General features: G+C 43.5%; 4 protein-coding genes, 1 long non-coding RNA gene, 1 other non-coding gene and 1 pseudogene across 11 annotated transcripts; 5 read left to right on the top strand and 2 right to left on the bottom strand.

Annotated features, from left to right (window-relative positions):
- Positions 1-1,047: 1,047 nt before the first annotated feature.
- LOC124009137 lies at positions 1,048-24,567 on the top strand. Of its 2 annotated transcripts, XM_046320647.1 has the most exons (9): positions 1,048-1,323; positions 3,547-3,598; positions 3,704-3,784; positions 4,046-4,164; positions 5,143-5,257; positions 5,424-5,448; positions 18,305-18,409; positions 18,550-19,860; positions 24,020-24,567. In XM_046320647.1, exons 1-9 carry the CDS (start codon positions 1,310-1,312, stop codon positions 24,058-24,060), a joined length of 1,863 nt encoding a protein of 620 aa, XP_046176603.1. In that variant the 5' UTR covers positions 1,048-1,309; the 3' UTR covers positions 24,061-24,567. The 2 variants fall into 2 exon arrangements, with proteins under 2 accessions (XP_046176603.1, XP_046176602.1); XM_046320646.1 differs by having other exon boundaries at positions 18,550-24,567.
- Positions 24,568-25,167: 600 nt separating this feature from the next.
- LOC124009884 lies at positions 25,168-39,714 on the top strand. 4 transcript variants are annotated; one of them, XM_046322108.1, is made up of 4 exons: positions 25,168-25,244; positions 36,029-38,030; positions 38,516-38,601; positions 38,941-39,714. In XM_046322108.1, the coding sequence occupies exons 2-4, from the start codon at positions 36,134-36,136 to the stop codon at positions 39,031-39,033; spliced, it is 2,076 nt and encodes a 691-aa protein (XP_046178064.1). In that variant the 5' UTR covers positions 25,168-25,244; positions 36,029-36,133; the 3' UTR covers positions 39,034-39,714. The 4 variants fall into 4 exon arrangements, with proteins under 4 accessions (XP_046178064.1, XP_046178061.1, XP_046178062.1 ...); XM_046322105.1 differs by lacking the exon at positions 25,168-25,244 and adding an exon at positions 27,090-27,457; XM_046322106.1 differs by lacking the exon at positions 25,168-25,244 and adding an exon at positions 27,090-27,457 and having other exon boundaries at positions 38,516-38,668; positions 38,914-39,714.
- On the bottom strand, positions 33,565-34,640 carry LOC124009886. Its single transcript, XR_006834330.1, has 3 exons — positions 34,376-34,640; positions 33,769-33,943; positions 33,565-33,670 (listed from the first exon to the last, which is right to left on the bottom strand). It is a non-coding gene; the product is annotated as an uncharacterized LOC124009886 (long non-coding RNA).
- A 100-nt stretch (positions 39,715-39,814) lies between the features above and the next one.
- On the bottom strand, positions 39,815-55,807 carry frrs1a (ferric-chelate reductase 1a). Its single transcript, XM_046322109.1, has 16 exons — positions 55,634-55,807; positions 54,457-54,655; positions 53,977-54,116; positions 53,736-53,830; positions 53,441-53,588; positions 51,266-51,448; positions 51,077-51,175; positions 50,124-50,271; positions 48,764-48,877; positions 48,416-48,531; positions 48,246-48,332; positions 46,606-46,703; positions 46,197-46,255; positions 45,357-45,500; positions 41,962-42,041; positions 39,815-41,572 (listed from the first exon to the last, which is right to left on the bottom strand). The coding sequence occupies exons 1-16, from the start codon at positions 55,640-55,642 to the stop codon at positions 41,480-41,482; spliced, it is 1,812 nt and encodes a 603-aa protein (XP_046178065.1). The 5' UTR covers positions 55,643-55,807; the 3' UTR covers positions 39,815-41,479.
- A 6,972-nt stretch (positions 55,808-62,779) lies between these two features.
- Positions 62,780-71,544, top strand: LOC124009078 (annotated as a pseudogene).
- Positions 71,545-75,690: 4,146 nt separating this feature from the next.
- Positions 75,691-107,393, top strand: LOC124009671 (glycogen debranching enzyme-like). Of its 2 annotated transcripts, none has more exons than XM_046321714.1 (34): positions 75,691-75,758; positions 78,544-78,702; positions 84,934-85,144; positions 85,276-85,445; positions 86,128-86,331; positions 88,145-88,326; positions 88,616-88,727; positions 89,304-89,430; positions 90,178-90,280; positions 90,398-90,495; positions 90,908-91,047; positions 91,809-91,996; positions 93,077-93,200; positions 93,487-93,650; positions 94,075-94,176; positions 94,747-94,902; positions 96,312-96,462; positions 96,718-96,842; positions 97,972-98,084; positions 98,513-98,647; positions 99,258-99,388; positions 99,750-99,886; positions 100,122-100,255; positions 100,493-100,668; positions 101,031-101,133; positions 101,233-101,458; positions 102,143-102,263; positions 102,470-102,605; positions 102,754-102,866; positions 103,006-103,217; positions 105,809-105,906; positions 106,075-106,162; positions 106,308-106,441; positions 106,520-107,393. In XM_046321714.1, exons 2-34 carry the CDS (start codon positions 78,618-78,620, stop codon positions 106,635-106,637), a joined length of 4,617 nt encoding a protein of 1,538 aa, XP_046177670.1. In that variant the 5' UTR covers positions 75,691-75,758; positions 78,544-78,617; the 3' UTR covers positions 106,638-107,393. The 2 variants fall into 2 exon arrangements, with proteins under 2 accessions (XP_046177670.1, XP_046177669.1); XM_046321713.1 differs by lacking the exon at positions 93,077-93,200 and adding an exon at positions 92,206-92,329.
- Positions 88,976-89,110, top strand: LOC124010257. The gene has a single exon (XR_006834395.1). It is a non-coding gene; the product is annotated as a small nucleolar RNA SNORA75 (small nucleolar RNA).
- Positions 107,394-109,505: the final 2,112 nt, after the last annotated feature.

The raw sequence follows: 109,505 nt of genomic DNA, 5'->3' as shown, positions 1-109,505 counted from the left end.
TGCCAATCATGTGTAACCCTGGCTCCGGTCAATCCCCACACACTGTACCTGACTGTCGGGTTGTGCGGGACAGAGCGCTGTCCACTTGAGAAGTATAGTGAATTTGAGAATTTGAGCCACCAAGGCATTTATAATCCATATCCTGCCTTTGTTCACTTATATAACTGGTGAGTGTTATTGCTATTTACTCAAACCGTTACTTTTTGTTTGGCAATGTTGTGGAATTTGGCCATGAGCGCACTGATACCTGACATGGAGAATAGTTTAATGTATACGTTATATTATACGATATATTATACGTTATATTAACTATGCAATACGGTATACCTTTGTATAGGTTTTAACCTATGTACGGTGTACTTTTGAATGGTTGCAACATCATTTCACTGTTATGTTCAATTGCTCTTTTTTAATGCGTGACGATATTAAACAATTGGACAGGGTGACTGCAGGGTCTCCATTAATCCCTTAAAGCTTCGCTTAAACCTTTTCAGTTTTCACCATCTGTTGGGTGCATTCAGAACCTGTCATGGTATGCGACGGCATGGGGATTCAATGTCATTTTATAGGTACTTTTACTTGGGACACTCTTTTCATGCATGCGACAACTGCACACTCACAAGCTATTCTAATGTGGGACTTTGGAGAGAAAAAATACCATAATAGGCGTAGAATACACAGTACTTCTGTTTCATTCTTTGTCCATGATTTGTGCATTCAGGCTATATTATTGACAAACGCTTTGCTTTGAGCCCTTATCAGTCCTCTTTGCTACTGGAATGAAATATACACCCATCAAATAATAGCATAAAGAAAATGAAGGAAGAGTGCACATTTAGTGTTTGCTACATTTTGACTACTGCTCGACTATCATCCATGTGCCATTTTGAAAGCCATGTGTCCACGCAATTATTGTTGTGCAAGCAGATGCCCTAGCAGATTTGCTGCCTGGATAAGTCACCAATGATCAGCTTAGGGCAGGCAGCTTAGAAGGAACTGACCATCACAGTTTAGAGCTTCCACTCTTCACTATGTGGAGAGATTGAAACACATCCGATTGTTCTGCGCGGGTGCTGGGGATCCGAGTATAAAGAAAATCAATTAAGAGTCTGCATTTTGCTGTATAGTGTACTTAGCTACCAAGTGTGATCGGGGCCGACTCTAGCCTTCTGGGGGCCTTGCACGAGATTTGGTTGGGGTGCTGACATGGCTAATTGAGTGACTGTCGGTGACTGACAACAAGAGAAAAATTGGGTTGGGGGCCCCTATCGCCCTGGGGCCCTAAGTGACCGCTTATGCCTGGAGTGTGATGTATCAGGCCAGGTAAAAATGAAAGCATTGTTGCTTAGGTCTTTCATTAGGTCTCACATTTTCTTAGACTTCTCAGAAGTGCTGACCTAAGAGTCAAAAGGGTGTCCAGCCTAATTAGTCACACGTATATCGCACACTTCACAATGCTGACCAGGGTTGGGATCAGTGAGTACCATTTCAATTTAGTCTATTCAGGAGATTCATTGAAATGACACTTCAAGAATTGATAAGAGCCATTCATTTTTAATCAGGATTGTGTGATTTTTTCCCCTTGTTTTAAATTTTATTTCACCAGGGACGGATTTTCCAATTCTTGAATGTAATTGTTTATGCTGCAAGCTGAGTTGTGTGATGATGATACATGTTGTAATCAGCATTGGCATAACTGGCCCTATGCCACATGACATTATTGAGTCACAAAGGCTTCATGTCAATAACCTGTAGTACTGTAGCTACTACGACCATAACAGCAGCCCAAATGTTTATACATTTGTAAATGAAGGACAATAACTGTACTTCAGTTCTAAATATCACCTGTTTGCTTAGCTCTGTTTTCGAAGAGACAGACACACATTATTTGCAGCAGAATGCAGCACTCGCTATTTTGACCTGCTATTTTTAGACAGCGCTTCACTATACAAGCATGCAATGCAAGAGGCGTGGTTCAGCCAGCTCATTCCTCTATGTACAGTATGTAGATGCCTCACCCCATTTTTCCCCCATGGGAAGCATTGAGTGTTGTGTGGTGAAAGGTGGCAACTGGTGCTCCTCTGGCATATTGTGTTGGTGAGGACATAATGATGGGAGCATCTTTATCATGTTCTACCACAGTGCTTCCCACCCCTTGGCTTGATGTCAAGGTATTGTCTGAGTAGCACCGTACCTCACCCAGCCTCGGTAATGTTGGGTAGAGACCAGAGACATTGGATGTGATTATACATACAGATATAGCTCCTCATTGCAATCATTCTCTGATCTGACCGAATGCCATTCCATTTGGACTTCATACAGTTGAGGCTCCTCAGAGGAGGAAGGGTAGAACCATGTGAATTTCATTTAAAATAAATAGTGATGTATTAAAAATGTTATCCTTTTTAGATAAAACTACTAAATATATTGGGGCAGCAGGTAGCCTAGTGGTTAGAGCGTTGGACTTATAAGCGAAAGGTTGCAAGATTGAATTCCCGAGCTGACAAGGTCAAAATCTGTCGTCTTGCCCATTCACCCTCTATTTCTCAATTGTCTCAAGGCTTCAAAATCCTTCTTTAAATCTGTTTCCTCCCCGTTATCTACACTGATTTTCAGAATTCCCTGTTAGAGGACTAGCAGCATCAGAAAGGAATGAGCAGTTATGTACAGACATTTTTTGACAGTATCTGGAAGACATCTGTTTTATGTTCGTACCTCTATGTGAATAGCAGATGTGGAGGCCGCTGCTGTGTCATCCCATTAAGGGGGCTATCTGTCTGAGGACAAAGCCTGGCTGGAATATCTGTGGGGCATGGTGAGAGACAGGGGGGAAAAGTGTCAGGAGATCAGGGAGGTGCTAGCATGCCTTTTAGGTCATCCCTGTCACTATCACCACACAACAGAAGCACCCCTGACAGAATGTGACAGAGTCCATAAAGTCCATGCATTTTTGCACCTTGTGATGTTTGTAAGTATGCGTATCATCACACCAGTTGACTCGGCTTACATTGATATCTATACCACTCCCAATTGATATGGCGAGTTTGGAGACTCTTGCCTTGTAGGCCAGAACATTTCTGGAGTAAGATCTGAGGGGTTTGAATGCCTTGCTCTCTCAGACCAGAAATACAGTTGAGTGTGTTAGTGGCTAGACCAGACTCTTGTTTCAGGTCTGATCAGGTAGGCTAAAACCCAGACCTGGGTTCAAATACTATTTGGGGTATTTAAATAAGTATTTATATATTTCATATTTAAATACAACCTCCTGTGTCTGTGACATTGTGGAAGTCAAACCCTTTTGTTCCTGGTCAAATTTGTCAAGTCACTCTTTCAATCACCACTGGCGCTTATCCTGTTTTTAACAGTTGAAGGGATAGTTCACTTTGAAGACAAGTCGAAAATAATCTGAATCCCTTTAACTTTCCCTCTCAACCCATAGTGAAGCTCTATACATTGTATATAGGGTTGTACGTGCCAGATCATCACTTTTTAGATACTGTTTTTATTCCAGTATCCTCCCCTCACTTTTCAATTTCTTTGGTCCAGGGTCAGTATGGAAGAGGCAGAATTGGTAAAGGACCGACTCCAAGCAATAACGGTAAACTGACCTGGAATCAGTCTGGTCCTCTTACAGCAAATCAACTTCTGAACAATACCTGTTTCGAGTACTGTAGTAAGATTCATAACTATATTGTATCTGCAGGATAAGAGAAAAGTCCAAGAAGACATTGTTCATAAAAAGCTGGAAATAGACCAGGAGAGGCTAAAGCTTCAGCACTTAAAGGTACAGTAAGATAATGTGATGACGTGATCAAATTATAGATTCTTACTGTCATATAGTCAGACCACATCATTTCAACAACATTGGATGAATTCGTAAGTCAAACATCTAATGACAGTGAGAATTCCAAGCACCAAGGCTTTCTGACAGGTTGATATTTTATGGTCACTGCAGTTGAGCAGTCCATTAAAATACACATCAGCGTGTAAAAAAAAAAGTCTCAGGACACTTAAGCCGTAATGTTTCCTCTTCTGCTTTGAACAGAAAAAGTCTCTGAGGGAACAGTGGCTCATGGATGGAACGAGCAACCAAAGCCCACAGCAGAGAGAGACTTTGAGGGGAGATCAACAACAAACTAAACTCCTCCAGACCAGCATCCACAGGTACAGTAAGCCGAGACAACTCATACTCCATTTGTGCATGTATAAACTGATCTATGTTTACATTGCTGGTTTAACATGGCTGCCTGAACATAGGCCGTATTATGTTGAGAAATGCTTTTAGCAACAGTTGGTTAAGTGTTATGTGAAAGTGCTGGTTAGTGTTATAAATCTTACTCATTTAAAACATCTGTTCCGCTTACAGTCAAGTGTTGCTTTTAAATGGGGATGCCTGTTTTATTTATTTGATTTCTATGCTCAAGAAACAGTCACTGCATCAACACACTGAAGACAACATGTATTGGACTGTCTGTGGTGAAGGGCAGTCCATCCATTGTCCAGTTAGACCTAAATCCCTTAGATGTGTACCAATTTGACCAAGTGGCGGTCAGTGCATTCCCTGAAAACCCTGAGGTGCTGGTAATAAGACAACAGCAGAGTGATCTTTAGGTCCACCAACTCCTGTAACTAAGACTTTTTTAACCTAACGAAGACCACCTAGGATTGAAACATTTGTCATTATTAAAAGATGGCATAAGGAGTGATATAGTGTTCAGGTCTTTTTTGGTAAGAGGTCTTTAGTAAGAGAGAAGGACATTTCCAAATAGTCTCATTCTGCACTCCTCCCTCTACTCAATGGCCACTTGTTAATATTTCACAGAGTAGGTGCCATTCTGTTAGGGTGGTACCACTTTGGGATAGTGTCATTTGGACTGTAGGTGTCAAAGTGTCACGCTTGTGCCAGTTGGCTGGGACGGCACAGCGTTGATGGGGTTGGCAGAGGAGGGATGCCGGGGCCGTTGACCCCAAGTCTGTCTGATGCCAGCCATGATCAGTTTGCCAATTTACACCTTTGACGAGACTCCAGTCATAACAGAAAGTCTTCAGAAGATGAGAAAACAGTCAGCTCACCGATCCTATTCCTCACCCCTACTCTGCGAGGTGATATGACCTTTGAACCCTCTTCGTCTGGGCTTGCAGGATGGAGAAAGAGATTGAGGCTCTGGAGAGGGAAGAGACGATGATTTCGAAAAATGAGGGCTTCATCCTGAAGAGGCTGAAAGCTATCGAGAAAACACCTGAGGAGATAATAAAGGTACTTGGACGGTACGGTACTTATTGACATTGAGCTATTTCTGTCTTACAAGTTTTCGCTTTGGCCACAATGAGAGTACTGTAGATGTATATCTAACACGGTTGTATCTGAACGTTTTATTTGAGGTTGGTGACTTTTAGTCTCTTTGTTTTATGTGATCTTATAGGACGCAAAGGAGAATTTCCAAGAAGGTAAGTCCTTTTTGCTAGCTTGCCGATTACGTATTTGTGACCGTAATTATTGGCACCGTTGACAAAGATGAGGTGCGGGGGGGGGGGGGGGGACTGTACAAAATAGATAACACAAATCGTTTACCTTGGGGACTATGAGGTTATATCTGTGTAAAGCATACTTCTGAGATGTTAGGCATCAATGTTTTCTCATCCCAGGTCTCAGAACTGTTTTGTAGTGAATTCTTCTTTCATAACCCATATCCACACCTTAAAGCTACCTAAAGTGCAGAGTATCAAATGTTTTTTTTTTGTGGGTGCAATCGCAGATAGAACCTTATGGCTCTGAAATGTCAATCTGGTTTCAGCCATTATATCTTTATTTCAAACAAGGAACTCAGACTGAGACCAAGGTCTCTTTTACAGCTGGGCCCTGCGTATACATGTTTACACATACAGTTTAGGTACAATGATTAAGAAATTACACAAGACAAACAAAACGTTCACAGATAACACAAAAACAATACTACAGCAGATTGTTACATTTACACATACTGTAGGTTATTCCCCTAATAGCACAATAACTTGCATTACCCAAAGCAGTTACAAGCAATACAAAAATCCTCCAATAAATGTTTAAAATGGGCAAGGGGGACAAGAGTCAAGTTTAAGTTTGGTCTGCAGGCGATTCCATATGCAAGGAGCATAACACATAAAGGCAGCCGTACCCAACTCTGTGAAGATCGCCGGGGCCTCAAGTGTGATCCATGAATTATAATTATAATGTTGATGAGTGATGATAAATAAGATGGTAGTTTATTCAGAAGTGCTTTATAAACAAACAAGAGAGCATGTTGTTTTCGTCTCACGGACAGCAAAGTCCAACCCACATTTTGATATAAAACACAGCGGTGAGTTCTGTAGCTAGCACCCGTAATAAACCTAAGTGCGCAATGATAAGTAGCATCCAGCAGTTTAAGTGTGGATGCTGTAGCATGCATGTAAATAATATCCCCATAATCTATAACAGACATAAAAGTAGCTTGCACAATTTGTCTTCTATTTGTGGAGGACAAACATGACCTGTTTCTATAGAGGAAGCCTAGCTTGATTTTTTGCCATTTACAAAGTTCATCAATATGCATTTTAAAAGGCTGTTTATCATCCAGCCATATCCCTAAGTATTTATATGCAGAAACCTGATTTATTTGAGAGCCATCTAAACTCGTAAGTGCAAGTGTACTTTCAACCAACTTGTTGGACCTATTAAAAATGATAAAATGTGTTTTCTTAGCATTTAAAACAAGTTTCAACTGTAAAAAAACAACCCTTCTAATATCTTAAAATCTGTGTCCAGCTGCAATAATGCTTGGTCAGCCATTGAAGCAATAGAGTACATGATAGTGTCATCAGCATATAAATTAATTTGACACTTTCTTACCTTATCAACGATATTGTTTATGTAGAGAGTGAACAGTAATGGACCAAGTATAGAACCTTGTGGGACACCTTTAACCAACTCCAATGGCTCCGATTGGATGCCGTCGACTCTAAAAGCCTGACTTCTATCCTTTAGATAGTCATGACACCAACGACAGGCATCCGATCCCAGTCCTATTGACGACAGCTTACCCAAAATTATTGCATGGTCTACAGTGTCAAAAGACAAATCTATGAACAAGGCGGCACAGACAAATCTATGAACAAGGCGGCACAGTACTTTCCATTATCTAGGGCATTAGCAATATCCTTTACAACATGTACAGTGGCCGTAGTGGTACTGTGTTTATGTCTGACGCCAGATTGATTGCTAGAAAGAGTATTGTTAACAGTTAAAATGATTGTAGTTGCCTATTCACCAATGACTCTATAATTTTAGCCAAACAGGAGAGCTTAGTGATGGGCCGATAATTATCCAAACAGAAGCTATTTTCCTATGACTAATGTTTGATTGAAGATGTGCGTCACTGCACTAGCAATGATAGGTACCACACACTTGAGTAAATATCGATCCAGATTGTCAGCACCTAACGATTTCTTTGAATCTATAACGGATAAGACCTCATCTTCTGTGACTTTTTGAAAATTCAAAACCGGCTTAATGTTGTCCACTTCAGGTGGGGGCCGAGGGGCTGAAACAATAGACTGGTCAGGATCATATTGGCAATTTTTTCTTTAAAAAAGAACACCAGCAGAAATAAAGTGCTTATTAAAAACATCACAAATTTTAGTTGGGTCACTGACGATCCCAGATTCCGATGTAATTTGCTGTGGCAGGGACGTCGAGGAGTTTCCTCGTTTAAGTGAGTTAACGGTTTTCCAGAATTTAGAGGGATCACCAGCAGACTCTGTCATAACACCTAGATCTTGCCTTTTTTATTCCTCCAGTCCATTTATTTCTCAATTGCCTAAAAAGCAGCCAATCAGCTGTTTCGCCAGTTTTCCTCGCCAAGGCCCATGCTTGATTCTTTTGCTGGAAAAGGATTTTCAAATCAGAGGAGAACCAAGGATTAGTTACATTTTTTTACCCTAAATCGCTTTAACAGGGCGTGTTTAACAGCCATGGAGGTAAAAATGTATGAAAAGAAAGAGAACGCTAAAACTGGGTCCATTATGTAGTTTGCGGATAAAAGCTCTGAGTAATAAAGGTCATGGATAAAGGCTCGCTCTGAGAAGTGTTTATAGTTTATCTTGAGAATTATACGGGGGTCAGGGTTTTTTAGCCTGATACATGCAATAGGGCAGGGGTCACCGATGTAATTTGCAAATAACCCACTAGCTATATATTTGTGAGGTGTATTTGTTAAGATAAGGTCTATTAATGTAGATGTTTCCGGGTCTTTTGGATTAGGATGGATAGGTATAGGTATTGGTTGAGTAAAATTTAGTTCGTTACAAATGTCTATTTAATTTAAGCGATGCTGGCATCAAGCAGTCCAGATTGAGATCTCTGATAATCCATATTTCAGAGATTGCATAATTAGACATTAACTCAAACAATTTGCCTAGAGCAGATACCGGAGCTGAGGGTGGGCGATAAACTCCCGCTAGCGTTAGCGTTAATAGTGCATTATGAACAAGGACCCCATTTAGAACTAAGCATTCATACTGTTTCGGGAACAGAAGTAGAAATTGACACAGTGACATCTAGGTTGCATTTAACATATATAGAAATACCTTCACCTCTGTAGACATTGTACCCAGCTAACAGAACATCTGAGTTTGGAACAGAGAAACAGAGCCAGGATTCAGATGTAATCAGTATGTCAGCATGTGATTGTCAGACCAGTATTTAAATCAAATCTAACTTTTGGATCAAGCTTCCAGCATTTAAATGAATCATTCCAAGGCCACTATTTTGAGAGCTCATATCAGATGGAGCATTCAAGGTAATATTAGATGAGCGATGCTTCCTCGTGTAACTACTGACGGGCCTGAATTGGATGGAGACAAGATTTCATCTAACAATACCCCTCTGACTGTGCGAGGAAGTGGCAACACGGTACATTGACAATAGTGTAACAATAACATAAAGTCCATCAAAAGTTTCATCCATGTTATCAGCACATGTAGTGCTATTGAAAGCTGGGAGGGGAACAATGAGTAAAGTCTGATGTGGAATCGACCAATTCCGAGTATCAACCCCCATGGCTGTATACTCTCACATGCTCTGTATGAGACTATAGTGAGAGCCAGGTTTGAGGAGAGAATGCTTGTACCATACCTATTCAGATGTAATCCATCCCGGATAAATGAATTTGGTCGAATTAGGAAAGCTGTAAAATTGTCCATATATTGTATGCTTATTTTGCCCGCTTTGAGGACAATACGGTGCCACTGACACGGCATGCAACGAAAACATGCGGACTCTCCTTCACTGCAGCCGAGGTGATTAAGACATTTAAACGTGTTAACCCTCGCAAGGCTGCAGGCCCAGACGGCATCCCCAGCCGCGCCCTCAGAGCATGCGCAGACCAGCTGGCCGGTGTGTTTACGGACATATTCAATCAATCCTTATACCAGTCTGCTGTTCCCACATGCTTCAAGAGGGCCACCATTGTTCCTGTTCCCAAGAAAGCTAAGGTAACTGAGCTAAACGACTACCGCCCCGTAGCACTCACTTCCGTCATCATGAAGTGCTTTGAGAGACGAGTCAAGGACCATATCACCTCCACCCTACCTGACACCCTAGAACCACTCCAATTAGCTTACCGCCCAAATGGGTCCAGTGACGATGCAACCTCAACCACACTGCACACTGCCCTAACCCATCTGGACAAGAGGAATACCTATGTGAGAATGCTGTTCATCGACTACAGCTCGGCATTCAACACCATAGTACCCTCCAAGCTCGTCATCAAGCTTGAGACCCTGGGTCTCGACCCCGCCCTGTGCAACTGGGTACTGGACTTCCTGACGGGCTGCCCCCAGGTGGTGAGGGTAGGCAACAACATCTCCACTCCGCTGATACTCAACACTGGGGCCCCACAAGGGTGCGTTCTGAGCCCTCTCCTGTACTCCCTGTTCACCCACGACTGCGTGGCCACGCAAGCCTCCAACATAATCATCAAGTTTGCGGACGACACAACAGTGGTAGGCTTGATTGCGTGGCCACGCAAGCCTCCAACATAATCATCAATTTTGCGGACGACACAACAGTGGTAGGCTTGATTACCAACAACGACGAGACGGCCTACAGGGAGGAGGTGAGGGCCCTCAGAGTGTGGTGTCAGGAAAATAACCTCACACTCAACGTCAACAAAACTAAGGAGATGATTGTGGACTTCAGGAAACAGCAGAGGGAACACCCCCCTAGCCACATCGATGGAACAGTAGTGGAGATGGTAGTAAGTTTTAAGTTCCTCGGAATACACATCACAGACAAACTGAATTGGTCCACTCACACAGACAGCATGATGAAGAAGGCGCAGCAGCGCCTCTTCAACCTCAGGAGGCTGAAGAAATTTGGCTTGTCACCAAAAGCACTCACAAACTTCTACAGATGCACAATCAAGAGCATCCTGGCGGGCTGTATCACCGCCTGGTACGGCAACTGCTCCGCCCACAACCGTAAGGCTCTCCAGAGGGTAGTAAGGTCTGCACAACGCATCACCGGGGGCAAACTACCTGCCCTCCAGGACACCTACACCACCCGATGTTACAGGAAGGCCATAAAGATCATCAAGGACAACAACCACCCGAGCCACTGCCTGTTCACCCCGCTATCATCCAGAAGGCGAGGTCAGTACAGGTGCATCAAAGCTGGGACCGAGAGACTGAAATACAGCTTCTATCTCAAGGCCATCAGACTGTTAAACAGCCACCACTAATATTGAGTGGCTGCTGCCAACACACTAACACTGACTCAACTCCAGCCACTTTAATAATGGGAATTGATGGGAAATGATGTAAAATATATCACTAGCCACTTTAAACAATGCTACCTAATATAATGTTACATACCCTACATTATTCATCTCATATGCATACATATATACTGTACTCTATATCATCTACTGTCATGTTTTGTCTTATATTGTGTTGTCATTTTGCTTTCCCTTCTGTTCGTTTCCCCCTGCTGGTCTTATTAGGTTCGTTCCCTTTTTCTATCCCTCTCTCTCTCCCTCCCTCTCTCTCCTCTCTCTATCGTTCCGTTCCTGCTCCCAGCTGTTCCTATTCCCCTAATCAATCATCTAATCTTTTCACACCTGTTCCGTATCTTGCCCTCTGATTAGAGTCCCTATTTCTCCCCTTGTCTTCCGTTTCTGTCCTGTCGGATCCTTATATATTGTTCGCCGTGCTGTGTCTTTGTCTCGCCCTGTCGTGTCTTGTTTCCCTCAGATGCTGCGTGTGAGCAGGTGTCTGAGTCTGCTACGGTCGGTGCCTTCCCGAGGCAACCTACAGTTTATGGTCGAGTCTCCAGTCTGTCCTCGTCACTACGAGTGGAATTCGTTTTTTATGTTTTGTTTTCTGCTCCGTTTTGTCTAGGAGTATTGCCTATTTCCTTTACTGGAATAAAGACTCTGTTTTCGCCAAGTCGCTTTTGGGTCCTCATTCACCGGCATAACATCTACTGCATCTTTATGTAATACATGTATCACTAGCCACTTTAACTATGCCACTTTGTTTACATTGTCATCTCATATGTATATACTGTACCCGATACCATCTACTGTACCTTGCCTATGCTGCTCTGTACCATCACTCATTCATATATCTTTATGTACATATTCTTTATCCCCTTACACTGTGTATAAGACAGTAGTTTTGGAATTGTTAGTTAGATTACTTGTTGGTTATTACTGCATTGTCGGAACTAGAAGCACAAGCATTTCGCTACACTCGCATTAACATCTGCTAACCATGTGTATGTGACAAATCAAACTTGATTTGATTTGATTTGATTCGATTTGATTCGATTTATTGAACAACAATAAGCTTTAAGCCAGATGTGTAGCTGGCGTATATGATTTTTATTATTATCCGTAGAGAGTGGAGATGGGAGTCGACCTGAAATAAAGCATTGTTAACCTGATTGAAGTAGAGTATGAATCAGTGATTTAAAGTCCTTTTTAAGTTGCTCAGATTGATATAGTTTAATATCATTTGACCCTACATGGACTGTGATAGCTGTGGCAGTCGGGTGTTCACTAATGAGTAGCGGTAACATACAGTCAATGTCCCGGATCTGGACACCCGGGTAACAGATGGTCTCTGTTTTCCTAATAGAAACATTTTGGATCATGGATGAGCCCACAATAAGGACAGTGGGACTGCTGCTTGGTAATTTTCTTAAATTGCGTCTCTCTTGAGTTATCTTCCTCCTAGAAAGTTGTTTGGGGCTAGTTGTAAGAGCTGTGTCGTTGTAAATTGTTTAGATGGTGTGGGTCCACTTGCTTCCGGGCAGAGTTGTTTGTTCCTTTGGGGACAGTGGCAGAGACCTCATCCAATACCCGGTATCTGTTTCCCAGTTCCAAGGCATCACTTTGTCTTGGCGTTTTCCTGCCAGGATTTTTTGTTATTGTTTTTTTTTGTATTGTTGTTATTTTGAATTTTACCCCTTTTTCTCCCCAATTTCGTGGTATCCAATTGTTTTAGTAGCTACTCTCTTGTCTCATCGCTACTACTCCCATACGGGCTCGGGAGAGACGAAGGTTGAAAGTCATGCGTCCTCCGATACACAACCCAACCACTTCTTAACACAGCGCGCATCCAACCCGGAAGCCAGCCGCACCAATGTGTCGGAGGAAACACCGTGCACCTGGCAACCTTGGTTAGCACGCACTGCGCCCGGCCCGCCACAGGAGTCGCTGGTGTGCGATGAGACAAGGATATCCCTACCGGCCAAGCCCTCCCTAACCCGGACGACGCTAGGCCAATTGTGCGTCGCCCCACGGACCTCCGGGCGCGAACCCAGGATCTCTGGTGGCACAGCTGGCGCTGCAGTACAGCACCCTTAACCACTGCGCCACCCGGGAGGCCCCTGCCAGGATTTTTTGGTTCCGTATAATGATCCATGGCTCCTGAGGCAGAGCAGAGGAAATGGAGCAGACCGGATGCTTGAGTATAGCTCCCTGTCATGGCCAGGTCTCTTCTAACGGGATCAAAGTTCGTCTCACAGCTGCAGGCTCTTCCCGACGCCGCGGTGACAAGCCATGGGCAAGTGGCTTCGTTCACTACGTTTTTGGCAGACTCAAGCAAAGTGTCAATCAGCTGTTCATCTTCTTAGACACTCTACCCTCCAATTCAGCAATTTTCTGGGTCAGTTGCTGGCAATTGGCACATCCAGGGGTGAGTATGGTCATTATTCCGAGTTGTTAGCTAGCAACGCTAACTAGCTTTGGTGTGGGGGTAGGCCCAAATCGAGCTAATACGCTAGCCAGCGTTACGGAGCTACCGCGAGTCCAATACTGAGTCATCTAGCTATTTCCTTAGTCTGAATAAGTCGATGAGGAAGGTTCTAGGTTCTACAAGGTTCTATAAGGTTCTGACACTTAGACATGTTCAGTTTTTAAGACAACTGTAGCTATTTGGATACATAAATGATCGAATAACAATATTGGACCAAGATTGAACACATAATCAAATATTATTATATTACATAAAATGTATTATGATCATCAGGCTTGTGATTGTATGGGAGATAGAGCCTTGTAGCGCCAAGTTCAAATGGGTTTATGCAGATAGAACTTTCTAGTTTAAAAATGTTTTCACTTAATGGGATTCTTCGGGATTTTGGCCATGAGCCCTTTATCTACTTCCCCAGAGTCAGATGAACTCGTGATTTTAAACAAAAAATAAATAGCACAATGTCCCGGGAGCCCTCCGGCCTGCGATCGCTTCTCCGATTAAGTGCAGCACTGTCAAAAGATGCTACACTTGATCTTAGCCAAAAGGCCAAGAAGCGGGTCTTTGGTCAGAGCAAATGTCTTGTCTGCCTGGGCGTGGTGCATGCAGTAGTTTCCTGCGCTCAACCAGGATCCTGTGCACACTGTCGCCGGTTACGGGAGGCTACTCGAAGACGGGAGGCTACCCCCACCGCTTGTGTCTGACTTGGTCGAGCACCGCTTGACTCTCTTCCCAGACTTGTCGATGAAGGGTCTGGCCCTACCTTGATGATCAGGTCCTATGTAGACTTTCAAGCTAGCTAAACTGAAAAGAAGCGCTGCATAGTGTGCTAGCCATGTTAGATAAACCCTAGTTCGAACAGTGCTCTATCGCCGCACCAAGTTTGAAAAAATAAGTAACTTTCTCTTTGGAAGAGCAGGGATAAAGTGATCCTCGTCTGACTTTCAGCAGCCTCTGCCGCTCTTTCAGCACAGAGAGAGTAAAGCATGCCTCTGTTTAATGCAGGGCGCCAGAATAGTTATTCCACTGTCAAGAGAAATGTCATGCATGTTAATATATGTTAATTGCATGCAAAAAAAGATGTCTTCTCTACCACATCCACAACAGAAGCACAATCATGGCCTCTGAGTCACAAGTGGAGGAGTTCTGTGAGAGGTCTCTGTTATGCCTGAATTCAACTCAAAACAAACGAGGAAGTCTATCACGACTTCCGCTGATGTCGGCCCCTCTCAGCTCTCCTGCGCCTGACTCCTTTCACCAGTTACCCACAGCCTTGACAGAGCGGTTGTATGAAACCAAGTACCTCAAGCAAAGCTCTTAACCGTGCCAGGCCGCTCTTAATTTCTACACAGTTCGACTGGCCAAAAAATGTGGCATCTGAACTGTGCGTCACTCGCAGAGGCGAGCTAGCTACTATTTGCAAATTTCTGCCTCCCCACTGTGGAGTTGCTTGGGTAGCTCTCCTGTTTAGTATACGTAGCGTTAAGTCACTATTCTAAATGGACTGTGCTGCTGTCAAAGAGGCTAGCCTGCCTAGCTTAGAATAAAAAGCCTCCCTGCTAACGTGAGCTAGCATGCATAACTTCCAGCTAATGAAACTTATTAGCTTCACCCCGGCATAATGGCAGATCCTATTTCCAATTCCTGGAGTTGGAGGGAGTGGAGGAAGCAGGGCTTGCGTGCAAGACCGAGGAGGAATCAGCCTCCGAGCACTTGGTTCGGGTAAACCCCCGGAGGGAGGGTCTGAGCTACCAGTGTGCCCTTCCACAAAAACATTGCTATGACAACAGTGCCCCCACATTTGGTTGCAGCCAAACAGGATAATACATCAGCCATTGCCGGAGCCCCCTGTGCCCGTAAGGGGGCCAGGCTTAATGCAGGCTATACAGTCTCACAGGAGCACAACGTATATGTTGGAAGCTTGTCCATGTTTAATGCCCCCTCTGTTACCCCGTGTTCCATAGTGTTCACAGGGTTCAAAGGGCATATTAATCTCCCCAGGGTAAGAGTAATAAATTGGGCGATTCACTCTCTGCTCACAAAGGGGCACCCCTCCCCCATATGTGTCTCATTACTTGGATTCAATTCTGATTCCTGCCTGTAGCTCACTAGACCCTATGACGTATCTAGTGATACAGGTTATAGTCTCTATAGGCGATTGGTTGTTGATAGCGGAGTTGTTGGAACGAGCAGGGTTGAACACAACCATGCTATTATCCCACAAACATTCTCTGTGGATCATATGAACCCCTAAATGAGCTGTCTGTCTCCAGCTCAACACTTTTCATTCCTGGGAATTAGATTAAATTACAAATCACCCCTGTCTGTTACGACAGAATGGGTCAGTTTTTCAGTGCTGTCTGTCCCATCCCCGGCTAGGTTACAAGACGCTTAGTCGCCAGTACCTATGACTGGTTAGTAGGGTAACCTCCATGATAACAGATTCTTCCCTGGGTCTATGGGTGTGGTCCAGCACTGGGTGCCAGCCGGTTACCGGAACACAGCTTACTTTCTAAACCGAGTGAAGCTTGTTGTGACAACAGTACCCCCAAGTGACATTGGGGTACGTCAGTGATAGCCAGAGCCCTTGTACCCAGAGTGGGCTGTGCTTTAAGCAAACTGTGGCACAGAAAACACAATTTCTTTCAACCCTAGCCTCCACAGGGTTCATGGGTGTTGAAAGTGTGGTGTCTCCCTCATGTAAGTTCAATTAAAAGTGTCTCTTCTCCGTGTTCAGACACACGGTTGTCAAGAGTGGCCTTCACCAGAAACAAGCTTCAAAATGGTATATCGTATACTGTAGTTGGAGGAAACATGGGAAAGTTATGCTGCTTTAAAAGTTCAAAAACCCATTATCACACTTAAAAGACAAGTAGCAGCAAATGTCCTGTGAAAGATTTTGATGAGATTTTCACACTTAGAGAGTTCTTCCTTGTTACCCCAATTCAGCACCATTCACAACCTCTTAAGCCATAGCCCCACCCCACATGCTTGTAAAGCATGGCATTGTCCTCCAGAAAGAGGTTTATCTACTTAAACCAAGCTAAATTTAGGGCAACAATGCTTTTGAGAGCTACAGCAACACTTTTGCAGTTGTCCATAGCTATATTGTATCTTTCAAAAAATCGGCGATAGCAAATATTAGCTATATACTGACCACGGAAGAGCCCATTCTGTTATGGACAGAAGCCTGTGACAAGACAGACCAATCAGGGCTCATCTCTCGGCATGTCCAACCACTCCATTATCTCAGCCAATCGTGAATAGCCAGGAAGGATCCTGTCTTTCTCCCTGTATAGCTCAGTGCTTTCTCCTTGGCTCAACTAGGCAGATCATTAAACATTTTATTAAACATATTAATATTTACAGGTCCCATACAAGTTTGAATTTAAGGCACATAACAGTTCACATGTTCAAAATTATTCTTTTTTTTAAATGTCCCTACTTTGAAATAGGAACCAGTTTCAAACGCCTCAGAATCTGTAACGGGTCACATATAGGAAATGCTCAGCAGGGCCAACATAGATCTTTGCTCATTGTGAGACTGCTAATTGTCATCTGTTTTTCTCGATGAGGTCTCGGACCCTCCTTTATGCACCCCCCCCCCCACCCCCCACCCCCCCACCCCCGCCCATGGAGATGATTTGGCCCACGTTGGGGAGGGTGCACCTGGAGGGCTTGTCATAGATTTTTTGCGGCTCCCCTTTATCCCAAGCATCCTTGGTTTGCAGAGATTGTCTGTATATTGGGCGAGGTCCTATGGCAACTCCCGTTGCGCAGGGATCAATTATCCCAGGTGCACAGGTAGGTTTGGGTCCCCCGGCCAGAGATTTGGGGTCTGTGGCTTGTGCCCTGGTGGTGCAGTTCCTAAAGGGAGTGCACCGTCTCAGGCAGGTTTCTTAACCTATTGTGCCCACTTGGGATTTAGCTTTGGTTTTGGATGTTCTGTGTTATACCCCCTTTTGAGCCACTGGAGTCTGTGAATCTGAAGATCCTCTCCTACAAAACCTCCTTGCTAGTGGCTTTGGCCTCGGCTAAACACGTTGGGAATCTCCATGCCTTCTCCGTACACCGTTCCTGTACTCAGATCGCTGCTGGCAACTAAGGCGACTAAAGTGACATTGCGTCCTAATATGACCTTCGCCCCTAAGGGCATGACTATATCCTACAGGTTCCCAATGGTGTGCATGGCCAAAGAGCTTTATTTTCATGTGATCTAAAAAAAAATGGGTTTGGCTTCGAAAGAAGGATGTGATAAGCAGAAAATAACCCCATACCTAGTGTACAATATGGTGGTGGATCTTTGATGTAATGGGGCTATTTTGCTTTCACTGGTCCTGCGACTCGTGTTAAGGTCAACGGCATCATGAACTTTACCCAGTACCTGGATACTTTAGTCAAAAGCCTAGTTGCCTCTGGCAGGAGGCTGAAACTTGGACGCAAGTGGATCTTCCAGCAAGACAATAACCCCAAGCACACATCAGATTCCACAAATAAATGGTTAATTGACCACATAATCAACATTTTGCAATGGCCATCTCAGTATCCGGACTTGAACCCCATTGAAAGGTTTTGGTTTGAATTAAAGAAGGCAGTCCAAGAGCACACAAAGGATATCAAGGATCTGGAAAGATTCTGTATGGAGGACTGTTCTAAACTCTATCCCAATCTGTTCTCCAATCTAAAATATTCCAGAAAAAGGCTCAATGCCATTATTCTTGCAAGGAGAGGGTGCCAGAATATTGAAAACAGGGGTGCCAATAATTTTGACCCCTATCTTTTTGAGAATAAAAATACATATATTTCTCTGAGCAATTGTACCAGTATAGCATAATATGATTTTCCCATTTTGTTGAGCATACAATATAGCTCAGTATTTGTATTATTTATTTTATTGAGTATTTTTTGTTCATCTTTATCAAGGGTGCCAATAATTTCGGGTCATGACTGTATTTGATAAAACATATTACATTATACGCATTATCAAAAGGCAATACAAAAATAAACATTGCTCCTTTCCTTTTTCCAGAGCCAATCCATATCAACCCAGCTACTCCAGATGCCCCAAAGTCCTGCAAACCTCCAATTTCAAAGAAGCAGTCCTTTGAATCTAATAAGGACACACCCAAACAAAGTAAGAAACTTCCTAGTAACATTTATTACAACAATAGCATGTACTGTAGATCTGACAACCCTAATTTTATATAACTTCAACCCATCTCTCTCCCTCCCTTCCTCTTTCACTCTGTCTCTCCTCCCTCTCTCCTCCTCCAGCCATGTTTGCCATGGAGATCAACGTCCAGAAGGATCTCCGTACCGGGGAGACCCGGGTCCTGTCCACATCCACTGTCACCCCCCAGGTGCTCCAGCAGAGAGGGGTCAAAGTCTATGACGACGGCCGCAAGTCTGTCTATGCCCTGCGGTCTGCCGAGTCTCAGCTGGGGGATGATTCTAACAGAGTGGACGAGCTCAGCGCTATGGAGGTGGAGGTTCTGCTCAGAGCAGCTACAGAGCAGAAGAAGTCTCAAAGCGGCCCACTGGGCCACCAAGGCCATCAGGAATCAGTGTCTGCATTCACCACCAACTGTGGCCCACAGAGCCACCAGAAGCCAACATTGCCTGCATTCTCCACCCCCCGTGGCTCTCGGGGCCACCATGAGCTCAGCCCTATGGAGGTGGAGGAGCAGCTCCGAAAGGGTACAGCGCAGAAGATGCCTCAAAGCGGTGCTTTCCCAAAAGACCACCGGGGCCACCAGGAATCAGTGCCTGCATTCTCCAACACCTGCAGCTGGAGGGCCTCAGTCCCCAAAAGACCCCAACAGAGTAATGGTAAAGTCATCCACGAAACCAATGGGAATGGGTATCAGCAAGAGTCGTATAAGCGTGATGTCCTCTCCAGGAAGGAGCTCCACTATATTGATGGAGTCCACAACTCAGAGCTGGAGATTCTTTCCTCCTCCCCTCACATTCCAGTCCATTATTTCATTGGCAGGCAGGATGAGGAGTACTACCAGCCAAACAACGGGTATAACCAGAATCCTTTCTCTTATGGTGTGGAGAAAGGGTTCCCCACTGACGACTTCTACCATAGCCCTAGAGAGAACCCGCGAGGAGGGATGTTTTACGACTCATCAGTTGAAATGGACCTGAGGCCGTCTCCGATCTACCAGGAAGACTCGCACTTCAGTATCCTGAACACCATGGACACGTCCGAGCCTGTCACCGCCATCTTTATGGGCTACCAGACCGCAGAGGATGACAGTGGGCGTGGCCTTGGCTATGAAGGATCCATCCGGGCCGAGCTTGTCGTCATTGGCGACGAGGATGGGGTGGACGAGAGTAACCCTCAGTTTAACACCTACACCGCGGATGGCTATAACAACCGGGGCTACCATCACTGTCAACCTCAACAGAACTTAATCAAATACATGGCAGAGCCCACAGCTAATTTTAACTCAAACAATGCATCACCGTACACAGCATCAAGGAATTTGGTCTATCCTGGTCAACAGGCCAAAGAGTCACACTACCTGTATTCAGACGGACAGTCCGACGAGGACGGGACAGAGAAGCACTCTGCCCCAGGTATCAGAAAGATTAAAAAGATTAAAAAGAGAACAAAGCCCTGCTGCATGCTCATGTAACCAACCTGCAACTGCTGACGCTACTGTAACTAACAAAGTTCACTTTATATGCTTTGACTGACAGCACTTCTGAGTTCTTTCATTGGCTGGCTAGTGTGTTGAACTGTGTGCTGGTTACTTGGCTTCTTCACTGCATCAGTTTCTCTTTGTCGTAGCCATTGCAACACAGAGTGACCTGAAACTCTCATTCTAATCACAATTTATCACTGTATAAATACATAGTGATGTTGTGTATCCATACAAGAGCTTGTGTTGATGATTGAAGTCAAACTCTGCCTCTCTCTAGTGGCTGATAGGCATTCTGCCTCCCTCTAATGTCTGAGGCAGTTTTACTGTATCTTTGGTTCTCTTTTAATTATTTGTTTCAATATCTCACATGAAGGATTCACCAGAAACTCATAAACTCGAAGAACCATTTGTAATCGTCTGTCTGAGACAGACAGGTCGAGTGGCAAATGAGGTGAGCCACTCCCCTCATACTAAAGACCTACTTGCCTGCCCTCTGGTAATTCTCACCTATCTTCCTCATGTAGACTACTACTCTAAGCTCTCCTTAGCACAACTTTGTTTTCCTGTTCCTATGTGTGCTGTGAGGTTACGCCCCCAAGCACAGCTTTTGTCCGTGTTGTATGTGACTCTTTTGGGTAGGAATGAGCTTTTCCGCTTTTTCTTCCCCTTGTCTCCTGTGGTGGCTACTGAGATTTGGCTAGCTCGCTGCAAGGCTAGCTATTCTACCGACTGGTTTTTCTACCTGGAAGGGTACAATTACTAGCTCGCTCTTTCATTTAGCTCAACCCACTACCGTGCCGCGTTGACTAGACTGACCATCCTAGTTTTCACTGCTTATCGGTCGAGAGCCACACTTTTGTTCATTGCAAGACCAACATAGCGCTAGCTTCCTTTGGCTAACATTGTGCTAACTAGCTAGGCTAATTTTTATTTTATTTTTTATTTTACCTTTATTTAACCAGGCAAGTCAGTTAAGAACATTATTCTTATTTTCAATGACGGCCTGGGAACAGTGGGTTAACTGCCTGTTCAGGGGCAGAACGACAGATTTGTACCTTGTCAGCTCGGGGGTTTGAACTCGCAACCTTCCGGTTACTAGTCCAACGCTCTAACCACTAGGCTACGCTGCCGCCCCTAATAACCTACAAAGAAAATGCTAGCTATGTTCACATTGTTAAAGGATTTGTTTCTCAGGTTAGCACTGTGCTAAATAGCTAGGCTATTAGCCCACGTGGTGAACGCTAGTTATATTTCACTTTTTTCTCAGATGAGCTATTTTTGTGGAGCCATGGAGCCAAGCAACTGTCAACGATCCCCAATCATGTGCCCTTGCAGATTAGAAGGTTTATTATTTGCATGCACAGGACGGCAGATATTATTAGCAAGCAGCGCACGGGGGGGGGGGTCTGCCTAATGGCTGTTCAGCAGCCTGATAGTCTTGGGGTAGAAGCTATTAGCCAATCTGACAGTTTTTGCCATGATACTCCTATACTGCCCGCATCTGAGTGATGGAAGAGGGTAGAACAGGCCTCGGCTCGGGTGGCTGATGTCGTTGATGATCTTCTTTGCCTTCCTGCAACACCTGGTGTCCAGGTGCTAGAGCTCCTTCTACACGCTCACTGTATAGAAACAAGATAAGATATACTTTATTAGTCCATACGTGATGGAAATTTGTCCCTGAGGGCTCACTCCACCAGAGGTAGAGATCCAGAATTCTAAATAATATCACGGGTCAGGGTTGGATCTGATATGATCGTCTCGGGTCTCGGGTATGTGTAATTTTAACTGACTTGTCCGGAAGGGCCCATACAGATCCGAATGTGACTGTTGCAGTAGAGAGAGAAAGAAAAGATTATTTTGTTTATGCTGCTGCTCTTGCTTTTCACAAGAGTGGAGTGTGGCGCACGTAGCTTGTTGTTGGCCAATCATAAGTCATCAAAGCGGCAATAGGCAACAGTCATAGAGCCTCGCTCCATGTGTGGCAACAGTTAGGAGATCTCTAATAAATGGAAGATGGAATTAAAATGACTGAATTAAAAGTTAAAGGAGAAGGATAGGCTACAACGACGAAGAGCCAACAGACTACTGCTTAATATTCTGAATGGAGTTATTATTTTTAGCAGTAGGATGAGAAAGTGCATGCACTCAGATAGCCTAGCTAGCTAACGTTAGCTAGCTTCTCCCGGTTTGATACAGTCTAAGACAGGTACTACGTCATCATATTTGATGAGAAATAACCTAGCTATGGCAGCTATTAATCTACTATATCACGAGTCGGCTTGGTTGGTTTGGTTGGTTGCTGTCCCTCGTCTCTCCCTCGATGCTCCCCATGTCACTCACTAATAGTACGGCCCACCTCTCTCCCTCCTCTTGTGATTTATCAGCTCCAGTTAATAAAGTAGCTTTAAAAAATGACTTTTTCTGCTGCTTCCCCCACTTGAACCGGGTCTGGATCCAACCATGTCTTTATGGAACAGGTCTAGTTTTCCTCGCGTCCCTTTGGAATGGGTCTCTATATTTTTAAAATGCATTTATGCATAGTGGGTCTAGGTAGGAAAGCCCTAGGTCCATTTCGGAATGGGTTCAACTTTTTGGAGTCGTGAAGACCTTTAACCACAGGTATGGCTACTTTTTTGGGCGCTGTTCAAGGGCATCTCCTTACAGGAGATATGCGATGCAGCTCGTTGGGCATACCTTCATAATTTGACCTGTCTCTCTCCGACACACATGTTTGATTGGTTCTTAGAGCTAATGAGTTTCCGGGGAATCCCTCGTGATGTATCTCACTCATAATATCAGAGACCCGGGGTTACGCAAGTAGCCTTAAGTATCCTATGTGATGCCAAAGGGATCTTGACTGTTTGTATAATATGTCAAATATGATTTGATATTTTTTATGTTTATTGCTTTTCGGGAACAAAGATCAAATTGACTTTTTACTGACATATTGTAAATCACTAGTGTGAATGTATATTGCAAATCAAATTACGCTCTGACTAAATAATTGTTTTGTACTAATTTAATATTAATTATTTGTATGTGTGTTTTCTAGAATCTCTTTTCTACATTACAATGCTGGTATGCCATGACTGTCCTCTGTATACTTACAGTAGTATGCATGATTGCTTGCCCTGTAACTTAAACAATAATTTATTCATTATTAGCTGGCTTACTTCTCTTGTGTAACAATTAACTGTTTGATTGTGTGTGTGTATGTGTGTGTGTGTGCTGAACTCTTTTTGTGTATTTGTTCACTGTTTGCTTTATTTATTGTTAATGCATGTCATCACACCAACACCACACACACACACACACACACACACACACACACACACACACACACACACACACACACACACACACACACACACACACACACACACACACACACACACACACACACACACACACACACACACACACACACACACACTACACACACACACATACACGCACACCACCATGTGTCCAACAACACTCTCACCCCATGTGACAGACAGTGCTAACAACCTCTCTGTCACCTCTCATAATCTTTCTGAGCACACAGACAGACAGTGGACGGTCTGGGCCTTAATGATCTTAACGGTCCAGACATCAATCAGCTCATTAGACACGGATGTCTCCCGAACTAATATGCTTTTGACACAACTGAGGACATAACCAATCTTAGCTCACCAGTCGTGTGGTTGGTTCAGCCAGTCTTTTTCCTAACAACTGTGTCTGCTTGGTGAGTAGGCTATGGGAAGGTGGGTATTACCAGACTTCATGGAAAGAGCTGGGGTGCGTTCGGTTCTCTTCAACGTTTACTACATTGCGTGACCGTGTGGTCAATATGCCCCACCATATGGTAACTGCCCTCTGGGCCACCATAATCACAACCTGTTTTTAACTGGGCTCTTCTAGCATTTCCATTGAATTCAATGTTGCACACCGTTCTGTCATACTGAACACGACCCTGTCCCATACTTTTGTCATGAGGTTATTTTCAGGAGTCACATTAATATAAACATAGCACAACTAATCTGAAGTAGTCCTAACTGATGTGATATGAGGTGATATGGTAAATGTGTTTCCTTTTACATTCCCCACAGCTTCAAGTACAAGTATGGAGAAACCTGAACAGTTTGTGTAAAAATACACCATGCGAGACTCAGAAACCTACACGTTCCATGACAAGAGAAGAAGAAAACCAACTCTCAACTAAAACATTCAACTAACAGCAAAATGCTTCTAAGATGCCATCAATAGCTAAAACCAGAGCCTTGTATTTGGATAATTCTCAACATATTCTCAATGTAAGGATGTGGCTAATACTGTAAAACATATGTTTGCTCATAACGTTTCCTTACACAGCTGAATATATACTAATGATGTCATTTAGAGAGAAAGAAACCAGCCAAAAAGTACACTTTTGAAATGAATCTCTGATCTTAAATGTTAAATGTTCCTGAAGATATAAGTGCCTCTGATGTTTACTGTACTCTCTAGCCTTTTATGCTGCTGTCGGCTACTAGTCAGCACTTTTTATATAATAATAAAACATTTATGGAGTGCCTCAATGTAATATGCTGTTGAAACTGTAACCTGGGAGCATATTTGTAAAAGCTAATCATGCTAACAAAACAATTAAAAAGCTAATTGTCAGACAACTGGGTGTTTTACTGTTGTTATACTACAAAGGCAATGAAACTGAGCTTTTCTTAAGTCCCTTGATGTAGGCTTTGATTTAAATAAGATGTGATTGTGTGACAGTAACATTAAGCATAAGGGATGATGCTACTAGGTATATGTCGATATCCATTTTAAAATACTGTGCAGAAATCTATAATTACTTTTAGTACCTCACTGTCTCTTACTGAGAAATAGATTTCTCTTCACTGACCTTTTATAGGAAAGATAAAATGTGACACTAGAGAAAATCCATATTCATTAAATTTTGTGACAATTCTACCATTCAAAATCCTTGACAGGAGTAGCTCAGCTAGCTGTGTAGGAGGCTGTGTGGAGGAGTAGCTAACAACTAGCTGTGTAGGAGGCTGTGTGGGAAGTTTTTGTATTTATCCCAGCTGTTGGTGACATGCCTGTAACACCACATCAAATAGTATGTGTGTGTAACAACTGTCACCAAAACTGCTGTTTTGTGATTGGTTGATTCCCACGTACCCGATTTGTGTCACTGCCTGCCGCTGTGGCGTATTGTGTTGTGTGTGTGTGTGTGTGTTTGTTTGTCAGACATATATAGACAAGCACACTCCACTTCATCACTCCACCACTGGACCAGCCCAAACCCGGATCACCTTGGAAACTCCCTGAGAGGTAAGAGAGCAGCAACACAACACTCACTTTGTATCTATGACGTTTGGTCATGACCTAGTTTTTCAGCATCAGGCTGAGAATCAATACAGGCACTTTAGAGACAGTGACCAAAGTAGGAAGTTCATTAAATTACTTCACAGTTTTGTAGAAATGGTTAACTGTTCAGAGTATTGAGTAAATACAAAAAGAGTGAGAAAGATTGATAGAGACAAAGAAAAACAGGGAAAGAGAGAGAAAAAATGAAAGATACAAAGAGACAAAATGGTAGAGAGGGAGAGAGCTATGCTTAAACATAAATAACTTGTGTTATTGATATTTGGTCGATTCTGATCTTGTTGTTGCTTCAGTGTGTGGGTGAAGTGGATAGAAACAAATCTCTGCTCCAGTGAGCAAGCTGAGTTTAGGAGAAAACACAAGAGGGTGGATTCAACTGTAGAAACACTCACAGCAGCACTGCACTTTCCTGCACACACTGGAGAGGTTGTCAAGTGTACCACTGGTTTAAGACTGAAGGGAGTTTATTTTTGAATTATTATTTATTCGCTTTATAGGTTTTTTATTTCTGGGTGGAGGGTTGAGCCAAGTTGTTGTGAGTTGAGGGAAGAGCTTTTGAAAGCTACTCTGACATACAGTTTCAGGTATTTTGCACAGATGGAATGTCACTTGGGAACCAAAAGGTTCCAGTTTACGGGCATTCTCATTACAAAAGATAGGGATATATAAGGGGTATATCATTTTAACGAATTTGGGCAAATAGAACTAACTGTGTGTTGTATAGATTTTCTGTGTTTGTATGTATGTGATAGATACGGTGGTTTTGGGGGGATCTCTTCTGTATGTATGTAGATATGGTGGTTCTGGGGGTTATCTTCTGATTTTAATTAACTAACACCTTTAATGCCTCGTTTATCACAAAGTGTCCAAAGTGAACAATGGATCCCAAATATTGGGCACAGAAGAGAATCCACCTTGCTTAAAAATCCATAATTTATCCAGATTTGAATGGCTTTTGAATGGCAGTGAGTCAACTGTGTCTTAAATACATGTCATCACCCGAGGCTTCACTGGTGCCCCTCAGTTCTGGTTTATCTCTGTGTCTTAAATACATGTCATCACCCGAGGCTTCACTGGTGCCCCTCAGTTCTGGTTTATCTCTGTGTCTTAAATACATGTCATCACCCGAGGCTTCACTGGTGCCCCTCAGTTCTGGTTTATCTCTGTGTCTTAAATACATGTCATCACCCGAGGCTTCACTGGTGCCCCTCAGTTCTGGTTTATCTCTGTGTCTTAAATACATGTCATCACCCGAGGCTTCACTGGTGCCCCTCAGTTCTGGTTTATCTCTGTGTCTTAAATACATGTCATCACCCGAGGCTTCACTGGTGCCCCTCAGTTCTGGTTTATCTCTGTGTCTTAAATACATGTCATCACCCGAGGCTTCACTGGTGCCCCTCAGTTCTGGTTTATCTTTGAAACAGCTGACGCGGATTTCTCCTGGAAAGGTTTACAGATGTTCTAATTTTCCACCTGTAGCTACATCATATTAATACCACAACCCCGACAGCCCGAGAGACATGGTCATAGGAACGAAATGTATGGACAAAACCAGACAGAGATGGTTCACTCACATGTCAGAGAAAGAGTGTATATAATGTGTAACATTTTGTCAGCTGAAGGTAGAAGACGAAGGACCACAATAAATAATCAATCAGTTAACTAATAATTCGGAGAGCAACAGTGACCTTGGTCATGAAAATCGACTAGTGTTTCAAAAAGTGCGTGGGCAAAATCAAACGCTCAATAGCTGGTCCCTGAAAGAGATGGAGCCTGGGGGCGATAGCTAGACGCTGCAGAAGTCGATGCATGCGCACCCAACGTATCTATGTGATTGGGGACTAGGGAGGATGCTATGAGAGAAGAGCCGGGGTCGCGTGTGATTCAATGCCTTTCAGTGGCGTTTATGCCAATACTTATCGCGTCTGCTCTAGTTAACTTCAGACAAGTTTGCCATGCAGATCGATGATTCCAACCGAGACCCACCACACACACCCACAGAAACGCAAATATGTTCACTCTCCAAATCAAACCTGAATTACTCGCGACGGGTGGCCGCATGGTTGAGTTCTCCACTTGTCAGTGTAGTTCAAATAATATGTAGGCGCCTGGGTAAATTGGAGATGATATCCTTCTGGTTGCTCTGTTGGAGACTGCTGGTAGGTACCAGATATTTAATATATCCATATGCTGCATATTTTCGCCATGGACAAAAAAAAATATTGGCAGCATGCGCAAGGGCTGGATGAGTACATCAACCGCATGGATTTTGCTCGGCTAGGGTATACTACGTGAGATTATCTGTCACGATTCTGGGCATTTGCCTGCATTTACTATCTATCTACATTCCCGTTGCAGAATGTTTGAAACGTCTGTAATTTGCGCAGTGTGACTTTTGGAGCTGACATCCTAACTATTATTGGTACTCAGCCATATAACAGGTGGTTTGCCTTTATGAAGAAGAAAATAGTAACTTTACATTAAGATATTTTACACATTTATTATCATAAAAGCATTCATTCTGATAAAGATATTTTCTTTCACATCCTATCACTGCAAATGACGGTTCTTTTTCCCGTTGGTTGGGTATCCTAGGAAAATATGGCTTAAGGGAGAGGATGTTGGGGGGGGGGTCTCCTTATTCTTAATAATCAAGTAATCTTTTAGTTGTATTTCCACCCCCCCCCCCCCCCCCACCCCCACCCCCACACACACACACACACACACACACACACACACACACACACACACACACACACACACACACACACACACACACACACACACACACACACACACACACAACAGGATAACAGGTAGGTCATCTTGCTGTAACCTGTTGATGTCATCTTTGTTGTGTCTGCAGATAATCAAAGGCTGTGCAGAGAGAAGACTCCATTTTCCTATCAGTTGTGATGTGTAGCCTACAGGTTCATACCATGGGCCTTGTGGTCATTATATAACAGTACACATGACATGGACACACAAAGATATATGACGGTGAAGGTGAAATGGGTTGCCAGCCCTAGGCCTGTTGTAATTTGACCGACTGCAAAACACCAAAAGAACCATGATTTCCTCCTCATTCCTTTTTTTTCGACCATACTTTACAACATTCACAATTATTAACGGCTATTCAGTAAAATGTACATTTATTGATGGTGTGTGTATAGTTTAGGCTACGCTACTTTTCAACACCCATCCCTGCTATATCTTTCCAGATAAATCTGGTCCATCTGATAAATCAAGGCATCACAGTTATGGCAGAGAGCTGAACATTTAACACTGCCATATGTGCATGTAATTTGACCCAGAGGATGAAAGATTGTACACTGTACAAGCTGTCCCCAGGAGGGCTTGGATTTTCATATCAGCAAGTTTCTAGGCAACCGTTCCAAAGCTATATTTATATACAGTATGTTGGCTCATGAATATGAGATTCACATCCAGTGGACTTGATCTCCAACCATAACGCAGTCAAGAGACACCAGTAGATGTGCTTGACAGCAATTAGCGAGGAACAGCATGTACTGTATGGTGGTGCACTGGAGATTGGAGAAGCAGAACTATGGCAAGTTGAGAGCTTCCCACTGGAAACTGTACAGGCAAAGTAACCACTCCAACGATCGGCTATAAGATTGATACCGCATTATGGATGAATTACTGTTACAGGTTGAATCCAGGTCTTAGCACAGGGTTGTGGATGGAGGCTGGGCTGGATGCCCTGAGGGCTCGAACGTACTGATTCCCTGTTCTGCAGTACCAGGACCCGATGTTCAAACGCTATGGGGAACAACCCGAAATGGTGGGGGCGAGGTATTTAGACCATACATAATGCATCCAATTTGTTCTTTCAGATGGGTTTATTCTGTTCTCTGCCAAACACCATTACAGTCACAGTACACAGGCCCACATGAGCACAAACACACACACACAGCCTTAATTGTATGTATTTTTTTCTCTCCAGATAAAGCAACAGTTGATTCTTAGCATATACAGTGGGGAGAACAAATATTTGATACACTGCAGATTTTGCAGGTTTGCCTACTTACAAAGCATGTAGAGGTCTGTAATTTTTATCATAGGTTTACTTCAACTGTGAGAGACGGAATCTAAAACAAAAGTCCAGAAAATCACATTGTATGATTTTTAAGTAATTCATTTGCATTTTATTGCATGACATAAGTATTTGATACATCAGAAAAGCAGAACTTAATATTTGGTACATTTGGTATATTTGGTACTTTGTTTGCAATTACAGAGATTATACGTTTCCTGTAGGCAATACGGACTTTCAGGTCCCTCCAAAGATTTTCTATTGGGTTCAGGTCTGGAGACTGGCTAGGCCACTCCAGGACCTTGAGATGCTTCTTACGGAGCCACTCCTTAGTTGCCCTGGCTGTGTGTTTCGGGTCGTTGTCATGCTGGAAGACCCAGCCACGACCCATCTTCAATGCTTTTACTGAGGGAAGGGGGTTGTTGGCCAAGACTCGCGATACATGGCCCCATCCATCCTCCCCTCAATACAGTGCAGTCGTCCTGTCCCCTTTGCAGAAAAGCATCCCCAAAGAATGATGTTTCCACCTCCATGCTTCACGGTTGGGATGGTGTTCTTGGGGTTGTACTCATCCTTCTTCCTCCAAACACAGCGAGTGGAGTTTAGACCAAAAAGCTCTATTTATGTCTCATCAGACCACATGACCTTCTCCCATTCCTCCTCTGGATCATCCAGATGGTCATTGGCAAACTTCAGTCGGGCCTGGACATGCGCTGGCTTGAGCAGGGGGACCTTGCGTGCGCTGCAGGATTTTAATCCATGACTGCGTAGTGTGTTACTAATGGTTTTCTTTGAGACTGTGGTCCCAGCTCTCTTCAGGTCATTGACCAGGTCCTGCCGTGTAGTTCTGGGCTGATCCCTCACCTTCCTCATGATCATTGATGCCCCACGAGGTGATATCTTGCATGGAGCCCCAGACCGAGGGTGATTGACCGTCATCTTGAACTTCTTCCATTTTCTAATAATTGCGCCAACAGTTGTTGCCTTCTCACCAAGCTGTTTGCATATTGTCCTGTAGCCCATCCCAGCCTTGTGCAGGTCTACAATTTTACCCTGATGTCCTTACACAGCTCTCTGGTCTTGGCCATTGTGGAGTGGTTGGAGTCTGTTTGATTGAGTGTGTGGACAGGTGTCTTTTATACAGGTAACGAGTTCAAACAGGTGCAGTTAATACAGGTAATGAGTGGAGAACAGGAGGTCTTCTTAAAGAAAAACTAACAGGTCTGTCAGAGCCAGAATTCTTACTGGTTGGTAGGTGATCAAATACTTATGTCATGCAATAAAATGCAAATTAATTACTTAAAAATCATACAATGTGATTTTCTGGATTTTTGTTTTAGATTCCGTCTCTCACAGTTGATGTGTACGTATGATAAAAATTACAGACCTCTACATGGTTTGTAAGTAGGAAAACCTGCAAAATCGGCAGTGTATCAAATACTTGTTCTCCCCACTGTATGTGGTCTCCAAGCTTTCACATATCTTAGGCAATATACACGCTACGCAGCTTGACTTGAAAAATAATTGCTGTTAACTGGTGGACGGTAGCCCATGCCAAATTCAATGGTGCGAATTGGCAGTATTGGTGTGTGGGTGTATTCACTGTGCAATACATGTTGTCTTAGCGATATATACTGTATGATGGTTAGGACTATCGTGTGTGTGTGTGTGTGTGTGTGTGTGTGTGTGTGTGTGTGTGTGTGTGTGTGTGTGTGTGTGTGTGTGTGTGTGTGTGTGTGTGTGTGTGTGTGTGTGTGTGTGTGTGTGTGTGTGTGTGTGTGTGTGTGTGTGTGTGTGTGTGTGTGTGTGTGTGTGTGTGTGTGTGTGTGTGTGAGAAGGGGGGTTCTGTGTAGGCTGAATTGTGTGTATTTGCTTTACATCCCCACACAGTCAGTTTCAATCACATGTCAACTGAAATTAAGGGTCACAGAAAATGGTCTGGTTACCATATTTCATAGCATGCATGTTTTGCATGAAAACCTCGTCCAAATGTCAATCTAAAGACACCTTAAAAAAAAAAATCGTCAGCTGCATATTCTTTGACATCCCCGTGTTATCCCTGGCAGAATAACATGCTTGGCTGAGAAACGAAGGAAATCATGCTAATTCTAACCCACTTAGAGCGATGCCATGCTCAGTTTGCAGCACTTCTCATCGTGACTTATGCTATCAAAAGATTTCCTCCCACCCTCGGTGAGCACCAACGTGAAGACAATGCTTTGATGAAATGAAAGTGGCATGGTGAAACTCTGGTGTCATATCACAGAGAACCAAAGTCTTAACCAATTGTGGGTGTTATACTACCTATAAGGAGGTCTTTGAAGAGTTTACATCCAAAACGCTATATCCACCAATCAGAAGTGTATGTTTATAGGTAGCTTTATGTGTGTGTAAAATATTACTACCCACTGGGCACACACTGGTTGAATCAATGTTGTTTCCACGTGGAATAGACGTTGAATTGACGTTCGTGCCCAGTGGGTGTCCTAGATATTTATTCATAGCTTTTAGATGTGCATTACAATTGGTTTTGTAGCGAAACACTATATATACACATTGTTTAGCTGGAATGGAATATTCAAATACTGTATATTTAACATATAAATTCAACACATCATAAATCTAGCCTTAAGTTTGGTTAAAAGTTAGGGATCCTCCCAAATGGCACCCTATTCCAAATATAGTGCCCTACGTTTGACCAGAATCCAGATCTCATATTATTTATGTCTCAAATGTATCAGTTGTACAGTTTTAAAAATTAAATTAAAAAACTTCAAATATTTGTCACATTTGTGACCGATCGCCTTGAGTCGGTCTAATGTATCAAAATTTGATTTTTTTTCATATTGGATAAAAGCAGAGACACAGAGCTACAAAATGGTATATTATACATTGCATTTGAGGAACAATGGGAAAGTAATTCTGCTTTGAAAGTTGATAAACTTGTAACCCCACTTTTGAGAAAATGGCTCTTGAATATTTTTGGTACACCAACTGGAGAGCTCTTTGTCTACACCCATTCAGCATTGTTCACACCCTCTTAAACCAGCCCCACCCATCTCTTTAAGGATTCACATGTGAGGTCATGTGGTAAACAGTGAGTAGTGTAGTAAAGATTATGACTAAAAGTGGTAAAAGTAGTAGCCCACAATAAGTACAAATTCCAGGTAAACAGAAAGTGTCCAGATAAAAATATTAGATGACGCTTACCCAGACACACTTGTCTAAATTGATGGGTCATGTGAAAGAAATTCTATAACCCAGAGCCAGATCTTGCAAAGTGGATAGGTCTCTACAGAAGGTGTAAACGGTGCAGCGAAATGGTTACTTGCATATTAGCAGTATCAAAATTAGATAGTGTCAATATAAATAAAAAAATAAGTGTCAATGCTTGTAGAGAAAGAATAAAATAATATACCGTATGTACAAGAACAATATCAATAACGATATCAGTGATACTGGTAATAGACGAGGTAGTTATATGCATACAATCAGGGGTAAAGTGGCTGAGCAGCAGGATAACAAAATAAATAGTAGGAGTAACATATGGCGTGTGTGTTAGGAGAGAGTTATGTGAATAGAGGCACTGCAGATAGTGTTGATGACTGGGAACAAGCCCCCGGTGATGAACTGGTCTGTCCTAACCACACATGAATATTTGGAGAGCCCATTTCATAAATATACATTTGTCAAGCTGTGTCCAGTCCAGGTAGTACTTGAACAGGCAGACCATCTATGGGAGGAAGGATGTCAGCATTGCACAGCAGCTAAAACCTGGTTTCGACTGAGTCTGAAAGCTCCTTGGCGACAACACCAGGCACCAGAGCATCAAAGCTGGAAAACAGGAAATAACAAAACAAAATGAGAAGAAATTACAACCTTGCATAACATCAGTTCAAGTTTAGATAACAAGAATGACCTCATACAATGCAATGAAAATGATATTCACCTGAAGTGCTGGTACTGCTTGATCTGTGGCAGCGGCCTGAAGTACGGAGTGTTGTTGCCAGCCGTAGCTTTCCACCAGCACCGTACCATCCTCCAGTCCAACCAGCTGTGGGATGTTTACCCCTGTCACAGTGCTGCCCTTCACAATCCCTGTGAGTTCAAACCCCTGAGCTGACAAGGTACAAATCTGTCGTTCTGCCCCTGAACAGGCAGTTAACCCACTGTTCCCAGGCCGTCATTGAAAATAAGAATCTGTTCTTACCTGACTTGCCTGGCTAAGTAAAGGTAAAAATTTAAGTGCTTGAGATGTGGAGCAGCAATTTTCGCCACAGATTCCTGAAGGAAGACAGCCCAAGTATGCGTACCTCTGGAAAATACACAAATAATGTGAGATCAACAAAAGTAGTGCCAATCATGTTGGAGGTAAATTAAATAATCAAATGTGTTGTTTATGCTTTTACATACCAAGTGTTGTCATCGATTCCTTGTAGAGACGTCACACCACTGTTTTTGTCACGAGATTTGCGTAGTTGTTGAAGTTCACAAGTCCTCATGTTTCAAGTGTAAGCTCTCTTTTTGATGGGAGGCAATTAGACCATTCTCCTTGTATGACTGGTGGAGGATAGTCAGATGTGCTCTACTGAAAGACAAATTCCAGATACAAATATTTTAGCATTATTATACAATAGATGGCCGTAATCACAGTCAGACACTCCTGGATAACTTGATGGGTCATGCAATCATCTGGCGAAGTGGAGTCTTTTGTTTAGACATGTAGCTAGTTAGCTAAACAATGAACTATAAACCCAACCCATAGAGTACTAGCAATACAAACCAATTGTTATAGATAGCCAATAGGTTAAATGTCAGCTGGTTCATTAGCTAACATTAGGCTATAAGTAGTAATGTAATTGGCTTTCTGAGATAATATTACTACACAGATACACATAATGTTAGCTAGATAGCCAACCACCTAACGTTACCTAGCTAGCTAATAGTGAGCTTTAACTTGCAATGAAAACAACTTTGACAAAATTAGAAACGTATAATGTCTCAAACTAATATCTCTTACCCATATACATGGATGAACGCTTCACGACAGACTGCAACCACTTTCATCAAATAAGAGGTCCTGTATCCTTTCTGTTTTGTTTATACAGCTTGCTTGGCTCATTGTGTCAAGTCACTCTAGTTCACACTGACCGTGTGCAATGCCATAAGAATCGTCCTCCTGAAAGTAGTCCAACTTTTCCCCACTGACCTTTGTCGATAGCGCCTGATAAATTCAGGGCAGCAATGTTATTGAGCGCACATTTGCAGTTTTCCATGGCTAATGTTATATCTTTCGGAAAAAAACTGCAGTAGAAAGGATTACACATAACAAGCAGCTCATTTTATAGACAGCAGAGGCTACACGGTAGACCAATCCGAAACTCATCTCTCAGCATGTCCAGCCCATTCATTATCTCTGCCAATCATGGCTAGCGGGAAGGTCCCTGTCTTTTTCTGTGGCTAAACCAACTAGGCTCGTAATTTAACAACTTTATTCGTATTTACAGATGACATACAACTTTGTAATTAAGGCACATGAAAGTTCAAATGTTCCAGAAGGCATTTCTGCCAAAAGAAACGCATTTTGACAACAAAAAAATTAAACATTCAAATGCCTCCTGTGAAGTCGTGACTTGCGACATGCTTAGTTTCCTGAAATGAGTCACATTTCACAGTTATGGTAGAAATTACAAGATTATGTGATACGGCTGTTATTGCATCAAATGGCTGTTTCATGCAACAGAATAAGGTGTTGTTAGAACACTCATCTGTGGATGTTCTACTGAGGATGGGCCTCTAGAAGATTTACGATGTCTTTGGGTGATACTGCATTCCAGAGCATGAGTTAATGTTTCTGTACTGAGGTACCAGGGGGAGATGGCTGCAGTATGGAGGTGGGGGACCAGACCCTGGTCTCTACACAATGAGAACTGTTTTTACAGCAGATACTGTCTGCTGTGACTTATAAATACCTTTCATACAAATCTTAACCTTGTGACCCATTCCATACATCTGTTTGTCATGTAGACTTAAGGATTGTGGACTTTGCTATAAAATTGTGGCTCGAACCAGCTCGTTGAGTTCGCAGTGATCACCTCCAGGGGTGATTACCGACCAGCTCCATTACTGCAGTAATTAAATAATAAAGTTTTGAAGAAATCTAAAAGTCTATCCTTTTGATTACAATGATTCCACCACAGTGTAAAATCTTGCAGGGACACTTCTCTGTGAGAGTGAGGTGGATACATCTCATTTTGCGACAAAATGTGATCGTTTGTTTCTCTGAAATGAAACCATCTAGTCATAGGTTTCAAACAAATTCATGTCTGTCATTTAACAACCCCGTGTCATCATTAGATGGGGAAAAACACAATCTATTTAATAAGTTCTTTAAACAAAAAAGGTTAATTGACCAACATTCCAGAAAATTGATATATAGTGTTTTGGAATTAAATTCTTACACCGAACTGAGGGTACTGGCTGGTATAGGGGTTCTTATTCTCTTGTTTAAAAAAAGGTCAAATAAAAAAAAATCTTAAATTTGAGATGTAATATGTAAAGAATTCTACTCACCACCACACTTCAAAAAGAGCCATTGAAGGAAGAAAACTGATAGAAATACCTCATACCAAGACAGGTTCTCCTCTGATAATGTTTTATTTGGCTTCCATAGAGAGCCACAGCTGGAGTGAAGACGATAAAGGGGAATGAAGTGATTGAGGGCTGCAGTGCTATCGACACTCCACAAGAGAAAGAATCCCACTCTGGGGCCATAGCCATGGAGACCAGCCAGCTTTCAGAGATGGCGAACCTAACAGACTATAAAATGGATTCTGGGGAAACAGAGGACCAGAGACACCTGCTTAGCGAAAGCGAGGAAGAATGTGACCGAGAACCTTTCGCAGAATACAGAGGAACAAAAGAGAACTTAAAAACGTCAGTGGATGAACCGGACGAAGATGATGAAAGTGGTGAGGTGAACAGAGAGGAGGAGACTCACAACTTTGAGACTGGACGAAATGATTTCAGTCTAACACAGTTACTCAACTCCTCAAGTATATTTGGTAGTGAACCCGTTTGCAAGGTGGAAGACCTGCTTGCACAAGGTCACCTGGGCAACTCTTCTCCATCAGAAGTGACGATGACACAAGAGTCCATCTTGGAGCAGCACATCCGAGAGGAGGTCTCCTCAGATGTCTCAACAGGGTCCTGTCACGACCCTGACCGAGATGACCTGAGTGACTGTCTCCAGGTAGAAATGGCCATCGTGTCATCAGACAGCGAGGCTGACGACCAGTGGAGGTCCACTTTTGCCTCTACAGTCAACAAGGAGGAAGGTTGTGATGGAAATGCTCAAGAGGCCCTCGAGAAGGACAGAGTCGCAGGGGAGGTAGAGAATGGGGCCATGGGTGAAACTGGAGATAGTCCTCGCGTTCTTGAACAACCCGTTCTTGAACAACCCGATTGCCCGACAGAATGCGAGATCCAAGACATGCCCTCTGGCAAGTTCCAGGGCTTATCCAAAATTCCAGAGGATGAAGAAGAGGTCAGCCAAGGCAGGACTCGCAAAGTGAGTCGTTCTACATCTGCAAGCTCTTCTGCAAGCTCTGACCCCGACAAGAAGGTTCCTAAAGACTACTGTGTGATACAAGAAATGAAGAGCAAGAACATTAGTACAGAGCATGTGGACTTCCAGGGGGCTCGGAAGCAGTGGCGTCAAATGGAGGAGCAGACCCAAGGAGAGGTCCAGGTCCTCCAGCCCACTGTCAGACAGCATGGGATGTGCCAGGGAGGTCACAGCGCCATGTACACACCCGTCAGGAACATTGACCGACCCAGGAGGGACCCCGAAATTGACAGCCTTGCCCTTGGTGACTTTCAACACACTCAGTTCAGCCCATGTTCAGAAGACTCCGGTATGGATGACTTCAGCTACAGGTCCCTTTACGAGGACTCAGACAACCCTGTCGAAAGGGAGATACGACAGACCATAGAGCGTGAGGAGAACTTCAGGCGTGAGAGAGAGATTGCCAAACAGGGTCAAGCTGGAGAATCATCTGCACATTCGAAAACCCGACCAACTACTCTCTACCCCGGCAAGTACGGCAAAGGCCTTTGCCATGAGGTGGAAGAGAAACGGAAGATGTTTGAGTCTAGTGATCCCGGATGCAGGCCTTTAAGGTCTCCCAACGCAAAGAACCCAACCGTCTCCATATCCACCTCCCCATCGCCCACACCAAGGGGTGCAACCTACCATGAGATGACCGCCCAAAATGTCATCATCCTGGAGCCAGACTCCTACCCCACCAGCCCGAGGCACCGCACCCGGGGATCCTTGCTATCTCCGGGGCCCAGCAGGTACAGCGAGTGGCCCTTGGAGACGTCAGCCAATGTCATCATTTTGGAGACGTCCAACCTGATCATCCGGAGTGCCTCCGAGTTCTGCCTGAGCTCGGCCTCCTGCCAGGAGACCCAGGAGAGCACATTTGTCAACAACCCCTTCTTCAAGCTGCGCTCGCGGAGCTCCATGTCCCTGGTGGACCAGGAGATTAAGATGGTGAAGCAGAGGGAGGAGGAGTGGAGGAGGCAGAAGAGCCAGATGCAGACCAGAGAGAAGTACGACACCGTCCTGGTGTCCCCAAACCTCCTTGATAACCTGAGCTTTGATAAAGCAGGTATGTGCTGATTAATGATGTGCATGTGTAACCGTTGTGAAATGGCTAACTAGTTATCAGGGTGCACGCTAATAGCGTTTAATTCGGTGACAGATCTCGCTCCGAGACCTTGAAATAGCCGTTTCCCTTGCTCTGCAAGGGCCGCAGCTTTTGTGGAGCGATGGGTAACGGTGCTCCAAGGTTGACTTGTCGATGTGTGCAGAGGGTCCCTGGTTCGAGCCCAGGTAGGGGTGAGGAGAGGGATGGAAGGAACACGTACACGTGGTCGTTATGGAAAAGAGTTTGTGGTTTGTAGGGGTGTTGTGTTTTCATTGCATCATTAGTGGTATTTGTCTGACTCAACAGCTGATCTTTTCATCTTACCTGCCTTAAACTTATAGCATACTTAGGATATACTGAGCGTCTCATGCCCAATTAGTCTAAATTCATGATAGGTCTCTACGCATATGAATGTATGAGTATTAATTGGTTTCTCTCTTTTTCAGAAGTGCCATTGAAATGTGTGTCTTCCCCTTCATCACCATCAAGGACTCGAAAGCTGGACCGCTCCACCCTGTCATGTGACCATAGGGTATGTCTCCTATCTCCAATAATTCAAGATGAACAGAATGTGTAAACAGATGCACGCACATTTTCAGGTGACTAGGCTAGCTTGGTCAATTCCCCTGTGCTGTTCGTTGTAATGTCAAAATGCCAAACATGAGCAGGCTAGAAAAATGCTTTAGTCATCCGATTGGCTCACGAAATTGAAATCGGAATGACTCATTTAAATAACATTGCATGTGCTCATGTTTAAGTCTTCTCATTACATTTCCCCGATAATATTTTGCCATTAACCATTTTAATAAATCACCATCCATTTTCACCTTGAAACTGCATGCAGTTTTACAGGTGAAACTCTTTCCTCCAGTTCCCAGAATCTCTCTCCCCAGGACCGAGGAAAAAGAATGCCATGGCTCAGAGATGGGAGGCAGGACTATTTGTCAACCATGAACAAGAGTAAAGAACATCAAACCAGAATAATACCGTGCCATACTACAGACGTCAACTTCCTGAACTTTAGATGTTTTCCAGTTCTGCTATTGAGACAGCTTGAATATTTACCGGTACTGTAGCTTAAAAATTGTGAAACAAAAATGTAAGTTAAAAATTGTAAGAGATACAAATTTGAAGATAGCTGGACTGCCAGATGCTTTTTGAATGTGACAAGTACGCGATTATATTGTCTGGTTAAGATTTTTACATTTTTTAAGTACCGTCTTGGTTATACAAAAGATATTGCATTTTTGTATTGTATTCACAGACTTTAAATTAAAAAGGCTGAGAAATGTGGTGGACTTACACCAGCGACCAATTTGTTTGTAAAATAATGTATATTATGACTACCTGCATAATTAACTTCATGCAAAGTGTTTAATATGATAGCCACTTCTAGTATATTCAAAGCTTGACCTGACATTGCCATTTTGAGATGCCTTTTTTTTTTTAAACCTTCAAATGTGATATTTTTTGGGTTGCAGTTGGTTTAGTATTACTTGCTAGAAACACAAAACTCCAAACAGAATACTTTACCGCTTAAATGGCATTCATCATTTTAAGTGTTGTTTCATGGAGAACGTGTTTTTTGTTCATTCTCAATTGAAAATGCTACAAAATAAAGTTGGATTGACATTAAGGACAATAATTGGCTGTGTCCTCCTGTTACCTAGAAATGCATGTGCCTGTCAGCGTGTATTGATGGGGAAGCTAGCTGTAAATCCCACAAAATGTACAGCCACAGGAAGGAAATTACATTGGAAATGTATTTATTTAACAATATTATACTACAGGATCATTTCTGTTTCGGAAACATAACAATTCAACAAAGTGAATGTAATTCATTAACATTGTGGATTCTCCCTTACATATATTCAGCAACACGTCGCAGATGTAAAATGTAATGTAATAAACATGAACTCATGGGACAAGGCTGTGTCGAGATATTGAAATGCATTATACACTCAGTGGACAGTTTAGGTACACCCATCTAGTACAGAGTCAGACCCCCCTTTGCATCCAGAAAGCCCGAATTCTACAAGGTGTCAAACGTTCCACAGGGATGTTGGTCCAGGCTGACATGAAGGCATCAGAGTTAATGTAGATTGGATGGCGGTACACTCATGCTGCGAACAGCCCGTGCCATCTCATCCCAAAGCTGCTCTATTGAGTTTGGTCAGGAACAATGTTCAGATACGCTGTGGCAATTGTTGCTCAATTGGTATCAAGGGACCTAACACATGGCAGGAAAACATTCCCCACACCAGCCTGTACCGATGACACCTAGGCAGGATGGGTCCATGGACTCTGCTACTTATGCCAAATCCTGTCTGCCATTAGCATGACACAACAGGAACCGGGTTTCTTCAGACCAGGCAATATTCCTTTCCACTCGTCAATTGTCCAGTGTTGGTGATCACGGCCCAATGAAGAGTTGTTAATAGCTGAAAGGAGCGGCGGTCTGCTGCAATAGCACATACAGGACAGGATAGCCGAGTTTTGCGTTCCGAGATTCCATTCTGCTCACCACTGTTGTACTGCGCCATCGTTTGTGGCCCACCTGTTAGCTTGCACAATTCTTGCCATTCTCTTTAGACCTTACATCAACAAGCTGTTTCCGCCTACAGGACTGCCACTGACTGGATGTTTGTCGCCCCCATCGCGGCAAACCCTAGGCACGTGTGTGTGTGTGTGTGTGTGTGTGTGTGTGTGTGTGTGAGAACAGCCCAGGAGGACAGCCATTCCTGAGATACTGGTACCAGTGCGCCTGGCACTGACAATCATACCACGCTCAAAATCACTTAGGTCACTCGTTTCGCCAATTCGAATGTTCAGTCGAACAGTAACTGAATGCCTCGATGCCACAGGAGGTTGGTGGGACCTTAATTGGGGAGGACAGGTTTGTGGTAATGCTGGAGGCATTAGTGGAACGGTATCAAATACATCAAACATGGCTTCCATGCATTTGATACCATTCCAGTCGCTCGGTTCAGGCCATTATTACGAGCTGTCCTCCCCTCAGCAGCCTCCTGTGCTCGATGCCCGTCTGCTTGCTTTACAGTATATACACTAAGCCACGGCCACGTGACTGTCTGAAGGAGCGAGCTATTTTTGTGATCGGGACGGTATACCTAATAAACTGGCTACTGAGTGTACAACTGCATTTCCTGAGAAGTTGGGATAAGAACATTAGTGCAAAATCAATAGTGCAGAAATACTTTTGATGTGCGTGTGAAATGGATAATCTATCCAGTATTTTTTTATATATATAGATCATTACATTCATAGCTTTAGATCTGGTTCAGTTCTTTGATCTGCCTGTGGCCGGTATCTGAATAAGAATCAGGATCCTCCACCTTTCTTCCAGACAGTGAATTGTCATGTACCATGGAATGGCCCTTCTCACAGATTCATCACAATCCACTGATGGTGTGAATGAAGCTGATCAGGAACCCACTATTCCCAATAACAAAGGCAAGAAGGGCAACAATTTTGAACCATGCATCCTGGGGGGGGGGGGGGGGGGGGGGGAGAAAAAAAAACATTAAATTGTCAAAAGTGCACAATATTATAGACAAATACAAACTGGCGTTTTTCACCAATCTGTCATGACAGCCTTAATATCAAATGAGTAGCTAAACCAGCAGTTGATTTGGTTCTGGGTGCCAAGACTTGACCAGCAGTTGCTAGTAAATCCCATACATTTACTCCTGAACAATCAAATAGCATCTACAGGGTCTAATCAGACAAAGTTGACTTCATAAAAACATGTCCAAGAAAAGAGTTCATCTTAAAACTACATCTGGTTTCAAAGTTTAATTGTTACTGTTCTATACACTTCAAATTACTTAAAAGCTTCAGAGATAAACCCTTAAATCTGTGCTTATGGCCTTACCCAAGTGCTGTCCTCTGAGTCGTCAGCAAGAATCCGTTGCTGATCTGTGTCACTCGCTTTGGAAACAAAGTCACAAAATCCTAAAAACGGAAAAAATGATTTACCTTGAAGGAATATAGCATATGGGCTATTTACACATACATTGCAGTCAGAAAGTATTCAGACTCCTTGACTTTCCACATGTTATATTACAACCTTATAAAATAGTTCTCCCCCTCAAATCTACACAACCCCATAATGGACACGGCAAATACACGTTTATACATTCCAAATGTATACAGTATAAAAAAAACTGAAACATAATTACAGTACATATGTTCTCAGACCCTTTACTCAATACTTTGTTGAAGCACCTTTGGCAGCGATTACAGTCTCAAGTCTTCTTGGGTATGACACATGCTTTCTGGAAAACTTGAAGTCCAAGATGGACAAAGGGGGTGTTGTTGGGGCTGTGTTTCTGGACCTAAGGTAGGCTTTTGATACTGTTAACCAAGAGATTCTCATCACAAAACTCATCCAACTTCCCCCGAAAGCCTAGAATCTTGTTAATCCCAACTGCGGTCAGATTTAAAAAGGTTTTACTGCAATTATCTGAGAACAAAGCACCATAAAAATAAACTATTTCAACCAGCACAGGTGTAACAAAACAAAAAAATAATCACAAATTACAATGAAATAAATAATTTACCTTTAACAAGCTTCCTGTCTGCAATCAGAATGCTCATTGTTACACAATGGTCTTTGATGAAATCCATTTTTATAGCCTAACACGAAAAATTTTGTGAACAGCTTGTCGTGAATTCTGTCTCATTCCATTTGATGACACATTCGATGTAAATACACACTAAAAGTGACTTTATCCAGTCATGTTTGGCTTCATTGCAATCAAACTGGTTTGTAACAACCAAACGTGATGGTCATTTCACGGGACGTATTGACTGAAAGAAACCGATTTGAAGACAAGTAATGACATCATTGTGCACCAATGATATGACCACTGTTTCGTTGATTGACTAATTTAACCCAGTGACCACTGATAGTCTTGAAATCTAGCTGGGTCGATAGCCAATGAGCCGAGGTAAACAGCAATATGTAATGTTTGTGTTGGAAGACCAACCCATGTAGTAAACTCCAGCATAAAGAGGGTCATTCGCCATTGAATAGTCATACCAGAAGGAGCCACGCATGTTACGCACAGCATTATTTTGGTAAAGCGCATCTTCAGCTGTTTATACAGTATATCAAATCAGTATGGAGACTAAATCAGGGAAAGCTACATACAGATTTACACAATTTTAGAAGAAAAATTGATCAGGAAAGTGAGACAGATTGTTGGAGGATGATTCATTTAGCGATTCCCAAATGGAGGAATATTTTTTTGAACCGAGAGGACATCGTTTTGGACTGATAAGTTCTCATGATAAAATGCAGTTTGAAATATTATTATATATTAATTGTGATTTAATTTTAGTAGCAATATATAAAAATGTAATGAAATGTGTAAAGTACACTTTAGCGGGACACCTGTCGACAACATCCGGTGAAATTGGAGGCAGCGCAAATCAAATAAATAACCGTAATATTAAACATACAAGTATCTTATATCATTTAAAAGCTGAACTTCTTGTTCATCTAACTGATTTACAAAAGGCTTTACAGAGAAAGCATACCATGCAATTGTCCGAGGACGGCGCCCCACATCAACATGTTTCTCAACCAGCACAGGCGTCACAAAAAGCGATTAAATAAATCCCCTACTTTTGAAAATCTTCCTGTTTGCAATCCCAAGAGTCCCAGCTACAACATGGTCATTTTGTTAGCTAAAATCCTTCTTTATATCCCAAAAGGTCCATTTAGCTGGGACCAGCGATTTCAGTAATCCACTCGTTCAACATGGAGTCCAAAAAGCTACTGCTAAAATTTATCCAAACAAGTCAAATGACATTATTTAATCCTCAGGTACCCTAAAATGTAAATAAACTATAATATTTTATACAAAAAGTAATATGTTCAATAGGAAAGTAAAATGAGTAGTTGGCCGAAAGACTGATATTGTTCCGATGCTCTTTTTACTAAAACTCAATTCTTGCTCATTTTAAGAAACAAGCCTGAAACCTTGAACAAAGACTGTTGACATCTAGTGGAAGCCATAGGAATTGCACACTGGGAGCTGGAATTACATAGGAACAATAGCTTTCCATAAGAGCCTGTGGCCTCAAATTCTGGTTGTTTTTTCACCTGCCATATCAATTCGGTTAGTCTCAGACATTATTTTAACAGTTGTAGAAACATGTGTTTCCTATATGAATATCCTGGCTTCTGGACCTGAGTAACAGGAAGTTCGCTTTAAGAATGTCAGTCAGGCAGAAATTCAGGAAACTAGACCCTATCCCCTTTGCAAACGCCAAGCGGGTTGTCATGTGCCTTTTACTGGAGGAGTGAGTTCTGTCTGGCACTTTAACATAAAGGCTTGATTGGTGGAGTGCTGCAGAGATGGGAGAACCTTCCAGAAGGACAACCATCTCCACAGAGGAAATCTGAAGTTCTGTCAGAGTGACGATTGGGTTCTTGTTCACCTCCCTGACCAAGGCCCTTCTCCCCAGATTGCTCAGTTTGGCTGGGCTGCCAGCGCTAGGAAAAGTCTTGGTGGTTCCAAACGTCTTCCATTTAAGAAGGAGGCCACTGTGTTCTTGGGGACCTTCAATGCTGCAGAAATTGTTTGGTACCCTTCCCCTGATCTGTGCCTTGACACAATCCTCTTGGAGCTCTACAGACAATTCCTTCAACCTCATGGCTTGGTTTTTGCTCTGACATTGTCAACTGTGGGACCTTTATAGACAGGTGTGCGCCTTTCCAAATCATGTCCAATCAATTGAATATACACAGTTGGTCTCCAATCAAGTTGTAGAAACATCAAGGATGATCAATGGAAACAGGATGCACCGGAGCGCAATTTCAAGTCTCATAGCAAAGGGTCTCTAGACTTCCCTTTTTTTATATATACATTTTCAAACTTTTTTTAAAAACCATTTTTGCTTTGTCATTATGGGGTATTGCGTGTAGATTGAGGGGGGGGGACAATGGAATACATTTTAGAATAAGGCTGTAACATAACAAAATATGGAAAAAGTCAAGGGGTCTGAATACTTTCCGAATGCATTGTATAACCGGTTATGAAGGTTGAAATAAATGTGAGGATGTGCATCGTCTTAACTAGATACACACTAATCATGTGTGAATAACAGCTCATTTCAAGAATTCAAAAAGTTGGCATATAGCAAGAAAGGAAGTTATGCATTTGCGCATCAAAGTTGGATGAAAGATTCAACTTGTCACCTATAATTAGAAAACTTCTCACTGATGTCACAACTAATGGAGATCAACCGATTCCTTACGTGTTTTAATGTAGCCTTTTTTATGGAGCCCAAGAAGCACCCTCAAGAGCACGACCCATGCCAGGAACCCAGCCAGAACCACCAGGCGCCAGGAGTGAGGCAGGAGCACAGATTGCTGGCCCATCCCCAAAAACATGGCCGCCACTGCATTACAACAGGAAGAGTGCATCACATGAGGAAGAGTGTATCACATGATAAAGGATAAGGGTTTTCCCTGACCATGTGACCGGACCAGGAAAAACTCAGGGCCCAATGCTGCATTCACATGCTCGTCGGAAGTGGGAAACCTCCCAATGAGGAAGTTGTAAGTCCAATATGATTGTGTTCAAGTGCTTTAGAAGTCGGAACAATTAGCTAAAAAGTTAACTAGAAAAGATAGCTAACGTTGCTAATGATACAGTAAGCTAGTGTGACAATACTGTCAAACTATCTTAATTATCCACATGGATAAGCTTGTGAAACTGATTGGTTGTCATGTTTTGGTTGAAAAGGTGAGATGTCAGTGGTGAAACGAAACTCAGCCACTCAGGTAAAAACTAATCTTCACATGACTTGGAGGGTTGTTCAAGTAAAACGTTATATTTCTGTTGACTCCGACATTCCGTGAATGTACCACTAGTTATAGATAGGACCCTGAGCTTTTCCTGGTAAAGTCACATGGTCAGGAAAAATTCCTGGCCCAAAACAGGATTTACTCAATGGGAAGTGATCCTCAGCTAGCTATTCAGTAACAGTGACATTCAATAAGACAAAATTAGGACTTTGTATGTGTTAGGTTATTTAGCGTGACTATCAAATATGTACTAAAAGAACAGAAGAATTTCCAGAAGGTTGACTAACCAGCCATAATCTCAGCAACAGTGCCAGCTCCCCAATGCAGCCAATTAAACACCCACCTCCTGCACAGAAAGAACATCTCAGTGGTAGGAATACAGGCTAATAATAGAATAACACTTATTATATCACAGCCATGGAATGGATAGAGAAAACAGGGGCACCAGAGTCAATATACAATCCAGCCATTACTTGTATGGGTAATGGTAGCACTTAATTTGTTTTTAACCTATAACAAATGATTTTGATCATGGCAATGTACATATTTCCATTCAATATCACCAAATGTGTGTATTATAAACCGTTTAGCATGAGGTCTACGTAATAATGTTTACGAGCAGTTTAGCAAAGCATTTCCAGCATTAGAATCTTCCATTGCAGTATGGAGTACAGTTTGTAGTCAATTGGGCTTTACCTGGAGGAGTCAGGGGGAGGTCTGAGAGTGGCCATGATAGGCTGAAGGAGAGCCAGGGCTAGTACAGTACATCCCAGGTAGGGATGGGCCCCGGCATGCTGGAGACAGACACCAGAAAGACAAAATGGCTCTGTATTAAACACTAAAGCCCTCAATGCAAGCAAACTACCTAAATTGATCTAATACACACCCACTGGACTCTACCCACACATACATACTTACACCCCAGCACACAGTCATATGTCCTTACACACATGCACTGATGCCACACATTGTCTGGCCTGTTGCCTAGTCATTTTAGTCCTACCCATCTGTACATGGCTACCTCAGTTCTCGTACACTTTCACAGCGACTCAGTACTGGTACTCCCTGTATAGAGCCATGTTAATTTTTTAACTCGTTAGTCACCGTTTATTCCTTGTGTCTAGGGGTTGCACATTTTGGGGAATATTCAGAGGTGGAAACATATGCAAATTAATACAATTTAAAATGTAGATGTTCTTTTCATTGGATACATCTACCATATATGGAGACAGAAACAAACCTTTTACCTTATGATAAGTAGACAACTGCAAATGATTAAATCCTTCCAATAGAAATAACAATTGTTAGGAATTGAACTTTAATTAATTAAATGAGTTGACTCTTCATGAGATGATTTCACTGAACAGAAGAAAGGGATTGAGACTCCTCCCCTCCAGGAGACTGTCAAACATGACACCAACACCACCCCAACAGGTGTTGCTGTGCAGCTTCAGTGTGGTGCTCTTATTCTTCTCACTTTGCTTGGTGAGGTAGATTGCTGCTATAACTTGATGACCCTTCACATACCTAACCATTTCCTTGGCTCTCTTGTAGAGTGTATCCATTGTTTTTAGTGCCATGGTGTCATTGAGGAGCAGATTCAACACATGAGCAGCACATCAAAATGTGTGTGATGTGAGGGTAGGACTCCTCCACTTTAGACCAAGCAGCCTTCATGGTCGCAGCATTGTCAGTCACCAGAGCAAATACCTTCTTGGTCCAAGGTCATTGAGGAATGCCTTCAGCTCATCTACAATGTAGAGACCGGTGTGTCGGTTGTCCCTTGTCTGTGCTCTTGTAGAATACTGGCTGAGATGGAGTTAATTATTCCTTGCCCACGAACATTCAACCACCCATCAGAGATTATTGCAATACAGTCTGCTTTCTTGATGATTTGCTTTCCTTCACTTGAACCATGCATCCAACAAATGATTAGATACGTCGCTCTGGATAAGAGCGTCTGCTAAATGACTTAAATGTAAATGTAAAGCATGTCTGGTTGGAGGGGTGTATGCTGGGCAAAGAATATTCAGAAATCTCTTCCAATACACATTGCCTGTGAGCAGCAGAGGTGAAGCAGTTGCATTCACAGCTCGAGCAAGACATGCATCAGGACTTCTGACTACGTTCCTCCATCGAGTCAATACATTTTTATTTTTTAAAGATTTGGTTGAATCAGTCCATGACCGTTACATAGTCAGGCACTCAAAAGATCCTCATCAAACAACAAGATGCAATGCCCTCTGCTGGCTAAACAAGGTTAAGGCAGTGTATAACATCGCAGGTGTGAGGCAGAATAAGAGGGATTTGGTGTGTGCTAACGCTTACTAGCTTACCTTGCTCCAACCTCCTCTGTAGATGAAGGGAAGAGTGAAGGCCACACAGGTAAGCAGCACTGTTAATATCATCAACCCTCGATGCACCTGGACAAACACAGGACACGTTGATGCTTATCACCTTCAAGCAGTGACATATGTACAGACAACCTTCAGTTTCTTTCACATACCTGGAACCAAATTCTCTGACCAAACAGTGTTCTCTCTGGCCAATCAGGCTTGAAGTAGCTGGCTACGAAAGTACCCGTGCTTCCAGCCAACATCCAGGCAATTAACATCAGAACGCCTGATATTACAAAAGAGATAGCAGGTATTACAGATGGGGAATCAGACCAACACTTTTAGAGGAGCCATAAGCATTCATAAATCAAGTTGTAAAATGCTGCATGTATCAAATTGTGGACACGTCTGACATGACATATTGACTTGGTATTGCGCATAGAGCTAAATGTTGGTTTTATGTAGTTACAGAATTCTACATTTGTTTGCCTATCATTTTCAGTCTCCAGTCCACTCACTGTGAAATTTCATGAGAAGTGGTGATCGAGAGCCATTGAGAATCTCTGCTGGGCCGTTGATGACCGACTGCTGTGAGGATATGAGGGGCTGGCGGTCATGCCTGTGCACCTCGCCTCAAAACAATGGTTTGAGAGAGAGAGACAAGTTAGCAGCAAGTCATTTACAGTAGCTACAGGCTTCTCATATAGGTAGTGTGTCACCATGAGTGACAGAGGTCAGTGAAGGTGACATCCCACTGGGAACACTAAGGTTGAATCAATATGGTTTCCATGTCATTTCAATGAAATTAAGTTAAACCAACGTGGAATTGACATCTGTGCTCAGTGGGATATAACGGGGGAGACTCCATCTATAGAAATATTGCCTGCAATTAAAAGGCTGCACGCTATTGTGTGACAGCATCATTTGAAGTAATTTCAGAGCCAGCGTTAAACTAGTTGCCTCTCGACCCTCAAACTTATCTATAGTGTCACTTATCATAAACAGGTCATTAAGGTGAAAAGTATTTCCTTTTTCTTCACAATGCACCTAAAATGATTAAGGTGTGTATATACACACAGAATTGATTTGACATTTACTGTCATGGTAGTCAGTTGCGGAAGCGTGGGTGTCATTAAAAATGTGAAATATTTGTTATGGGACTTTGCCGAGTGCAATAACATCAGCCAACCTCATAAACCACAAGATCCTTGACCTGAGTCAACAGAAAACACTGACATGACATTTTTGTGAGCTAGGCGATAACTAGAGTAGTCAGTGAGCTTAGATCCTAAAGAACCGGATCTGAAGTTGCATTTATATTTTATGATGTAGTGTAAAAGATATGTAGATGTATGCAAAAGACAATCTGCTAATGGATGTAATAAAGGAAACAATTTGCAATACAGCCCTTCCTTGTACAGTAATTTGAGAGCTATTAAGATGTGTGGAAGACCTTTCCAGTACCCCAACACACTACTACAATAAAAACTATCAAAATGTAAAGTTTTTAAATTTATTTTTAACTTAAGTACTTTGTGTCAGCATCCAGCAGTGATCAGCTGGTGGTTGCATAGTAAAGGTGTCACTAGCTCAAATTCTAATTGAGCTGGCACCAGTTGTGAAAATGGGCTGTGCTGGCCCAGGTTTCCGCCGAACCAGCGCGAATTTGAGAATTCCATTTGAACAGCTCGAATTTGGCCCTAATTTTAAGTGCCAATGGAAACAGGGCTTAAGAGGTTTACAATAAAACTATCACAGGTCTATACCTGTATGCTCAAATCTGATCAATATGATTTTTGCATTCTGCCCTTTGTTGTTGGTAACCATATTGGACAGGTACAAAACCATACCATGATTGTATATCATATTGCAACTCACCGTTTTCAGCTTCACCGTATGCCATGAACAGGTAGTACTGTGCGTCCAGGCTAAACCGGGTCGGGTCCTGTGGGACAAGAACTTGTCGACGAAACTGACACTGAATGACTCCATCCGCCAATCTCCAGGCCACATCTGTAAGAACATTCTATAGGAAAAGGAAATAATGGCATGTCTATAGCTATCTGGCAATTCCTTAACTTTGAGTCCCATGGGGGAAAAGCTTGACGAGAATAGCTTGCTGAACTTGTGTTGGTTGCATTTCTTATGCTAATAAACTACTCAAAAGAGGGACGCAACATCTTGTTTGCTGAATGTTAACAGCAGCCAATAGAAGTCACCGGTAGTTTGAAAGAAGAGCGAACGCACGATGGCGGTAAGCTATAGCAGTCATCTATTCAAACCCATAACCATTCAATCTTCGTGAAGAGAAGTGAACGCCTTCTGCATCAAACTCGTCCTATATCATTCAAGGAGGTCATTAGAATATTGAAGAGAAGGACATCAAAAGGTATGTCACTAAACTATTGACAGCAAGTAAGGAACGAAGCAACAATAGAGAAAGAGGGTAGGATAATATCAAGGGAATGTTTATGAAAAGTATATATATGCATCAGCCTACTAAACATACAAATAGGCCCCATTATATTTCCTATAGGTATTGGACATTCATTTGGTCTTTTTTGGGTTGGTCTCATGAAATGTTTTTAATGTAGGGTTCAATGTATGGCTCAGGTAGAGTCAGGCTTGAAAGTTCAATCAAAGCGCTAATCAAATCCAGACATAGGCCTATTTATAATGCTTTTGAATGGCGCTTCCGGTTTTGGCGGGAAATACCGTGTTACCTGGGACAAAAGGGATTTATTCTCTGGATGGAACATTTGTAAAATATTGAACCCTAGCAGGTGGGTCTATAGAAGAGACAATTCAAGTCATATACTGTGGGGTTTCACCTCAGAGGCCTCCTGTGGGTAGGACCTTCCTTTGACATAAGCTGCACTCACATCCACCAAGCTGTCATCCCTCACACATAGGTACATGTCATCATCCCCCTATCAACAGAATAAGGAAGGAAAAGCATACTGTTACAGCCAAATGCTACAGTACCTCATCTAGCAAGTTATCAACCAATGCCAATTTACCATCCATGTGTCATGGGAGAGGGCGAAGGCAATGTAGCCATCTGAGGGCCCACTGAGCTCAAACACCACAGTCTGACCCTTGGGGGCAAACGACAGGAAGAAGCACGATGGATCTTTTTCCGGGTCACATCCCACTGGGTCCAACAGGCAGGACTTCTGTTGTCCACAGCCCACTGAGCTGAACTGAGACAGGAGGGGGATTCAAGAAAGGAGACAGTGAGAGAAACCGACAGAGCATGAATGGGGGGGGGGGGGTTCTGTACCAAAACATACAGTAATGTACACTGTTTATATTCCATTACACAGTGCTTTCAGAAAGCATTCAGAACCCTTCCTCCACATTTTGTTATGTTACAGCCTTATTGTAAAATGGATTAAATAAACATTTCTCAATCTACACACTACCCCATTTAAACATTTACATAATTTCAGACCCTTTGCCATGAGACTTGAAATAGTGTTCAGGTGCATCCTGTTTCCATTGATCATCCTTGAGACTTTTTGGCCGATACCTGATATTTCTATTGCCCCCCCCCCCCCCCCAAAAAAATTATACCGATAACCGATATTTAAAATTCTGCGACCTTTAAGCATTCTATAGTTACCTACACAGCTGTACAGCACAATATGAATGTCAGTACACAGAATAGGCTGACTGGGGAGGTGATATCACAGTCATGCGATAATATTTGCGTAAACTCTTCAGTTGTGTTCTGTGGGTGTCACAGAGTAGACTGATACACCATTTCATTGCTTCACATTCCAACCTTGTCTAAATATGGCATGATTCCACTAACTGTATCCCACATCACTTTCAAAGAGGTACTTTTAAATTTTGAAGCAAACTGCAACTTCCACTATTGTGCCTAATCCTTATTGTGGCTAGCTTCTCAACAGATAACCCAGTCTGGTCGAGTCTCACTAGCCAGATGAAGCTAGCTTGCTGCTTTAATGTTAGCTTTGGGCAACAGGGTTAAGTAGCTGGCTAGCTATTTATTTTCATGAACTGAAGTTGTTCGCCTATTGAAATTGAACAAGTAGCTACCTAGCTAATACTTACAAGGATTCCTAAATCATTGCTAAGAACAGTGAAAATGACTGCAGTTTCTACTGGTCATTGTTTTCAGGCTGGTTGTATTGGTGCTAACTAGGTACTAATAATGCTTTCCAACCAACACTATTGTAAACACAATTTGTGGCCGGTGTTTGCAGACTCCTGGACAGCTTTGACAGTGCTACTGATCAGTGGTGGCACTTGGCTTGCACGTGCAAATTCCAGATCAATATTGACAGTGCAAACCAAGCCATGAAATCTAAGGAATTAGCCATAGAGCTCCAAGATAGGATTTTGTCAAGGCACAGATCTGAAGGGTACCAAAACATTTGACAGCCCGCTTGGAGTTTGCCAAATGGCACCTAAAGGACTAAGACCATAAGAAACAAGATTCTGGTCTGATGAGAAGCCAAGATTGAACTCTTTGGCCTGAATGCCAAGCATCACATCTGGAGGAAACCTGGCACCACCCCTACGGTGAAGCATGGTGGTGGCAGCATCATGGTGTGGGAATGTTTTTCAGTGTCAGGGACTGGGAGACTAGTCAGGTTAAGGGGAGAAAAAAAAATCAAGGGACGAAAGCAGAGAAATCCTTGATGAAAACCTGCTCCAGAGCGCTCAGAACCCCAGACTGGGGAAAAGGGTCGCCTTCCAACAGGACAATGACCCTAAGCACACAACCAAGACAACGCAGGAGTGGCGTCGGGGACAGGTCTCTGAATGTCCTTGAGTGGCTCAGCCAGAGCCTGGACTTGCGCCTGATCTAAGATCTCTGGAGGGACTTGAAAATAGCTGTGAATAGCCCCATCCAACCTGACAGAGCTGGAGGGGGAAAACTCCCCAAATACAGATGTGCCAAGCTTGTAGCGTCATACCCAAGAAGACTTGAGGCTGTAATCGCTGGTGCTTTAACAAGGACCTGGGTAAAGAGTCTGAACACTTATGTAAAATGTGACATTCAGTTAGTTTAAAAAAAACACATTTTCTAAAATGTCTAAACCTATATCTGCTTTGTCATTATGGGGTACTGCATGTACAGTGATGATGAAAACAATTTAATTAATTTTAGAATAAGGCTGTAACGTAACAAAATGTAGATAGTCTCAAGGGGTATGACTTACTGGTCTGGGCAACACAGAGGGAGTTGTCGTCTTTATGGTAGTGGAAGGTGTGGTGGGTTTAGGTGGGATGGGAGTTACCCCACTCTGAGACACAACAGGACTGGGGATTTTCACCCAGAAAGTCTTGTAATGAGCCACTACGGTCACACTTAATTCAGAAACACAAATGCATTGTTAACTGTACACTCAGGAGATATATATATATTTTTTTTTTGCTGTAGATTGTAAATGACCATAGCATGTTATGGAAATGAATGTGAGAGACAGGGAATGCAGATGGACTCTAAACACTTACAGAAATTTGACAGCGTCGGGTGAGTTTTGGGGAGCTTTCCAGATTACCACTATTTGGGTCTGTCTGGCATCACTTGTGTGACTGACAGCTGAATCCTAAATAGCAACACAAATTTTAAAAACTATAATAAATTTCAAGAAATGTAGAGTATTGAGGCCATGTGTAACCTGAGGTCATTGTAAAGGACTCATTCCGAGTCAAATGAAAATAAGCGCATTTGCATAAAGGTAAGTAGGCCTACCGGAGTGTGGCCACATTGCAACAGTTGTGTGGTTTTACGATTGGTCAGGATGAAGGAGCCGACAGCGTCAGAGTCCGGATTGGATGCATTCCGAGCCTCGAGCAGGAATCCCTCGAAGTATGTTGTTCCAGATATGGTAACTAGGGACATTATATGACAGTGTAGGAGTGTGCTTCTGTTGGACCCAGAACAAGTCAAAGCCAACTGAATAAAATGCTGATAAAAGGGGGCGGATGTCTAGTCCTCTGGTTTATTCACATCCTCTTTTGATCCTAGCATGTTTCTGTTCAGATTATTGTGCACAAGAGCTCTGGGAAAAACAGACTATGTGAAATGTATTGACAAACCTCTACTTCTGTTTGGAAACACCCTGAAAAGCCTGATTACATTGGAGTTAAACAATTTAAGAAGCTTTCTATTCCCATCGTCTGAGAATTATCTGAATATATTAGTTTTGTATTAACAAACTGTTATCATTACCTTGGATGTAATCTCCAGAACTGAATTCAGTGACATTGACAGCCAGAGTGTAGGGAGGGTGGGTGGTATTGGGGGCATGGCCATGTTTTGGCATCATACTCCCACAGGCTTCAGTCACTTTTCCATTGGAGAAGGCGTCAACTGATGTCAAACAAAGAGTCTGAACTAACAGCTGGATGGTCCATAGCCTCCCACCCATCTAAAAAGACAAAATAAAACCCTCTAATACACACCCTTGAAGGCAAGCACATGTTCAATGGCTATATCAATAACCATTATTACCACCTACAAATGTACCACTTGCAGATACTTTTGGTCATGTAGTGTATGTAGACACCTGCTCGTCGAACATCTTATTCCAAAATCATGGGGGTTAATATAGAGTTGGTCCCCCCTTGGCTGCCATTACAGCCTCCGTTCTTCTGTGAAGGCTTGCCACTAGATTTTAGAACATTGCTGTGGGGACTCATGTCCATTCAACAACAGCACTTGTGAGGTCTGGCACTGATGTTGGGAGATTACATCTGGCTCACAGTCGAGGTTCCAATTCATCCCCAAAGGTGTTTCACGGGTTTGAGGTCAGGGCTCTGTGCAAGCCAGTCAAGTTACCCCACACCGCTCTCAACAAAACATTTCTGTATGGACCTCGCTTTGTGCACAGGGGCATTGTCATGCTGAAACAGGAAATGGCCTTCCCCAAACTGTTGCCACAAAGTTGGAAGCACAGAAGCATCTAGAATGTCATCGTGGGCTGTTGCGTTAAGATTTCCCTTCACTGGAACTAAAGGGCCTAGCCCGAAACTTGAAAAACAGCCCCAGACCATTATTACTCCTCCACCAAACCTTACAGTTGGCACTACGCATTGGGGTAGGTACCATTCCTGTCAGCAATGGGTGTGGCTGAAATAGCCAAATCCACTAATTTGAAGGGGTGTCCGTATACTTTTGCATATATAGTGTATTTCTCAGTTAGGCTCTTGAATGTGCCACATGCTAAGATAGTGAAAGTTAACAGACATAGCATTGAGCAAACCAATGAAAAATACTATTCTAGCAGTAAGCTTTAAGTAATCCAAATAAAGCATGTGGTCATTTCAAACCAATGGAAAACAGTATGGGAACTGACGAACTAGGACAAAAGACAGTTTAAAGGACATATCTCGGACCATGTACTCACCTCCAGCATACTTTACTGCTTGCGAAAAAGATAGTATGTGTTTTATTGCCTGAGCAAGGCTTTTTAAAGCTCATGCCCTGGGCGGTTCTTCCTCCAATGTGGGCTTGCCTTGTATGGGAAGAGGCATGGCTTACATAGTGTGAGTACCGGTCTCTTTAACTAACATTCCACTTGCCACTCCTTGTCATTGCCAAAGAGAAGGGCTTTTCTGCAATCTCAACGTTCAAGTTATGCGCTGGATTAGAGCAGAGTTGCTCATTGGTTGTTGGAAATTGTGACGACCCTCCCACTCTGTCTGCCGAATTCTTTCTCTTTGCTCTTGTTTTCCTTAATAGGATGTCGGTGGGTGGAGCCGGGAGGGTCATCAGTGAAATGGGACACACCTGGGCCCGGGTGTGTACCAGGATAAATACACCTCTTCCCAATTCATAGAGGATAACAGCTTCACCACAGCAGATGAATCGGCTACAGATAGTCCAAAACATGACAATAAAAATGGCTTAGAGACTACTAAAATACATCAGCAATCACTACGTTAACAGCATATCTGGACTGACATCAATCAACAATAGAGAGTCAATCATTGGCCAGAAGTTCATCAACAGAGCCACTCACAACCCATCACTGAAGGGAGCCGTGGGACAGACCAAATGGACCACAGATACACATGTCCATAATGCTGAAACTGACCTAGAAGAGAGGAAAGGGGAGAAAGGAGAAGAAAAATATATATATTAAAAAATTAAGGAAAAATAATACTAATTTCAAAAAAGGACTCCTTAGCACCCCCACCCCTCTTCCCCTGCACAGTTGTGAGCTATAATTTTAATGGCGTTTTTATTATTTTTTATTATTATTATTTAAAAACTAAAAATAAATATTTTTTAAAGTAAACACCACAAACTCATGTCTGGAAAAGAAAAAGGTGAAACTAATCTACGCCTGTTCTGATAAAAACCTTAGGGCATCTAGCCTCGGGGGATGCCTTGTTTGACCACACCCTCCTTCCTTGCTCCTGGCCTGCCCTGCCTCTTCCACCAATCCATTTGTTTCTTATGGACAGAAAAGAGCAGGTTCTGAGCTGTCCGATCAGGTCCGTTGTTTTCTGAGCATTGAGGAGACTCTCCATGCAGACACAGATTTTGGTTGTGGCGTTTTTGTGGCTGTTTTTGGTTGTTTGTGGTTGATTGCGTTGGCACCTTTCAACACCCCTCATCATCACATTTATGCACTCAACCACTCACTTACACTACTGATTACTGGCTACACACACACCATTGTTAATTATATTTAGTTTACTTTAGTTAAATAAATATATTTTTGTTATTCCCTACCTCCATGTTGTCTCCTTGTTTGTTACGTGCTTTGAGCCGGTTCGTGACAGAAATAATATTAACATTTGTTGAGCCTCAAATAGAATTAGAATGTATAACAAAGTTTAAAAAACTCATATTTAGATGTTAGCTAGGCCCGTTTTGTGGTTGGAATTATTGTTTGAGAATTTAGGCATGAGCTATCAACTTTTGACAGACTGGCTTCACGGAGTTTCTAAACTCATTACTAAACAACTGTACTATCTTCACTGGTTTCTTCTGGACAAACAAAAAACGTTCCCAAATGTGCATAATTGTGATTGGAGGATAGTGAGGGTGATCAAATCCGGAACTAATCCTCTGTTCTCCTCGAGTTTATTAATGATAGAATGTTCATAACTGAAGATTGGCAGTAAAGCCAGTCTCTTAAGCACATGACGTGGAGTACAGGGAGTGGATTAGCTAAAGCCTTTAATGCATAGAAAGTATTTGCATCATCAATAATCAGATTTAAAACCATGGTTATACCTATGCGATTAAATATTTGGTTGTTGATTGACTAACTGCAGTATAATCATGGTTTTGGATGACCTCATCTGATGCAGTAATGTGATGCCGTACTGTATCAACCAGGTTCTTGGGTAGGGCAGAGTCAATGGAGACCTGAACTAGGTAATGGATATGGAACACAACACATACAGGATTATCACACAAAATATATATTATTGATTAATCTAACAAGGATATATGCTGTCGGGCTTGGATTGCCATTTACCACAAAACGCAGATCTCAAAATAAAATTACAATTACAATTTGAAGAAATGTTGACTCGACATACACTCCCTGGTGCATTTATTTGGACAGTGAAGCGAAAACATTTAATTTGGCTCTATACTCCAGCGTTTTGGATTTGAGATCAATTGTTGTATGCGAGGCAACAGTACAGAATGTCACCTTTTATTTTAGGTTTAGAAATGAAAGCACTTTCACCACTGGTGTCCCCCAGGGCTCTGTTCTAGGCCCTCTCCTATTCTCGCTATACACCAAGTCACTTGGCTCTGTCATAACCTCACATGGTCTCTCCTATCATTGCTATGCAGACGACACACAATTAATCTTCTCCTTTCCCCCTTCTGATGACCAGGTGGCGAATCGCATCTCTGCATGTCTGGCAGACATATCAGTGTGGATGACGGATCACCACCTCAAGCTGAACCTCGGCAAGACGGAGCTGCTCTTCCTCCCGGGGAAGGACTGCCCATTCCATGATCTCGCCATCACGGTTGACAACTCCATTGTGTCCTCCTCCCAGAGCGCTAAGAACCTTGGCGTGATCCTGGACAACACCCTGTCGTTCTCAACTAACATCAAGGCGGTGGCCCGTTCCTGTAGGTTCATGCTCTACAACATCCGCAGAGTACGACCCTGCCTCACACAGGAAGCGGCGCAGGTCCTAATCCAGGCACTTGTCATCTCCCGTCTGGATTACTGCAACTCGCTGTTGGCTGGGCTCCCTGCCTGTGCCATTAAACCCCTACAACTCATCCAGAACGCCGCAGCCCGTCTGGTGTTCAACCTTCCCAAGTTCTCTCACGTCACCCCGCTCCTCCGCTCTCTCCACTGGCTTCCAGTTGAAGCTCGCATCCGCTACAAGACCATGGTGCTTGCCTACGGAGCTGTGAGGGGAACGGCACCTCAGTACCTCCAGGCTCTGATCAGGCCCTACACCCAAACAAGGGCACTGCGTTCATCCACCTCTGGCCTGCTCGCCTCCCTACCACTGAGGAAGTACAGCTCCCGCTCAGCCCAGTCAAAACTGTTCGCTGCTCTGGCCCCCAATGGTGGAACAAACTCCCTCACGACGCCAGGACAGCGGAGTCAATCACCACCTTCCGGAGACACCTGAAACCCCACCTCTTTAAGGAATACCTAGGATAGGATAAGTAATCCTTCTCACCCCCCTTTAAGATTTAGATGCACTATTGTAAAGTGACTGTTCCACTGGATGTCATAAGGTGAATGCACCAATTTGTAAGTCGCTCTGGATAAGAGCGTCTGCTAAATTACTTAAATGTAAATGTAAAAGTGGTCAGCACTCCTCTTCTGCCGTCCACTCGCTTGTCGTAGAGATTCCTGGACGGCCCTCCAGGTCTCCTTGGAGCGCTGTACCCATTCCTCCACCGCAGGAGCCTCGGTCTGGCTCGGATGCCATGGTGCCAGGACCGGCTGGTACCCCAACACACACTGAAAAGGGGACACGTTAGTAGAGGAGTGGCGTAGTGAGTTCTGAGCTATTTCAGCCCAGGGAATGTATCGTGCCCACTCCCCTGGCCGATCCTGGCAATACGACCGCAGAAACCTACCCACCTCCTGGTTCATTCTCTCCACCTGCCCATTACTCTCGGGGTGATAACCGGAGGTCAGGCTGACAGAGACCCCCAAGCGTTCCATGAATGCTCTCCATACCCGAGACGTGAATTGGGGGCCCCGATCAGAAACGATGTCCTCCGGCACCCCGTAGTGCCGAAAGACATGGGTAAATAATGCCTCCGCAGTCTGCAGGGCTGTAGGGATACCGGGCAACGGGAGGAGACGGCAGGACTTAGAAAACCGATCCACAATCACTAGAACCGCGGTGTTCCCTGAGACGGCGGGAGATCGGTCAGGAAATCTATGGACAGATGTGACCATGGCCGCTGTGGAACGGGGAGGGGTTGTAGCTTCCCTCTAGGAAGGTGCCTAGGAGCCTTCCTCTGAGCGCACACTGAGCAAGAGGAGACATAACCCTTAACGTCCTTAACCAACGTAGGCCACCAATACCTCCCCTGAAGGCTCCCCACTGTCCTCGTCACCCCAGGGTGACCCGAGGAGGGTAGGACGTGAGCCCACCGAATCAGTTTGTCCCGAACACCAAGCGGCACGTACCTTCGCCCCGCTGGACACTGAGGAGGCGCGGGTTCAGCCCGTAACGCCCGCTTGATGTCCGAGTCCACCTCCCATACCACTGGGGCTACCAGCTTAGAGGCGGGAAGGATGGGAGTAGGTTCGGTGGACCCCTCCTCGGTGTCATAAAGGCGGGACAGTGCGTCTGCCTTCACGTTCTGGGAGCCCGGTCTATAAGACAAAGTAAACCGGAACCGGGTGAAGAACATGGCCCACCTTGCCTGACGTGGGTTAAGTCTCCTAGCTGCCCGAATATACTCCAGATTCTGGTGGTCGGTCCAGATGAGAAAAGGGTGCTTAGCCGCCTCAAGCCAGTGTCTCCACACCTTCAGAGCTCTAACCACCGCTAGCAACTCCCGGTCCCCCACATCATAGTTACGCTCCGCTGGGCTGAGCTTCCTTGAGAAGAAAGCGCAGGGGCGGAGTTTTGGTGGCATACCCGAGCGCTATGATAGCACGGCACCCACCCCAGCCTCGGACGCGTCCACCTCCACTATGAATGCTAGAGAGGGGTCCGGATGCGCCAACACGGGCGCATCAGTGAACAGCGCCTTCAACCTGTTGAATGCTCTGTCCGCCTCTGCTGACCACTGCAACCGCACCGTGCCCCCCTTCAGCAGTGAGGTAATGAGAGCCGCTACTTGGCCAAAACCCCGGATAAACCTCCTGTAGTAGTTGGCAAAACCCAAAAACCGCTGCACCTCCTTTACCGTGGTTGGAGTCGGCCAATTACGCACGGCCCTAATGCGGTCCCCCTCCATCACCACCCCCGAGGTGGAAATGCGATATCCCAGAAAAGAGACGGCTCGTTTAGAGAACACGCATTTCTCAGCCTTGACGTATAGGTCATGTTCCAGCAGTCTACCAAGCACTTTGCGCACCAGAGACACATGCGCGGTGTGAGTGGCCGAGTAGATCAGAATGTCATCGATATAAACAACCACTCCCTGCCCGCACAGGTCCCTGAGAATCTCGTCTACAAAGGATTGGAAAACGGCTGGAGCATTCTTTAACCCATACGGCATGACGAGGTACTCATAGTGACCGGATGTAGTACTAAATGCGGTTTTCCACTCGTCTCCCTTCCGAATACGCACCAGACTATACGCGCTCCTGAGGTCCAGTTTTGTGAAGAACTGCGCTCCGTGGAACGATTCCACCGCCGTAGCGATGAGAGGTAGAGGGTAACTATACCCCACTGTGATAGCGTTTAGACCTCTATAATCGATACACGGACGCAAACCTCCCTCCTTTTTCCTCACAAAAAAGAAACTCGAGGAGACGGGTGAAATGGAGGGCTGAATGTACCCCTGTCCCAGCGACTCCGTGACATATGTCTCCATTGCCAACGTTTCCTCCTGGGACAGCGGGTACACGTGACTCTTGGGAAGCGCAGCGTCTACCTGGAGATCTATCGTACAATCCCTTCCCGGTCGATAAGGTGGTAATTTAGTCGCTTTCACTTTACTGAAAGCGATTGCCAAATCATGGCCAACAAGGGGTTCTGGGTGAGTTTGATGCCGACTCACCTGGGGTGACCGAGAAGCGTTCCGCCTGCCATCTCTACTCCCAGACGGACCCCCCCAGCACCGATCAGACGTGTGCCCTCGCCGACCACAGTTGGTGCAGGGAAGGCCACCTCCTCCGGTACCCCTCGGCGTAGCCCCTCCCAACTCCATGGGAATGGGAGCGGAGGGGCTGGGTGGTGGAACGCACAGAACCCTCTCTGAACGCCCTCGGGCAGCCAGCAGATTATCCAGACGAATGGACATGTCGATCAGCTGATCCAGTGACAGAGTGGTGTCCCGACACGCTAACTCCCGGCGGACGTCCTCTCGGAGACTACACCTGTAGTGGTCCATAAGGGCCCTGTCGTTCCACCCAGATCCGGCTGCCAGGGTCCGGAACTCCAGCGCGTAATCCTGGGCGCTCCTCTTCTCCTGCCTGAGATTAAATAATCGTTCTCCCACCGCTCGGCCGTCTAGAGGGTGATCAAACACGGCACGGAAGCGGCAGGAAAACTCTGTGTAGTGCTCCCGCGCTGAGTCTGGGCCATTCCAGACTGCGTTCGCCCACTCCAGAGCACGACCCGTGAGGCAGGAGATGAGGACACTCACCCTCTCTGCTCCTGAGGGAGTGGGTCTGATGGTGGCCAGGTATAGCTCCAGCTGAAGCAGAAACCCCTGGCAACCCGCCGCCGCTCCATCATAAGCCCTCGGTAGCGTCAGACGGAGGGTGCTGGAGTCGGGAGATGGGGAGTCCGGAACCGTGGGTGCCGAAGGTGGAGAGAGGAGACCACTCCTCTCCCATCTTTCCATTCTCTCCATCACCTGATCCATCGCGGATCCGATCCGATGGAGGACGGTGGTGTGGTGGAGAACCCTCTCCTCCATCGAAGGGAGAGGGCCGGCTGCTGCTCCTGCTGACTCCATCAATTTGATAGGTGCGGGATTCTGTAACGCTCCGGGTGTCGTGGGTGTGGAGTCAAATGCAGGAGACAGAGTTCAATGCTGTGCGTCTTTACTAGCACCAAACGCACCACAGGGTGCACACAAAAGTAACGTTCCCAAACACAGGGGAAAAAGTACAAATAGGAAAAAATCACGACTAAGCACGTACCTCTACAACAGAGCCGAAGGTTTACAATAAAATAATCCCGCACAACAACCAGGCGGGCCGGCTGTCTAATAAAGACAAACTAATTAAACATAAACAGGTGCTACCACTAAACATACAAGGAGGGGGAGGAAAAACAATCAGTGGCAGCTAATAGGCCGGTGATGACGACCGCCGAGCGCCACCCGCCCGGGAAGGGGAACCACCCTCGGTCGGACTCGTGACACCCACACTGCCATAGCCCAGGCGAGAACCCTCCTGGATGTTAGCGCTATGAGATATGCTATCTTCGAGTGGTCCGAGGGGAAGGACGAGGGCTGCATCTCGAAGATGAGGGAGCACTGGGAGAGAAATGACCGACAGGTTCCAGGTACCCTCCAACGAAGCATTTTGGAGGAGGTAAGCAGGGTTCTCGGGAAGCCGAGGTGGCGGGGCTTCTGACTTTGCAACTTGGCCAGATAGTGATGAACACACCTGTTCCCGTTACAATACCATAACATCAATTTGTAGTTTGATTTGCTAACTCACATTTCTACCAAAAAATATTTTCCTCTATTACAAATAGTTTTTAGATGTGAGAATAACTGATAAACATTTTAGTTTAAATATTTTGCATTGTATAGACTACTCTTGCACAGCAGGTGGTGCTAGTAATGCCGATGATTAACAGTGATAACGCTGACTAGCATTTTTCCACTCATTATATTTGATACAGAACACTCTGAGGACTTTCAAAGTAATTTAGAAGTTATGTAAGTTAAGGGCTAAAAGTTACAACAACCACTCAATGTATGACAACTGTGAAACTAATAACAGGAAGAAGGTCTCCCCACCCAGGGAGGGGAGAAACCCTTAGGCTTGTAGTAGATTAGGAAACATGTTGCAGAATATGATCAGCAATGACCATTTGGAGAAGACTTGTACATAGCATTTGTTTATTGAGTTAATGCCAAATAATAGAAGGGGACATTTAACATGTGTGTGTGTGTTTCAAAGTAGATTAGATAAATATTGTCAATTATAGGATGGAACATGTCTGTGTGGATTTGCAGGAAACAATTTGGTCTATTACTCTGACATTATAGACTAGACTGTTCTCTGAGAAGAAAAGTAAGTCAGGCACTGGGAAACCACAGAGGTGTCCTGTTTTGAGCTCATTTACATTTACATTTAAGTCATTTAGCAGATGCTCTTATCCAGAGCGACTTACAAATTGGTGCATTCACCTTATGACATCCAGTGGAACAGCCACTTTACAATAGTGCATCTAAATATTTTAAGGGGGGTGAGAAGGATTACTTTATCCTATCCTAAGTATTCCTTAAAGAGGTGGGGTTTCAGGTGTCTCCGGAAGGTGGTGATTGACTCCGCTGTCCTGGCGTCGTGAGGGAGTTTGTTCCACCATTGGGGAGCCAGAGCAGCGAACAGTTTTGACTGGGCTGAGCGGGAACTGTACTTCCTCAGTGATAGGGAGGCGAGCAGGCCAGAGGTGGATGAACGCAGTGCCCTTATTTGGGTGTAGGGCCTGATCAGAGCCTGGAGGTACTGAGGTGCCGTTCCCCTCACAGCTCCGTAGGCAAGCACCATGGTCTTGTAGCGGATGCGAGCTTCAACTGGAAGCCAGTGGAGAGAGAGGAGGAGCGGGGTGACGTGAGAGAACTTGGGAAGGTTGAACACTAGACGGACTGCGGCGTTCTGGATGAGTTGTAGGGGTTTAATGGCACAGGCAGGGAGCCCAGCCAACAGCGAGTTGCAGTAATCCAGACGGGAGATGACAAGTGCCTGGATTAGGACCTGCGCCGCTTCCTGTGTGAGGCAGGGTCGTACTCTGCGGATGTTGTAGAGCATGAACCTACAGGAACGGGCCACCGCCTTGATGTTAGTTGAGAACGACAGGGTGTTGTCCAGGATCACGCCAAGGTTCTTAGCGCTCTGGGAGGAGGACACAATGGAGTTGTCAACCGTGATGGCGAGATCATGGAACGGGCAGTCCTTCCCGGGAGGAAGAGCAGCTCCGTCTTGCCGAAGTTCAGCTTGAGGTGGTGATCCGTCATCCACACTGATATGTCTGCCAGACATGCAGAGATGCGATTCGCCACCTGGTCATCAGAAGGGGGAAGGAGAAGATTAATTGTGTGTCGTCTGCATAGCAATGATAGGAGAGACCATGTGAGGTTATGACAGAGCCAAGTGACTTGGTGTATAGCGAGAATAGGAGAGGGCCTAGAACAGAGCCCTGGGGGACACCAGTGGTGAGAGCGCGTGGTGAGGAGACAGATTCTCGCCACGCCACCTGGTAGGAGCGACCTGTCAGGTAGGACGCAATCCAAGCGTGGGCCGCGCCGGAGATGCCCAACTCGGAGAAGGTGGAGAGGAGGATCTGATGGTTCACAGTATCGAAGGCAGCCGATAGGTCTAGAAGGATGAGAGCAGAGGAGAGAGAGTTAGCTTTAGCGGTGCGGAGCGCCTCCGTGATACAGAGAAGAGCAGTCTCAGTTGAATGACTAGTCTTGAAACCTGACTGATTTGGATCAAGAAGGTCATTCTGAGAGAGATAGCGGGAGAGCTGACCAAGGACGGCACGTTCAAGAGTTTTGGAGAGAAAAGAAAGAAGGGATACTGGTCTGTAGTTGTTAACATCGGAGGGATCGAGTGTAGGTTTTTTCAGAAGGGGTGCAACTCTCGCTCTCTTGAAGACGGAAGGGACGTAGCCAGCGGTCAGGGATAAGTTGATGAGCGAGGTGAGGTAAGGGAGAAGGTCTCCGGAAATGGTCAAGCTCGACTTGTCAGTTGCAGACATGTAGATAGAGGAACCCGGTTAGACAAAAGGAGCTATTGAAGTTGAACATTGTGACAGAGTTAGATGAGAGGAGTGGCATTTATAAAGTGTATGTCATAAACAAATGTGTATGGTATAAAAGGCTATGTGCATTGTATGGTATTCAGAGCTCTCGTGAATAAAGAATCTGACTCTTGAAAGCCTGGTCTCCATCTGCTTCATTTAAACCAGAACCTTACAAACTCTGGGTTGCAGACTGAGTAGATTAATTCAAGTTCAGTTTAAGAACATTGAGAACATAATTATCTTAACACATAGTCAACTATCGACTGGACAGCCAGTTATCTAGACAGGCCTACATTTGAGCTGTTGAAGTGAGATAGGTACAATGGAGGACAGAAGCCTTCCTCGTGTTGTGGTCATTACAATGTCTGTGCTGATCTACATTTCTGCTTTGGCAATAAATGCCATGGCAGGAGCTGGAAAGGGTGAGTGAGTTTATCATGTAACTTTGAACTCAGTGTGTAATAAAGTGCTAACATATGCTATCTATGTGATGGCTTCTTCTAGTAAATGTTTGGGCAAGAAACCAAAGATGTCGGGCAATGATACCAATGTCATTATTCTGTTAATATGGTAATATTAAGTTATTACTTTGGAAGTAGAGGCACAAATGTAAAAGCAGAATTCCCCCCAGCATTACATAAACTTAGGGAAGAAGTCCTGTCCTTTAGAAAACATAACTTACTGACAGAAACTTCTACTGTAGTTTCGCACCTGTTTACAATGCACTTGTTTTGCTACACTTTCTCTCGTAGGACCATTTCATTGGAGTACAGGGAACATCTCCAGGAAGTATGAGACTGACATAACTCCGTCCGGATGGGCCTTCTCCATGTGGGGGCTTATCTACACCTGGCTGGCCCTCATGGTCATGTATGTCATCTCCTTGATCTACAGAGGGTATGTGCCACGAACCTCGCCGAAGATGGTGCCTCTTCCTGTTCGGGCGGTGCTCGGCGGTCGTCGTCGCCGGCCTATTAGCTGCCATCGATTCCCTTTCCGTTTGTTTTGGGTTATTGGGTAATTGGGTATACCTGTTTTGTATTAAGGTTTGTTTGTAGGGTATTTAAGGGCACGAGGCCCGCTGGGTATTTGTGCGGGCTTGTTTTTGTTACTCTGTGTTTGATGGTGTGAGTTATTCGTGTATTTATTCTCCGGACTATTTTGTCCTGTTGTTTGGACTGGCAACTTATATACGCCCTGTGTGTTGGCGTGACTGTTTTGTTGCGCTGGGGAATACATTTGAAAGAAAGACTGAACCCTGCTCTCTGCGCCTGATTCCACCCACCACTCCTAGTTGATCATAACAGTATGGACACACAACTATTGGCCTGCCTATATCAGATAATCCAACCATGCAGCCATCCATCTGCCTACTATTCTATTGTATTGTACTGTCATCTATTCTATTACATAGTTTAGGCCACCATCCTACTGTAGTGTCAACATGTAGACAATGAAGTGCAGTAATTCATTTATTAGAAATGAACATTGTATTATTATGTAGGTATTGAAACAGTTTTGATGTTGGTAGCTACAGTAGAATGTGTGTTCTTCTGACACCAATGTTTTTCTTCTTCTATTCCTCAGGAGATGGACCCTCTCTGTGCTACTGTGCGGTTTCTACCTGTCCTGGATAGTTAACATGGCCCTCAACATGACCTGGCTGCTCCCTATGGGATCAAGAGTGCATAACAGTCTTTTAACACCTTAAACCAATGAGATCCAATGTCTTTATCAGCCATGGGTGAATCATGTACTGTTCCTGTTTCCTGACTAACCTGATTTAAATGGACGGGTGGATGCAAAATGGCAGCATCTCTCCACTTACTGTAACCGTACAACACCGCCCACACATGGGCCTCTGCCAGTCCGTATAGAACATTGAGACAAGTTGAACCACATAGGCCTAGCATTTCCCCCAACTCCTTTGCTTTACAATGTTGTTACTACATAAGGTACAAGATAATACCCATTGATATTCATCATATTGCTCTGGGTCTCTATCATGCTATGATAATTACCAGGCATGTAGATTGTCAGCTCAAAACACAGAGGTAACTTGTCGATCAAATAGAGTGGTCTTTTTTTTATTTACTGTTCCTGACAGGCATGTGACTGCTGCATTGATTGTAATGGCGACCATTGCTGTCACCAACTACTCCGTGGTCTTCTTCTCCTGCTATGGTCTGAGTGTTTACGGAGTCTGGCTCAGCCAGAACCACCCCAGGGACCTCTGGTGCATTCAGTTGCTGGTGAGTTTAATTTGAGGGTTAATCGAGTTAGTTGTCCGATAATCTCACGCCAGCATCATGATTGTAGCCTGGTCAAATCAAATCAAATCAAATCAAATCAAATCAAATCAAATTTTATTTGTCACATACACATGGTTAGCAGATGTTAATGCGAGTGTAGCGAAATGCTTGTGCTTCTAGTTCCGACAATGCAGTGATAACCAACAAGTAATCTAACTAACAATTCCAAAACTACTGTCTTATACACAGTGTAAGGGGATAAGGAACATGTACATAAGGATATATGAATGAGTGATGGTACAGAGCAGCATACAGTAGATGGTATCGAGTACAGTATATACATATGAGATGAGTGTGTAGACAAAGTAAACAAAGTGGCATAGTTAAAGTGGCTAGTGATACATGTGTTACATAAGGATGCAGTCGATGATGTAGAGTACAGTATATACATATGCATATGAGATGAATAATGTAGGGTAAGTAACATTATATAAGGTAGCATTGTTTAAAGTGGCTAGTGATATATTTACATCATTTCCCATCAATTCCCATTATTAAAATGGCTGGAGTTGGGTCAGTGTCAATGACAGTGTGTTGGCAGCAGCCAATCAGTGTTAGTGGTGGCTGTTTAACAGTCTGATGGCCTTGAGATAGAAGCTGTTTTTCAGTCTCTCGGTCCCAGCTTTGATGCACCTGTACTGACCTCGCCTTCTGGATGATAGCGGGGTGAACAGGCAGTGGTTCGGGTAGTTGATGTCCTTGATGATCTTTATGGCCTTCCTGTAACAACGGGTGGTGTAGGTGTCCTGGAGGGCAGGTAGTTTGCCCCCGGTGATGCGTTGTGCAGTCCTCACTACCCTCTGGAGAGCCTTACGGTTGAGGGCGGAGCAGTTGCCGTACCAGGCGGTGATACAGCCCGCCAGGATGCTCTCGATTGTGCATCTGTAGAAGTTTGTGAGTGCTTTTGGTGACAAGCCAAATTTCTTCAGCCTCCTGAGGTTGAATAGGCGCTGCTGCGCCTTCTTCACGACGCTGTCAGTGTGAGTGGACCAATTCAGTTTGTCTGTGATGTGTATGCCGAGGAACTTAAAACTAGCTACCCTCTCCACTACTGTTCCATCGATGTGGATAGGGGGTGTTCCCTCTGCTGTTTCCTGAAGTCCACAATCATCTCCTTAGTTTTGTTGACGTTGAGTGTGAGGTTATTTTCCTGACACCACACTCCGAGGGCCCTCACCTCCTCCCTGTAGGCCGTCTCGTCGTTGTTGGTAATCAAGCCTACCACTGTTGTGTCGTCCGCAAACTTGATGATTGAGTTGGAGGCGTGCGTGGCCACGCAGTCGTGGGTGAACAGGGAGTACAGGAGAGGGCTCAGAACGCACCCTTGTGGGGCCCCGTGTTGAGGATCAGCGGGGAGGAGATGTTGTTGCCTACCCTCACCACCTGGGGGCGGCCCGTCAGGAAGTACAGTACCCAGTTGCACAGGGCGGGGTCGAGACCCAGGGTCTCGAGCTTGATGACGAGCTTGGAGGGTACTATGGTGTTGAATGCCGAGCTGTAGTCGATGAACAGCATTCTCACATAGGTATTCCTCTTGTCCAGGTGGGTTAGGGCAGTGTGCAGTGTGGTTGAGATTGCATCGTCTGTGGACCTATTTGGGCGGTAAGCAAATTGGAGTGGGTCTAGGGTGTCAGGTAGGGTGGAGGTGATATGGTCCTTGACTAGTCTCTCAAAGCACTTCATGATGACGGAAGTGAGTGCTACGGGGCGGTAGTCGTTTAGCTCAGTTACCTTAGCTTTCTTGGGAACAGGAACAATGGTGGCCCTCTTGAAGCATGTGGGAACAGCAGACTGGTATAGGGATTGATTGAATATGTCCGTAAACACACCGGCCAGCTGGTCTGCGCATGCTCTGAGGGCGCGGCTGGGGATGCCGTCTGGGCCTGCAGCCTTGCGAGGGTTAACACGTTTAAATGTCTTACTCACCTCGGCTGCAGTGAAGGAGAGACCGCATGTTTCCGTTGCAGGTGTCAGTGGCACTGTATTGTCCTCAAAGCGGGCAAAAAAGTTATTTAGTCTGCCTGGGAGCAAGACATCCTGGTCCGTGACTGGGCTGGATTTCATCTTGTAGTCCGTGATTGACTGTAGACCCTGCCACATGCCTCTTGTGTCTGAGCCATTGAATTGAGATTCCACTTTGTCTCTGTACTGACGCTTAGCTTGTTTAATAGCCTTACGGAGGGAATAGCTGCACTGTTTGTATTCAGTCATGTTGCCAGACACCTTGCCCTGATTAAAAGCAGTGGTTCGCGCTTTCAGTTTCACGCGAATGCTGCCATCAATCCACGGTTTCTGGTTAGGGAATGTTTTTATCGTTGCTATGGGAACGACATCTTCGACGCACGTTCTAATGAACTCGCACACCGAATCAGCGTATTCGTCAATATTCCCATCTGACGCAATACGAAACATATCCCAGTCCACGTGATGGAAGCAGTCTTGGAGTGTAGAGTCAGCTTGGTCTGACCAGCGTTGGACAGACCTCAGCGTGGGAGCCTCTTGTTTTAATTTCTGCCTGTAGGCAGGGATCAGCAAAATGGAGTCGTGGTCAGCTTTTCCGAAAGGGGGGCGGGGCAGGGCCTTATATGCGTCGCGGAAGTTAGAGTAACAATGATCCAAGGTTTTACCACCCCTGGTTGCGCAATCGATATGCTGATAAAATTTAGGGAGTCTTGTTTTCAGATTGGCTTTGTTAAAATCCCCAGCTACAATGAATGCAGCCTCCGGATAAATGTTTTCCAGTTTGCAAAGAGTTAAATAAAGTTCGTTCAGAGCCATCGATGTGTCTGCTTGGGGGGGGATATATACGGTCCCAGATGATATATACGGTCCCAGATCTGCTTAAGCCAACTCCAGTCAGCGTATTGTTTTTCATAGGATTCATGCACGCCATTTAATTGAATGGCAAAATGTATATTGAGAGGAGTTGGCTAAAGCACATTCAGATCTGGAGCCTGGCCATCCTAGTGCTTTTTACTTTACAGTAATTATATTGTGCTGTGGTTTCCCTAGTTATTTTAGGTAATCCACTTTCAGTTCCTCTATCCTTCATTTGTCCTCTTATGAGGAATCCCACAATTCTACAGTCATACTACAGGTATCATTTTCTTAACTCTTAGGTGCAAAATAGCATTGCGCTGTACAGCACGTGGACAACCATCGCCACTTTGATCAACTTCACTCTGGTGTTGGACCTCTCTGGAGTGGCAAGGAGCACTGCAGCCACCGTGTCTCTCTGCATCCCACTGGTGGAGGTGATCGGATGGTAAGCTCAGTTTAACAAAGTCTGTCGTATGAGAATCAGGCTCATCACTTTTTATATTACAGTTTTGGGCATGTGATCCAATCTCACATACTTTAGGCATATCTTTCATTTGTTCATTATCTAGATGTTACTAAATTGGACCTCTCAGCACATTTGTGCACACAGCCACATACTCTCAATGTAATTGTAATGTGTTTTCATTGTAGATTTGGTATTGAGAACTTCCTGCTGGATCAGCATGTGAGGTACATCCTGACAATTTACCCTGTGGTGATCATTGCTCTGGGTTGGAAACGTGACCAAGCACTACGGCCCTGCAGCACCAAGCGCAAATGCTATCTTCATGGGTGAGTAGGTGTCATCTCTCAGACTAGAGATCTATTACCAAGTGCAAAGTCAACGACACCTGGTATACTCAGTGTAAATGTAAATTGATGTCTAATAATTCACTTTGTGTCTTCTGTCACTTCCAGTTGTGCTCTTGGTGATTTCCTGTGTGCTCCTGGTGGTGCGAGTCTCCCTGGTGATCAGGAGAACCAGGAACCAGACCCTTCACCCGGAGGCTCTGACCTCACCCAGCAGCCTGTCCAAGAAGCAGAGGAAGATACTCATGTAGACAACTGGTTCACACTTACTTACTTACTGACTTTATTGTCCCCATGGGGAAATGTTGTTGTAGTGTCTTATACACGTTTAAAGTGGCATTTAAATACAAAACAAAATTGACAATACAACTTTCATAACAGTTACATACCAATAAAACATTTTTAAATGTAAAAATAATAATAATAATAAAGACTAGCCTGCTGGCCTTACTGAGTCGATAGGAACATTAGCCCGAGCGATTTATGAGGGATATCACACCTGGCACAAATTATTGTCTGGTTCTGTTTTTCCTGCTGAGGGTTACCCTATACCTGCGCCCAGAGGGGAGTATTTCAAAGTCTAGGAACAGGGGGTGGCTTGGGTCTAAAATGATTTTGTGAGCCTTGCGGAGGGCCCTGATCTCATCCATGCCTGTCTGTTTGACTCCAAGTACCTTGCTTGCTATGGTGATACTCCTTCTCAGCATATTTCTCTGGCTGACAGTGGCATTGCCAAACCAACAAACAATACAAAAAGATCAAATACTCTCAATGAAAGATTGGTAAAACAGAGTCAGTATAGTACAGTCTACACGCAACTGCGATCTGTCTTATCACCGAAATGTCACAGCCCAATTGCCTATAAAATACATAGCACATATCTGCCTATGTGGAACTCTAAGTACGCTGCGCCTTGGTCCATTCATTCAGATGATTGTGACAATAGTCTACTGTGCTTTATTTATAATGACATGTTCACTTATGAAAATCTATTAGTCTAGACACTGATGATGTTATTTTATTTATTCAACCTGGTAAGTTGACTGAGAACACATTCTAATTTACAGTAATGACCTTGGGAATAGTTACCAGAGAGAAGAATGAACCAATTGAAAGCTGGGGATGATTAAGTGTCCATGGGGGTATGAGGGTGTCACGTGTGATCCCTCTCCGGCCTCTAGGTCACCAGGCTGCTCATTATGGCGCACACCTGTCACCATCATAATGCACTCCTGTGTGTCATCAGACTCACCTGGACTCCATCACTTCCCTGATTACCTTGCCTATATATGTCACTCCCTTTGGTTCCTTCCCCAAGCGTTATTGTTTCTGTTTCTGAGTCATGTCTGTGCGTTTTCCGTGTGTTCTTGGTTTGTATTATGTTACGTTTATTTATTAAAACACTCACTCCTTGAACTTGCTTCCCGACTCTCAGCGCACATCGTTACAGAATGATGCCTCACCTAAGGGAAGCATCAGGGAGTGTTTTTATTTACATATTATATTATTTATTTATTTTGTATATTAATTTAATATGTGTGTGTATTTATTTTATTTATTCATTTTTGGGTGGGAATGACGTCAGGTCCGGGAGCCCCTACAGCCTCTCATGCCTCAGACAGATCGACAGGCTCCCCTGCCTCAGCCGGACAGGATCCCACGCATCAGCAGGGGTGACCGGTTCGCTCCTGATCCTCAGGATCGTCCCTTTGGTTGGCGTCCTGCGGCTGGAGCCAACCGCGTCGGGGAGGGGGTACTGTCACGTGTGCTCCTCTCCGGCCTCTAGGTCACCAGGCTGCTGGTTATGGCGCACACCTGTCACCAACGTTACGCAGACCTTGGATCATTCCTCTCCCTGGTAAAACTCACCTGGACTCCATCACTTCCCTGATTACCTTCCCTATTCAGCTGAAGTCTGACGTTTTCATACACCTTAGCCAAATACTTTTCAACTCAGTTTTTCACAATTCCTGACATTTAATCCTATTATAAATTCCCTGTCTGAGGTCAGTTAGGATCACCACTTTATTTTAAGAATGTGAAACGTCTGAATAATAGTAGAGTGATTTATTTCAGCTTTTATTTCTTTCATCACATTCTCAGTGGGTCAGAAGTTTACAGGTTTGTAAGGCCTCCTTGCTCACACACGCTTTTTCAGTTCTGCCCACACATTTTCTATAGGATTGAGGTCAGGCATTTGTGATGGCCAGTCCAATACCTTGACTTTGTTGTCCTTAAGCCATTTTGCCACAACTTTGGAAGTATGGTTGGGGCCATTGTCCATTTGGAAGACCCATTTGCGACCAAGCTTTAACTTCCTGACTGATGTCTTGAGATGTTGCTTCAATATATTCACAATTTTCCTACATCATGATGCCATCTATTTTGTGAATTGCACCAGTCCCTCCTGCAGCAAAGCACCCCCACAACATGATGCTGCCATCCCCGTGCTTCACGGTTAGGATGGTGTTCTTCGGCTTGCAAGCCTCCCCCTTTTACCTCCCCCTTTAATGGCCAAAAAGTTCAAATTTCTGTTTCATCAGACCAGAGGACATTTCTCCAAAAAGTACGATCTTTGTCCCCATGTGCAGTTGCAAATCATAGTCTGGCTTTTTAATGGCTGTTTGGAGCAGTGGCTTCTTCCTTGCTGAGCGGCCTTTCAGGTTATGTTGATGTTTTATACTGTGGATATAAATACTTTTGTACCTGTTTCCTCCAGCATCTTCACAAGGTCCTTTGCTGTTCTGTGATTGATTTGCACTTTTCGCACAAAAGTATGTTCATCTTTAGGGGACAGAACACATCTTCTTCCTGAGTGGTGTGACGGCTGCGTGGTCCCATGGTGTTTATACTTGTGTACTATTGTTTGTACAGATGAGCGTGGTACCTCCAGGCGTTTTGAAATTGCTCCCACTCTTACAATAAGTGCCATGGGATCTTTAGTGACCACAGAGAGTCAGGACACCTGTTTAACATGCCATCTGAAAGACATGCCCTAAACAGGGCAATGTCCCCAGTCACTGCCCTGGGTGTTTGTGATTTTTTATTTTCTTTTGACCAGAGGAAAGAGAGCCTCCTACTGGCCCTCCAACACCACTTCCATCAGCTTCAGGTCTCCCATCCAAAGACTGACCTGGACCAACCCTGTATAACTTCAGGGACAAGTCAGAAGTGGAATGCAGGGTGGCATGCTGCTGGGATGGGTATGAGTGGAAATGTGGAATGCTTGTATAGACTTCTCCTGCACTGACGGTGGCGCTAATGCCTGTGATTGACAGTGAACATGCAGACAAGCATGCCCTGAAGAAGATTATATTTGCACTCATTACATTGTTACCAAGCAAACAACACCATACTGTGGGCCTTTTTATCAACTATCGACTGGATTAGCCAGTTATCTGGATACATTGTAGCAGATGTAGTTAGATATAATGCACGTGAGAAGCTTTCCTCGTATTGTGGTCATTGTACTGTGTGCTGATCTATAGGTAACTGACAAAATAAGGGAAACACCAACATAAAGTGTCTTAATAGGGCGTTGGGCCACCACGAGCTGCCAGAACAGCTTCAATGCACTTTAACATAGATTCTACAAGTGTCTGGAACCTTATTGGAGAGATGTGACACCATTCTTCCATGAGAAAGTCCATGTTTATGGTGGTGGAAAATATTTGTATTTATCCAATCCTAACACTCAGCTCAGCTGATATACATAACACTATCAGTGTTTATAGTACATATAATATATTATTTACATTTATGCACTGAGTGATCGTAAGATCATAATCACACAATTCCAGTGTAAATAATACAATTTTACAAAAAACAAAAAACACTATAATTTACGTGATTGCAATGATTTTTTAAATAAAAAAACATTTTGCATATAGCCTCATGTTAATTCAGTTGCTGAAAATATATTAGTCTACCCACCGAGTACTGATTAGTTTTAGTAGAAAGGTGGAATGCTAGAATAACATGGGATGTTAGTGTTTTATTGTATGGCTTACGTGGGGCAAAAACATTTTGTCCTATAATTACATACATCTTTATCAGATGATGACACAGTCTGTCAGGCAAAGTCAGCTCTAAGTCAAAATGGAAATGATCTTGTAGTATGAAAAGAGCTGCAGAAAACAGTACATATTTACTACATGATTAAATAGACCGCACTATTGCGTAACACATGTCCCGTTCATGTAAAAGCAGCGCAGCTTTGTTCACGATTTTATCGTATATCACTTCTTAGTCAGTGTTTTGCATTGCGAAATTTGGTGATTAAGACGAATTGTGCTATGTAGTAACCATATATAATGTTGCCAAACGGATATAACTCGCACTGCATCTGTCTACAAGAAATTATGATAAAGCAATCTTATATTCGTAAATGTACGGTAGTCGGGGTAAAGGTTCATGCAACATTGATTACGTCCCCCTCAGATGCGAAGCCTCTTCTTCAAACTAGGTACAATTAAGCCTGTAAACTCTTATCTTTACAAGTGACACTCAAGCGACTCTTCGCGATGGTTTGAGTATTTGAAGTTGGATGTAACAGATGCATAACGTTAGCATTTTTGACAGTTTGTAAGCTAACCATAATGCTTCAACACTACTTGGTGTACTGTGTGCGCGCCTGCAGAGCCAGCTTTTTTTCGTCCCAGAACGACACATTGTTTACAAACGAAGCAGGTTGCCTGTTTGGTCCTTATATAGGGACAGACAGACTGCACACGCTAGACCGAGCATTTAAAATAGTTATGTTGGCCTTTTTAACCGACTAAATTCTCGACCTAATCGAGAATGAGTTATGAGTTAAAGGGCAAGTCCACCACTTGTCAACCTCGTTTTCATTATCCCCACCACAATTACCAGTGTCAGTATACGTGACAAAGGCGCATCTAACTTTTTGAGAAACAAATGTAAAGTTAAAACGTTATACCTGATGACATGGTAGTTAATGTTTTTTTTAAACAGTGATTTTTAAACACTGAGATTCACAGTGACATAGGGAGCAAGAAAATACCCTTTGAAAATCAGTGTTTTACTTCTAATCCTACCCTGCAATGTCACATAAAATATGTATTTTTATGGCCTTATTTCTTTAACCACAGATCATAGAAACGTGCTGGTTTCACATATGTAAACACCGGTTTGGTGCTGGATGTTATGAATATGAATTGCTCTTAAATATGGACACATGCGCTGTGCAACATCAAGTAGGGGTATGTTGACAGTGTGTGTTGTATGCGAGAGAAGCCGTTTGATACTTGCAGTGAACTAAAAGGACTTAAAACTTAATTATTCAGAATTTAGTTGATATGGACCAAATTTAAACTGGATGTGGAAATACAGTACCAGTCAAAAGTTTGGACACCTACGTATTCAAGGGTTTTTCTTTGATTTTACTCTATTCTACATTGTAGAATAATAGTGAAAACATCAAAACTATGAAATAATACATATGGAATCATGTAGTAACCAAAAAAAGTTTTAAACAAATCAAAACATATTTTATGTTCTTCAAAGTAGCCACCCTTTGCCTTGATGAGAGCTTTGCACACTTGGCATTCTCTCAACCAGCTTCACCTGGAATTCATACAGTCTTGAAGGAGTTCCCACATATGCTGAGCACTTGTCGGCTGATTTTCTTTCACTCTGCAATCCAACTCATCCCAAACTATCTCAATTGGGTTGAGGTCGGGTGATTGTTGAATCCAGGTCATCTGATGCAGCACTCCATCACTATCCTTCTTGGTCAAATCACTCTTACACAGACTGGAGGTGTGAATGGCTGCAGAATGCTGTGATAGCCATGTTGGTTAAGTGTGCCAGCCATCTTGTCTCACGGTGGGAACTACATATGCGGAGATCATCCGTTCACCTGCTCTGTGCCTCACAAAAACACGGCGGTTGGAACCAAAAATCTCAAATTTGGAGTCATCAGACCAAAGGACAGATTTCCGTCTAATGTCCATTGCTCATGTTTTTTGGCCCAAGCAAACCTCTTCTTATTATTGGCATCCTTTAGTAGTCATTTCTTTGCAGCAATTCAACCATGAAGGCCTGATTCACGCAGTATACTCTGAAAAGTTCATGTTGAGATGTGTTTGTTACTTGGAACTCTGTGAAGCATTTATTTGGGCAATTTATGAGGCTGGTAACTAATGAACTTATCCTCTGCAGCAGAGGTAACTCTGGGTCTTCTTTTTCTGTGGCGGTCCTCATGAGAGACAGTTTCATCATAGCACTTGGTTTTTGCATCTGCACTTGAAGAAATTTTGAAAGTTCTTGAAATTTTCCAGGTTGACTGACCTTCATGTCTTAAAGTAATGATGGACTGTCGTTTCTCTTTGCTTATTTGAGCTGTTCTTGCCATATAACAGACTTGGTCTTTTACCAAATAGAGCTATCTTCTGTATACCAACCCTACCTTGTCACAACACAACGGATTGGCTCAAACACATTTAGAAGGAAAGAAATTCCACAAATAAACTTTTAACAAGACACAGCTGCTAATTGAAATGCATTACAGGTGACTACCTCATGAGGCTGGTTGAGAGAATGCCAAGAGCTGTCATCAAGGCAAAGGGTGGCTACTTTGAAGAATCTCAAATATAAAATATATTTTGATTTGTTGAACACTTTTTTGGTTACTACATGATTCCATATGTGTTATTTCATAGGTTTGATGTATTTGCTATTATTCTACAATGTATAAAATAGTAAAACAATTTAAGAAACCCTTGAATGAGTAGATATTTCCAAACTTTTGACTGGTACTGTATGTTTTGATATAGTTTGCACATGTTTTCCACTTTTGGATAAGGCTGACAGCTCCACTTCTAAGCACTTCACCTTTTGTAGTGATTTTTTCAAATTACAAATGCATTGATCTTTAAGAACTTGATCCACTAGTCCAATTTCAACCACACCATGTGAGCTGTCACAATGTGTCAACAATATTGTGTTACATTTTAGCAGCAGCCTATTACAGTTTGTAACTATTTTTAGACAGCTGGAATAGAATTTATGTTAATTGCTTCAATTTTCCACTGGTTGTGATGTAGTAATGCATATTCTGGGGGAATAGACTGGCCTCAGACTGTACAACAGAAATTGAAAATGTTGAATGTTCAGAAATATATGTAGCTTATGTGGAGAGAGAAAGATGTGAGTCAAATGTCAATATGAATGTATTTGGAAACATGGTCTGATGGCTGGTGACACATGACTCTCTTTTTCCCCACAAGGGGGTCTCGAGAACTAAAATTCCAAAGCATCGTCCCCTGTACAGTAAAGGGCATCCTATATAGGGAAAGTCAAAATGTCCCGCCAGGCGAAACAAGTCAGAGTCCTGGTCCTCAGAGATATGGAACAGCTGGGAAGGACACTCTTCCGCCTGGACCAAGGTACCTGAACATTTTTCCCATTTATGCATGGCTTAGGCTACCATGATATTGAGAATGAGAATAACGTGATATTTTAAGTGGTATTTAAATATGATACTGGTAGAAATATTTGCCAGTGTTCTATTTCTGTAGCTAGCCCATGGGGTTTGGGGAGTGTGGGTGCAGGCGGATATATACACATGTCCTAGTCTTGTTTGCGTTGCAGTTTTTTTTCTACGTTTTGTTGTTTTTGTGATGTGGGAGTTGTCTTTTAGTTTATTTTAGTCCAAATTATGGCATGGATTCAGACACGTTTTAATCCTGTGTGATATCTGGTAACATGAGACTATTATGAGATATATCCAACATAGTTTGCTTCTTTAAGACAAGATTCTGGTTTAGAGGATTTGAATAACCGCTTTCATTGTCGATGCTTTTCACAAACCACAGCTACAGATGCACAGCGAAAACCGGATTGAACAAGTAAAGATCCAGTATCACTCAGAATCTTCCAGTTGAGCAACTGTGCAGGCTCAAAAACACTTGATAAGGCAGCTGCTGCTGAGTTTATTAGCAGTACCTATTTTCAGAGATCAGAAATAATTTGTTTAGTTACATGCACACTGTAATATGATTATTGTGAATAGTCAGATTAACATACAGTGAATTTCCGAAAGTATTCAGACCCCTTGACTTTTTCTACATTTTTGTTACATTACAACCTTGTTCTAAAATGGATTACATTGTTTTTTTCCCTCATCAATCTACACACAATACACCCTAATGACAAAGCAAAAAAAAAACTTTTAGAAGTTTTTGCAAATGTATTAACTGAAATATCACATTTACATAAGTATTCAGACCCTTTACTCAGTACTTTGTTGAAGCATATTTGGCAGAGATTACAGCCTCGAGTCTTCTTGGGTGTGACCCTACAAACTTGGAACACATGTATTTGGGGAGTTTCCCCAGTCCTCTCTGCAGATACTCTCAGGCTCTGTCAGGTTGGATGGGGAGCGTCGCTGCACAGCTATTTTCCAGTCGTTCCAGAGATGTTCGATTGGGTTCAAGTCCGGGCTCTGGCTGGGCCGCTCAAGGACATTCAGAGACTTGTTCCGAAGCCACTCCTGCATTGTCTTGTCTGTGTGCTTAGGGTTGTTGTCCTGTTGGAAGGTGAACCTTTGCCCCAGTTTGATGTCCTGAGCGCTCTGGAGCAGGTTTTCATCAAGGATCTCTCTGTTCTTTGCTCCGTAAAGGCCAAATTGGTAGAGTGCTGCAGAGATGGTTGGCCTTCTGGAAAGTTCTCCTATCTCCACAGAGGAACTCTGGAGCTCTGTCAGAGTGACAATTGGGTTCTTTGTCACCTCCCTGACCAAGGCCAGCTCTAGGATGAGTCTTGGTGGTTCCAAACTTCTTCAATTTGAGAAGGATGGAGGCCACTGTGTTCTTGGGGACCTTTAATGCTGCAGAATTGTTTTGGTACCCTTCCCCAGATATGTGCCTCGACACAATCCTCTCATGGAGCTCTACGGACAATTCCTTCGACCTCATGGTTTGGTTTTTGCTCTGACATGCACTGTCAACTGTGGGACCTTATATAGACAGGTGTGTGCCTTTTCTAAATCATGTCCAATCAATTGAATTTAGCACAGGTGGACTCCAATCAAGTTGTAGAAACATCTCAAGGATGATCAATGGAAACAGGATGCACCTGAGCTCTCCTATCAAATAGTCTGAATACTTTGTAAATAAGATATGTCTGTTTTTTTTATTTTTAATAGATTTGCAAAAAAAATAAAGCTGTTTTCGCTTTGTCATTATGGGTATTGTGTGTAGATTGATGAGGATTTTTTTTTTTTTTTTATATAATCCATTTTAGAACAAGGTAGTAACGTAACAAAGTGTGGAAAAGGTGAAGGGGTCTGAATACTTTCCAAATGCTCTGTAATAGTTTGATTTAAATGTTTACATGCTTTGCAGAAATAACTATTTTCGTAATAATCCTTTTTTCATGGACACATCTGAAATCAGGCTACCTGTTTTATTTATTTCAACTTTTGGGGGAGGTAGATCAGCTTTAATATTGCAGATAGATTGTGGCTTCCATCAATGTAATTGTCTGCATAATTTCCAATCTCCCATATTTCTTTAGTAAATATATACAGTACCAGTCAAAAGTTTAGGCACACCTACTCATTCAAGGTTTTTCTTTATTCTTACTATTTTCTACATTGTAAAATAATAGTGAAGACATCAAAACTATTAAATAACATATGGAATCATGTACTAAACAAAAAAGTGTTGAACACGTTTTTATATTTGAGATTCTTCAAAGTAGCCACCCTTTGCCTTGATGACAGCTTTGCACACTCTTGGCATTCTCTCAACCAGCTTCACCAGGAATGTTTATCCAACAGTCTTATTTCGTTTTTTTTTCCCTTCACTCTGTGGTCCTTCCCATCCCAAACCATCTCAATTGGGTTATGGTCGGGTGATTGTGGAGGCCAGGTTATCTGATGCAGCACTCCATCACTCTCCTTCTTGGTCAAATAGCCCTTGCACAGACTGGAGGTGTGTTGGGTCATTGTCCCATTGAAAAATAAAAGATAGTCCCACGAAGGGCAAACCAGATGGGATGGTGTATCGCTACAGAATGCTGTGGTAGCCATGCTGGGTAAGTGTGCCTTGAATTCTAAATAAATCACTGACAGTGTCACCAGCAAAGCACCCCCACTCATTACACCTCCTCCTCCATGCTTCACGGTGGGAACCACACACACACGCCTGCACTTGAAGAAACTTTCAAAGTTCTTGAAATGTTCTGGATTGACTGACCTTCATGTCTTAAATGAATGATGGAACTGTGGTTTCTCTTTGCTTATTTGAGCTGTTCTTGCCATAATATGGACTTGGTCTTTTACCAAATAGGGCTATCTTCTGTATTCTACCCCTACCTTGTCCCAACACATCTGATTGGCTCAAACGCATAAAGAAGGAAAGAAATTCCACAAATTAACTTTAACAAGGCAGAGCTGTTAATTGAAATGCATGCCAGGTGACTACCTCATGAAGCTGGTTGAGAGAATGCCAAGAGTGTGCAAAGCTGTCATCAAGGCAAAGGGTGGCTACTTTGAAGAATCTCAAAAATAAAATCTATTTTGATTTGTTGAACACTTTTTTTGTTACTGCATGATTCCATATGGGTTATTTCATAGTTTTGATGTCTTCACTATTATTCTACAATGTAGAATAGAGTAAAAATGATTTTAAAAACCTTGAATGAGTAGGTGCGTCCAAACTTTTGACTGGTATTGTATATAATTTTCTATTAGTTGCAAGAATTTGATATAATAATTTAAATGGATCAACTCTAAGTTTTGAATCCAGAGCTGTTGTGTGTATCAGTTCATAAGCCATGTGCCATGGAATCGAAAATCTCTTCCCAACTGCAATCTAAGCTCAGCAATAAAAGAAACATCCATTTTTCAGGATCCTGTCTTTCAAAGATAATTATTAAAAATCCAAATAACTTCACAGATCCTCATTGTATAGGGTTTCAACACTGTTTCCCATGCTTGTTCAATGAACCATAAACAGTGAATGAACATGCACCTGTGGAATGGTCGTTAAGACACTAACAGCTTACAGATGGTAGGCAATTAAGGTCACAGTTATGAAAACTTAGGACACTAAATAGGCCTTTCTACTGACTCTGAAAAACACCAAAAGAATGATGTCCAAGGTCCCTGCTCATCTGCGTGACCGTGCCTTAGGCATGCTGCAAGGAGGCATGAGGACTACAGATGTGGCCAGGGGAATAAATTGTAGTGTCCGTACTGAGAGACGCCTAAGACAGCGCTACAGGGAGACAGGACAGACAGCTGATTGTCCTTGCAGTGGCAGACCACGTGTAACAATACCTGCAGGATCAGTACATCCGAACATCACACCTGCGGGACAGGTATAGGATGGCAACAACAACTGCCTGAGTTACACCAGGAACGTACAATTTCTCAGCCATACTGCTCGTCTTGTGTGTGATTTCCTGCAAGACAGGAATGTCAGTGTTTTGCCATGGCCAGCGAAGAGCCAGGATCTCAATCCCATTGAGCACGTCTGGGACTTGTTGGATCGGAGGGTGAGGACAAGGGCCATTCCCCCCAGAAATGTCCGGGACCTTGCAGATGCCTTGGTGGAAGAGTGGGGTAACATCTCACAGCAAGAACTGGCAAATCTGGTGCAGTCCACGAGGAGGAGATGCACTGCAGTACTTAATGCAACTGGTGGCCACACCAGATACTGACTGTTACTTTTGACCCCCCTTTGTTCAGGGACACATTATTCCAGTTCTGTTATGTCTGTGGAACTTGTTCAGTTGATGTCTCGGTTGTTGATCTTGTTATGTTCATACAAATATTTACACATGTTAAGTTTGCTGAAAAATAAATGTGGTTAACAGTGCGAGGACATTTTTTTGCTGAGTTTATATGGCACAGTTTTTTTGGTCCTTAAATGAAACATATATATACTTTTTTATTAATCACAATTTTCTTTAGCCAGTTTTGGTCTTTAATGCAGGTCGGACAGACAGGTTCCTTACTTTCTCCCCCTTCCACTTGCCTCTTCCATTTTTGTGGTGTTGGTTGTAATTCTGAGTAAAACATTTCCATATATTTTCAATAGCTGCACGTGTGAGAACACTCCACCAGTCATGATATCATTTACAAAGATCATACCTTTTTAATTTTTTGTTCCCAAAATATAGATTTTTTTCATCAATTCGTATATTTAAGTTTAATCATAATATTTCTTGTAATATGTGTTCTGTCTTTTCTGGTGGATTAAACTGAAATTGCAACCAACTTTATATGGCTTATTTTAAAAATAGCGATATTTTGGAGATTGTTTCCTTTTCAAGTAACTGAAAGTGAGAGGTTGTAATCTGAATAAAGTGAGAGGTTGTAATCTGAATAAAGGGAAAAAGGCCAAGTATAACTTTTTGTATGACTGAATCCTTAAAGTGAGATGTTTAATGCTTTAATATTTAATCATCTCTGTCCTCAAGTCGTGTTCATTATATAAATAGGCCCGTTTTATTTTATCTGGCTTGCCCTTCCAAATAAAATGACATAGATTGCTCATAGAATTTACAAAACAAGCCATTAGGTGTAAGCAAGCCCATAAGCATATAGGTAAACTGGGATATTGACTAAAGACTTAATGTAGTAAGTCAATTTATCATCATTTGGTTGTAATCCAGAGAGGTTAGAAAAGTATCTAGATCCTCTATGAGGCTGTGGAGGGATTCAAATTGTGGATTTAAAAGAAAAACAGGAATCATCCGTATACAATGACACCTTTGTTTTTAAGCCACAGATTTCTAGTCCCTTGATATTGTTGTTGGATCTGATTTGAATGTAATCTGATTTAAGGTGTTGACATGGCCTAATAATTTGAAAGTTTGCTCAGAAAACCATGTGTTTTAATCAACGTATGTTTACCTCCGTTATGCCCGTACACCGATTTTAAGATCAGCAGAGTAAGGTGTTTACATGACTAATGCCGTACTCGGCCTACTGCCATAATCAGTTTAATATAAAATGACCAGTGTGCATGTAAACGCACTAATTTGTTATCACTACATCTAGCTGTTAACTAATAACTAATAGTCTACATGGTATTTATAAACACTTTCTAACCCGTTCATAAAGAGTAGCAACATGGCAGCGGGCATCGTGTGACTACTAAATACATTCTTCTATCCCCTTAACAGTGGCAACAGGGTTGGAGTGTCTGGGTTTCAAAACAGGCATGGTGGCAACTAGACTTTAAGGGGTGGTGTCCACAGATTAGGCTAAATACGGGACTAAAAAGTAATGTCATTAGAGAGTCTCCATTGAAGATTATTTTTTGTTGTTGTCCGGGACTAGGCTAAATATGTCTGGGGAAATTGGTCCCAAATTTGTTAGCTGGTTCATTAATAGCGATGTGCAAAATGTCCTGAATTAGTAAACAATTGAAAATTGGAAGGGATTGTATCAGTTAGTGGTGCATTCGAAAGCATGGGGGAAGGGGCGACGTAACTCGATGCTTGTGCCTTGCGCCATGCTTTTAGCTAGATCTGCCATTACAATCTGGGGATGTTACCTGAGTAATACCTGAGGACATATCTGTCGAGTTGTGTACTTTTATCATATGCTATGGAATGTATTGTATCCTCAGGCCTTGTTTGTACCATATGTTTCTTCTAAGGCTTTGAGCTCCAGTTCCGTCTGGGCCCTACTCTCCAGGGGAAACATGTGCGCGTGCAGACTAACTACCCCGCCCCAGGGGAACACTTTGACCGTCACACCTTCCGGGCCCTGGACTGGCACAACCCCACGGGAAGAGAGGACGACTCTGACAAGTTCTGCTCCCTAGACCTACAGATCGCTGGATCGTACCAATACAACTTTGGTCACGGGTGAGACGCTATTGTGATACAGACGACATGTAGCATTCATATTCCATTTCTCCATGAGACACGGCATCACTAGGCAACTCATTGGAGCTTCATGTTTTAACTAAATATTCAACCCCCCCCCCCTTCCCTAGCCACGAAGAGAAGTCAGGTGGTGGCTACGTGGTAGTGGACCCAGTGCTGCGTGCCGGAGCTGACAACCACCACGTCCATCTGGATTGTATCACCATCCAGACCTACCTGTCCAAATGCCTCGGGCACCTGGATGACTGGCCAGACAGACTGAGGGTGGCTAAGGAGTCTGGTGAGAGAGCAGGGGACAGGGGACCATCCTTATGCAAGCCTGCCTTTACCTGTTGTGTCCTTTTGAAGGCTGTCTAGTCTGTGTAGGGCTTTAATTGTTCCAACCCCGGACTTTAATACCCGATTCAATTGATCAACTAGTCGTTAACTAAATTAGGTGGGTCAGGTGTGTAATGCCTGCACACATGGCGGTCTTCCAGGATCACGAGCGAAGAATACTATTGTAGTGCATTGTCTCACTTGGAATTTTGAATCCCATGTAATCACGATGAACAGGGTTAGTCTAATTTCTTAGGTCACTTATGGACAACAGTGTAGTTCAAGGTCCCAATGTTTACACTACATTTCACCTTGTCATTCTGCAATATCCCATTCTTGAAAGAGGGCTAGGTTAATCATTAACATGCTGACGGGTTACAAAATGCCTACATCTAGTACATTTACATTTAAGTCATTTAGCAGACGCTCTTATCCAGAGCGACTTAAGTGACAGAAGTAATATAAATGATGCCGTATGATTGACAGTGTTCCCTGTGTCGTTGGTATGAATCTAAACATGTATGTGAATAAAGAACATCCAGCTAATGTCTTTGAATATGTCTCATAATATCTTATAACATGTTATTTCTTATAGTACTCATTTATTACATTGTTGATTTTAAGATATTTTGTTTGTTTCCCAGGCTACAACATGATCCACTTTACGCCTCTGCAGACGCTCGGTAAATCCAGGTCCTGCTACTCCCTAGCTGACCAACTAAGCCTGAACCCAGAGTTTTCGCCACCGGGAAAGAACTACACCTGGACAGATGTGGGAGAGTTGGTGCAGAAACTGAAGAAAGAGTGGAACATGATCTGTATCACTGATGTGGTCTACAATCACACAGGTGTGTGTTTGCGGGAGAGCATGGACGTGTGTGTGTGTGGTGGTGGGATGGGGCGTGAACGTGGGTGTGCGTCTCCCTCCTTGGTTGAACGACTAGCTGCCCAGTAGATTACAGCAGTCCGTTACAATGCGGCCATACGTAAAGAGCAGTCAGTTCAGGAGAAAATAACCAGGGTTTGTCAGCGAGTCTCACAATTCACAGTTTAGTAGTCACCCCTAAGAGTCCTCTACATGTGGGGTGGGGGGGTTGTTATCTGTATAGTGTCGTGTGTTGACTAAGTTGCCATAGCAGAACTCCTAATATCACAATATCACAATGCATACTGCATGCCTCTGACTGAATATAGACTAGGGAAAGGCCACTATTGAAAGGCCACAGTCGCAAAAAAAATGTTCCTAGGATCTAGTGCAAGCTTTAAAGATGAGTGCCATGTTATAAATACCCTCCCTCGATAATTCTGCCATAACTTAGTTATGGGTGAACTTCAACCTAGCCACTGTGTGCAGCTCTGTAGTCAAGCTGTTGCATAGCAGTTCAGGCAGACACTATGTGGAGTCTTTGTGACTAGCATGCTCAACTAAAAAAGGGAGAATGAAATCATTGACTCATGCTCCAATTGATTAGATGTGTTTTGAATAGAACCTGCGTTGCCATTGGTTCAGAATGGGTTTCTTTTGTCCTAGTAGTTGAGTTGTTTTTCTATTGTCTACTTGTTCCTGTTTAGTGCAGTTACCCTTTTTGGTTTGCAAGTTTATCTAACGAGGGTAATTTATTATAGTGCAGTGTAGTTAGCCTGCTTCAAAAAACGAGATAAGGCTTGGAGAGTATAAAGGCTTGAAAACAGAATTCTCTGGCCCAGGCCCAGTATTGTAAAAGGTTGGATGGTCAGAGAAACCTTATCTCCATGGCAGCTTAAAGGCCATGTGCTAGCTGACACCCAACCTAGGCTGGCTACTGGTCTGCTCTGTGATCAGTGCAGCTCATGGTGAACCAATGGGTGTGCTCTGCTGTTACTTGATGTAACATTGCGAAATAGTTACCTTAGTTAGATTTCCCCTTTTCTGTCATATGTGTTCATATCATAAGCAGGCACACACTATGGTTAGAATGCTTTTCGTACTCACAACCCTGGCTCGAATCTTATTCAATGTTATTCGCAGCTGTAATGGCTTCCAAAGGTGCTTCGAACAAGTATTAACTCTGGGGTGTGAAGACATTTTTAAAATGAATTTGGAAACATTTCTATACTTTTTTACACTTTGGAAATGTGGAGTAGGTTGTGTACATTTTGTAGAAAAAAAATGAAATGAATCCCCTTATTTGAGGCTCCTGAGTCCCGCAGCGGTCTAAGGCATTGTATCTCAGTGCAAGATGCGCCACTACAGTTCCTGGTTCGAATCCAGGCTGTATCACATCTGGCTGTGATTGGGAGTCCCATAGGGTGGCGCACATTTGGCCCAGCGTCACCCGGGTTTGGCTGCGGTAGGCCGTCATTGTAAATAAGAATTAGTTATTAACTGACTTGCCTAGTTGAATAAAGGTTAAATAATTAAAAAATATATATATTTAATTTTAAGGCAGCAAAATGTGAAGACTGCATTTTAGTCATATGCCCAACGATTATCCTACCACTGACAGAAGGTTAGCTTTTACATCATCAGGGAGTGTCTGCGTAGGGAGAGGCCATTAACCTTCATTGACCTCTATATTAACCTCTTTAATATTCCTTGGCAAAAGGCCTCAATGTCCTCCATTACATTTAGGATGTCTGTGTGGTAACTCTTGCATTGTTCCCTTCCCCTTCCATGTGCAGCCACCAACAGCCCATGGATCAAGGAGCACCCTGAGTGTGGCTACAACCTGGTCAACTCCCCCCACCTGAGGCCAGCCTGGGTCCTGGACCGGGCCATATGGCACATGACCTGCAACATGGCTGATGCCAAGTACGCTGCTAACGGCCTTCCCGCCCAGGTCCAGAATGAGGGGCACCTGAATGTGAGTGTCTGAAGGTCACTTTCACAGCTAGGGTTGCAACATTCCCAGAAACCTTCCTAAAATTCATTTTTTCTCCTGAAAATCCTCAAACCGGGAACTTAAGGAAAGTTTATGGAGTTTTGTAACCCTCTGGGTCCAGAGTTGTTCCTGGTCATGCCATGATGTGATCAGGAAAAACTCAAGGCCTTACACATATCACCTTATTGGCTTTGTCTCGATGAAATTGTGAGCTCCGTTTGTGAAGAGCTGAACCTTGAACCGTTTATATGTATATTTTTCTCTCTCTCAGGCAATCCGCGATGTTCTGTGGGGGCAGGTTTTCCCCAAGATCAAGCTGTGGGAGTTCTTCCAGGTCAGAATCGAAAGCGCTGTGGAGGAGTTCAGGGACCTGCTCGCAGATGGTGAGAGCATTCAACTGTGTGCTGTACTATTTTCTGTCTTTCTGTTCATGACATCTGCTGTTCATTATAATAACTGGGATGTGTTCGGAAAGAACCAAACAGAAGCAAAGAGGTCGAAACAGGGAGGGACTTGTCCAATAAGAAACTCTCGCTTTCGTTGCAAAAAGTTTTCCGCCGCGCACTGATGAATAGACCTCTGTGTTATAAACCCCTAAAGCCAGAGGGTTGTGCGAAAGAGTAACCGTCTCCCCTTCTCATGAGCTCCACCTGTCCAAACAGTGACCGTGTATGGATTCGCACGAGAAGTAGATCCAAGTCACAGTCAAACAGGCACCGTACCTCCATCTCAATGAGAGTTTGTCCATGTCTGATGTGAAACAAAAGGAGTCAATAAAAATGAAAAAGCACACAAATGTTGCTGTTGAATTTATCGTTATCCAATTTTTATTTTAAGATGAATGTTGGCAGCTACAGTACATGCAACCTAATCCACCACCCTTATCAATCAGAGATATGATGTGTGTTGGTATTGATTCATGAATTGAATGGGTTGTGGTATTATGTGGTTGTAATCAGGAGAGAAACCAGACCAGAAGAGGACTGGGGGTAAACAGGGACTGAAGATCATTCAGGACCACAAGTTCAGACGCTTCGGAAACGAAGTGGACATGGACTCTGCCCTGGAGACCTTTGTGCCTCACAGGTAAGTACATTGACATTCCAATTTCCTCAATGCTTTAGTTTGCAATTGACCCCAAACCTGGTGCGTGTTTGGTACTTTAGAAATGTGTGTGCTGTCTAGTTCAGCAGTTTCAAACCAATTTTACCACCTTGCCCCATGGGACCTCGTCTCCCACGAGGTAAGGAGGGCCACACACTGTTTTTAAAATATTTCCTTGCCGGCAAAATGTGCAGACAACAGTCCTCTACCTACAGTTTTGGGAATTTTCAATGCTCCCTGACTTGTCTAGCTTTTGTTAGGGTGATTGTTAACAAGCTGGACAGAGTGAAGAGACTGTATAAATGTAGGTCCGTTATCACGTCTACTCAGTTTCCATTTGGTTTTAGTCATTTCAATTGAAAGAAAAAAAACAACAAAAAGGGTTTGAACTCAAACCACCGTGTTGATTAGGCTCGCGGGCCTTATGTTTGACACTTCAGACTGCACTTACTTGGATTTACATTTAAGTCATTTAGCAGACGCTCTTATCCAGAGCGACTTACAAATTGGTGCATTCACCTTATGACATCCAGTGGGACAGTCACTTAACAATAGTGCATCTAAAACTTAGGGGGTGGGGTGATTGGTATTCCTTAAAGAGGTGGATTGACAACGTTGATGATCCTAACTTTACATCAGTTGATTGAGTGGATTCTGAATCAACCCCCAAATCTAAAACCAAGTCTCATTCTGCACCTGTCAATCCTGTCAATCCTTTTCCCTGTCCAGCCACAGTACACAAGCCATTCTGGAGGCCTGTAACAGGCTGTGGGGGAGACTTGAGGAGATCAATAAAGAGCAGTACCAACAGATGATACACCACCAGGAGAAGGTAGGTACCACCCCCCCCCCCCCCCATCAGTAGCTTTGGTATGCTCCATATGCATGTTTGGATAATGTAGTCCATCCATTTGACAATTCTCTGTTCTGCTTATTTTCTTCTACCCAGGCCTCTAACTGCATTGTGGGAAATGTAGTTTATGAGCGCCTTGCTGACCATGGACCCAAACTGGGCCCCGTCACCAGGAAAGACCCTATTGTTCCCAGGTAGGCCAGTGGTCGGGTCGGGGGAACTGCAGTGGGGTTGTGATTTTTTGTTTTTAATGTATATGGAAAATATGGGGTCCTCGCTGAAAAAGTTTGAATACCACTGAGGTAGGCTGTGTGCTGACTGTATGAAAATGCTAAAATGCTTCATGACCTAGTTTATTTCACTTACATTAATGTAAAAAACTGCTTTAGAAACAAGGTCGACAGGATTTTGACAGTGATGTTAGACGCAGATGAACTTTATTGAAATCTCTGCAGTGAATAAAAAAAGTTCCATCCTTGACATAAGAGATTGTATCATGCTAAACTTCTTTCTACAGGAGTTCCCCCCTCAGGGCCAAAGCAGTAATGCACATGCAAATCACGTTTCAATATGGTTCCAAGTCAATAAATGTGTGTGCGTTGACAGATACTTCACCTTTCCGTTCGAGGAGACGAGCCTGGAGGATGACCTGAAGATGACGGACCAGCCAGACAAGGCCTGTCACTTCCTGGCTCACAACGGCTGGGTGATGGGAGACGACCCTCTTAGAAACTTTGCCGAGCCTGGTTTGCACTTTTTATTTGACGTTCATTCACTTCTCCCAAATTGTGCGCGGCTGACACATAGGGCAGCAACAAAAGTCTTCTCAACTGTGCCCCAGCTCTGCTGATGTTGGTGCTTAGTAAAAATGTTCTAAACATTATAATCATTTCAAAAGTTGCTCTTATCCAGATCAACGTACAATATGTGCTTTCCGCTAAGGAGGATGATAATACCTTACACTCACTTATTTCATCAGGCCAAAGATCAGTGTGTCTCTATTGGGTCATTGGCACCCAAACAGTCTGGAGATGCATGATCCAGTCACTCTCAACTGCTATCCTACCATGTGTAGCCTAAGTGATATAGAATGCTTAGTTTAGACTTCAGAGAGTCACTCGGGGAGGCTCCCGAGTGGCGCAGCGGTCTAAGGCACTGCATCTCAGTTCCTAGAGGCGTCACTACAGACCCTGGTTCGATCCTGGGCTGTATCACAACCAGCCGTGATTGGGTATCCCATAGGGTCGGCTCACAATTGGCCCAGCGTGGTTAGGGTTTGGCCTGGGTAGGCCATCATTTTAAATAAGAATTTGTTATTAACTGACTTGCCTAGTTTAATAAAGTTTTAAAACATTTATAATTTAAAGCTGGAAATGGCAATGCCACTCCAGTGGTAACCTGATTATTCCACAAGGGGGAGCCAGTGTGATGTAAATATCATTCCCAGTGTTACTAAAGACCCAGTTCCTGAGAACGTCAAGAAACGAATGCCTCTTCTTCTTTCCAGGCTCCAACGTGTACATCAGGAGAGAGCTGATCTGCTGGGGCGACAGTGTCAAGCTTCGCTATGGCGACAAACCCGACGACTGCCCCTACCTGTGGACCCACATGCAGAAGTACACAGAGATCACAGCCAAGCACTTCGCGGGAGTCCGCCTGGACAACTGTCACTCCACCCCCCTGCACGTGGCTGAGGTACATTCCATTTAGTCTGAGTCATTTTAGTTTGTTATTACAATCCGTATAGCCCATGCCATACCCCTCTCTATGAAATGCATAGCGTTACTGCGTGTATGTATCTTCCAAGGTAACAATTGATAGACTTGATGTATGAATAAAGTTAGTGATCATTTGCTGTAAAGGGACAAAACAATGTCATTACTGAAACCACTCTCCTTCCGTAGCACATGCTGTCAGCAGCCAGGGCGGTCAGGCCCAACCTGTATGTGATCGCGGAGCTCTTTACAGGCAGCGAGCTCATTGATAATGTGTTTGTTAACCGCCTGGGGATAACCAGTCTTATCAGAGGTACCCGGATGTTAACATGTAGTAGAAAAAGCACGGGAGTGGTGGGGGTTAAACCCTAGGTTACACTTTATTTGACATATCTGGTGTTTACTTACTAACATTGAAAATGTGTATTTAAACCACGTTGTATAATCTGTTACCTGTTTCTTCAATGTAAGTACCAGAAAGTATCGTTGGTTACCACATCATTTTCGAGTAAACGCCAAGTACCATATTAGGAGTGTAAAATAAAGTGTTACCAAAAATGTTTTGTTTTGGCATGACACTAAATCTCTGTTTTTGTCTCTTTCTGCATGTCTCTCTCACTACATCTCTCACTACATCTCGTCCTCCCACTGATACTTCACATACTATTGCTCTGTCTGATTAACATTTTTGCATTAAACATATCACCTGTTGTTTACTTCCTGGTCTAAACACCTCATTGACCTTTTGACCTTTATAATTGGTTGTTTTCCTCACACCTTTGTCGGTTCTCTTCTCATTTTCTGTCTCTTTGTTTGGTCTCTGTTTTGGGTTTTGGCATGTTTTCTTTTGCACTTTGACCCCCCCATCCATCACTCCTCCATACTAACCTCTTCTGCTTAGCTTTTCCGCCTCCCTGCATTTCTACTTCGTCTTCCCTATCCCTCACCCATCCATTCTCTCCCTCCCTCAACCTAAACCTATACCCCCTCCTTCCCCTCTTTCCACCCTCTCTCTGTGATTTAACCCCTTGTTGACTGGCCTGTGGATGTGGACATGTAGTACATGTTGGACGTGGCTCGTGTGGCGATGCCCAGTCTGTACGTGGTGGCTGAGCTGTTCACAGGCAGCGAGGACCTGGACAATGTCTTTGTAAATAAGCTAGGCATTACCTCACTCATCAGAGGTAGGACTACACACCACTAGTCTGGTCCCAGATCTGGTTTGGTCAGCCTTGCCAACTCCTTTGGTCGTTGTCATAAATGACCATGGGAGTTGGTGAGACACCACAAACAGATCTGAGACCAGGTTAGTGCATCACTGCATCTTTGAAGGAAAAATGGCATCAACGGGCATTCTCGAGTCCTGCATGTTGGCATTGTATGTGATTGAAGCGACGACAAAGTAATACAGTGGTATAACTGTACATCCCTTCGTCCCTCTCTTTCTTTCCCTCTACCTGGTCCCTCCAGAGGCAATGAGTGCAGGGGACAGTCACGAGGAGGGCAGGCTGGTGTACAGGTACGGAGGGGAGCCCGTCGGAGCCTTTGTCCAGCCCAGCCTCCGGCCCTTGGTGCCCAGCATCGCCCACGCCATGTTCCTGGATGTCACCCACGACAACGAGTGCCCCATCCAGGTACCTTATTCTTAAGTGACCTATTTAGGTAGCCTATTCTTGAGTTTCACTATTCGGGTACAGCATAGCATTATAGTAGCCATTGCGAGTTCATTGCTGTAAAACATATCTAGGCAATGTTTCAATATGCAGACTAGCTAGCATACTACTTAGAATGAAGCAAATATACTGGCCATGTATTCTAAGTGATATGCTAGTATGTACATTGAAACATATTGTTAAACGATATAGGGGCTTCACACTGTTCACAACCTGGTTGATTTCAGTATGAACTTTGGGTTTAAATCCAGTGCTATATGAAATTCCAGTGAGTTTGTTCACTAAAATGGGAACATTGCCCCCCCTAGTAAAAAAAATATTTAAAAAAAGAAGAGATCCGCAAATCTGGTTGTGTCAATTCCTTTCGTTGTTGTCTATGTTCCAGCTCCGCTCTGCATACGACTCGCTCCCCAGCTCTGCCATCGTCTCAATGGCCTGCTGTTGCTCTGGCAGCACCAGGGGATACGATGAGATGGTGCCTCACCAGGTAACACACAGACACACGCAAACACACATACACACTCACACCGTTTCTCAGTCATAACAGTATAATGACTCTTGTCTTGATATTTGCATATGTTAATTGCATATATACCACTATAGCATCACATATATATATCTCAAATCACTTAAAAGGGTCATTTAGAAAAATGTAATCTTCATATTCATCATCTCCAGTATGTGAAAATGGGGTGTTTCTATATTTTGTATGTATTTTGTGTTTCCAATGACATCATCAACCAATTAGTAGACAATTATTAAGCAATACCTACTCACAATTTGTCAAAATCACACAATGCACACCGATGATGTCGTTGGAAACACTTACCTTCCTCTATCTTTTTTACTACAAAACATAGAAACGCGCCGTTTTCACATAATGTTGATGTTGGGATGGTGCCGGAGATGAAAAATGGTGAAGTTTCCCTTTAAGTATAAATCCAAAGGAATGTTTAGAATTATATTAGGTACTATAGTAGTATTGTACAGTAAATAGCCATGGAGAATGAATGACTAAGCTCTTCAGTAACCATCTCCTCTGCGTGTCTGCCTGTAGATCTCAGTGGTGAAGGAGGAGCGTTTCTACCCCAAGTGGAACCCTGACGCCAAGGCCTCGTCCCCCGGCGAGGTCAACCTGAAGACGGGTATTATCGCCGGCAAGCTGGCCCTCAACAAAATGCACCAGGATCTGGCCTCCAAGGGCTTTAACCAGGTGGGTGTGTGGAGGAGTAAACGAGAACTGAAATGAAAACTAATCATGAAATAACGAGTTACTAAACTGTAATTAAAGAATTCGCATACAAAAATCGAATGGGGTTTTCATGCTTTTTTCCCCCTCTAATTGGGTTGTCAGGCTTCTGAATCTAGTGTGGTGACTCAGCGTGATGACATTGTCATGAACGGCACCGCGGATGTTGGTTGCGTTCCCCTGCTTAGACGTCGCATGCGTCAATAAATGGTTTCGTGCCACGTCATTGACTGTGCAGTCGGGCTCCAGATTGCTATAACGTGTCAGTCGTGTTCCTCTGCTCAGACATTTGTAACGCATGCCAGATCTTACAACTCCTGGATAAGTATTTTACGTATCAGTTAACCACTTTATGTCATAGCAGTCTGGTGTCCGACTGCACGGTCGATGACGTGGCCCGCAACCATTGGTTGATGCATGCAATGTCTGAGCACGGTAACGTGACCAAGATGTGGTTAAAAGGTACGTAAAAACACCCATCTAGGTGTTGTAAGATCTGGCACGTGTCAGCAACGTCTGAGCAGAGAAACGCACCCATTGAGATGAGCGCGATGCAAGACTTTGCTACTATGGCTACACTCGCAATGGCCACCAGTCCACCCATTATGCCTTCATTGACTTGAATGTATCAGGCTCCCGAGTGGCGCAGCGTTCTAAGGCACTGCATCTCAGTGCTAGAGGCGTCACAACAGACCCTTGTTCGATTCCAGGCTATATCACAACCGGCCGTGATTGGTAGTCCCATAGGGCGGTGCGCAATTGGCCCAGCGTCGTTTAGGGTTTGGCCCGGGGTAGGCCGTCATTATAAATAAGAATTTGTTCTTAAACTGACTTGCCTCGTTAAATAAAATCAAAATGGGGATGCTCGTTCTATTCATTATATTTCTATGGCAGCACATGCAGTCAGGAATGAAGGAGAGGATAAAATGTGTGTTTTTTTTGCTATTCGAACAGTTATTATATTGAGCTCGGTCATTTGGCTGGCCAATTACCATCATCCAATATTCCATGACCGTCACAGCCCTACTTTAAACCTAACCTAACCAATCACATAACTCACCACCTTATGTATTAATGCCCCACAGTAGCTTGAAGTGACATCCCCAAAAACAGAAACTATACAACACATAAATGGCTGTTAGCCTCCCACACACAGGTTACTTTTTGTCCTCAACACTGAAACTAAATAATATAAAAACAAAATAGAAATGCCTCCCAAAACGCATGTTATTTTATTTCCGGTTACTAAATAGTTTTATCATTATTATTTTTGGTTTCCGTTTTCTATAATAACCTTGGTGAATGTATACATGTATTTGCATGATAAGAGTTATGTGTAACAGTGCTTGTTATTTCCTCTGTTCCCTTCCTAGGTGTACGTGGACCAGGTGGACGAGGACGTTGTGGCGGTGACGCGTCACTGTCCCAGCACACACCAGTCTGTGGTCGCCGTGTGTCGCACTGCCTTCCACAACCCCAAACACCACCAGTATAGGAAGGAGGTTCCACCCATGTTCATCCCTGGTATGATGCTTCACTGTTACCATAAACAGGACAATGCCCTCAGAATGGGCCATCCATAGAAATACAATAATACTAGAGTGGCCTATGTCATTCATCTTCATAACTTTAGAATGTGCTGATAATGGCAGACATCTTGGTCAGGGATTAGTTCCAAACCAGTATTGTTGGAACAAATGGCAATAGAGGCACAGGAGATGACTTGGATGCAGGACCTACTATTTTAACACAATCAACTTAGTCTCTCTCCGTCTCCAGGTAAAATTGACGAGGTGGTTCTCGAGGCGCGTGTCATCGACAGGCAAGCCGGCACCTACAAGAAATGTGAGAAGTACATTAACGGCATGCCGGAGTACACTGTGGAGATTAAGGAGCACATCCAGGTAACGTGATGCCGGGGAACGTGGGTAATTACAGTTGTTTAGGCCCCCTGTCACAATGGGCTTGAGATATAAAGTATTTCCTCTCAAACAAATCCATTGTCAGACTGGGTCTTGAAAAACAAGCTGCTTCAGGGGCATCCGGTTACATTTCACAAGCTGCTATTGTGTCTGTATTCTGTCTGACTTGTTTGTGAGTTTCTATTTCCATTTTGTTTACATAGCTATTTACTCAGTGTTATCTGCTTCGCTAAATGTACTTTTTGCATTTTAGTTCAAGTAAAGCATTTGGTAATGATTAATGCCATGTTTTTGCAATGATTTACACTAGATGACTAACAGGAGCCGCTTTTTTGAAGACACCCCACCACCATCTTGGTACTACTCCTCCATTGTAAAAAAATATATATATATTTTGGAAGCTATAGAAATAGATTTTTTAACATTTTAACTAGACAAGTGAGTTAAGAACAAATTCTTATTTACAATGATAGCCTACCGGGGAACAGTGGGTTAACAGCCTTGTTCAGGGGCAGAACAACAGATTTTTACCTTGACAGCTCAGGGATTCAATCCAGCATCCTTTCGATTACTGGCCCAACGCTCTAACCACTAGGCTACCTGCTGCCCCCATCTTTATTTACTTCTACATTTTGTTTTTGCCATGTTTATTCTATTACAGATGCCTTAATGCATATTTTTGTATTAAATTATGTTAGCTAAACATTAACATGTCAAATGACAAGATATATACAAAAATGTACCTTAAAGCATAATTTTTTGTATAAAAAAAGTACAAGTTCTAATTTTACTGTCCCCACTACTACAACAACAAAATACTTAAATATATGTAATTTTGTCCTTAAAACATTTGATTTCAATGCTGTAGAATTCCATTCACTCCTATGGAGTTCTGCATCTTCTGGGGAGTGGCAATACCGCCAACCGGTGGCTTCAATGCGTCTCACTGGTCAATACTTAGCAATCCAGTGTTTATATACATAATTGATATAGACCAGCAAAAGCCAATTCAGAGTTGTCTTCAACTCTCCTCTCAATACCCCATTGTGGACCTTGATACTGATTTGTGTGGCAGTGAAACTGTATTCACCCATGGTCTTATTCACCCCAGCTGAAGGACAGTGGTGTTGTGAAACATGCAGGGGTGACATCTAAGGGCAGCAGTGAGTTTGTCCAGGAGATCGTCTTCGAGCGCCTCACCCCCGGCAGCGTCATCGCCTTCAGGTTAGAGGTCATGATGAGTAGCCCAATATACCCAGACATTGAATAGAATTTAAAGGTCTACTGTAAAACGCACACATATGTTAGTGAGGGGTGGGGGTGTTCTTTGGCCAGTTTGGCCTCATATTGTCTACTCAAAGCTCACAGGTAATACTGTTAACTCTTCAGCCCTTCGATAGCTCAGTTGGTAGAGCGTTGGACTGTAAAATAGCAGTGATCTGTAGGTTGCTGGTTCAAATCCGTCTTGAAGGAAGAAACCTTTTGGCCGAGAAATCTCTTCAGCATTGCAGACTGTATGTCTCCTAGCCTGGTCCGAGATCTGTTTATGATGTCTTGACAACTTCTATGTTCATGTCAGGCCAATGGCACAAACAGATCTGGGACCAGGCGATATGTTTCCCTCTGAGATGTATCTGTGTTTCCCTCATCAGGGTGAGTCTGGACCCCAGGGCCCAAGAGCTGGTGGGAGTCATCAGACATCACCTGATCCAGTTCAGCCCAAAGTACAAGCTTGGCAGTCTGCCCGACCAGCACACACCAACCATACTGGAGACACCCCTGGCACAGTGAGTATACATCGCACAAAGACACACTTGCACACACGCACCCACCCGTGTACACACACACACACACACACACATACATACATGCACACAAATGTACCGCTACACACACGCTGCTTTGCAAACACACCATTTTGCAAGCACACCATGTCTTTTGGAAAAGTGCTGAAAAGGTATAGTACAGATGTCGTATCTTAATTTGATCATCCTGTTGCAGGATAACTTTCCTGCAGTGCAGGGAATTAAAAATGTGTATTGTATTTGAAGTTTAAAAAGCCTTCTGAAGTTTGTAATTTCCACTTTCCACTTGATTTTCCCTCATGAAAAATGTATCAACCCTTACCAAAAATTAATTATAATTTAATTATAATCTGCGTAATAATTGACATGTCCTGTTGCTGCTGGATTATTTTCCTGCTGTAGCAAACTTGCTCAAATTAAAATCCTACATCTGTATATTTTTTTTAATGATGGTCATACATTTGTATAGTGAGGAATTGATCAACACACTGATCAACATTCTGATCAGTGGAACTCTGTAGTCTCCAGTTGTGCCCAGTAAGGTGAGTGTGCGTTGTAATGTTACGTGACCCTATCCTCTATCCCCATGCAGGATCATGTCTAAGCTGACCCTGGCCGACATGAACATGCTGCTGTTCCGCTGTGACTCTGAGGAGCAGGAGGAAGGAGGAGGCTGCTACAACATCCCCTCCTGGACGAGCTTCAAGTATGGTGGCCTGCAAGGTACAGTACAGTTCACACAAAGGAGGGGGTCCAGTCAGCACCATGGTCGGGGTCAATGTCCCATTTTAACTCAGTCAATTCAGTGGAAATTGAAATAGAAATGAGAATTTTGCAGTTTACTTCCTGAATTGAATGATTTTGGAAGTGAATTGATCCCAAGCCTGGTCAGCGCACATTGTGTTTGTTGCCCCTAACCACTGATACTCTGTCAGATATTTTTCCAGCCCTCCATGGTTAAGGTTAGGATTTGGGTTGGTAAGATGGTCCTAGATCTGTGCCTACGAGCATCTGTACACATGAGAATATTGTTGAATGAAACTGGACATAGACATTAAAAATCTGATTCATTGTTTTGATACAGGTTTGATGTCAGTGATGGCAGACATTCGTCCCAAGAACGACCTGGGCCACCCGGTGTGTGACAACCTGAGACAGGGTGACTGGATGATTGACTACGTCAGCAACAGGCTGGTGTCCCGTGGTGGCGCTCTAGGAGAGGTGAGCGCGGTTTGAGAGACAATAATTCAAACCAAATGAATCCCTCTTGATTTTCTATAAGGCCAAGTAGACTGCCAAGACGGTCTGATGAACTAAGGTCCAATACCTGAGTTTTAAATCTACCAGTGTGGCAGCAGTAAGATGAGGATTCACTCGCTGTCACCGTTTTCCACAGTCGTCATTTTCAAGGTTGGTGTTTTCCATATAGCATGTGTGTTGTCCGAAACGTTTCCAGGTGGGGAAGTGGCTGGAAGGGATGTTCCACTATCTGAAGCACATCCCTCGCTACCTCATCCCCTGCTACTTTGACGCCATCCTCGTGGGAGCCTACACCACAGCTCTGGACATCACCTTCAACAAGATGTCCAGGTATGTCCCCACAGAAACAGCCCTGTAAATGTTTCTCACGCACTCAACATACAGTCAGAAAATGATGCAATAGAACAATTGAAGAGACTTCAATTAGATGTTGTATTTGGTGTTAAAAAGGCCCTGCACCTTTAACTTTAAGCGTGTGCCGAAAATCTTATTTGCATTTGATGTGTTTTTCTGCACAGCAGTTTTCATGTAAAATCATGTTTTTCTCTGTGTTTCTCTCTTGTTCAGTTTTGTCCAGAACGGCTCCACCTTCGTCAAACTGCTGGCTCTGGGCTCGGTCCAGATGTGTGGTGTTGGCAGTTTCCCGGCTCTGCCCCCCTTGTCCCTGGCGCTACCCGACGTCCCCTACCGCCTCAACAAGGACACCGGCAAGAAGGAGCAATGCTGCGTCTCCCTGGCTGCAGGTCTGCCTAGCAACAACTCATGTCTATTCTACTACTGTAAACAGTGGTGGGACGCCACCCAAATAACTCATCATACTTTTTTCTGTTGATTTTCTGGAAACGAATGATAATAATCCTCATGCTGGACGACATTGAGTAGCCAAATAACTGGTGTTTTAGAAGTCTCCTGGTAGTCATCAAAACAACCTATCATTGTCCCTTGGTATTTTACTGAAACGATGCCGTAAGCTTCAGTTCATGACCAGTTCGGTAGCTGATAAAGTCCTATTTGTATCTCGGTACCACTTGAGAATTGGTGTTTGAATTTCAGCTGTGTTCGAACATCTGCTTCCTTTATTCATCTCTACCTTCCTGTTTCACAGGTCTGCCTCACTTCTCCTCTGGAATCTTCCGCTGCTGGGGCCGAGACACCTTTATCGCTCTGCGTGGACTCATGCTGGTCACTGGTCGTCACCTGGAGGCTAGGTGACTGTTCCCTGCACTGCACTAGTATCCAAATGGGACTTCTTAGGTATCATTTGATACAATTGTATATGTTAATTCAATGTTTATTTTCATGAACAGAAACATCATCCTGGCGTTTGCAGGCACCCTGAGACACGGTCTTATCCCCAACCTGTTGGGCGAGGGCATCAGTGCACGCTATAACTGCCGTGACGCAGTGTGGTGGTGGCTGCAGTGCATCCAAGACTACTGTACCCTGGTGCCCGAGGGCACTGCCGTCCTCCACTGCCCCGTGGTCAGGATGTATCCCCATGACGACTCTGAGCCCCACGCCCCTGGCACTCCGGTAGGTCACAGCAATGCACATACCGTACACACTAATTTTCTTAATCTCTCTCTCTCTCTCACACACACACACACACACACACACACATGTAGACATCCACACACACACATGTAGACATCCACACACCCACCTGTAGACACCCACACACACGAAGACACCCACACTCACACATGTAGACACCCACTCACACATGTAGACACCCAATATCAAACACATAAATGTACACACAGACACATACTCTTCATCTTTCTCTCTCTCTCTCTCACACACTCCCACATGTACACATACAGTATATACACCCACACACATATGGAAAAGCACAATCTACACACACACACACACACACATACATTGTAATATTTTTGTATGCTGGTATTGTGCGTTCTGTATTGTAGATATGTAGTGGTGTAATAATGTTATATGATGTACTGTTTTATATTTTGTTTTATGTGTAATGTAAGTACCTTAATGTGTTTGGACCCCAGGAAGAGGGAGAGCTAATGGGGATCCCTAATAAATACATTCACTCACACACTCTCCCATCGCTCTCTCTCTCACATTCACACACTCTCACATGCGCACATATTACCCGTACTCATTGTGCATAAATCCACACATGTCCACACAAACACCCACAGGACCTCAAGCAGGGGTAGAGTCTAACGTCATCCTCGTGTGTTTCAGTTCTCGTTCACACAGCCCCTTTGTGATGTCATCCATGAGGCCATGACTCGTCACATGCAGGGCATCGAATTCATAGAGCGCAACGCTGGGCCAAATATCGACATGCACATGAAGGACGAGGGTGAGTCTGCCACGGTCACCTCCGGTCACGGTCACACTTTGAGTTAATAAGTAGGACCAGTAGTTTTTCCTGATTACGTTACCTTCTGGGCCCCGGTCATTCCCTAAAGTGGCTCTAAATGGTTATTATGTTTGTTCTTATGGTGAACATTGTCATGGGGTTTTGCTTCAGCAAACAAGGTGTATTGTTGTTCTCCTTGCTCCCAGGCTTCAATGTTGTGGCCAAAGTGAATCGTTATACTGGCTTTGTGTACGGCGGCAACCATTTCAACTGCGGAACGTGGATGGACAAAATGGGAGAGAGTGACAAAGCTCACAACAAGGGCATGCCCGCCACACCCAGGTAAGACCTTTGTCATCATATACCACCAATATAATAGAATACAAAACCATACATTACAACACAATGTTAACCAAACTGTGAGGCAATCGTATTATTCTTCAAATATTAAGCCGTTTTGACTCATGTCCCTGGTGGTGTGTGTCTCCAGAGATGGGTCAGCGGTGGAGATGGTGGGTCTCTGCAAGTCTGCGGTGCGCTGGCTGGTGGAGCTCCATAAGAAGGGCCTTTTCCCCCACAGCTCCATGAAAATACACCGGGACGGTGAGTGCTGCTTGGGCACAAGCACACACACACATACATTCTAGTGTTCCAAACACACACACACACACGTACCCAATTTCCCTTTCTTTAATAAGACATAGTGAAAACAGTGTTATTCTATGATTGTTTTCCCTAGCAGGTAAGGAGTTGAAGGTGTCCTATGAGGATTGGAACCATAAGATCCAAGTCAACTTTGAGAAGAACTTCTATGTGTCCCATGACGAGAAGGACCCCGTCGAGAAGCACCCCGACCTGGTCCACAAGAGAGGCATTTACAAGGACAGCCACGGAGCCTCCAGCCCCTGGTGTGACTACCAGCTCAGGCCCAACTTTTGCATCGCCATGGTGGTGGTGAGTTGCTATCAGTGGCGTCAGCTCATGCCCGGTATCCTGTAATTTTATTTTACTTGCATGATCGACTGATTGAAATGGAATTGACCCCAAGACTGGTCCTTAGCCCTTTTCTTGCAATGATCTACAGCAGTGGTTCCCAAACTTTTTATAGTCCCGTACGCCTTCGAACATACAACCTCCAGCTGTGTACCCCCTCTAGCACCAGGGTCAGGGTGAGTTTTTGTCACATCCCGGCTCGTGGGAAGTGACAAAGAGCTCTTATAGGACCAGGGCACAAATAATAACATAATAATAGAATAATAATCAATCATTTTGCTCTTTATTTAACCATCTTACATATAAGAACGTATTTGTTTGTTGAACATTGTTAATAACTCACCACAGGTTAATGAGAAGGGTGTGCTTGAAAGGATGCACATAACTCTGCAATGTTGGGTTTCATTGGAGAGAGTCTGTCTTTAATAATTTTCCACACACAGTCTGTGCCTGTATTTAGTTTTCATGCTAGTGAGGGCCAGAATCCACTCTCACATAGGTAAGGGGTTGCAAAGGGCATCAGTGTTTTAACAGCGCGATTTGCCAAGGCAGGATACTCTGAGCGCAGCCCAAACCAGAAATATGATTAAATAAAATGTTCACAGAACCGATTGTTTCAATTTCGATGAGGCTCTCTTGTTCAGATATCAGTAAGTGGACTGGAGGCAGGGCATGAAAGCCATAATGAATCCAGTTGTTTGTGTCATCCTTTTGTATCAACTCACTCAGGTGCTTCGCCATATCACATTGGAAAGACCTGTGTGTTGTCCTTTGCAGATAGAGAAGAGCTCCAATTTCTTAATCATAGCCTCAATTTTGTCAACACACATTGAATATAGTTGTGGAGACTCCCTGTAATCCTAGATTCAAATCATACAGGCGAGAAAAAACATCACCCAGATAACCAGCGCACTTCTGTATATTGTAAGAGTTACATGGTCGCTGCCCATATCTTTACATAGTGCAGAAAATACACAAGTTCAGGGGCCTTGCTTTAACAAAGTTAACTATTTTCACTCTACTGTCCAAAACGTCTTTCAAGCTGTCAGGCATTCCCTTGGCAGCTAGAGCCTCTCTGTGAATGCTGCAGTGTACCCAAGTGGCGTCGGGAGAAACTGCTTGCACGCGCGTTACCACTCCACTATGTCTCCCTGTCATGGCTTTTGCGCCATCAGTACAGATACCAACACATCTTGACCACCAAAGTCCATTTGATGTCACAAAGCTGTCCAGTACTTTAAAAATATCCTCTCCTGTTGTCCTGGTTTAAGTCCTCCACAATAGTATGAGGCTTGCCTGTCCTAGCCACTCGATAGCTCACCATATCAGACGCTTCTAGCCCCTTCTTATTAATGGTATCTGTTACTTTTATACATGTCTTACTACTCGAAAGTCAACTTAATTCTCGCTCAAAAAACTCCTGTGGCTTATTTTTCAAATTGGCATTTTTTGTATCTAAATGTCTGAATGTTTCATTGAGTTGTGAGAAAGTACTTTTGCACATATAACACACTGTGGCTGAGGAAAGGCACTACTCCCAATATAAGTGAACCCCAAATCAATGTAGTTATCATATTCGCGCCTCTTTGATGGTCCAACATCCCTGTCTGTTGTTCGGTGCTTTCCTGGGTAAAAGGGCAGTAGCTCTTCGGCTGCATCAGATTCACAACTGTCAGTGTCCATGCTAGCTGGGCTAACAACAAGTGTATAATTACTGATGCTAGCATTGGATGTGCTCGTGGCAGCAGAACAACTTGTCGTCAACAGGTACAGGTGGAGTACTGCTGGTAGTAGCAGTACTTACCAGTAGAGCTGGTATGTCTCTATGGACATTTTTTAAAATGTGGATCACATTTTTATTTGGCGTACCCCCGACGACAATGTACCACAGTTTGGGAATACCTGGTTTAGATAGTTTGTAAGTTTTGACAGACTAGAAGTGAGGTTCTCTTCTTCTCCCACTTTGACGATGCAGTGCGGGAATCTTAGCACTATTCCGTTTAGTTTTATCCTAAAAAAACTCCCTAGTCCTTGCCAAATGTCAAGCATGCCAATAACATGATGCTGCCATCACCATGCTTGAAAATATGAAGTGGTACTCAAAAATTATATATTTTTATTTAATTTTTAGTTTATGTTTATCACATTTTCATTTGGTCTACCCCCGACAGACAGCATTGCTTACCCCTGGGGTTAAAACTTTTTTTTTAAATCATATTTTAAGGGAAATGTTTTTATATATCTTATATATCTTTAGCTCACATAATATCATTTAAAAGTATTCATTGAGGTATCTGTAATAGAATATGTGTCAAAACAAATGTAGACATGAATAAATGCATTTCTATAGCTTCCAATATGTTTTTTACAATGGTGGGGGAGTGCCAAGATGGCGCAGTGGCTTCAATACACAGCGCCCCCTGTAATTTATCTAGTGTATATATAAATCATTGTTTTCTTGACTACCCCTTGGTTGTAAATATATCTAAAGAACTGGGGTGGGGTTTGTGAGGTATTAATGAGTTGAATATTTTCTCTATTTTGTCCCTGAGGCTCCTGAGTTGTTCACGGTGGAGAGAGCCTGGAAGGCCCTGGAGGTCGCTGAGAAGAAGCTGCTAGGACCTCTGGGAATGAAGACCTTGGATCCAGAGTAAGATACCTACAGCTATTAGTCATTATTATTAGTAGGTCCAAGTTTTTCCTATTCAGGTCATATTGTCAGGAAAAGCTCCTGGAACCCTCTTCATTTACTGATTCATTTTCTATATATATTTTCTTGGCTTGTATACTACTGACATCACGTTTATTTCTCCCCCAGTGATATGGTGTACTGTGGTGTCTATGACAACGCCCTGGATAACGACAACTACAACGTGGCCAGAGGCTTCAACTACCACCAAGGACCGGTGAGTGTGCTTCACTCAGGATTGGAGTTGTAACACACCTTACATGAGGAGTTATTGTTCACCTTCTTATGGCAATGCTCCTGAGCGGATAAATTAAGTTGTATTGAGTTGATCTGTTGGGTTTAATGACTTGTTTTTTTTTTAGGAGTGGCTGTGGCCAATTGGGTACTTCCTTCGAGCAAAGCTCTATTTTGCCAAGAAGCTTGGGAAGGAGACCTATGACCAGACAGTGTACCTGGTGAAGAGCATACTCTCTCAGCATTATGTCCACCTGGAGAGGTAAATGCACACAGACACACACACACACATTTACGCACACTATTTGAACACCCATCCATGTCTCTTCTAACCCCCCAGGTCTAGTTGGAAGGGTCTGCCAGAGCTGACCAATGAAAACGGACAGAATTGCCCCTTCAGCTGCGAATCCCAGGCCTGGTCCATCTCCACGGTGCTGGAAGTCCTCCACGACATGTGATAACACCTCAATTCCTGTGGGCGGAGACCCGCCCTATGATCTCACGTCCTGTGGGTGGAGACTCGTCCCATGATCTCATGTCCTCTTGTAGTCCGGCATTGTTTAATTTCACCTTCGTAGTGTGGTCTTTGTTGTCTTGTTTTGGACCTCATGTACACCCCATGGACTAACCATACTGGGATCTCAAGTATACAGCAGGCTAATGCCTAGTGAACATGTGAACACCAGCACTTGCAGTTTGTTGTGGAGGGCATTGGGAAATTGTAGTTCACAGCCTCATTTGACACCTGACTTAGTGTTGTCAAGGTATCTGTTACAGTAGATATGAGCTAATGTTATCGCACTTAAAGATGAAGTGATGTATTCTAAGGTTGGAAGACCGACTGTTTTAAAACCAGATGACCTCCTAGGTAGATAAACTTTCATCTTGTCACCTTAGCTGCTAACCTGTCTCTTTTAAAGACTGTATCAAAGTGTACTGTACTCTGAAATTGTGTCAATTGGTGATCCATTGTCGTGTGCTACCATGCCTTTTACTGGAGTTTAAATCCCTAAATAGAAGCCTCTGTGGAAACGTGTCACTGTGACTGAAATCTTGTAGGTGCTCTTCTATCTATGACCCTCTAAATGTGATGCATCTCTCTTTGTGAATCTGATGCCTCATTTTATTGGTCAACATGCATCTAGCTTATAGTGTGTTTAGTGTGTCTAGTCTACATAGTGTTGTCATGGTATATAAACAGTCTGCAACCTGAACTATTCTGTCTTTGTCTTCATGTCTGTGTTGAGGTGAAGAAAAACAATAGTTTGACTGACGGAGTAACCTGTACACTTTCTCCCAGTTAGCTCTCTGGGTTGTGTTAGACACAGCATACAGTAAAACCTTTATTTATTGAAACTTAATTTAGTTTTTTTTAAATACTATTTTCAAGAGAAACCTGGTCAAAGACCACAGTAGATTTGACAATATCTACAATTATTTATAAACCTATGTCATGAAGAACATTTTTTTATAGTATAATAACTGTCTCTAGTCCTGTTCTTTAGGATCAATTGAAGACAGAGGGATATAATGGGGATCCCGAACACTGACAAGACACAGGCAGAGAGCACCTGAAAAGAGAAAAAGAAACACTAAAAATGACATATCTACACAATGCACTCCACATTTTCACACTGCACATTTTAAAAGTGAAGTCATTTGGGGGGGGGGGGGGGTGTTGAATATCTTTTAAGGACTGACACTGGACCATTCAGGATAAATTAACACCTAATGCCATTATAGTGTGTCTTTGGAATTAAAACGTGTGTAATTGTACTGCTGAAAAATAAAACTGTATCCCAGGGTTAGGTATTCAGAAGACTGAGGCAGGGTTTAATCTAACTTTTTAGCTGGGCTTTGCTCTTTTCATATTTATTTTGATCCTGACAAACTTCCCAGTCGCTCCCAGTGACAAGCATACCCATACAATTATGCTGCCACCACAATATTTGAAAATACAGAGGATCAACAACATTGCATTCACTAATTACTGGCCTGTTTGACAAAGTTGTTTAAAAAAATCCACTTCAAATCATCCATTCTGTTTGCAACAAGGCTGGTAAAGTAATACTGCAAGATAAATGTATTTCTTTGTCATGTTTTCGGCATAAATGTACAACTACAGTGCAAAGTGGAAAGTATTTGGACCACTTCCCGGTTTCCATATTATGTTACATTACAGCCTTATTTTAAAATTGATTTTTTTTTAATATCCTAAACAATCTACACACAATATCCCATAATGACGAAATGAAAACATGTTTTTAGAAATGTTTGTAAATGTATATATTTTTTAAGACAGAAATACCTTATTTACATAAGTATTCAGACCCTTTGCTAGGAGACTCTAAATTGAGCTCAGGTGCATCCTGTTTCCATTGATAATCCTTGATGTTTCTACAACTTGGAGTCCACCTCTGGTAAATTCAATTGATTGGACATGATTTGGAAAAGCACACAACTATTTATTTAAGTTCCCACAGTTGACAGTGCACGACAGCAAAAACCAAGCAATGAGGTCAAAGGAATTGTCCGTAGAGCTCCGAGACAGGATTGTGTCGTGGCACAGATCTGGGGAAGGATACCAAAATATTTCTACAGCTTTAAAGGTCCCCAAGAGCTTCTCTGTGGAGATGGGAGAACCTTCCAGAACCATCTCTGCAGCAATCCACCAGGCCTTTATACTAGAGTGACCAGACGGAAGCCACTCCTCAGTAAAAGGCACATGACAGCACGCTTGGAGTTTGCCAAAAGGCACCTAATGACTCTCAGACCATGAGAAACAAGATTCTGTTGTCTTATGAAACCAAGATTGAACTATTTGGCCTGAATGCCAAGCGTCGCGTCTGGAGGCGCCATCCTACGGTGAAGCATGGTGGTGGCAGCATCATTATGTGGGTATTTTCTTCAGCAGCAGGGACTGGGAGACTATCCAGGATCGAGGGAAAGATGAACGGAGCAAAGTACAGAGAGATCCTTGATGAAAACCTGCTACAGAGCTCTCAGGACCTCAGACTGGGGCAAAGGTTCTCCTTCCAATAGGATAGTGACATTAAGCACACAGCCAAGACAACGCAGGAATGGCTTCGGGACAAGTCTCTGAATGTCCTTGAGTGGCCCAGCCAGAGCCCGGACTTGAACCTGATCGAACATCTCTGAAGAGACGGGAAAATAGCTGTGCAACCTGACAGAGTTTGAGAGGATCTGCAAAGAATGTGAGAAACTCCCCAAATACTGGTGTACCAAGCTTGTAGCGTCATACCCAAGAAGACTCGAGGCTGTAATTGCAGCCAAACGTGCTTCAACAAAGTACTGAGTAAAGGGTC

The sequence above is a fragment of the Oncorhynchus gorbuscha genome, linkage group LG22 (genome assembly GCF_021184085.1).
Source record: "Oncorhynchus gorbuscha isolate QuinsamMale2020 ecotype Even-year linkage group LG22, OgorEven_v1.0, whole genome shotgun sequence".
Lineage (NCBI taxonomy): Eukaryota > Metazoa > Chordata > Actinopteri > Salmoniformes > Salmonidae > Oncorhynchus > Oncorhynchus gorbuscha.
The sequence above is the reverse complement of the archived record's forward strand: the minus strand, read 5'-3'. Positions and strand labels throughout refer to the sequence as shown.

Bases quoted from the DNA above. Each gene is read 5' to 3' on its own strand.
- LOC124009884 (XM_046322105.1), top strand. From the start codon at position 27,254: ATGCAGATCGATGATTCCAACCGAGACCCACCACACACACCCACAGAA. The intron at 38,031-38,515 runs GTATGTGCTGAT...TCTCTTTTTCAG, and splicing joins CCTGAGCTTTGATAAAGCAG to AAGTGCCATTGAAATGTGTG. The intron at 38,602-38,940 runs GTATGTCTCCTA...TCTTTCCTCCAG, and splicing joins CCCTGTCATGTGACCATAGG to TTCCCAGAATCTCTCTCCCC.
- LOC124009671 (XM_046321714.1), top strand. From the start codon at position 78,618: ATGTCCCGCCAGGCGAAACAAGTCAGAGTCCTGGTCCTCAGAGATATG. The intron at 85,145-85,275 runs GTGAGACGCTAT...CCCCTTCCCTAG, and splicing joins CAATACAACTTTGGTCACGG to CCACGAAGAGAAGTCAGGTG. The intron at 103,218-105,808 runs GTGAGTTGCTAT...TTTGTCCCTGAG, and splicing joins TTTGCATCGCCATGGTGGTG to GCTCCTGAGTTGTTCACGGT.
- frrs1a (XM_046322109.1), bottom strand. The intron at 51,176-51,265 runs GTAAATTGGCAT...TTCTGTTGATAG, and splicing joins TCTCCCATGACACATGGATG to GGGGATGATGACATGTACCT. The intron at 41,573-41,961 runs GTAAGGCCATAA...CCCCCCCCCCAG, and splicing joins ACTCAGAGGACAGCACTTGG to GATGCATGGTTCAAAATTGT.
- LOC124009137 (XM_046320646.1), top strand. The intron at 3,599-3,703 runs GTAAACTGACCT...TTGTATCTGCAG, and splicing joins ACCGACTCCAAGCAATAACG to GATAAGAGAAAAGTCCAAGA. The intron at 5,258-5,423 runs GTACTTGGACGG...GTGATCTTATAG, and splicing joins CACCTGAGGAGATAATAAAG to GACGCAAAGGAGAATTTCCA.